Raw genomic sequence first — 120,255 nt, forward strand, 5'->3', positions numbered from 1 at the left:
CTGATGGCTATTTATTAATAAATTACACTCATAAAACTTCAGAGGAAAAGGCTAAATAAAATTATTAGTCCGAAGGGTTATTCCCTGCGGACTAATAAATTTTTTTAAATTTGATATTACAGATAGACATTTAGAAATAGTTGGCTTGTAGCTTAATCATAAAAATCTCTTCTACCTCGAAGAAGTATCTCTGTTGAATGTACTCAGCAGATTTTGTTGAATTAGATCTTCGAGACGGCGACTGTTCTGTGTACAAATATAAAAGCTAAAAATTTATTTCAGAAGACATAGTCAATATCACATCGATATTGGTTGGGGGCAAAGGAGGGATGTATCCTGCCCCCTGACAAAAAAGGGGGTTGGATATACCCTTATATGTGTTCATACCCATAAACAATAGTCTTTACTCCACTAAAACATCCAAAGGGGTTGTGAAATAAAATTATGCACTTCGCGAGTCATTTTGACAGTAAGAGGACGCATGTTTGATTTTGGGTATATTGATTATGTTTCGGGGGGAGTTGCAGTTTTATTTGAATCCTTTATATTCCTGATTTATTGAATGTTGATGTCCATCAGGATGCAGTGTTGACTGTACAGCTGGGTGTTGATGTTCAGAAACAGTTTGGGGGGATTGTACAACTGGGTGGGCAAATCCTCCATGAACACCTGTAAAACAAATATTAATAAATATTTTTTGAAGAGAGTACCGCTAACCGCTGAACCATTAAGGCTCTACTTTTAAAATAAGCTTCCCCTCCCCCCCTCCAAAAAAAAATATGGTGAATGCACGATTTTTTTCTCCCCCCCCCCCCTGAATAATAGTAATAAAAATAAAGGAGGGGAGGTAAAATAGGCAAGCCACCTAATTAAAAGGTTATTTCTTAACAAAAAATCAGTTGTTTAGATATTTGATTTATTTTTATAATGTTAAAAACCGTTTTCCTATTTATAAAACTTTGTTTAAATTACCAGTGCTCGTAGAGTTAATCATTCTGACACTCTCTAATTCTCCTCTGCAAGTTCTAAGAGAAAAAGATTATTTATTACATCGTAATTTAGACAGGTTTCCGTGGAAGGTAAAATGCATATTTATTGGAAAATAGAAACTTTGTAAAACTGTGTTATCCATTCTTTGTAGATTATTAAAACAAGTTAAAATAAAGAGATATTTTATACAAAAGTTTTGTTAAATTTAAATCTAACCAAAAAAAACTCTAGATTTTAAAATCTAATTTTCTGAAGAAAACAAAACAAAAAATTACATAATAGCCACATTGAAGTGAAAAACAAAAGATCTTATTAACAAAAGGCTATTAATCTAAAAAATAAGATGTAGAGTAGGATAAAAAGTAGTTAAGTAGCAGAGAAAAATACCATAAGTAAAATAGCAATCATCCATGAAAAGAGCCCTTCTATGCTTTTTTAAATTTTCTAATTCCACATTAAGAATAACTGCCCACTCCCCCACTCTAAAAAAAGAAAAAGAAAATATACCTGCAATGGTTACCCTGGCAGGTACCAGTCACTTGTCTACGGCTACTCACACTTTCCTGTGCATAAACCTAACAGAGGATCCAGCCCTGCACTGGTTACCCTGGCAGATACCAGTCACCTGTCTATGGGTGCTCACACTCACCTGTGCATTAACCTAAGAAGAGGATCCAGCCCTGCAATGGTTACCCTGGCAGGTACCAGTCATCTGTCTACGGCTACTCACAATAACCTGTTTATGAACCTGACAGAAGATCTAGCCCTGTTTTGGTTACCCTGGCAGGTACCAGTCACCTGTCTATGGGTGCTTCTGCTCACACTCACCTGTGCATAAATCTGACAGAGGATCCAGCCCTGCAGTGGTTACCCTGGCAGGTACCAGTCACCTGTCTTCGGCTGCTGACACTCACGATGCAACTAAAATTAATAAAGATTATGCCCAAGAGTAAAGCTTTTCTATAATTAGCGTTTGAAGGTCACAGATAACTTTAATTGATTTAGCATGTTACAATTGTACTATAGTTTTCAAACTTTTTTTGATGGTCCCTGTAACCATAGGTACGATTTAGAAAGTGTAGCAACTCCATAACCATTACTAGAAAGCTCCTACGTATATTAAAAAGAAACTGATTTTTACTTCTTGACAATTTTTGTATGATATAATTATCCTATTTATCCTGTTAGAAACAATGATTCCTGGGACAATAAGATTCAATACTTTAAACAGAGCATATCTATTATCAAATCCCAAAATGTAATATGTCCTTAAATAGAACCCTGCACTTACGTAATTTTTAACAAGTTAATGTACAATTTACTTCTTCTTTTAAATTAATATTCTGCTTAGTTTGTTTAATTTCAGAACTTTGCTTTTATGGAAGTTGTCATCCTTGTTATGTATATAAAAACAAAGTGGTAGATCATGTAGTGACTCTCTTGTTATAATTTTGAAAATATATTTATAGCATCCAATTATTCAGTATATTATATCTGTACTAGCGGCTTCGCCCCTAGCCTCTAGGGGCTTTGCCCCAAGAGATGGTAAAATAGTGTAAGGTGAAATTTGTAAAAAAAAATAATAAGAAGGACCAAGGAAATCTTCTATAAAGAAAATATTCCACAAAGGAAATCTTCCACAAAGGAAATCTACAAAGGACCTAGGATATTTCTTACAAAAAAAAAAAAAAAAAAAAAAAAAATGGGGGGATTTTTTTGTTTTTGGGGGGGTTGGGGGTGTCCCGCCCCCCAAGAAAATAGCTTAAAACCACCACAGGACCAATAAGTAGATACCCTGAAGAGTAGAATCCGATCGGTTCAGTGGTTACCGAGATCTTAAGGGACGGACGGACAGACAGACGGTCAGACGGACAGACGGACAGACATCGTTCTTCTTTGTATTATAGATTACATGTAAGTTTTATGTGTTTTTTATAGCGAAGCTCCTCTATAAGTATAAATGCAATTTTAAAGCACAGCCGTTGTTTTTAGTTGGGACAAAATCGACCTTGAGAGTAAAATAAAAGATTCAGTTAGAGGTTTTAGTAGCAAAGCTACTCTTTAAATGTTTGTGTGTAACTCTACTTTGTAATGTACTAATGAAATTTAGGTGGACAAATTTCTTTGATTATAATTGGAAGTAATTGTCCTTGTTAAACTATACAAACCTCCAATTATTCCTGGAGAGAGGGAACTCTGCACTGTAAATAACAATAAATCCAAAAGTACCTTATTTGTTGCTCAAAACTTATTATCATTTGATTGTGATTGGGTGATTCCTAACTAAAAAGCGTCCAAACTTTTCAACCAATAAACTTTAATCTACAGAAAGAGTATTTTAATTTTTTTATCTCTAGGGCTGTATATGATTACATTAACATTGTCTTATCCTGTGTGTCTTTTTTTATGAGAACTTTTTTGAAAGCAATTTTACCCCACTTTTAGTTATCAGAATTTAATGATTAATGGCTTATTTTCTTCGTTTTTATAACCATTTATACATAGAACATCAAAAAAATATTTCAGTTTTTATTTAAAAAGTTCAGTAAAATCAAAAATATAAAACTAAGGTGTCAACATCTTAAAAAGGTTTTAGCGCATTTTTATTAAGCTCAAATCTTCTACCCTTTGTAAGTCCACTTTGGGGGGCCAGTACTCCCTCCCTGGTTGAGATATGGCCTTCAAACTTTGACATGTCCCTAAAAGTATCTGTATCAATTTTTAACTCTGTATTTTAACTTTGAAGCGATTTGCAGTCATTCTTGCAAAGGCTAAAACCATTTTTAGATGTTGACACCTAGGTTTTGAATTTTTGATTTTATTGTACGTTTTTAATAAAAACTGAAATATTTTTTTGATAAATGGTTATAAAAAACGAAGAAAATAAGCCATTAATCATTAAATTCTGATAACTATAAGTGGGGTAAAATTGCTTTCAAAAAAGTTTTCATAAAAAAAAACACACTGTATCTGTACTCGATGTTCAATAGGTTTCAGGTATTTTTAATAGCGAAGCTTTTCTATAATTAGGGTAGGTCCGTTTGTCCGTAACGGTTAGCTCTTTTCGTTAAGTTAAACAGGTTAGAATTGTCCTCTCGCTTTCAAACTTGGTAGATGATTCCTACAACAGTGGGGTATGACTTAGAAAGTGCAGCAACTCTATAATCGTTACCATTAAGTCAATACGTTCATTTATAACATGCTGATTTTTTTTACTTTTTTGACAACAGATTAGTGTATGTTAAAATTTTCCAATTTATCTGATTTTTGGAATACTGATTCCTATTACAACATGGTACGATGTTATAAGCGTAGCATCTCTATAATCAAGTCCCAAAAATGTAAGTATGTCCTTAGACAGTATCATGTTTTAAGCAGTTTTGCAAAAAATTTACTTAAAATTTAGTTTAGACTTATGCATTAATATTCTTCTTATTCAGTTCTGTCTTTCAACAAGTGTTAATTTTCGTTTGTACTTCCATTTCAAAGCTTCGCTTTTATGGATGTTGTCATACTTATTTAATTTATATTGCTGGAAAAAGGGCTATAGCAAAATCCCCCATTACTGATAAAATACTGTAGACTGAAGTGCCGAGTTCAAATGCCAAGTACAATGGAAATCTATTTTTATTAGGAAAGCCACTCAGAAAGAACAAATTTTAGCATTGTAACTGAAAGTGCTTTGTTGAGCTCAGAACAACACCCATTAACCCTTAATTTCAAATAGATTTAAAATATGGGGTAGTTTTTTGTTTTTTGTTATGTTTATTACTTTAGCTAAGGTTAGGAATAGATTATTATCAAATAAAGCAGTGAATCTAGCAAAATATTTCTTACCTGATTTGTTCTGAATTTCTTTCAACGTTCCTGCACACTTCAGACTTAAATCAGAGTTATTTTTATACATTTATTCTTTATTATTCATATTATTAAATATAAATATTATAGATGTAATAAATTTTGTAGCAAATATATTCTTTATTTTGCTTTATATATGAAACAAAATTTGTACTGTTACTGTATTAAGATAAGACTATTTAAATTTACTTAATACAATGGTATTGTATGACAAAACAACCAGAAAAGGAGGAGACATTCGACTGAAAATTATATTAGTACCCTTAAGTACCCAAAGTTTTATAAACATGTTCTTTCATAGATTATAAATTTTTGGGTACTTTATTTCAATCTTATTGTTTTGTTCAAATTAATTCTAAATAATCAACAACAAAAAATTGTGACTGTAGTCATATTTTTTAAAAACAAAACTATAACTGGGAATGTTATGATAACTCATCTCCTTGTTTAATTGCAGAAATATAAATATAATGGAAAGATTTAATAGAAAAGTTATTCATATTACTTTTATTAATTTCTTCTCATGAATAAAAGATTACATTAATTTGAATCATATTAGAAAAGGTCACAAAGTTGAAAATGTTGAAAAATATTGGAAATAAGAAAGGAAAGATATTTTTTCTTGTGCCCCACCAAACCTGAACTAAAGAAATAAACAAACAAACGAAATACTATTTTAAATGAGGGAGTGGGTGTACTTTGTTCGACCAGGAACTTAAAGAAAAAATTTCAGATTTTTTTTTAATTACTTACCCTTGTGAAATAATCTTGAAAATCCACCCTGCAGGCTCCATAAGTAGTACACCATCCTATTCGGGTTCTTAAATAAAATTAAATTGAAAAGTACATTACTGGCAGTAGATGGTTCCAATCATATTCAGTATTCAGGTGTGAAAGATTGAGAACATGTTCTTTTTTCTTTTCTTTTTTTCTTTTTTTTTGGGGGGGGGGGGGTGTCAGAGGGTTTAGCACTTTATAAGTCATAGATTTGTTAGGTCTTTTGGGTCCTTTAGTTTTTATCTTAGAACTACCTGGGTCGCTTCAATACCCTGCTTAGGGTTCTTTCCTTAGAAAGCGGTCCAACCGTTTTAGAGAGATAAGAAAAGGTTTTTGTCTTCTGAAAGTATTATTCTATTTTTCAAGATGAGAAGGGGGAGGGGGGGGGGGTTCTTGTTAAACCCTCCTGCAAAAGAAATGGCGATACCTCTATTAAAAATTAAATTCTTACCCAATATCAAATTGTTGTGTAAGAAAAGAACAAACTTTCGGCTCGTCAACCTTTATAAAAGATTAGTACATTTATTTTCCTTTAAATGAGAAATGCTGCTCAATCAGGTGTGTGACATGTATACAGACAATAAATTTAACTTTAAATTTAGCATTCTTCCAAAATTACAGTATAACAGACAACAAACCTATTGAAGGTCTACATTTAATGTAAAAATATGTGAATAAGTACTATGCGCATTTTAGAGTTGGGTCTTATGGTATTGTACTTTTAGAGAACAAAAAAAGAAAATAATCCTTAGTTAAAAATATTTTCTAGTATGGCCTCTAAACCGATTGATATCCGCTGGTTTAGAACCGGTTCTTCGCTTATCCCTGTATCCGTGCAATGATTTTGTTTGTTTGTATAACAAAACACTCCAAAGGCACTCACATTGTTATATTTAAAATAGTTAAAAAGAAGAAATCTGCAGAATGAAATATGTCCAGTGCAGCGGGTTGAGTGAGCAATGGGTTATACACCTTCCCTCTGACCTCAAAATAATTATTTTTGTGTTTCATAGTGCAAAGTCCTTTTAAAGTTTTTAAAATTATCATATTTTAAAACATTTCATGCACCAAATTGTGGTTTTTACCCCCCCCCCCCCCAACCTCCACAAAAAATACATAATGGGATACACCCCCCTCCCTCAGTGTAAAATTTTCACATTTTTTTAGGTGCTTTAAACATTTTTTGACCCTAAACCCCCCTCCCTATTAAGATCCCCCCCCCTAAAAAAGCTTGGACGTTCTCGTGAAAGCCTCACTGCCATTAGATAAATTATGTCTTGATAAGTTATGTTAATGTTATAATTTCAACGTGCCGTTGAACGTGGCCGCCAAATTAATTGATTGCCGCTAAACAATTTTTATATGAATTCCAATTAGTATTTTTATATTTAGTATACTATGATACGTAGTGTGCCTATTAGAAAATCTATAATTTGGGGTATTTTTAGGTTGGAGTCCATCTTTTGCAAAGCTTCACTATGATAAAATGAATAAATATTTGTCAGATTTGTACTTTCCTAACTATAAAGCAGTAAGATATACAAATTTTGTAAATGACTGAACCGATCTTTCCACACTTTTCTACAAAGTTTAGCAACCATTCTAACAAGGGCAGGTTTTAGGTTACTTATATTGCTTAAGTAAAGAGAAACCCAACCCCCACACACACACTCTCTTTTTTCGTTATAATATGCAAAATAATATGAAACCTGATTTTTACGAGCTCTCATTCAACTTAAAACATCAAGCATCTGAAGTTTATATATGTAGTTTATACTCTATTTGGAAAGAATGCTATTTTTAGATAATAATTACTTCATTCGAATAGATTAAAACCAATTTCAAACATATTGGTAATTTTGGTAGAAAGCCTAACAAGCAAGATAACGTTTATAGTAAGCGGAGAATATGTAGGAAATATTCAATTGTCCAGTGGAACACTATACTCCCCCTTTTTTCTTTAAAAAAAAACTGGAGTTAAAAGAATAAAACATAGAATAAGGAATCTAGATAATTATGGATCCTTGTAGTAGTAAGGATGCGTTGGATATGATCCTGCAGTTTTGGAAATATAGGCTACCTACTTTCATAATCAATATGCTAAACTTATAATATGCCAGGGTTTACAATAAAGCTTATAAGCTTCTTAGCTTCCTAGGGCTTCATTTAGGTTAGTTTTCCTAATTCGAATATATTTTGAAGCCTACTAGTAAGGGTAAAGCTGGCTAAAAAAGAGATGATCCAGCTGACAAACTACAAATATAACTTCAGACAGACCTACGCAACTGGTTTGTAGGCAAACATTTCAAATCATCAAGCTATATAGGAGCTTTATTCTTATTACATTTCAGAAGAAGTACTTATTGGATAAATTTATGAAAATATAACGTTGTTTTTCATGAACTTGAAGAGCAAAGATATTCTTTGATATGATGGGTTTGTTAATCAATGCTTTCCCTCAAAGTGCCTAGGGGTCTTTTTCTCTCTTTAAGCCAAGCTACTTGGGAGCCTACACCTGAGCCCTATGTTATTGATCAATCCAATTTGTTATTCTTAAAGATTTTAAATATGCCATTATGGTCAACAAAAATCTTCGACTGCAAAAAAATTCCTTCTAGTACATAGAAAAAGATACATTGTGAATGAGAACCATACCAGTCCATTGGTTAGGATATCCTTTGGTATAGACACACACACATCCTCTTACTTTTATATAAGTATTAGGCAAACTACTTAAAAACCAAATCACCAAATTAGCTGATGATTTTATTGGTCAACATAATATACCTGTTTTTGTTTATCAACATTTGCGCGTGACTGCTGCCAACTTCCAACTATGATTAAACAAGAATTAAAATGTGTTTTTTGACAATATCAATTGCATCCAAAAGTAGAACAGCAATAACAAGCTAATAAAAGCAATTTATTGTTAGGACTAAAATTTTATAGGATCATTTTGATCACATGTGTACTTTTTTCTCATTAATTGTCGATATAAATTACAATTCTTATTACAACCGGAAAAGTTAGTTATCCCATTTTATATAATAGTAAGTTTTTTTTTTGTCTGAAGCTTAAGATTTCAATGACTACTGAGCTGTTTTCTACAATTTAGAGAATCTTCACATAGGTCATGGGATGGTTTTGGGCTTTTTAGATTTTCAGATTAAAGTGTGAGATTATTTTAGGCTTTTTTCAATCTTTCAATACAGAGCCTCTAGATACTATGGCCGTAAACAATAGTTATTAGTATGAAATATTAGAAAATTATTCTTACCCAAATTTTGTAAAAGATTCCTATCAACTCTGACAGATCCACCTAAAAAATTTACACCAGATAATATCATAATATCTTTATGCCCTTAGAGCAAGTTAGAAATGCAAAGTCAGCATGAGCTATGAAGCATAAGGAATATTTATGTCATGATCCAATTAATTATCTATTTTGAATGATTTAGGCTGCAAATATTTCAAGTAAAGACACATGAAGTTTAATTTTCAGTAATATATTACACTGGTGTCCTGGATAGGAAACAGGTTTTTTTTTAGTTACGTATGACAAGACCTATATTTCTATGACCGGGCGTGTATGACGGTTCAGCACATAACTTTCATTAAATCATAGCTGATCATTTTTGTGGATTTTTTTAAAAATTACTTTTTTACCAAGATTTTCATAGTTTTTCTCCAGAAAAACACAATGTTCTCATATTTACAGCTTAGTTAATCTAAATTATCAATTATCAAAATTATCAAAATTATGTTATCATCAATAACAAGATCTTTCAGAATCAATTAACTAATCTAAGATTTGTAGTCTAGAAGTTTGGTAAGAGTTATTTGAAGTTGTTATTTAAATTAATGTCTAAACAGTTAAACAAAACTTAAGTTTGTTTTGGTAGTCAACACAAAAAAAATACTCACTTTTTAAGTCCCTCATGCATGCCTCATGAATTCTTATGGCATAGTTCCTGGCTGTAATAATATGTCCCTCTGAGGTTCCACCAATGAAGTTTAAACTTACATGCTTCAGAATCAGCAATCTGTATAAAGTTTTCCTTGTAATATTGACAAGTTATCATGCTCAATATAGATTCCTTGCTGACTTGATGTCTAAATAGTTCCTGTGTTATTGTTTGTTCCTGCTCATCATCATTGGAAACAGTCATTTCAGTATTGTGGCTGCTTTTAAAGGTTTTGATGGGTTGTGGTTGCAGTTGAAATGATGGTGGTTGTGTGAAATTCTTGCCAGTGTCAGACACAAACTTCACCAGATTCTTGTTTACTCTGGCCTTTAAGGTATTCAGGTAAACATTTTAACCTAAAAGTATTGGGACAGGGGGGTTTTAGCTGTTCTGGGTAATGCATTTGGATCTACTGCAGTTCATGGTAAAATATTGCTTGTAAAGCATGCTTCCAGGTTCATGACGTGACAGTAGATGGCTGTTCTCACAGCAGCTTTTCCAACAAACAGTAGGCTGTCCCAGCTGGCATAACTAAATATGGAACTGCAGTAGAATATCAGGTACTGGCAAATTGCTTTGTATGTATTTACTATGACTTACTCTCTTAGAACTTAGGATGTCTGACTTATGGTACTGTTTCAACAATGACTACAGTGCTGGCTTCATTCGAAAAGGTGATAAAGACTATTGTAGATAATTTGGCTGGAGAAATGAATGGGTTCTGACTATTTAACCAATCATTAAGAACTGCTAAGTAAGCTTTTATGTCCTTGACATAAGGATAAATAAGGGGACCTATGCTGTTGGAGTTGTCAGCACAGGAAACTAGATGTAATTAGAGTGAGGTGTTGGCATTTATGAAATTTACAGTTCGAATAGTACATGGTATAGGACCCCTCCTTGTAGGTCAGCCTGTTTGGCAGATTTGAATGCATATTTAGATCCTCTGATAACAACAAATTGTTGTCTACCTCTAAGGTATTCACATTAAAACATTACATGTACTCATTCAAGTCTAGTGTATTAATATTATGCAGTAGAACTTCATTGTTTACAGTGTCAAAAGCTATTGAAAAATAAATGGCAACTGGCACTGTTCTGATAACTGGTTTCTGATTGTTTAGGCTGTTGATTAAGGTTTTAATACTCTGTAAGGCAGTGGTGGTGAACCTGCCTGTGTGAAAGCCATAATGTTGGTCTGCAAGTTTAACAGCATCATTCAGGTAGGGACAAATCATGCATGCTGGAAAAAGAAGTGAGACAGGGCAGTAGCTGGAACCCTGATTGTCAAGTTTCCCTGGTTTCAGTAATGAAATAATTTTACCCGTCCTCTATATGCTTGGTATCTAGAAGTGATTTACTTGTCAATACTACAATAAAAACATTGTACAAAATCATTGCGGTTTCTGATTTGTTTAAACTTTTTTGGTGGAACCTCAGAGGATCCTTTTATCACATCCAGGATCTATGGGTTACCTACAAATCTTAGAATAGCCAATTGAGGTTATTGATCTTGTTATAGCTATCGTCTATTATACTTTTTTGCATGAATTTAGAATAACTAAGCTGGAAATGTGAGAATATTGTGGTTTTTTTGGGGAAAAACTATGAAAATATAGCTAAAAAAGTAATTTTCAAAAAAAATCCATAAAAATGATCAGCTGTGATTTAATGAAAGTTATGTGCTGAACCGTCATACACGCCTGGTCATAGAAATATAGGTCTTGTCATACGTAACTCAAAAAAAACCTGTTTCCTATCCAGGACACCAGTGATTAGAGCAAAAAATATCAAAATAACAAATCTTTTAAAAAGATAATTACATTTAGCTAAAAAGACATTTATTTCTTTTTTTGTAAGTTAAAGAATTCATTATTAAGATATTTATATGTTGAAGAATATGCTGAAAGACTATGAATAAAATAATGAGAGTAATTCCTCTGAATATAAGATTTCTTTGGCATCTACATACATAAAATAAAAAGTAATTTCGAGGGTTTGGCAATGAATTTGTAACTAAGTTGAATTGGATATGTTGCTTTCTTGATATTTTTATTTTCTTATTCTTTTCACCCATGGTATTAGTTGTTAAGGACACAAAAACTCATATCTTCTTATTATATAAAGTAGTAAGCTATTTTTGTCTGTAGCGAAGGATCTTGCTAATCACTGACCCGATATGGTTCTCATTTACATTGAAGCTTCCTATAGGTCCTGAGGTGGTTTTAGGCTATTTTATTTTGTAGATAAAATCTGGGTATGGTGTTAAGCTATTTTTCTGCCCTTATTTATCCTTTAGAATAGAGCCTCTAGATGCTAGGGGCGCAGCCGCTTGTAGTTACATAAAGCCACAACTAAAAACTAAAAATACCTTATTTCTAAATTAAAGACTCATTCATTAATATAGACCCTGTAAGACTTTATACTTTCCTATTTTGTATCCCCCTCCACCTCTCAGAACATTTACATATTTTCAGGGATAAGTCAATGGACGATAAATGTCGCTCCCAATGAAAATAAACAAAATTACAATCTTTTGTAAATTAAAATTATTGGTTAACAAGTGCCTTAAGTTCCTAAAATTAGTAAAAATAGTTCTGACAACAATTATTATTTGGGGTTTATAGTTGAATAATGATTGGTGTGTAGAAAGTAACAGTGGTTGAAACAGTCCACTAATAGTTTATTTTTTTTATATACATACAATTTTGAAAATACCAGAATTTTATTAAAATTATTTCTTATTTTTGTATTTATGCCTAATTTAGGGACATAAATCTGTAAGCCAAACTGGCAGTTTTTATTCTGATTTCATTAAATGTCAGCCAGAATATTTTTAGTAAAGGCAATATTAGTAAAATATTCGTGTTATTTCCATTTAATTTTACATAATGAATAGATCTGGAAACTTTATTCTCTGTGCTTTAAAAAAGAACTATTTTTAAAAATTGGCTTATTCATCAATTTATTTATAATCTGTAGTAGACTCTTTATTCAAACTGTGGGAAAAAAATAAGATACAGATTTAAAAGGACAAAATTCGAGACATTTAAGAGGGGGCGGGGGGAGGTTCAATACAAAAAAAAATCACAAGAATTCGTACTAAAGCTGTAAAAATCATCTCTTTGTCAAGAAATATACTAGCATTTAGTGCCTAAGAGGAAGACAGGGGCTAAACAACAGCTTAAACCATCAAAAGACTTAAATCTGAAAATAAAATAGCTTAAAGCCATCACAGGTTCAATGTGAAGCTTATATAAAATAGAAAACTCAATTGGTTTAGTAGTCATTGAGATTTTAGGCTTTAGACAAAAACTTTGCTTCTTAATGAAACAGGATAGCTATAAGAATTTCATACAAAGAGTTGTGCAATCAAATAGTTTTTTTTCTCAGTAAAGGGAATTAAAATTATTTTTTCTAAGATAATTTTCCCCACTGTATTTCTCTTTAAGTAAGGTTGAAAGTATAAGGTATGTAAAATATTAAACTTTGTATGATGTAAAAAACTGAATTATGAAAAATAATACATTGGGACGTTTTAAATAATAGATCTAATATAATCACATTGATTAATATTTTTGTTGATAAAATAAAACTGCTTTTATATAATATTTTTTTTTTAATTTTAAAAGTATAAAATCTTTGTTCATTGTTTATAAATATTTTGTAAAGACAAGGAGCTATAACATAAAAAATTCTTCTTATTGAAAATCTATGAAATGAAATTATTCAATTATTTCTGATAATAATGCTTACTTAGCCCACGCATTTTAATGTGTTCAACAAAATTTTTGAAAAACTAAAAGTGTCAAATAAGATAACATTAAAAGTATGGGAACAAAAACAGTAGGGGGAATTCCTAGGCACAAAAAAAGGCGCAACTTATTACCATGCACAGTTAAGACCTTCAGATATAGGTTGTGCAATAACATGACTGGATGTCTCCAATATTTTGGGTGTTAGTGACTTGGGACTTACAATAATGTCTAGCCCTATGATGATATCAATAAATCCCAACAAGTCCCCAAAGTTTTTTAATAACGTTTTCTTGACAACTTTGGGGACTTTAGTGAATTTGGATTGGTTGATTCATTAAGTTGTGCGTACAAACGTTTTAACCACTAAGTTTAATCAACAGAAGGGGTAATTTTGTGTATAATCCTTGGGGATGTACATCAATTTATCGGTCATTGTCTTATCCCTTTAGATCCCTGGGTATATATATGTTGTTGGTTCACCCTAGTGCGTAGGTATGACAAAATTACTTAGGTATAATATTGTTGGCCACCCTAGTGTGTAGGTGTGACAAAATTACTTAGTTATAATATTGTTGGCCACCCTAGTGCGTAGGTGTGACAAAGTTACAAAGGTATATTGTTGGCCACACTAGTGTGTAGGAGTGACAAAGTTACTAAGGTATAATATTGTTGGCCACCCTAGTGTGTAGGAGTGACAAAGTTACTAAGGTATAATATTGTTGGCCACCCTAGTGTGTAGGAGTGACAAAGTTACTAAGGTATAATATTGTTGGCCACCCTAGTGTGTAGGAGGGACAAAGTTACTGAGGTATAATATTGTTGGCCACCCTAGTGCGTAGGTGTGACAAAGTTACTGAGGTATAAAATTCATATCTGTATTGTCAGCAGTTCTCAACCAGGTAGAAAAGAACTCAGAATGGTGGGTGTTTCATTTCAACAATTCAGGGATAAGACAATCAACCTTAAATCCATTTTTTACCCCCCAATAATAAAGCTTAATTACAAGTGATTAGTAAGAAATAGATGTATATATATTTTAGCGTCATTAAGATATCCCTTGAGGGTTTTATATCCATCAGACTTTAATAAACTAGACTATTAGTTTCATTTATCCCACCATAATGTTATCATAGGTTTCAAATAGTTTTAGATGACAATTAGCTTCGCTCATAAAATTTTAAAAAATATATAGATGAGAAGGAAAATATTGTTTATGATGATGACCTAAGGTGGATTCTTAAAAAAACTTTTTCCCCACTAAAATCAGTTTCCCCCACTAAAATTTTAGTGAGGCAAAATTATCCCCTCTTAAATTTTAGTTTCCCCCACTGATTTTAGTCGGGGAAACTGATTTTAGTGGGGCAAAAGTTTTTTAAGAATCCACCTCTATATTGGTCTTTGTGTCGCTTAGGGTTTGCTCCACGAAGGACAACTAATCCTTTGATAGTCCACTTTTGTCAGAGTGTGCATTGAAATGAGTTGCGCCTGTTTATGGACCAAAGCATCCAACCCACCCTTACTACTGATTTAACTAGCCTGACAAAGCATTGCACCATTTTTAACGGATCTAGTATGATGCGTTGTGATCTAGGCTCGAGCCCGACACCTCGTTAACAACATGCCGACACGTTACAAATTCTGCTAATGCCGTGGATTTATAACTGTGTACTTCACGATAAATATCTTTTCAGTCTAATTATGAAATATAGTTAACTCTATTATCCTTTCATTTTATTCAAAATTAGCTGAATAATTTTCATGGAGAAACTATTTAAGAATAATTTTTTGTCTAATTTAGAAGTTTTTAAAAAGAATAGGTTTTTAAAACCCTTCTTTGCTTTACACTTTTGTATTTTTAGTAAAATATTAAAATTAAGAATTACTATTTTTCTACTCTTACTCTTTACTTTTGGTTTTCTTGTAACTTTGTAGCTAATAGAAAACAAAATCTGATATGGTTTTAAATAAACCTATTTTTTACCTAGCTGCACTTGTGGCCTTAAATTTAATATTACTTAGCGAGGCGGTTCCACAATTCGAAATGTCCGTCTGTCTGTTCATTGAAAACTTTATAGAGGAAACGGGAATTTCTCGGTCGCTATTGAAGATAGACAGCTCATTTTTCTTGTGTAAATATTCTGCTGACAATTAGGCATCTTCTGCAAAACTCACTTGGTCCATCGGTCTGTCAGTTATTATGTAAGACTGCTGAAATTTTGTGTAACGATTCATATGGTCACCGGCACCAATTACTCCCACTTGTTTCCTTCCTCCGTTCTTTTTTCTTTTATATTTATGAGCTTTGCTAATTGTGGATGTTGTAATACTTGTTTAATAATAAACGCTACTGGGTCGGGTGAAAAAAATTGGGTAAAAGTAATCGTCTAGAATTCTACCTGTGGGCGTCATTTAGAAAGAAGGAATGCTGATATTCAAAAAGTTATTTCTTCGAATATAAAAAAAGTAAAGTTGTACCTTTAAAATTTCAAACGACCGACTATCATATTTTTATCAAATTAGCTTGAACAGTCTATATAATGTCTTTTTGATTACAGTCACCATAATGTCTTTTTAATTACCCATGAAACCCTTTAAAAACATTTTATTCAGAAATAATAAAAAAGTCAGACGGATTGATATAAATCGTATTCATTAATAAGTTTTCATAATCATTATATCAATATGAAACAAGATTCTAATTAGGCTTGGCAGCCGAGCGCCAGCCACCTATATACATCCGGGAAATTATTGTACTAAAGATTAGGTAAGATTAATTTGGGTACTGGGTGGGTAGCCCCTAAGGTACTTTGTGGACAGGCACCTTGTAATAAAATAAACAGATAGCGATGCTGCGGATATTAGGAGAATAAGAAGCTCTACAGCTGCAAAAAAAACATGTTTCTAATGACGACTAAATCTGATGAAACTGCAGCCGCCTTATTTTTAAAACAGCAGTCAAATCGGCATCCACCTGATGACTACAATTTATGCAAACGCTACTCCATTAAAAATTTTAATAATTCTCCACATTTAAAAAAAGTTAGCTTCAGATGTAATGTTTTAATATAGCTATATTAAGATCAAATGCTTTTCTCAAGTCAAACTTACACAAATTTCAAGTTTTATAATCAAGGAATATTCTTTTCAGTATGGCTACGAAACCAATTAAAATTGAGAAGCGGCTCTCAACCATAATGAACAATTATGTATAGCATAGTATTACAGACAATTTTTTACGAATACTAAAATAAAAATCGACCTTAGGGGTTAACAAAACTGGTTTTAATTTTAATTTTCCATTTTAATATCCGCGGAAAGCTGAGATATACGATGAGATAAATAACTATTCTATTGTTGAAACTTCAAGAAGAAGAATGCCATTATGCTTTCAGTAAAGCTTTGCAAATCATAAACTTGTACAAATACATAGCAACAGTTAAAAGGTGTAAAACACTCTGGTAATGAGGAATGTTTTTGAAGACAAAACACAAATTCCTTGTTATAATTGTAAATCGCGCCTAATCATCCTAGACAGGGTGTCGGATCCGTTTAATTTTGATGCGGCTCTAGCTCCTACCTTAAAATTAATATATCAATTTTTGTTCATTATTGAATTTGATAAAATAAAATAAATAATATAAAATATTTTGCTTTTATTTGATTAAAGCTATATAAAAGTAGAAGGATGTGTGTCTATTTGTTAAGTAACAATAGTTTTTCAGTTTATTATATGGAAATAGACCGTTGCCAAATTATAATATTTCTTTAAAAAATCATTTTTAGCTAATCTGGAGCCGGAGCCGTTTTTAACGAAAAACACGGCTCCGGCTCCACTAAAAATGTTGCTGCTCCCGGCTCCCGGCTCCGGCTCTGGCTCCGAAACACTGATCCTAGACATGACTATTTAAAAATACTACCTTGTGCAAGCATTGAAACAATATTAGGAACATCTGAACTTGAACTGAACACCTGGAAATAATTTTAAAATAAATAATTTATAAATTAACTAGATAGTTATCCCATGTACAATTATATTTAGATAATTGTTAATGATATAATTTCTATTATATTTTCTACTAATTAAGGATTGAAGATTGTGTATTAGTTAATTTTTAATATGCCACTTAATAATACGAAATATAATTACATCAACGTCATTACACCAGCTTTCCTAATTCATAACAAATAAATTAACTAAAAATCAGAATTTTAAGATTTAGTACATAAAATCATCATCATAATAAGATGTTTTTATGTTTCTTATAACCCATAACTTTCTCATTTTATAATTATTATGAGCGCCTCTACTCTATAATTTGTACGGCTGTTATAACTTTCATCTAAATTATTTGTTATGTCTTACGAATTCTAAACAATATTTTTGATCCTACCCAATTATCAGTAATACTTTTCATTATATTTTAAAGTGTTATTTATATAATTGCATATTTAATAAGTTTTTATTGCTTTTAAGAGGACAGATTAAACTGCAAATAGTAAATTTATCTAATAAGTAATCTTTAGTTGAATAGTAGAATTATAATTTTGTTTTATAATTGTTTTTGTTTCTTTTTTTTTGTATATTTATTAAACCGATTGGGTACTGCGGTGGTTATAAGCTATACTGTTGGGGCTGCCCCACCCCATATCCCCCCCCCCCCACCGCCAAAAAAATGGAAAATTAAAAAAATATTTAAAAAAATTAAAAGAATAAAAAAATAATTCAAAATCTGCAAGTATATTAAAAAGTAGAATAGAAATTTGTAAAAGTAAACAAAATATTATATACTATAATTAAAACTATAGTTTTAAAAATTACAGGAAATTGTAATGACAAGTTTGAAATCGTTTTACAGTAGGTTAATGAGAAGAGTTATTCTTTAGAAACGTACGGATGAAAGTAAAGACTTGCCCTAATAGTAAAAAAGCTTTGCTTAAAAAAATGTGCTAAGTAATCCTCTTTAAATAAAAAAAAACTGCAGGCAATTAACCAAGAAAATTGACTGCTTATAAAAAGTAACATATATGTATGTATATCATAGAGAAAATACGAGTTACAATATAACATCAAGTGGAGTATCATTTCTATGCAGCCACCCTTTCATCCTGGTTCTAATAAATGTCAACTTTGTCTTATGGAAAAAGTTGCAATCTTAAAATTTAAGATTCCACTTTTGCCTCTCTTGGTGAAGATATCTTCAACAAGAGAGACAAAAGTGGAATCTTATATTTCAAAAATCGTATCGGCGTTGAAGATATCTTCACCAAGAGAGGGGAAAGTGGAAGGGTAGATTACAGTTTTAGAGGGTCCAAACCATAATCATAGATTATATTTCTGCTTCTATAAAAATGGATTCAACTCCCTAACTGTATAATATTTACAATTTGGAATAATTAAAGAAAAATAATATTTGTTATTAAACAATACTCTTTTTATGAATGTATTTTGTCAACTGTTTTTCTAGGAAAATTATAAGAATTGTTATGCTTCTTATTATATAAAAGATACCTTACATATTGATTTTATTAAAACAAGGATGACAACATCCATAAAAGCGAAGCACTGAAACGGTAGGACAAGCGGACATTAACACTTATATAGTGTCAGAACTGAATAATCAAAATATAAATGTATAAGAATCGGAGCAAAATTGTAAGTAAATTTGTTGAAAAACTGCTTGATACAGGATAATGTTTATGGACATACTTACATTTTTAGGACTTGATTATAGAGTTGCTTTGCTTATTACATTATACTTTGTTGTCCCCGGAATCAACTTATCAAAAATCAGATCAATCGGATGATTAGATCACATAAAAATTTGTTGTCAAAAAAGTAAAAAAATCAACATGTTTAAAATGGACGTACGGACATTCTTGTTATGATTATAAAGTTGCTACGCTTTCTAAATCGTACCTAACTACCACAGGAATCACCACGAAAAGTTTGAAATCGATAGGGCAATTCTAACATGCCTAAATTAACGAAAAAAGCTATCCGTTTGTGACGGACGGACGGACGTACGGACTGACCTTTATTATAGAAAAGCTTCGCTTTTAAAAATAAAATCAACGACGCAAGAACCCCCTGACTTTTACATAAAAGTATCAGGATCTGTGTGTGTCTGTCTGTCTACGTGTAACGAAAGATAATTTTCTACAACTGCTGAACCAAAAAGGTTCTCATCTACAGAGGAGCTTCTCATAGGTCCTGCAAAGGTTTATGACTATTTTGGTGGAGAATACCGCCTTCCTCTCAAGAAAAAATGTCTTCCCAAAACTTTATTTCACTTTTTTAAAATTATGATGGAGATAAATCAAATAATAAACTGTTTTAGGACATTAAGTATCAAAATACTAGTTATTAGAATTAATTAAAAACCTTGCAAAAGCTAGGCAAACTAATATTAGAGTAGCTAAAAATTATATGGAACGGTTAGTCATAGGTACTTTTAACATTCTTTATAACTTATTAAATTTAAATTTTCACTTCTACGTTTATAGTCTTATTTTTAGGAAATAAAACAGAAATGTTTAAATAAATTATGAAAGTTTTCAATTAGATAGAGAGGGAGAGAGTAATTTGTATGTTATTTTTGACCCTTATTTAAATTCTTTAGTTTGAAAACAGAAGTAAGTTTTACAAAATAAAATAAATCGAGAACAAATGAAGGTACATTACTACTGAGACAACCACCCAGAAAAACAGCTGAAATCACGAAAAACCTTTCAAATTTGGCGGCTGCAAGTTTTGAACAAGTATTCTTTACAAAAGATTTTTTACTTTGATACTGCACCCTTTACCATCCGGTTAGGACAACATACAAGAAACAGCATATATAAATATAGAATTAACTTTAATCCTTAATAACTATTGTTTTACATCTAGTGTAGCTTCCGGAGTGGTGATAGATTCGAATCTCGGCCCGACACCGCGTCAAAACTAAAGACGTTAAAAATAGTTCCTACTGCTGCTATGTCAGATGTGCTACATAAATAGTTAGAATAGGGGAAGGTATTTGCCCATAAACAGGCGCAACTCATTACCATGTGCAGATAGGACGTCTCATCCAGGTCGTGAAATCAACGGGTTGGTTGTCTGTTGGATGTTACTTAACCTTGTTTAAAATATTGTTATGTTCACCTGCATTAAAGCACCTGGGCAACTGAGAAGAATGAAAAACACAGTTTTCAACATTTTTTCTCAATCTTTCTATTTCTATGAAAAATTATAAGATTTACAGAAAATAAGAGATTTAAACATAACTAAAGTGAATTTTAAGTAAAATGTGCAATATTGAAGCAGCTGATAATGCCAAATAAAAATGATTTCATACAATACAAATGACCAATGATAGGCAAGTATACATTTGAATTAACCAATGGTGAAATTTATACTGGCCCATCATTGGTCATTTGATTGATTGATTAGCCATAGTTTCTTAGGGTTTGTACCTAAGTAGTCATGGAGTAGGCTGAGACACTTTTGTATAGCCACTAGGGCTATCAAGCTCCACGTTCAAGCACATAATGACTTGACCTGCTATCTCATGAGAGCTACTCATTATTACCTCACCCCCGCCGAGTATGGCAGGTGTCCCAAATTAAGTCACTGTAATGAATGACGCTCTCCGCAGAGGAGCTTGGGATAATGGTTGTACAGATATTATTTACGTGACTATTGAGTATCCAAACTTACTCAATAATCCCCTATTTACACAACAAGGGGAAGTTGCGTGAATGTATTCAACTGAGAAATTCGAGTTGCCACATGGAGACTTGAACTCGAACTCTCACCACCGTAACTCAGTGCGTTACCACTGAGCTACGACGCCCCTATCATTGGTCATTTGTATTGTATGGTGTTATTTTTCTTTAGTCACTATAAGCTGCTCCTGTAATATTATATTTATGCATTCGTTGCATTAAAGTGTTTGTGTGTGTGTTTTTCCTTTTACTGTTCCTTTCCTGTTCTATAAAGCTTTTTGTACAAAATATTAAGATCTAAATCTTGTAGCAAAATTATTTGTACCTATACGATAAAGGTTCGAATCATGCAAAATATAAAGAACATCGTAAAAAAGGGATTTTACAGACTTTAATTCCACAAATAATGAATTGCATGTCATAATTTTCAGGGAGTAAGGAAAATGCCAAATAATTATCTAATAATCTCCCTTCCCCTTTTACTTTGAAATCAAACCTTTACATTAGCTGAGCTATATTGAGGAAAGTAAATAATATAATCATTTTTGCAAGTGTGACCATATATTGTGCCTTATATGTAAATCTTATGCCTATTGGTGCTATAAATTTGTGGTTCCTCTACATACTAAAGCAATGAAATAACTAAAGAATTGGTTATAACTACATAAAGTTATTATTAGCATGCATAGTTAGCTTACGAAACTACTAATACTCATCTTAGCATTAATAAATTATCATTTTCATTTTAAAAAATAGCGCATAGTTTGAAGATTAGTAGAACCATTAAGTTTCAAAATTAGATTCTAATGTTTTTTTGAATGAGGGGAGGGGACGGCAAATTTTTAGGACCTACCTTGTTTGACTTACCTTTTCCTAAATAGTCTTAAACCAGCCCAGAACTGATATTAATTTTAGTTATCTTAAAGGACAATAGTGACATATTACACTGTGTAATTTTTAGTATAATCAAAAAAATAATTTGACCACATATTCTTGCTGTACCTGTAATAGGGGTGAAGCAATTCAAGCCCTATTTGGCGAGTCCATGAGGGGGGAGGGGCAATCTTTTCCCCCGCTGGCGGCTGGCAGTTTTGACCGTGCTAATCTGGCGGTAAACAATAGAAAGGGTTGCTGAGGAATGTGTTGGGAGGAGATTAAACACCTGATATCTTATCGGGAGTGGTTAGGAGCGAAGCATGCTCTAGGAAACGACAGTCTGTCTGTCGGACTACCACATACCTACTAGACTAATTATAAACCCGTTCCTTATATTTAAACCTAACCATAACCTAGACTTTAATAAGCATAACAAATTTAGTTTTCGGTAACAGGGAATTAGTTGTATTTTTTTAGTTGTTTTAACTGTAAACTAATCATGAATAAAAGTTGATTTGTAATATGCCTATAATTTTTCAAATAAATGCCAATATTATTAATATTAAGTCGAAAATTGACTTTCCCACTAGACGTAACTAACCCACACAGACCGATTTCCCCCCCCCCCCCCTCCCCTTCAGCTTATCTATTTTAAGATAAAGAGGAGGGGAATAAGGGAGGGAAAAATTAATTAAAAGGGGATGATTTTTTTCTACGTTCCCACGTATTGTTCTAATGTTTTAACAAAGAGAATAGTAGCTTATGCGAAATTTCGTAAAGTTTTGAGTAAGCTTCCAGTCAAATGCGCTTATTATGTCCAACTGTTCCTAATGTTGACCAAATGCATAGTATGATTAAACGCATATTTAAAAACAGTTTGACCTAATAAGCGCATTTGACTGGAATCTTAATCACAACTTTGCGCAATTTTTCATAAGCTACTATTCTCTTTGAAAATGACAAATAAAGAGGCAAGGCAATGCCGGCTTAAATGTTAACAATCCTATCATTTTTTCTTTATAACAACCATAACCACCAAGAGCTCTAACCCTACGGGGCTATCTTGTAACCAAATAACCTAACCTTAATTATAGTGGGTGTGGGGGGTAATGTGCTCAATCGGGGATTTGAAGGTATATTGTCATAAAATTAATATAGAAACTCACAAGCACCTACATAAATATACATACAAAGTTGACAACATCCATAAGTAGCGAAGATCAAAGTTTAGGGAAAACATTTTCTATAGAGCAGTATCATACAATAATTATTAAACTTGATAAAATAGGGAAATCACGAAGCCTTTAAAATCACACACCCTTTAAATCATGAAAACTTAAAAATCTATGAATCGATCTCGCACCGAAATTAATAGATAAATTTTAATGAACTTGATGAAAATACACTATACGTTACGAAAAATGACTGGTCTTTAAAATGGTCTAGCCCCCCTGTAATGAAGTTGTAACCATATTTTTTTGTGTGTGCTCTTTATGTACATGTATGATGGTGTTTGTTGCGGTCAATTAGATCAAAGAACATTTTCAGACATTCAGCAGGCTATAAAAGAAGATATTCAAAATGAAAAAATTCAGACCCTTATTTTTTAAAGTAAATTTTACTTAAGCCGAAAAATCACATAGTAAAATTGAATTAAGCATAGGGGTTGTGTCGAGTCTTATTTTAAGCATAAAATTCTGCTTCCATAGACAATAGACACCTTACCCGAATTCCTAGCTCTCATACAAGTCATTTGAGCCTAAACAGTATGTATCAAGAACTCAAAATCTATGATTTTTCGGCTTAAAATTCACTTAAAATACATTAGGGTCTGATTTTTTTCTTTCGTAGCCTGCTAAATGTCGAGAATGTTCTTTGATCTATTTGACTGATACAAACACCATCATACATGTATATAAAGAGCACACACACAAAAAATAGGGTTACAACTTTATAACAGGGGGGGGGGGGGGGGGGGCTGGACCATTTTAAAAACCGTATACTGTATGTAGAATATGAGCATATTCAATCCCTGATAATTTCAGCCAACAATCCTGAATATGAATAGAGAAAATTACGAAAATCTAAAAAACGTTCTAGCAACTTAATTAAATTATAAATAAATCGTAATAAAACTTGGTAAAAATATCATGAAAACTTGAAAATATATGAATCGATATAGCACCCCAAATAACAGAAAGATGGACAAAACAATGTATAGATTAGATGGGCATATGCTATAAGAATCTTCACTAAAATTGTCAGCTGTCTATCTTGAATAACACGTTTCCCCCATAGCGTTACGGACTGACTGACTGATAAATGGTGGGACTGGCGGACAGACAAAGTGAACTATAGAGCAGCTTCGCTACTAAAAATAATAAAACACAAGGAATGAACAATGTAGGTATTTGATTGAAAAAAAATACTGATCAATTATGTCGAAGTGTCCTTATTTGGGGGGGGGGGAGGGAATAAAATGTTTTGAAGGGTGGTTGGGGGTAATTTGTATATTGGGAAGGGTAAAATGGAACCGAAATTTTTTTACACCCCCCCCCTAAAAAAAACGTATTACCCCAGGGGTAATATTTGCTTGGGGGTAGTAATTACCTTCCCTGAAATCTGTTGGGAGGGGTAATAACACCCCGATAATCTGTTGGGCGGGGTAATCACCCCCCATTCCAAATTTACCCCTACCTTGGGGGTGCAATAGGCACCCCAAACCATTTATAAAATAAAAAATCCCAAAAGAAAAAAATTGTTGCGCTTCGCTTCGCGCACATTATTACTAATAAATATTTAATAGTATTTCATTATTAGGTAGATACCTGTTACATATTAAATAACCCCCCCCCCCTTCCAAATTTTACCTTGGTGGTAAATTTTTTTTTTTTTTTTTTTTTTTGGGGGGGGGGGGGAAATTTACCCCTGCCAACAGATTTTATCCTGGGTTAGCGGAATCTTTCAAATAAAGCATTGAAAGAAAAAATATTACGTGGGACAACCCTTATATATACTGTGTAATGTGTGAATCAATATATTAATACTTAAATGTTGCACCAACGCAGGGGCGTCCAAGCTTTTTATTTTGGGGGGGGTAATTCGGTTTTGGGGGGGGTAAAATGGCGCGCGAAGCGCGCAGCAAATTTTTTTTACCCCCCCCAAAATTTTACCCCGGGGGTAAAATTTGCTTGGGGGGGTAATTACCCCCCCTGAAATCTGTTGGCAGGGGTAAAATTTGTTTACCCCCCCAAAAAATTTACCCCGGGGTAAAATTTTTGGAGGGGGGTAATTTAAATTTTATAAAAAATTTAGTATTAAAAATGCGCGCGAAGCGCGCAAAAATTTTTTTTGTTAGAGATTTTCTATTTTGGGGGGGTATTTACCCCCCCAAAATTGTTTGGGGGGGGGTAAATACCCCCTCCTAAATGGTTGGCGGTGCCTACGGCACCCCCAGGGTAGGGGTAAATTTTAAATGGGGGGGGGGGGGTAATCGCCCCATTACCCCCCCCCCCCCTTTGACGTCTATGCACCAACGTTACCCCTCAATTAACCCCGTTACCCTATCCCCTCCCCTCTTACTGGAGGAACAAACTGATTAACGAACATTCTAGTTCTCTATACATATAATCATTCATCATTTTACATTTAATTTGCTATATCTATTTGCTCACCTACCCTTTAAATCCCTTTCATCTATCTATTCTATAAATCATTCTTTTTAGTAGCGAAGCTTCTCTATAATTAAAAAAGGATGATAACATCCATAAGTAGCGAAACTCAAAAAATATGGATGTAAGATTTATAACGTAAAAATCTAGGAATCGATCTAGCACCTCAACTAATTAGCAAGTCTTAATGAAACTTTGCGGAGATATGTGAACTTGAAATTGTGAACTTCATCCCTATAAATATAAGCCGTCTATCTCGAATAGGAGTAAAGAAAATCATGAAAACCTAAAAATTTATAAATCGAACTAGCACCCCAACTGATAAGAAAATCTCGGTAAAACTTGATAAAAGTATGCAGAATATGAAAGTATTCAATCCCTGAAAATTTCAGCCGTCTATCTTGAATAGGAGTTGAAAAAATCATGAAAACTTAAAAATGTAGGAATCGATCTAGCACCCCAACCAATTCACGAATCTTAATGAAACTTGGTGAAAACATGGTGAAACAGATGGACGGACAGACGGATATTTCAAATTATAGAGTAGCTTCGCTACTAAAAAGTTCGTCTTTATGTATGTATGTCTGTAACGTTTTGGGAGAAACTTGATTTTCGCAGGGATAAGGGATAGAAAACGTAGGAAAATATTATTTCAGGCCTATTTCAAGCCTAGGCCTAAAAAACTAGTTTTGGAATGACGCAGTAGTTCGATATAAACAGTAATGAAATAGCTGTGTGTGTGTGTGTGTGTGTAGATAAAGTATAGAATAAAATTCAGGTAGCTAGTCTATATATTAATGGCTTTTGTTAAAATCACGTTATGATGTTTTTTTGTCTCTTGCATTTTTATTAAAGAGTAAAAATTTTATTTAAAAATATTATTTTATCATTTCTTATTAAAATTCGAAATAAATAAATAAATTTAGTACAATAAGTAAATAAGTACTTGGGTAACCTTCTATCAATAATCTTGTTCTATGTTAGTAGAATAATGTCTTTTGTACTTTTTAGCATTTAATAGTACATTAGTTGTTTCATTCAATTCCGTATAAAGTTTTAAAATTTAAAATACAACATTTCATTTATAAACTACTAAATGAATAAATTTGTAGCTACCTACTTTCCAAAAATTATCACTCTATTTTTGTTTTTTATATATGGTATTTTTTAATGTAAACTCTGGGCAGATTTTATATTTAAGTTGAAGTGATCGAACACCTTTTCAGCTTATTAATTCCTATTTTTATTTCTTAGCAGACAAGATAATTTTTTTTATTGCCGCGTTTTATTATATTCTCATCCGCCAATTGGTGATTGGTTGATACAAAACAGGCCGATTCTTATTGGTTTAGAGCGACAGCTACTTGGGAGCGTCCGCCAGTTTGATAGGAATTTGTAAAAGTTGCAATATCCCTTTAGAATCTAGGCCGGGACCTAATTAATGGCCAGGTTTCCTATCCCTTATCCCTGGATTTTCGCGGCTCCTTTAACAGATAGAAGTCTGAAACTTCTTATCAACATTCCAATTAATATGGAGCATAACTAATTATAGAACATCCATAGCGATCGGACTGCTTTTAAGCAGCTTATTAGCCACTTTTATTTTTACAACTTTCATAGACATAAACCTTATTTTTTAAGGTTTCGTTATTTCAACCTTTTGTATATTGTCTCTCTTTCTTTGTTATGATAATAAAACATAATCTGCTCTATAACTTACTTTGTAAGCTTGTCTATTTCATAATAGATTTTTTTGCTTCGCTACTTATGGATGTTTTCATTCTTGTTATTTTTTTTAAAAATTAGTACTCCAAATTCAGTTAGTTGGTAGCTGTTTCTTTCAAACATATAAAACGAGAGGCTAAATCGTATCTTTTCATTAGAAATTGTAAAATTATCAAATAATTTTACATTTCAGCAAATTTTAAAGTTACCAGAAATTATTTCCCCCAAAAATGCCTAAGGCATAACTTTAAAATGTATGATTTGAACTGAAGTTTATCTTTATAAAACATAAAAAAAGCGATGGTTTTAAATACAAATTTATTAAAAACATGACAATAATATTCAAACAATTCAATCACAAACCATAGAGCAATAGGTAATAATTATAGTATTATTCCAAACCTAATAATTATAATTAATAAATATTTACAGATTAATTATTATTACAATAAAAACATACTTTATGCAAATATTTGATAATATTATTTTAACAATTTTACAATACCAAAACCTAAAGGAGATGGTTTTACTATGTTCTATTCTTATTAAATCTAAAAATAAATAGGCACTGAATGAATTTTTCTTTACAAAATAACATCAACATTCTTTGATTAAAAAATAAATATAGATATATGTTATTATAATTAATAGATATTTTTTTTTCACCAGTTATTTTGTTGAATGATATATTTTTTATATTAATTTTTTGTATAAAATATGTACACGGTATCAACTTATTTTGTACTCAATAAATATTTAAGTAATGAAATCTCAAAAATTCATGCTTTTTTACACATGACATTTTACATTTTTGTCAATGATTTTTTAAAACAATTTTTAGTGGACACTTTAATAATTTTCTTGAAATTATACTTTACATTTATCAAAAGAAAAATGTATAGATTTTAAAATTTCATATTTTTTTAATGAAATTTCTGTTTGAATTAACTAACATTTATTAGATTTTGTTTTAAATATGAAAATAAAATATGATCATCGAATTTGATAATAAGAAATTTGCAATAGTTTGCAATTATGGACAATCTTAAATCTAATTAAAAGTATGAAAATATATAATTTTTATATAATTATGAAATATAATTGATTAACCGCACTTGCATGATGTGGCGACAACATCATCTAGTTTGCCAGCCTGCACAGAAACACTGCCGTCAGGTAATTCATCTGTAAAGTAGAGCATCTCTATACTCGCATAACTACGGGGGGAGCAACATGGTGCCGGCAGGTTATGCTCTCCGGTTTGGTGGATTTTCTAATATAAATAATAAAAAATTATTTTTTTTTACTTTGATATTTTCAAAGATAAGATTAAGTATAGGTATTTATCGCATCATATTATAGACAGCTTTCTGCAGATAGTAAAACAAAAAATCATAAGATTATTTCCATTTTTGTTAGCCTTGAGGGGCCGAAGACTATACATGATTTTTCAGTATGAACTGGTTCTAATCCAGCTTATATCAATCAAAGCAAAACTATATTTTTTTTCTTTTTTGTTCTTCTATGTATATATGTATATATCATATACTAAAAGAATATTAACTTACCCATCTTAAAGCAGCCATTTGCGGTAGAAAAATTCCAGGTGGTAGCCGGAACGGGTCGCAGTGACCGCCGCAATAGCTGAACTCAATTATCTGCGGACTGAGGACAAAGTCCCAGCCAATAGTGGTAAGATTGACAGGTATAGAGGACAGGCAACAGCTGTCCTGCCCAACTTGGCATTCACCAGCTCCTCGTGTTGACCGCTTTGTTCTAGCCTAAAACGTTTGTATAATTTACAATTAGCTAAAAACAATACATTTAAACAAATTATTATCATCATTCTGTAAAGGATTTTGTTGTTTGCTCAAAAACAAACTTTAAAATAAAAAATGAAATAAAACCTATTAAATGCTAGTTTAAAGTCAAGCTGTCACAAATACTTACATTATCCTGTTGAAGTTCCAGAAAAGCATTGTTAAACTTGGACAGAGTTGGGTTCATCCCAGAAATTGAAAATGCTCGTCGGCCCCGCCGTAGCTTGGCTGTTACCAAACTGGTTATGTCATATCCTTGCCAATTTCCTAAACAAATACACATGTTATAAAATCTTAATGTTTTATTTTCCTTTATATTTACGAGTTTTGTTTAAACTAAAATATCTGGAAAAGCAATTTAATATACAAGACAAATTACCTTTATTGTAGCTTGGTTGCAGCAAAATTCTTTTCGTGTAAATTCTTTGGTCAGAATTTAACCAATCTTCTGGTAGCCACAGGATCCCCTTGCTCCAACTTTCCTCCAGGTTTATTCGCTCCAGATCTATCCACAATGATCCACTGGCTTCTAAATTTAATATATGGTCAAAATTCTTTTTTAACAAAAAAAGTTTTTATATCCTATTTTTTTTTACAGGGAAAATATTGTTTCTGAACAAAAGTTATGGAACTGTTAAAAAGAGATAAAAAATACATTTTTTAAATAAAATGAGTAGAGATTCTTACCAGGAGTTAGCAGGATTGGTTTTCCATAGAATGAGTTCAAAAGAGACTTGATATTTTGTGCTTGAAAGCCGGGCGGAGGACTCAATTTTGGCTGGCCCAGTTTTCTGTAAACATCTTCCAAAAATGATTCTTCCTAAAAATTTGAACAATAATCAGATAAATAAAACTATGGTATAAATAAAGGCTGAAAACAAGTTGAAATTAAAGATATTTAGTTATTTTTAAATAAAGTTAAAATCATGTACAAAAAATACCTTGATTATTCTCCTTTCTTGGGTGGATAGACCTTCCCATCCTGGGGCACTCATGTAAATATTCTTGTGTCCAACCGCTGAACCGCTCAACAAATGAATAGCAAACACTAAAAAATAGATTAAATTAGTTTTAAATTATAAAAATTCTACATAATTGTTAAGTACATATGAATCATGATAACCATACCCTTACTAAACTTAACCCCCAAACCAACCCACGCAATTTAATAAACCCATTTAAAAATAAATACCAATTCTATAAAATACTGTCAATAAAACCATTACTGTAAAACAAAGAACAGGGCAATGAAAAATGATTCAGGTATTGTTTACAAATGGTTATTTTAATTTTACTCAAACATTTATTATTCTTTTCTTATGTCATTCCCTTTGTCACAATACGTTTTTTATTATTGATAGCTTTTAGTTAAATTTAGTGTACATCAATATTTTTATATTTATAAACCAATTGTTGAAAGAAATGCTTCTTTCATACATTCTATTTTTAACCATTTAACTATAAAAAAAATGAATTTCTAAACGTCATGAAATTTTATATTCATATTTATACTGAATTTGATTTTATTGATATACTCCTTTAAATAAAAAAGTAACTTAAAACTGACTAAAAAAGCAAATAAAAAAATATCTCTTACTTTTTATACTTATTTTTTAAAAAGGCCCCAAATGCCGTTTTAATTTTAGAAATGATCTAATAAGAGTGATTATGTAAGCAAAAATACAATTTTACATTAAGTTTTTGTTTACACGAAAATCAATTATTTATAAATATAACTTTTCATTCAATTTTTATGACATTTTAAATAAAAATAGATTATTTTCATTAAATATTAATCTATATTTGTTTGACATCCTAATTTCTAAATATTAAAAGATACACTTTTCCGTATTTCAGATTTTAAAGAAATAACTGAGATAATATTTCTTATGTATATATTTTTTAAGTTAAAGCAAATTTGGTATTACAAAATATATTTTTATTAATAAGATAATTTGCCTTACTACAAAAATTGAGATTTCGTTTCTTAACTTGTTTTTATGGATAGCAGTATTTCCTCATTATTTCATGATGATATAGTTTATTTCTAATTTAATTATTATATTTAAACACTTTAGGCTGACTAAAAAAAACATATATTCGCACCTGTAAAAGTTGTGAGCATATTTGTGTTCATATTAGTAATTTTTTCCACTGTATCAGATAAGAAATTATTTAATATTTAAACTTTATGTGACCGTTCCGTCTCGTATTTCCAGTCCGAATGATTATAAACATCATCCTATCCTATCCAAGTTGAGATTTTTTTTTAAGAGCAATTTTTGAAATCCCTGCCCTCATTACAACCCCCCTCCCCTGCTTCTCTCTTGGCATCAATGGTAGGTTGGTTATACATAATTGAAACCATATTTTGGCGTCTGTAAGAAGGATAATATGGTAATCTGTTGCTCTAGATGCTAGCATATATTTCAATACCTGGCCCCGAACTACAAATCAACAGGTCCAACATTACCCCAAAACCCGTTGGAATAATGTGCGAAGGAAGAGGTAGAAAATACAAATATAATATCTGTACCTTTTTATCTCTCTCTCGATAGAGATAGATTTGTACTTTTTGCCACCATCTTAATATTAGGTGTATCTTTTAACCCTCGGTAAAAAAAATAAATATCAAAATAGACAAAATTATCTTGTTTTTGCAAACCAAAAATTAATTTTTGATGTTTTATCCATCAGAAATATCTTTTCAAAATTAAAAAAACGTTTTGTATTTTGTTAAGTGTGATTATTTTCTTTTTATGTTAAAATGTAATGTACTTAGTACTAACGGACACGCCCCTAGAAGCCTAGTGATGACACTTCAGGTAGGGGGGGGGGGGGTGAATTCAAGCCAACAAATTATTTATTTTAGTTTTAAAAAGTAAAACATGGGGGGAAGGGGGAATTCGACCACCCCCTATTTATAATTTTAGGATTAAAAAAAAGAATAAAAAATATTTTTTTTTGAGGGGGGCCGTTTAATTTTTTTCAAGACTGGTTTCTATTAGGAGGGTGATGGTAGTTATAACCTCCCCAGGATCTACATTAGAAGCTACATTGTAAAGGAGAACCATATCGGTTCAGCGGTACAGACATATAGTCGCACACAGAGATATCTTATTACTTTATTATAAGGATTTTATAAATTCCCTCATGATTAAATTAATTTTTGTCTAGTACAGAATATGACGTGTAAGTTGAGTAGCTGGTCCCACCACATTGACGTATTCAAATTTTTCAGGGTTCGGAAGCCGCGCCTCAGCCGCGCATAAGCCTCAGTTTTAAACCTGCTTGTGAGCAGAAAAAGAAATTTTTGAAAGAAGGATTGTCTAATAAAGAGACAGTTTTATACATCCAGCTAAATTTTATAGTGATAAAATGACGATTTTACTGAGGCTTACACGCGGCTTACGCGCGGCTTCCGATCCCTGAAATTTTTAACTAAATATAGTAAATAAAATTCTTTTTTATTTTACAAGACCTAAACTTATAAGAAATATCATTATCATAATTATTTAAAAATCTTTGGAGTACTATAATAGATATAGTAAATGGTAGCTCACTCCCATATATCAAAAAAAGTTTTTTTCAAAATAACCTTCTAAAAATTTTTTTTCCGACTATCAACAATAATGTATAAACAGCTTGACTTCTAAATACTTTATCAATAAAAGTAAACTTTAATTTTGAATGATAATTTAATAAAAAAGAAAATAGATTTTATTCATACAAAAATGTTAAATATTAAAATTAAAATGGAGGTGGCTGCATCTGAGGGTGGGTTACACTGGTGGCTGCTGCTTAAAGTTGATGTTTTTTCCTAATTTAAGTGTAAAAAATATCTTTGCTTTTTACGCCATCGTATAATTTGTAAAAGCTAGCGCAAAATTGAACGGCGGCTAGGTCAGTCCGCAGCAGATCGTTAATTGGGGCTTGTTATAATATCCTTTAAAATTTCCAATATTGTGTGCTTATTCGTGTAAGGAAAAGAAACAATTTATAATTTAGCAGCTTAAAATCATTACCAGAAAGACAAAAAGTACATATTTATACTTCTTTTTTTTTACTCCTACTTATTCTTCAGAATGGTATTTTGTAGTGCGATTAGGCATAACGTTATAAGTGAATAACTGAAGCATCTAGATATGTAAGTCTTAAAAATGTGATTTTTTTCTTCTAATTTGTTTTCCGACAGAATCACAATTCCTTTTTGCATTGTTATTAACACTCACAAGTGTTATTTTTCCCAACTGTTTGATTTGTTGAGCTTTGCTTTTATGGATGTACGTCATGATTGTTGCCATGTACGTACATATAATAAAAGATAATTAAAATATAAGATACTAGCGGCTTCGCCCCTAGCTTCTAGGGGCTTTGCCCCACGAAGTATAATTACATCTTCTATTTCCTACCCATCAGAAAAAATTGCAAATGGATCTAAAATTTTCGCACCTACCCAGCAGAAAAAAACTAATTTTAGCGATTAAATAACGAATTCGCAAAATTCGCTCAATTCATTAAAAAAAAAGGAGGGGGATTTTTTTTTTTTGGGGGGGGGGGTGGGCCATCCCCCAAGAAAATAGCCTAAAACCACCACAGGACCAGTAGGTATATTTCCTGAAGAGTAGAATCCGATCAGTTCAGTGGTTGCCGAGATCTTAAGGGACAGACGGACAGACAGACAGACAGACAGACGGACAGACGGACAGACGGACAGACGGACAGACGGACAGACGGACAGACGGACAGACGGACAGACAGACAGACAGACAGACAGACAGACGGACGGACAGACATCATTCTACTTTGTATTATAGATAAGATAAAAAACAGACCGATTTATAACAATGACGGTTTTAATAATGACATAAATCAATTATTGCAAACAAAAAGTATAATTTTAAATTTTCCATTATGAAATTAGTGTGATTACAATGAAACATGTTCATAATATAAATATTTTTAGCGCATTAGAAAATTAAAATACATTGCAAAGACGTAGAAGCGATAAATGAGTATTACCAATACCTCCCCCCATCCCCATTAAAAAACTTTCGTTTTTTAAAAACAGTTGTTTGTGCTGCATTCCGATTAGTTTATTGTTGGGGGATTTTTACCATACCAATTTAATACAATATGGACAGCGCACAAAAAATTAATAAGTTTTTTTTTATAATAGCAAATTTTAACTATATTTGATGAAAGAATTATAAAGTATGCCTAAATTAAAGATTAGAGAACATTGTGAGTAATATCAAAGATAAAAATAAAAAAAGAGAAAACAATTAAAAAGTGATAACAATCCTCACGTTAATATGGTATGCATTGTGAAGCTAATATACAAGTCTTTCTTGTTCGTCAAGGTATATTCCCTTACATTTTACAAATATCTATATAACCGGACCATATGGAATATGGATAGGGCATAATCGCATTTTAATATTCTTGGATCGTTTTATACAGGTATAAGGTATAGCCAACAAGCGAAATAAATATAAAATAATATTTGAGGTGCAGGTACAAAGGTCGTCAATTATACTATGAGTTGCCCCCCAACGACATCTGAAAATCATGTTTAGGTTTCGTGATTTTTTTTCGAAATAATTTGGTTGTTGGTATAAACTGGTTTTTATAACTTGGGGTTCTGGCGTGATATGCCAAGTTACTTGTTTATTTTGCTTTAATTAATTAATCAACAAAATGTATTTAGGTTTTTTTTTAAAATTATTACTAGTGGTTGCGCCCCTAGCACCTAGGTGCTCTTTATTCAAAAAGGTTAAAAGGGGGTATTAAAATAGCCTAAAACCACCCAAGGACTTAAAAAATAGCCAAGACCAGCCAGAAACCTATCTAAAGTTTCCTTAAAATGAAGAACTTAATCGGTTCAATAGTATTTGAAATCTTCAGACAAAAAATATTATTACTTTTTAAATTAAGATATTATATTAATTGTAATATTTTAATTATTAAAGAGATGGTAGAGTTTTAAAAAAATCTTTCATTGAGTGAAAGTAAAATTTATATTTTGTTTGTGAGTTAACCTATTATATATACTAATTGGGTATACATTCTGTTTTATTTTTCAAAAGCTTTGTTACTTTTGGACACATTTCTTCTCTTGTTCATTGTTTGCACGTAAATTTATATGACCTTATCATTATTATTAATTTCAAAATTGAGCCACAAACTAACCCCCCTCACTGACCCTTTAAAACAATTTCAGAGCAAACATGCATGCATACAGACATCATATTACTTAATTATGTAGGTTTTTCATTTCCATTCTTCAAAGCATTTCCATATAGTTAAGATTTCTGTCTGTTTGTTTGTACTGAGGGATCTAGCTAACCGTTAAATCGATAGTTTCTCTTTTAACTTCAGGGTAGCTTTTCATAGTTCATGGAAATGTTTATAACTATTTTGGGGGAGGGTACCACCATCCTCCAAAGAGAAATTGCCCCTATAAAAAATATTCACCTCCCCAAAAGTTTATTTTTTTAAAACTAAAATTAAAATGGGAGGTGTGGTCGACCCTACCTCCCCCCCCCCCCGTAGCCGCTAGAATTGTAAAAAGGGATAGGACTTGATTTTAATGTTATTTTAAGTAAAAAACAACATTTGCCTTATGAAAATTCATTTTATTTTTATTTTTTACCACATGCTTAGAAATGTGGGTGTTTTACACTCCATCCTTTAAGTGTTGTGCTTCTCATTTTAATGATGTGAAAAATACTAGTACACAAATAGCTTTTCAAATGGCACGAATATGCAATTTTTCCTGAAAATTTTCTTTGAATCCTGGTAGCCACAGGAGCCATTAAAAATCCAAGTAAATCAAGGTATATTTTAAAAGGTGTCTAAATCACATTTCTTATGATTTTTTTGCTACAAACACAACGTAATGTGGTATGCGGCAGCTCTGGACCATGCAGAAACCAAGACATTATAGTGATGCTACGCACCTAGTTAAATCCTGTTATTCTACAATTATGAAGCCACCTGAAAAGATGTCAGATAACGGTACTGATTTTATCTCTCAGTTGTCCTGCAAATGGAGGGAGGGGTGTTACCCCTCCCTCTCCCATCTTAAGCACCGGAACCTTCCCCTTCAACCACCAAGTTATCAGCACCACCTCAACCCTGAGGATAAAGGATCTAAACCTGCCCTCACCTGATAGAATCACCCCCACACAGACTGTTGTTGTCACCAGTAATCATCAAACCTTCCCTCTTTAGTACCCAGACCTACCACTCAACCCCTCTATGCTTATCTACCTATTGTGCTGCTCCATGGGCTATCCTGCCTGCCCCAGACAGGGATAGCCATCTACCTAACCATTGCAATTATCTATGTTTTACTGTATGATTTATCTTTAACCATCTTTATTCCTAATCCATATGTATTTATATTATGGTTAACTGTATTCTTAATTCCCCCCACCCTTTCCAGGGATGGGGAATCATGATTGCCCAAACTGACTATTGTATATGTATTATAATGCTTTTATGTTATGTTCATTTATTCCTATCCATGTAGTTATTGTTTGTTGTATATAGCTTTAGTATCCTTTAAACCTCCAATAAAGTGACAACTGAAATAGATGTTGATTCTTGTCTAGTGAATGCTAGAGAAGCGTAGCTTCTCTATAGTAAGGTGTCCACGTCTGTTCACACTGCCGTAGTCTTTATTCGAACTCTGGTGTCTGCCATTTACCCTAGGCGGATACCACAACTTTTGGTGACAGCTGTGTGAGATTACGGCGAACCACAAGTGTAGAGCAGACGCGCAGCTGAGGCTAAGGTACTCCCAGCAGTGAAACTGGCAAAACTGACACAAGCAACCTGAATTACCCACCCTGGACAGCAAGTCTAACTCTGCATCCGGCAGTTGTGGAAGTGAAACTGGACGAAGAACCGCGAGAAGCGCCGACATCTAACGGAGAATTGAGCGCTCAAAAGGCTGAAACAGGCCTGCGGACCGGCTGAAACAAGCCAAATAAGTGTAAACGGCTGAAAATAGGCCAATTTTACTGCAAGAGATAGCAGGATCCGAACCAGTGGCGCTAGCAGGACGGGACATTCCCTGCCGCCATCAGCTGGATTTGGATAAGCGGCGCTAGCAGGACGGGACATTCCCTGCCGCCGATAGGCTGAAACACGCCACATAGCTGCAAGCTGCGAGCCAACATACGAGTGTAGTGCACCAGAACAGAGAAAAACTACGTCAACTCCAAGTATCCTGAGAGGCTACAACGCAGCCACCCATCTAGAAAAACAGATATTATGTCACAGTGCAGGGATTACCACCCTGGTGTGATGGCTAAACAATAGATTTATGAGCAAAGCTTGGCAAACAAATTGTTGTGTTGTGATAAATCTAAAAATAGAACAGGCTTGGATTTATTGTGTATTGTGATAACAGCTAAAAATAGGACAGGGTTAGTAAACAAATCTGTTATGCAATTGTGATAAGGACAAAAATAGAAGCTAGATGTAATATAATAAAGACCCTGATATACAATCAAATCACCTCAAGCCTATAGCACAACAACAATACACCCCTTATTCCAAGGGAAAGGGAGGAGCCCCTCTCCATTGAAGGCAAATACAATCAGGGTGATATAATAGATAAGCCTAGGATTAAGAAGAAAAGGCACTATTACACCAGCACACAGTTACCCCCCTCCCTCACAGGGGGAACGGACGGAGTTACCCCTGTCCCCTCACGCGCTCCCCCCCTCCTACCCACACTAGACTAAGTCCGTCTGTAGTGTGGGGCTAGCGACCGGGAACACAAAGCGCCATTCACGGGTAGCGCAACAGAGTGCGGAAAATATCATAAGTCCAACGGACAAAGCGGACCAACGAGAGAGCGAGTTGAGGGACAAGTGCGCGTTTTATCTGTGTGCGCGGATTGACAGTGCGTAAGCGCGCTGCACGGAAAGGAGATTTCACGCACACACACACACACACACACACACACCCACACAGGAGAGGGGCCACTCTATAGCATACAACAGAGATATTTTTTTTAGGAGAAAAACTTGCAAGCTCCTCCCTCCCTGTCTACAGTGTGATAAGGAAAACTAAACCAGTTCCTTAAACCCGCTCAGACCCTCAACATCTCCTAGCCCTGCCAACCCTACTTCAAAGCTGAGTGGTTAGTGAAACAAATATATGTATATATAAATACCCAAGTGATAAATAATGTTGTTTTTTTGTATCATGGGTACAAGTAAGTGAATACTAACCCCACCATACAACACTGGAAACTGATATGGTAACTGAACGAAAGTACGCCCACCCTGTGGACATAGCCTGACTTGATGCCCCACACTGGGCAGTGGTGGTGTGTACCTGGACCATCGACCTCATAGTTGTGAACTTTATACAGAGGAAGCGTGATTTTTTTGGAGCAAGGAGGAAAGCTAGCTAGCTCTGGGGATATTCTTATACACGTATATATATATATGGGAGTGTAGCCATATATATATATATATAGTTAGCCTACCTATCCATATATCTACCAGCGGATACGCTCCTAGAGACATCTGTGGATCCCTAACATATTCCTTTTACCTTTAAGCTAAGATCCGCTGGTTATCACAGAAATCAAGAGCTATACTGGAAAGGAGAACAACTCAGGCTCAACAGGAGGACCGAGCCTACGGCTACGTGGACTACCACCCTAATTACACAGCTATAGTATTTATATTAGGGGTGAGCCGGCTCGAACCCCCTTGCGGCACGGCTACTCTACTCTGCTCCTACATCTACAAGATAAGAACTTGGCAGCCCCTAGCCCGACGTGCGGAAATAGAAGACATTCATGATTGGGTATTAACTGTGTGCCTAGGCCTGCTGCTGACACTGTGGTGGACAGAAGTCTTCATTTGGACCAGAACCACCAACATCTGTACCCCACCACTCTCTGCTTCTTCATACACGATACTGCTTCTGTTATTACTCTGGCCTACTGTGTTGAGTACAGTGAACATCAAACACATGCCAGGTCACAGACCCCTGGTCCCTGAGATGCCCTTGTCTGGAAGGGTGACTGAATGTCCGCTGCACCGCTCCTGTTCAGTTGGTGCTCAACGCACGAGAAATAGCAATACTGGACTGGGGATTGCTGAACCTGTAGGTGTCCTCCTGGGGGTGTTGAACGATGCAACTGAGCCTAATGAGAAGGTGACAAGCTTCAGAGACTTAGTGGCCAGCCCCAAGATGGACACTACTACCAGAACTGAGATTTCAAAGGGGCCCAGCCCTAGGGCCAGTACCACCTGTTTCTGGGGTGGAAAGGTCCTCCCTGGCACTGGGCTCACCAATCTGGAGGATGGGGAGCTGTCCCAGGGGAATAGGCTCTTCACCCAGATGCCCGACGCGTACCTGGGGGTGGGGGAGCCGCCACCCAAGCCTCCCTGGGAGCCCCCAGGCATGGAACGACTGGGGACCGGCCTAAGGATGGGGACTGGTGACCTGCTGCAGTGGAAGACTTTACCCAGCACGGAGGGAGCAGGGTTGACCAGCAGCAGTGAGGCTGTTCCCCCACACTCCAAGACCAGATGCCGCTACTCTGTTGAACCACTGCACATGTCCCAGCCAAGTTCCCCCATGCTGCTGAAGATGGAGGCCCACCAGGATGCAGAGCTCCAACTAGGGAAGTCAATAAGAAGGCCACCCCTTGCCAAAACCAGAACCACCGCAGGGGCTCCCCACCAGCAGCTGACGGAGCCTGGCAGGGACGCAATACCAGCTGGCAACTCTGGCCCAACTCAGGTGGCTACCAACAGTCTGCTGACAGTCCGGAATACAGTTCAGGCTACCATCAGTATGGCATCTTCTGGGCCTTGCTGGTCCACCTGTGGGTACCTGTCCACACACTGGCCACAGGTACCCCCCAGAGATCATAGCCCCCTTTCCGACTGGCACCATCAACAGCCTTTGCTACCAACCACCTGGCATACCCAGAGGCAGGATCCCTCATGTGGAGAAGCACCTGCAGAAGCTAAGGCCGAGGCTGGCCTCGCCACCCAGGGGAGGAGAGCCGCTGTTGGATGGAAGGAACCTGTGTGTATGGGGAGGAGGCTGAATGTAACCAAGGAGCCACCACAAGCAGCCCAGCACCGCCTGACCCCTAGTAGGGGAGACCCTGTTTGTCAGCTGGTGCCCCAACTGGAGGAGGAGAGACCTGGCAGGTTGATACACCCTGGGGAAGCCGGCCTGATGGGACCCAGCTGGACGAAGGGGCGCTGCCGCTTCAACGGCCACACAGCCGCCAAGTGTAGAACCGGTTGGGACCGGGCAATGAAGAAACACCAGGCCGCCCAACAACCTGCATGCAACCAGTCTGCCACCCAGGTCCACCTGGAGGGAGATGCCCAGCCGTCACCCCAACTAGCTGCCGCCGCTGGGGCCGCGGCTACCCAGGAGTCTGTGTCTCAGATTGGGACCATGGTGGCCAGGATCAACGTGCTGGGAGGAGCGGCTGAACCCAACCGGGTTGGCCTGGACCTCGGCCGCAACCACAGGGGACCGGTGTCCGTAACCCCTGTCACCCCCAGCAAGAGCCGAGGGGCGCTACCCAGCGCCACCGGGACGGTGTACGGGGAGGCCCTGGCGGCCGCCGAGTGGGAGAGGCAAGAGGCGCTAGCCAGCGAGTCTGAGTCGATGTATGGGACGCCAACCGGCGTCGCCACTTGGAAGGAACGAGAGGTGCTTCCCTGCACCACCAAGCTGATGTCTGGGGCGACAACCGTCGCCGCCACCTGTGAAGACTGGGGGGTGCTATCCAGCGCCCCACGCTGGTGCCTGGGGCGACAACCGTCGCCGCCACCGAGAGACCTGGACCCCTGTGAAGACTGGGGGGTGCTATCCAGCGCCCCCACACTGGTGCCTGGGGCGACAACCGTCGCCGCCACCGAGATACCTGGACCCCGGAATGAGCCCGCAGCCCCAGAGGAAGGGGTGACACCCGTCACCCCCAGCCAGCCAGAGCCCCCAGCCAGCAGGGAGAGTCCAGCTGTCCCTCACCCTCAACTGCATCCAGCTGTCTACCTCCCTCAACCAAGCCAGGGTAATTGTATTGCACTGGTGTACCAGGAAGTTTGGGCTGGGCCAAACTTGCCTGCGCCCCCTGCATCTGCCCCAGGAGCCAGGGTATCAGCCATTACCAGCCAAACTGAAGAAGCTTTGACCGCTGCCTGGGGAGTAACACAACTAGATGCGCCAAGTGCCGAGCCTAACCATAGAAGTAGAGGATCCCCAACAATTATGTCTACCCAAGATGGAGACAATGTGCCTGGACCCCTTCAGGCTAGGGGAGGAAATCCGGAGCCTTGTGCCTCCAGTCCACTAGCAGCAGTGTCCGTGGATGGGCCTGTCTCCCAGCCAACTAGAGCGGAGCCACCCTTGCAGATCCAAGACAGCCTCCGGCATAAAGGGTGGACTGTTACCTTTCCCTACCCCGCAGGTCGGACTGCCATGCACCACCCTGCCAATGTCCAGAATGAGCCTGAAGGAGGCAACGCTCCTACAGTATGGCAACCACCACCTGCCCGCGTTGACAGAGACCCTGGAAGCCGAATGAACCTGACCAGCCCCGAGGGCGAAGAAACTGCGCCTGCATCCAGTAGCCAGCCTGCCAGCAGCAAGGTGACCAACACGATGGAGACCACCAGCCCAGTGGAGAAACCTGCAGAGGTGTATACCAGGCGGCTGTTGGTCCAAGCCCCCTCATGTGCTGTGCCACCCCTGGAGGTTGCCAGGGTGGCCTCAGAGGTACACATCCAACGGCCAGAAGATCCAACAGGACCAGCTACTCCAGCAGATATAGCCGATTCCGTTAGACCTGGGGAGGGCTGGAGTCCACCCCCGTCCAGCAACTGGTATCCTGGCGGACCCATTCCACAAGGACAACAAACTGAAGGCCGCAACCACTGTCGGAAGTCTGGCGGTGCAGACAACCCCTCCAGCCTTCCGAGGGGAGAGTTGTGGTATGCGGCAGCTCTGGACCATGCAGAAACCAAGACATTATAGTGATGCTACGCACCTAGTTAAATCCTGTTATTCTACAATTATGAAGCCACCTGAAAAGATGTCAGATAACGGTACTGATTTTATCTCTCAGTTGTCCTGCAAATGGAGGGAGGGGTGTTACCCCTCCCTCTCCCATCTTAAGCACCGGAACCTTCCCCTTCAACCACCAAGTTATCAGCACCACCTCAACCCTGAGGATAAAGGATCTAAACCTGCCCTCACCTGATAGAATCACCCCCACACAGACTGTTGTTGTCACCAGTAATCATCAAACCTTCCCTCTTTAGTACCCAGACCTACCACTCAACCCCTCTATGCTTATCTACCTATTGTGCTGCTCCATGGGCTATCCTGCCTGCCCCAGACAGGGATAGCCATCTACCTAACCATTGCAATTATCTATGTTTTACTGTATGATTTATCTTTAACCATCTTTATTCCTAATCCATATGTATTTATATTATGGTTAACTGTATTCTTAATTCCCCCCACCCTTTCCAGGGATGGGGAATCATGATTGCCCAAACTGACTATTGTATATGTATTATAATGCTTTTATGTTATGTTCATTTATTCCTATCCATGTAGTTATTGTTTGTTGTATATAGCTTTAGTATCCTTTAAACCTCCAATAAAGTGACAACTGAAATAGATGTTGATTCTTGTCTAGTGAATGCTAGAGAAGCGTAGCTTCTCTATAGTAAGGTGTCCACGTCTGTTCACACTGCCGTAGTCTTTATTCGAACTCTGGTGTCTGCCATTTACCCTAGGCGGATACCACAGTAACACTGATAATGATTACTTACGCCTTTTCTTTTACCTTAGAAATAACTTAACAGACTCAATAACAAAAATGGCAATATTAAGATGGAATTTGAAAATTTAATTTACACCAGCTTAAAAAAATTATAAGCTAATTTTGGGCACAAAGTTAGAATGTCAATAAATGATTATATTTTTGCAATAAAACACCCCTTTTCATAGTTAAAATAATAGTTTTTTTTCATGATTATCCTTAACTTACTATTTACATTACTTATTTTTGCTGGGACACTTTTTATTTGAAAATTTGAACGCGAAAAAATCGTGCAAACGACCAACCATGGAAACTGGCAAAATATTTTCTTCAAGATAAGACAACTTATAAAATAAAGATATGGCTTATGTTGTTTATTTAGAGTGTTTACTGGTGTCCAAGTGTCAAGGAGTCAAAGATGATGAAGATTTTCATTTTTGCCGTTTTAGCCCTTTCTTCCTTTGCTGCCATTGAGGCACGCAAGTGCTTAAGTAAGTTTTTTTTATGCTGATTCAAAAAACTGTTATAAATTTTCTTAAATGCTTAATTTTTCTTATGTTTAGAATTTAAAAATCTTTAAAAGCATTTTATTAAATGTTCTTTTATTTTCCTCTCTTGTCGGAAGCCGCGTCTGCAGCCAAGAAATCACAGAAAGATAAAATGCCCCCCCCTCCCCCCCAAAAAATATTTTCTACTTCTTCGTTTTAAAACTTAAATAGAAAATGGGATATCGACTCTATTCCCGCCAGCAGTGCCTCTTGAAGCATTAAGAGGCGTAGCCGTTAGTTATGATTAAATAATTTTAATAGAAATTGAGTCAGTCTTTCAATTAGAACAGAATAAAAGACAGACATGGACACTCATAGATTAGCTTTACTACTAAAAAACGCATTCCACCCTTTAAGCAGAAATAAGATTGTGAATGTTTAATTTTTTGAGGTTCTATTAAACAAATTTAATATACAAACATACAAGGCGGTTTTCCTTATATTGCATCTGAATTAAAGGGTGTGCAAAAAATGCGGACTTTTTAAAAATTGAAATTGCGCGGCTTGTGTTAATAGTAGTAAAATTTTACGCATACCGATAGAACCGCTAAGAAGTCTATTTTTTGGAAATATAAGAACGATTTCTCTGCTACGTATAGTTACGGAGCTACGTGTTAAAATGTCCCAACTGATGTAAAACTTGACTTGCGAGTAAATTTTAAATATAACCAAAAATTAGAGAAGATATTTTGCAAAAAGAGATGCCTACATTTTTTAATTTCGAATTGCGCGGCTTGTGTTAATAGTAGAAAAATGTTAAGCATACCGTTAGAACCGCTCTGAACTTTTTTTTTGAAATATAAGAACGGTTCCTGTGCTACAAATAATTTATGAGCCAGATGGTAAAATGTCCCAAAATTTACTCACAAGTCAAGTTTTAAGTCAGTTGGGACATTTTAACATGTAGCTCATAAACTATGCGTAGCACAGGAATTGTTTTTATTTTTCCTAAAAATAGACTTCTTAGCAATTCTAACGGTAGGCGTTGTATTTTTCTACTATAAACACAAGCCGCGCAATTTTAATTTTAAAAATGTCCGATTTTTTTTGCACACCCTTTACAAATAACCTTTTTAATAAAAAACATACTTTCGATGCTTATCTTAGGTAAGATGTTTAACCATTGATTTTCATCCTAGCTTGTGGCTCCATTGCTGGTGCGATAGATAAGAAGTGCGAAGGAACAGTTTCTGCTGCTGATGCTGCTAGTCAAACGTCAATGGAGGTAGGTTTTAAATCATATTCAACTAGATTAGTCATGTATTGCATCGTATTATAGGCAGCTTCCTGTAGATTTTAAATGGAAATTAAGCACGATTTTTTCAGTATTATTGAGAACCAGTTCAAATCCAGTGAATATCAATGGGTTTCATAGCCAAATTGTAAAGCAATTTTCTGTTCTAAGAGCATGAAATAGGAATGGGAGAGGACTTAATCAAGAACAGCTATTTCTCGCATTATATTATAAACAGCTTTCTGTGGATATAAAAATGTGCAATTATAAGATTAAAAGGCACGGGCTAAAAAACGGGTTTTAATCTAATGATTGTACATTTTCATATTTGTAAAAAACTGGATATAATCCAATGCTAGACATATTTTTTTCGTATGGCTGAGAACCGGTTCTAATATACCGGATATTAATCGGTTTCAAATGAATACGAGAAAAGGATTTACAGCTCTTTATAAAACCTTCATTAAACTGTTTTTAATCTATTTTTGAAAGATATATCAAAAACATACTCTGACACCTGTAGAATCTGCAAAGTTAGAAATAAGAATAATTCCCTAAAAAATTGATGTGTGTAATTATTTTTATTTCTAACTCTGATTCTATATCTGTCCGAGTATATTTTAGATATACCTTTTAAAAATGGATTAAAATAGTTTTAGTAAACAAAACCATCTAATTTACAACAAATTATCTATGATTCTTTTAAAATTTTTCAGTGTGAAAAAGGAAGTGACAAGTGTTTTGTAACTTTCAGTGGTACTATCACTGATGTTTGGGCCAGTAAGTAAAATTTTTATAATCCTATTATGTAAAGCTTTTAGGCTATTTTTCTGCCCTTCGAAAATAGAGTCCATAGATACTAGTCACTATTGTATTAAATTTTTTGTTTAACTTGAATCAAAACCAAAGAACAGTTATTAATTTTCAAGAAAAGCTTACTTTTGGCCAGTAGCAAGAACAGGGGGTTGTGTACACCACACCCTTATATCTTGACAACACTCTTACAACTTTTAAAATCTCCCCCTAAAGCTTTAGAGGGTGAAATACAAGACATAAAAGGATATATGCTTTGAAAAAAATAATCATATGTTAATAAACATTTTTTTTTAGGAGGCTGTTGTGTTGTGGATGGTAAAGACACTTGCAAAGGAATATTTTTAAAAATCATTTTTGGAATCATTCTTAAATCCTTCTTTCTAAAAGCTAAAAGACTGTTAAATATGTTCTAAACCCAAGTAAGTGTAATAATGATGAGAAGTTTGACATAAAGTTCCTATCTTGAATAGGAGCCAAGAAAATTGCGGAAAGATGGACGGATGGAGGGACAGACAGGCCGGCAAAATAAAGAGTAGCTACTTAATAAAGTATTTGCTACAGAATTCCTATCACCTGTGTAAGCTTGGTTTAAATAAAAAATATTTGATACAAACAGCTTGGGAGGGACAAAGCCTGATTAAGTTTAAAACCTGTAACAACGCTGATAACTGCAACACCATGGATCCCAGGTAAATTAGTTTTCAGTGTTTGGCAGCTCCACACATGTTTTGTGCTCGGCTGCAAGTGGGAAAAAAAAGTTAGTCGAGGAAAATTTAAGTTTTGATCAAATGTGAATAGGTTTTGGTACATGTTCATCGGTCTATCTATGATAATGCTAAAAAACATAAATAATTCACATAAAAAATTCACATTTTTGTCTGTAGCGAAGGATCTCGCTAACCACTGAACTGATATGGTTCTCTTTTATAGTGAAACTTCCTATAGGTCAGGGGTAGGTTTATAACTATTTGAGGGGAGGGTATTCCTCTCAAGAGTATATGGATTATTCGCAGTAAAAATTTAGCCGTCTATCTTGAATGCCAGGTGAGAAATTCATGTTACCTTTTCCCACAGGAAAACTTCTTAAAAGTAAAGTAAGGAAAATTAATTTTCCCCTATGCAAACTACTCCCCCCCCCTCTATCTTGAATTACGATTTTTTTAAGAGCACCCTCTCCTCTTTCTGAATTGAGAAGCTTTCTATTTGTCTTTATTACAATATCAAATTATTTAGGAGCGGCAACGGAGCCTCAACCCTGTCTGTGCAAGGTAACATATTTCTAGTAACACTAGTAACTACAAAACAGATTAATATCCGGTGGATTAGATCCAGTTCTCAGCCATACTGAAAAATTATATATAGAATCGTAATATAATCAGTTTTCTAAGTTAGCACGTGCCTTCGGCATCTCGGGGCTAACAAAACTGATTTTAATCGCCTCGTTTTATTGCACTGCAGCATTACAGGCCTAAATGACCATTAGCATCACGTTAACAAAATATGGCCCTACTTATATTAGAAATAGTGTACATATTTAATAGTAATAATTTTAAAATAAACTTAGCCTTATTAATCACAATATTCTAAGTTAGGGGCGCTTGCACTTTGTTGATGCTGGTACAAAGTGTTTGCAATATTTAAAATAATTTAATAATTTATTATTATGATATTTGCATATAATATATAGACAATTGTAGGTTAGGCTTGCTGCTGCGTTGAACAGGTTGCTGTGTCCACTTTAAAGGTTCACCTTAGCCGAAAACAGGTCGGCTCTTAGAGGTCTGCTTTTACTGCAGTACCCTTCTGGGGTTCCAGGTGGGGGCTAGCTGTCCAACAAAGGTGCTGCGGTTGCAGCTGGGTATGTGTGTGTGGAGGTGTGTGTACTTCGACGTTGTCAGGCCATTCACTGCTGCGTGCCAGTGTGAACCCGTGCCGTCAGCGACTTCAGGGGGGTGCTGTGTTGCGGTGTGGTGGGTGTGCCAAGTGCCGTGTCCCTGTGACTTCCAAATTCTCCAATTGGTCAGGTATCTAAAAATAGTAGAATTTGGCTGCCCCCAGGGGGGGACAGATATAAAAAGATATAAATAGTTAGATGTTTTGAGACAGTCCTTTTAAGAGTAAGATGAAAAAAATGTAATTTAGTTTACCATTTTTCAGTGGTGGGACATATTTATTCATGTGTACTTTTATTAAAGTATATTGTACGTTGAGTACAAAAAGTGGATAGAAATAATGTTGGTTTAATCAGATATGATACATAATTATGTATAGACGTTGACTTAGTATGATTAATAAAAAATCAAAAAAAATATATGCTAAATAATGCATAAGATAGTAAAATAATAATAAGTAAACTTAGAAGTAAATATTACGAGCGAAAGTAGAATTAACTAAGATTAGATGGGGTTACGATTAATTGGATTTCTAAAGAAATGCTACAAAAAAAAGAGAGGACTACAAAAATGACTTCATGCAGCATTTGTTCCATAGTTCTTCTTATCCCTTATTTTCCTGAAAAATAAGTTTATTAGTTTATGTTATTAATGAGGTGGGTAAATAGTTTTTTGGAGAATAATTTCTTGTTCTCAATATTCTTTATATTTGCTGGCAAATTATTAAATATACGAGGAAATTTATATAATGGAGTATTCATAATGTAAGTGTTAATATTAGTTCTAGTAGCAAAGTCTTCATTGTTTCTTGTTGGGTAATTATGAACATTATTTGTGAAATGCCAACAATCATTAAAAACTTTTGGGGCTTGGTTATATCTAAATGAGTGCATAAATTTACACACATTGTATGTCATAAGTTCATTTACGGGAAGTATTCCATATTGTTTAAAAAGAGGGGATGTAGGTTCTCTGTTATTTTTAGTTTTTGCAATTATTCTAATGCATGATTTTTGAAGGATTTTAATTGGTTTTAGTGTTTCTTGGTTTACTCCCGTAAATAACATTATGCCATACTCAATTATACTCTTGCAGTATGATGAATATAAAATCTTTAGATGGCGTTTATTTAGTAAATCTTTCATGATTTTTAACGAGAATACGGCTTTTTGCAATCTAAGGTGTAGGTTGTCAAAATGTTTCTTATAATTCATTTTTTCATCTAGTGTAATTCCTAGATGTTTGGCACTCTGGTCGTCCTTGTTCTGATTAGCATTGCAAACAAGCGAAAGTTTATTGATTTTGCTTTGGTTATTTTCACCAAAGGAATTTGTATTAATATAGACAGGAAAATCATTTTTTAAATTAATTTCTTCTTGAGAAAAATTCTGACGTGGGGTGGTAAAAATGATTACTTTCGTCTTTTTTGCATTGATGATCAGACGATTGGACGCATACCACTGTACAATATGTGGTAAAGTGTCATTTAGTGCATTTATTAAGTCATTCAGGTTGTCTTTAATTAAAAGGGTTAAGGAATCATCTGCAAATAAATTAAAAATTGCATTGGCAATGGCATTTTCGATATCATTGATAAAGATTAAAAAAAATAATGGGCCTAAAACTGAGCCTTGTAAAATGCCCAGTAAGATCTCACGAAGGGAACTGCATTTCCCCTTAAAGTAAACAAATTGTTTTCTATTAGAAAAATAAGATTTAATTAGATTTAATGTTTGACCTCTAATGCCATAATGGTAAAGTTTACTGAATAATATTTGATGATCAATAGTGTCAAAGCACTTTTGAATGTCGATCAGTACTGCACCACAAATTTTTCCTTCTGCTTGAGTGTTTGCAATTAAGTTGCTCAAGTTAAGGAGATTGTGTACAGTACTGATCGACTTTCTGAATCCAAATTGCCTATCACTAAAAAAATGATTTTCTTCTAAGAATTCTAGGATGTTATTGTAAATGATTTTTTCAAGGGGTTTGGAGAAATTATTTACAAGGCTAAGACATCTATAATTATCAGGGGTGGAGGGATCTCCCGCCTTAAATAGGGTTATACATTTGGATATTTTCATACCTTCAGGGAAGGTACCACTGGAAATAGCTAGGTTATAAATTGCATTTAGGGGAACTGAAAGGGGTGCCGCACAATTTATTATGGTTTTCATTGAAATGTCATTTGCATCACATGATGTTTTTGGGAAACAACTGGTTATTGCATTAAAAGTTGTAAGTTCATCTAAAGGGGGGATGAAAATTGTGTCATCAATTCTATTTGGTAGAAAATCATAATAATTGTGGTTAGTAATAGGAATTTGATCTAATAAACTGGTTCCTAGAGTTGTAAAATAAAGGTTAAATTGATTGGCAATTTCTATTGGATCTGTAATTTTAACATTATTGATCAGCAGATGTTCAGTATCAATTTTATTTTTATTTATATTTAAAGCTTCTTTTAAAACTGACCAGATTTTCCTCCCATCTTTCCCAGCCTTAATTATTGCATTTTGGAAATAGTTTTGTTTGGCCCTAGTAAAACAACGTCTTAATTCATTTCTATAACGTTTATATGCAAGAATGTTGTCTTCAGATTTGTCTTTGTGTTGTTTATTGTATAGTAGATGTTTAAAGTTTCTACATTTTAGAAGATGGTCATTTACATGATTTTGATGGTGGGTGGTCTTTTTTTTGGGTTGAATGGTTTTTTTTGGACAATATACATCATAAAGACCCCTGAAGACATCATAGAATTTGTTATAAGCTAAATTTACATCGGTAGCATGGATAATTTCGTCCCAGTTTTGTCTATTTAATGCTTCTGATAGGGAGCGAAGATTTTCTTCAAATAAGGCACGTTTTTCAAAGCTATCATTTGATTTTTGTTTAGGAATTTTTGTTTTGAAAATATTACACAAAATAAAATGATCAGAGATGTCGGAAATTATAGTTAAAGATTTTTCATGGTTGGGTATGTAATTTTTCATAAAGAATACATCAATGAGGGAAAAGGAATGCGTAGTTACGCGAGTGGCTCTAAGTTGTGTATTTAAAAACCCAAAAGTTGTCATTATATCAACAAACCTACTAGCATTACTTGTAGAGTAGGTCTCAAAAATGTTTAGATTAATATCTCCGCATATAAAAATTGGTAAGTTAATATCATTTACTTGTTGCATTAGATCAAGAAAAATATCAAAAAATTGTTCAAGCTGCTGGGAGGTTTCATGGGGGGGACGGTAGATGTTAATCATAATAAAGTGTAGATTATTGTAGGAGATTTTTAGACACATGCATTCAAAAATGCCTTCTATAAAATAATTTTCAAATAATTCTTTATGCTTAAATTTGTTATATAAATAAAAACCTATGCCGCCTCCTTTGGATTTGATTCTGTTTTTACCAGTCCAATTATATTCATTTAATTTAATATAATCCAAGTTAATTTTAGAACTAATCCAAGTTTCTTGGAGACATAGGACACTTGGAAAAATATTTTTATTGTTTAAATTATAAATAAAACATGAAAGATCATTATGCTTTGCAAATAATGATTGAGTGTTAAGTGAATCTTATAATTGTACAATTTTATATCCGCGCAAAGCTGTTTATAATACAATGTCATAAATAACTATTAGTGACACTGAAAAGTGCCTTACGTCTCACATGTATTGGAAAAAAATTCATTTGCACATGAAAGCAATGATTGAATTAGAGAAAGATTTAATTTCCAGTTTCAAATTTTATTTATCTTTTTTGTTTCTTAATGAAGTTGTTTGATCTTTTCAACACCGTAATAATCGATATATAATTATTTAAATATTTCACCAGATTTTTGCATACTCTAATAAGATTGTATATCCATTTCAGCTGGCTAATATAACGATTCCACGCTATCCACCCCTTTTACCCCATCCCCTCTCCTCCTAATAGAGGAACATACTGCCCATATGTAGTATAGTAGCTACCTAAATAGACGACAAATATCCCCTGTCATAATATCCACGTATAAAATATTCATTGCTGAAATATCTTACAATAATCTACATGATTATTCGGATCATAGAAAGAAAACGAAGTAGCGGTTCATCGTATTTTTACAGTAGCTTTTGATAGATTATTATAGGTTAGGTTAGGTAAATGTTAATGAATGCCCCCACAGGATTAGGAAATAGGCCCCACGCAGGGACTAGAAATAGGAGAAAAGCTACTCTGAAAATACCACGAAACCCTCTACTTTGATTTCTTTCCATGATCCGATTATTCATTAGCAACTTTTTTTTTCAGGATTTGTTGTGTGTGCCCTTCTGTTGACCACTCTCTCCCAGATTATCAACTAACTTCACAAACAATATACCCTGCTAACCTCTGGTGCTGGCATTATACAACTTATAGTAATGTGAAATATTACCAACATGTTAAGTTATAGGTTTTAATATTCAGACTTGGATTAGCTTTTATAACATTATGTTAGTGTATTGAATTTAAGCAAAGCAAAGTAAAATCCATTTGTCGACATAAACCATCAAAATTTAATGTCAACAAAATGCTTCCACAGTCAACAGGGTACTAAGAAATATTTATAACAAATAATCATATTTTATTGTAAAAAAATATTTAAAGGAAAAACTTAATACTAAAAGAAATGTAAAACAAATTTTTGCAATTTAAAATATTAAATATTTTGAAATAAATGATTGCATAAATTAGTGTTTTTTTTCCCAGTATGGCTTCGAAACCGATTTATATCCGGTGGATTAGAACCGGTTCTCAGCCTTATCGAAAAATTATGTATTGCATCGTATTATATACAGTTTTCTAAAAATATCAAAATTTACAATCATAAGATTAAAACCATTTTTATACCTGAGGAAAGCTGTTTATAATACAATGCGATAAATGACTATTCAATATCCACATTTTATAAACGTTATTTCTCCATTTGCTGTTGAAATGTTTTTTTTTTAAGAGATAAGAATGCTACAGGTTTGATAAGTTAACATGGAATAAAATATATAGAATTAGAAGTCCAGTATGGCTTCCAAACCGATTAATATCCTTGATTAGAACTGGTTCTCAGTCTTACTGAAAAAATTATGTGTAGAAGTTTTTCACTAATATCAAATTAGAAATCATAAAATTTCCATTTTTGTTAGCCCGGTGAATATCTATTTTATTTTAGTATCCGCGGAAGGGTGTTTATAGTATGATGCGATAAACAACTTTTACACTTTTAAAAAATATATCTTTGATTAAAATAGAGAAGTAAACTGTTTCTTCAGAAAGAAGTGAGTAAATTAATCAAATAAAGTAAAATTAATTAAATTAGAAATAAAAAACATCACTAAACCTTGTAAGGTAATGTGGCACTTTTATATTGTGTCTGAGTAACATACGAAAGTACGTTCGAACATCCCTAATTATAGAAAAGCTGACCCACTAAAAATACTATTAGCGTGCTTTCTCTAAAAGTGCCTTGCGAGAACAGAAAATCCTCCTCCTTTATTTTTAAAATTTATAGAAAATATGGAGTGGTTATTTTTTCTTTATGTCTAACCCTTGTGGAGGGCCCTAACCCTGTTGGGCTATCCTTTTCCAAATTTAACTTAACATGGGGTAAAAAAAGCAAACAAAAAGCTACACTCCCCCCCCCCCTCCTGGTTTTTAGTTTATTTAAAATTAAGGAGGGGTGTTTCTGTGCTAGGCACTTTAAGCAAAACCCCCTTTATTGAATTATTTTCTCTAATCAAATATTTTTTCGGGAGTTGAGGGAGAATAACTTAAACACCCCATTAAAAAAAAATTTCTGGTGTTTATTCTATCATATGTATATCATCTAAGCGTATCTCTAATTACTCATAAGATATAAAACATCCTATCTATTAATTGTGTACAAAGTTTTAGTACGTTTATAATCATCAAACGAAGAACAAAATGAAATATTTGTTGAGCGCAATCTTTGTCTGTTCATCTGTTTTTGCTGCCGTTCAAGCTTTTCAGTGCATCAGTAAGTAAGATTTCTCTTATTTCTTTTAGAAGCTCAGCTTTTCAATAATTTTATCTTCATGTTTGCAGAGCTCCGCTGTTGCGCGTCAGCTGCGATTCCTGATTCTAGGATCTCTATAAACCCCTAACCGATTTAGTTTTCCACTTCAGTAAAGTTCTGCTTAGAACCGGAATGGTTTTAGGCTATTGGGATATATTTGGGTAATTGTCTGTTCCCTAATTCTCCCTCTAAATAAAAGCCCATAAACTTGGAACTTTTACCTTATCTTGATTGGTTGGTACAAACAACAGTGTTCAAACTTATGGCTTAGTAACGAATAATATCCGCTGTATTAGCACTGGCTCTCAGCCATACTGAAAAATCATGTATATTATCGTATTACAGACAATTTTTTACGAATATTTTAATAAAAATCATAAAATTTAAAGCAGTCATGTTATTAATACTTGTTTTAATCATATAATTTTGATATCCGCGGAAAGCTGTCTATAATACAATGAGGTAAATAACTATACAAAAATCAGTAATTTATATTCAATAACATTTTAAAAACTGTTTAACAAAAATTAAGAATGCGAGTCCGGAGGTGATACACCGAACAAACAATGCGAAGGAAATATAACTGGAAGTGCCAATATCAATAGCATGCTAGAACCTGTAAGTCTTATTCTAAAAGCGAGACTTTCCTATATAAAAAACAAGTCTGTCTATCTGTAGTTTGGTTATCTCTTTTCGTTTTATTTATATATGTTATAATTGTCCTATAGATTTTAAACTTATTTTTGCTCTTTACCTGTATGACCCTGCCAGGTTTGCTGGCATTCTGTACCCGCAAAGATGAAAATATTTAAAAAATCTCCACTCTCAGTTATATGTCATACCCATATTTAAAAAAAGTCACTTAGTTGAGAGTGGGGCGTTCAATGCCCCCCCCCCTCGACTGTTAAAGGTTAATTGTGGCCCTCTACTATGGATGTTGTCATCCTTTTTTTCTTTATAATAATAGACGCCTGAAAAATTTACTTATCGAACTTGCTCTCATTGATAAAATTAAGAGAGAGCCCAGGGTGGGGTCCACTCCCCACTGGAGATAAAAACAACTGTAAGAAAAATTTTAAATAGTAGGAGGAATGGGGGCATATCATTTGGGGACCAAAAGATAGAAGTTATAAAAGAAATTACATTCAGAAATAAAATTGAAATAGAAAGAGCTGTTATGATCTGAAGAATACTTTTTGTTTTAGTGTACCAAAGGAGGAGAAACTTGTTATGTCAAATATGTAAAACTCGGAGCTTGGGAAAGTAAGTAAATCAGTGAGGCTTCTTTAGTACAGCCGCTGTTCTTTTTTTAGTAAAAAAAGCTTCTCTTTAATTTAAAATGTTCGTTCTTATGTTTATCAAAAAACGGTATTGTTTCATCCGTAGGACTTTTAGTCATGCTACAAACGACCATTACATACTATATGCAAAAAGTTTTGTAATTTTTACTGCACTTTAACTCATTTTGTCCTTTGCTCAATACATAATTTTTGTGATTAACTTCTAATGCTATCATCCTTGTTGTCTGATTTTCCCTTTTCATGCTATGTCCGTCCGTTCGTTGGACTGTTCGTCCTTATGTCACAAAGTTTGTTACAACATGAAAGTATTTTAGCCTATAAGGTTTCTTGATTTTTCAGTACCTTTACTTACAATTTATTTAATATGTACTTTTTTGCAAGTTATGTTTATCTAGAAGTAAATTTAATTTTAGAATAAACATATGCATTAGGTGAATTTTTGGGTCCAATGCATCCGTAAGCAGCCGGCGGGAAACGTCGGCGGATTTTAGCAAAATTTTATTAGGTCATCTTTAAGTTAAAAGAAATGGACATAGGTGCCGTTCAGATTTTGCTGGAGACCTGGAGAATTATGGCCTACAGGACCATACCTGGAACTTATTGGACACCTATATTTTATTTTATTTTGTACTATTACATGAAAAATTATCAAAATTTTTTTCAACCAAGCTATTATTCTTCTAAAAAATAGCATTTACTTTTATGCACTTCATTTCAAAAGACTGTTATCTTGAATGAAATCATTTTTAGATGTAGGGGTTAATGAAGAATTAGTTGTCTTGCAATTATACATCTATACTTATAAATCTGTTATTCCAATTAAATAATCAATTTTTTGTTTAGGGGGATGTTGTACTATTGGTCCAGATGGAAAAAATACATGCCTAGGAAAATAATGTTTTATCTATATAATCAAATTATTATAGTTTAATAAGTTAAAAAGTCAAACATTCACAAACATTTTTCTTTGTAAAATTCATTTGCTATAGAAACTCAGGAATAAAGAATAGCCAACAAGCAAAATAAATCAAAAATAATATTTGATGGACAGATAAAAAGGTCGTCAATTTTACTTTGTGTTACCCCCCAACGACAGCTGAAAATAACACGATGCTAGACATAGTTTTTTTTGTATGGATGAGAACCGGTTCCTGTCCACCGGATTCGAATGAATACGAGAAAAACCTTTAATTTACTATAAACTATAAACATGGACAAAAATGACTTGATTAGAGAGTGATATTGGCCTGTGGGATCTTGCTACCTGTAAAACAGAAAAGTGCAACACAATGGACCCCAGGTAGGGGTATTCTATGAGAAGCTACTCTAAAACATATTATGCCCGTTTGATATATGGAATGTATTTTCCATGTATAAATAAGTTCATAGAAAATTTTTTCAGCGTAAAATGCTTACAAAAAGACATAATAAATCTGCTTATATAACACACTTTCTTTACAATAACAGAATATCAGATTAAAAATATCTTTCTATTTCAAGGAAAATTTATAAAATTATCAAAAATAGATATTTACATGAAGTAGGCAAAAAAAACCGTTTTATTTAAAAAGGGGATTTTACAGCCGTAAGTTTAACATAAAAGAATTTATTATTTTGATGTATAAGATTTTAAAAATTTCACAAAATTTGTAATCATAAAATGCTTTGCAGAATGGCAAAAAGCAAACAATTTAAAAGATTTATTGGAGGTTTTCTTAATTCTGTTGTAGATTGGGATCGAAGGATATTACCCACAATATTTCCTCTTCCCCCCTACAGAGTACATTTAAATATTCATAACATAAACTTATTTAAAATAAAATAAAATGCAACAAACATGCTATCAACGCATTTTTCTAAGCTCCTTATCTTCAAAACAAACAGTTAAATGACATGAAGATTGAAAACGAATATTCACTTTGAACTTCATTGAATCATTGTCAAATAAGTTTTTAAAAGACTGACTGTATTGCGCGTTTATACATCAACTGCTCGACTATTTGTGGCTATATGTTAAATCAGTTCTTTTCAAGGCAGCTTCTGATTATATATCTTTTTTAGATACAATATATTTAATATTTATAGACTTTTATTCTAAAGGTTTTGTTTATTAGAACCTTTTCATAAATAAATTTTAATAAAATGATGTATTAATATTCTTATAAAGATTATTATTACAAAAATTTTCCATTAATAGCGTTAAAATGTTTAAAATTGGCTACACCCCTTGAACTTTTAAAGGAGGAGGGGTCGATTCAAATGAAAAAATAGTTGGTGGTGCCTACGGCTCCCCCAAATTCGTTTGGGGGGGTAATAACCCCTTTACCCACCCCCCATTGGACGTCTATGCCCCCCCTTCTCCATTTTTTTGTTTAAGAAAAAGATATTTTTTTTTTGGGGGGGGGGGGCATTTTTTTAGTTGCGATTCCTCTTTTGAATGTGGTGGTAGATGTATTAAACTTTCGCTACCTATGAAAAGCTAAATTGTTAAAGAGAAACATAGCGGTTCTGCGGTTAGCTAGATTCTTCGGTACAGACTGACAGAATCACAGACATACTGTTACTCTTATCAGACCCACAAATTATGTACGTGAAGAAACTGAATCGAAAAATCAGCATGTGACGTCATAAAAATGAGGGAGATGAGTGGAGAAAGGGGAAAGAAAACCCCTAAAATAGAGATGGATGATCCCACATTTTTATGACGTCACACGCTGATCTTTTGAGTGACTTTCTTCACGTACCCAATTATTGCTACAGCACAAATTCCCTTTACTATTTGCTTCACTCTTAATTAAAAATACCCCACCCACCCCTGTCCTGGATAAAATGTTTATTTAAAAAAACATGCGCATTCAGTTTTTTTCATTTCCTGATTGATTTTTGTCCTCCAATTCCAAAATTATCTTTACCGAAATCCTAGCTGTTCTATAAGATCTCCAAAAATGCAAATTACTTTTGGCACTGTTTTTTAATATTTTTTCAATAAACTAATAAGAAATTTTGTTAAAAATATGTTTTGGTGAACAGTAAAAAGGGTTTATCACACCTTAGATTATACATTCCTTGAATGTCAACAAGACCTAACAGAATCAATAAGGAATACCTGCCATTTTGACCTTTATTAACTGTTAAACATAGCCATTTCTGGTTTTAACCAGAAAAGACATTGACGGAGCAGTTTTTTGGACTTGACTAAGAAAAACAAAGTTGTAGAACTCCTCTAGTAGTAAACCTTTATATAAAATATAGGTTTCAAGTCTATTTAAGGTTCCAGGTATGATCCTCCAGGTCTCCAGAAATCTTTAAAAGCCTTCTGTAACAGCAATTTTTGACTTAGATACTTCAAATTTTAGAATTAAGCTTTTCTTACATGTCTACATAACGTATTAAGATTTTTTTTTCTGCTGACTGCAGCGGCTGTCAGCTGCCAAGTACAGCTGGGGCCGCTAATACTTATGTTTTAAGATTTCTAATTTAAAAGAGGACTATCCACGAACAAGAGCAAGTGATTCTAAGCATCTTCCAGCATTGACCCATAGTATTTTTTTAGTAAATATACTAGGTTTATGTTTAATATTTGCTTTATTGACTAAAAAGTTAGGTTTCAACATGGTTTTAAATGAAAAAAAATATGAAATGCTAAGCATTGTTTGGTGCAATATCATCGAATGTTTTGATAAGTTCAAACTGTTGTTTAAAAGCTTTGACACAAAAGTATATTATTGTGATTAAAAATGTATATTTAGAAAAAGGGTTGATAACTTGTAAACAGTTTAATTAATGTACTTTTGCAATTTACAACATTTGATGCTTTTCTGCAGTGTTATTTTATTTTGTCCTTTGAACTCAACAAAGCATTTGATGATATTGCTTTAAAAATTGCTTTACATTTCAAAGTTTTTTTCATATAAAACCATGGTGAAACCTAACTTTTTAGTCGATAAAGCAAATATTAAACATAAACCTAGTATATTCACAAAAAAAATACTATGGGTCAATGCTGGAAGATTCTTAGAATCACTTGCTCTGGTTCGAAGATAGTCCTCTTTACTTAACCCATTAGTGCCGAGCGCCACTTTTATGGGCCGATCGAGCTGAAAGTTTCAGGGAAGCTTTATAATGGTCAAAACGGAATTCGTATTTTTTTGTTTTGCTCTAGTGGCGTGCACAGGAAAGTTGCAAAAAAACCCGGTTCGGCTCGGCCATAAATACCAACCAGGCATTATTACCCGTTTTTGGGCGGTTTTCGCCGGCGTTAAAACCCGGTTTTGCTGTAAAAACCCGGTTATTTCGACCAAAAATCGAAAAATGTAATTTTTGAACGCCAAAAGTGAGATGAACACTTTTTAGAACTTTGATACGATCCGAAATTGAAAACTACACAACCTCATGTAATCTATAGAGCTACAAGTATAATACGAAGCGATTTATTTCAAATTTAGTGTTTCGGCTATAGGTGCCGCCGTTTTCGGGTAAAAAAACCCGTTGCTCGAAGTTTTAAAAGACACACACTACAAAAAAAGAACATATAAAATTTGGGTGTTACATATCAGAAAACGAGAATAAAACTATTGGGTGACACCTATAGAGATTACTAGGGTTATTAGGGTGGCTCAAACCCTTACTAATGACGTAAACTGTTATTTTTATTGGTTGAAAAGTTAAAACCGGGTAATAAAAACCAAAACCGAGCCGGGTTTTAAAACTGTCGGGTATTTATGGCCAAGCCGAACCGGGTCATAATAGGGCGTAAAAAAACGATAAAAAAATCATATAAAAAATAATAATTTGAATAAAACGAATTCACAAATAGATGTACTTGTCAATAAGCATTAGATTTCACGAAAAAAATTAGCGACTTTACTATAAAAACAAAAAAGTTAGAAGGGGTATTTTTAATTTTCATGATTTTCAAATTTTGTTGAGCTATACCGGCAAACGGAAGTAAGCTAAACTGCCTGCTCCAGGGGGAAATGAAAGCCAGGGTAGTAGAGGGGGGATTCATACTGAGAATGATGCAATTATGAAGCCGGAAACCGGTTTTTTTTCCATTTTTCGGAACCGGGTTTTTATGCCCGGTTCGGCACTAATGGGTTAACAGTTTCTGAAAAAATTTGTTTTTCTAGCTTCAAAAATAAGAAAATGACAGCCTTATGAAATTGTTAAATAATAAAGGACCTTAAAACAAAGGTTGTGAAATAAAAGAGTGAAGGAAGCAAAAATTGAATTTGATTTACTTATAGTCAGAAATTCATTATCAAACAGGGGACATGTACACAAAGTGTTCTAGCCCTAATAGGAGCTGATAAAATATTGAGAAGGGGGGGGGGGGCGTTTTTTTAGTCTGAAAAAATGCTCCTTCAATGTCTTTTCTGGTCAAAACCAGAAATGGCTATGTTTAACAGTTAATAATGGTAAAAATGACAGGTTTTTTTTTATTGATTCTGTTATATTAATATTGAAAAATCTGTCCCAAAAGTAATATGCCCTATTTTCTCAGCTCCTATCAGGGCTAGAGGACTTTGTGTGCATGTCCCCTGTTTGATAATGAATTTCAGACCATAAGAAAGACAAAGTCAATTTTTGCGTCCTTTGTCCTTTTATTTAACGACCTTTGTTTTCAGGTTCTTTTTTACTTAAAAATTTCAAAAGGCCGCCATTTTCTTATTTTTGAAGCTAGAAAAAATTTTTTCTTCAGAAATGTATAGTTTTATGTAAATTTTATATTAGAAATCTTAAAGCAAAAGTTTTGGCAGCCGCAGCTGTACTTGGCAGCTGACAGCCGCTGCAGTCGGTGGAAAAACAGATCTTAATACATTATGTAGACATGTAAGAAAAGCTTAATTCTAAAATTTGAAGTCTCTAAGTAAAAAAATGCTGTCACAGGAGGCTTTTAAAGATTTCTGGAGACCTGGAGGATTATACCTGGAACCTTTAATTGACTTGAAACCTTATTTTATATAAGGGTTTACTACTAGAGGAGTTTTCTTAGTCAACTCCCAAAAACTGCTCCTTCAATGTCTTTTCTGGTTAAAACCAGAAATGGCTATGTTTAACAGTTAATAAAGGTCAGAATGGCAGGTATTCCTTATTGATTCTGTTAGGTCTTGTTGACATTCAAGGAATGTATAATCTAAGGTGTGATAAACCCTTTTTACTGTTCACTAAAACATGTTTTTAACAAAATTTCTTTATAGTTTAGGGAAAAATATTGAAAAATCAGTGCCAAAAGTAATTAGCATTTTTAAAGATCTTATAGAACAGCTAAGATTTCGGGAAAGATATTTTTGGAATTGGGGGACAAAAATCAATCAGGAAATGAAAAAAACTGAATGCGCATGTTTTTTTAAATAAACATTTTATCCAGGACAGGGGTGACCCCTTGTCGCTGGTTTCTTTATGTTAACATAAAAAATATCTTGCTAATTTAAAAATCATGTTAAATGATTATTTTTTTTTATAAATTCCATGTATCCTGTTATTCATTGGGGTTAATAGAAACAAATGTATTATTATAAAAATTTATTAAGACAATATAAATATTAGATCTTTTCATGAAAATACCCATTCTCGAATTTCATTCTTCTGCTAACCTAAAAAGTTACTTTAGGTGCCTAGAAATACATGTACAAAATTTCAGCTCTTTATCTCTACTGGCGACCTAGCGCCAGGCATGTAAAATATCAACAGATAACGGTAGCACGGCGGTTTTAACAATATCTCAGTAATGTGCAGGTTTTAAGCTCTTCTGCATATTTCAATTTAAACACATAAGGCCAAAGATATTATATCCAAAAAATCTTTTGTCAAAGTCTACTCTACACCTAGGGCCAGTCAGTTTTCTAAAATCATGCATTTTATACCTGTGAAAAATGAAATCGCCAGCGCTAGGTGTAGAGTAGACTTTGACAAAAGATTTTTGGGATATCATATCTTAGGCCTTATGTGTTTAAGTTGAAATTTGCAGAACACCTAAATTTACCTTCCAAGCCATTCTCTATGCATTTTAAATTTTTTAATGAAATAACGGGATTTCAAAACTGCCTTTTGAAAAGGCCTAAAAAGTATCTTTTTTTGTCCCTTTTTTCACTGTTTATAGTTACAACTTATTAAGATATTATTCTCAGTTAAAAAAAAATTGGCGCTTCCAGCACCAAAACCGGCAAAAACAGGCAGTTAAACTTCTGTACCCCTACTTAACCCCCTAACAGACCCCCCCCCCTCTATTTCGGCTCCTGTTACAGATAGAAACGTAAATTTTTTTTCTGGTGGTTATGTGTATTTTTAGAAAAAATTACTTTTCTATTCATAGCGGTCAGACCGCTCCTTATCCGCTTTTTTAGCGGCCAGCCGCTAAATATTAAAACTGCTGTAGAGCAGCCAATTTTGAAGCTAAGAAAACCAAATTTAATGACGAATTATTATTTTTTATAACAAAAAAATACCTTTTCTGACCATCGCCGAAAAACGACAAATAACGGAAACCGCCAATTTTGGCGGTAAAATGGCGGCGCTAAATAATATTTTTATCTGTTTTTAGTTACAATTTATTAAGATATTATTCTCAGTTAAAAAAAAATTTGCGCTTCTAGCACCAAAACCGGCAAAAACAGGCAGTTAAACTTCTGTGGGGTACTTAACCCCCTAACAGACCCCCCCCCTCTATCTCGGCTCCTGTTACAGATAGAGACATAAAACTTCTTTCTGGTGGTTCATGTTTATTTTTAGAGAAAATTACTTTTTCTAGTCATAGCGGTCAGACCGCTCCTTATCTGCTTTTTAGCAGCCAGCCGCTAAATATTAAAACTGCTGTAGAGCAGCCAATTTTAAAGCTAAGAAAACCAAATTTTATGACGAACTATTATTTTTTATAACAAAAAAATACCTTTTCTGACCATCGCCAAAAAAGACAAATAACAGAAACCGCCAATTTTGGCAGTAAAATGGCTGTTGGCGGCGCTAATTAATATTTTTATCTGTTTATGATCACAATAAAAGACTTCATACAAAAATTGGCTGATTAAGGTCCAGAAAGGGGCAACACAGTTAATTGTTGAAACTAATGTAACAGATTTTTATTTTAGTCAGATGCCAGACGCAGGCAATTAAATAAATTAACATTTAGAAATAGGAAAGAAAACAAAGTCATTCCTAATTAGGACAGAAGTCACTGGAAATTGATCTAATTGATCTAAGGAAGGCTACTTATGTCCTTCATCTAACAAAATCTAACTTAAGGGAGGTGACTTGTGTCCTTTGTCTGACAAATACTTACATTAGGAAGGCTGCTTATGTCCTTCATCTTGCAAAACTTAGCTTTTCTGTCCTTCACATAGCAAAACCTCACAAAACATAGCTTTTCTGTCCTTCACATAGCAAATTCTTGCAAAACATAGCAAATTCTTGCAAAACATAGCAAATTCTTGCAAAACATAGCAAATTCTTGCAAAACATAGCAAATTCTTGGAAAACTTAGCTTTTCTGTCCTTCAAATAGCTAATTCTTGCAAAACATATCAAATTCTTACAAAACATAGCAAATTCTTGCAAAACATAGCAAATTCTTGCAAAACATAGCAAATTCTTACAAAACATAGCAAATTCTTGCAAAACATACCAAATTCTTGCAAAACATAGCAAATTCTTGGAAAACTTAGCTTTTCTGTCCTTCACATAGCTAATTCTTGCAAAACATAGCAAATTCTTGGAAAACTTAGCTTTTCTTTCCTTCACATAGCATAGAATTTGCTATGTTTTGTAAGAATTTGCTATGTTTTGCAAGAATTTGCTATGTTTTGTAAGAATTTGAAAATCTAGCTCCTGGTTTATTTATAAGGTAGAAAATAAAATTTTTGTCTGAATGAAATTATTTATTTGGATTTCATATCCCCGCAACGCTTGATTCAGATATTTTGGCCACTAATGCAAAGAAAACTCTAAGACCTTGTGGACAAAAAAGTTTATAAAAATTATAAAAAAAACTAAAATAGTTTGCAGATGTGATTTAATGTGGGGGAAAAAAGTTGTTTCAAGGTTTCTAAGCATCTGACATATGCTAGGCACTAGATCTTTTCATGAAAATACCCATTCTTGAATTTCATTCTTCTGCTAACCTAAAAAGTTACTTTAGGGGCCTAGAAATACATGTACAAAATTTCAGCTCTTTATCTCTACTGGCGACCTAGCGCCAGGCATGTAAAATATCAACAGATAACGGTAGCACGGCGGTTTTAACAATATCTCAGTAATGTGCAGGTTTTAAGCTCTTCTGCATATTTCAATTTAAACACATAAGGCCAAAGATATTATATCCAAAAAATCTTTTGTCAAAGTCTACTCTACACCTAGCGCCAGTCAGTTTTCTAAAATCATGCATTTTATACCTGTGAAAAATGAAATTGCCAGCGCTAGGTGTAGAGTAGACTTTGACAAAAGATTTTTGGGATATCATATCTTAGGCCTTATGTGTTTAAGTTGAAATATGCAGAACACCTAAATTCACCTTCCAAGCCATTCTCTATGCATTTTAAATTTTTTAATGAAATAACGGGATTTCAAAACTGCCTTTTGAAAAGGCCTAAAAAGTATCTTTTTTTTGTCCCTTTCTAATAAATATATACAAAATAGAAGTCAATTAAATAGCTGGACGCCTCGTTTTACAGACACAATGGTTATAAAATACGTGGATATTGTGACAGGGGATTTTTTGTTGTCAATTTAGGTTCGCTACTATAGGTATCAGTTATTGGTAAATTCGTTCCTTCTTGTTCATTTGAGGATATAGGATAAAGAGATGGGGAGAGGTTTTTTTTGTTATATTAGCCAGCTGGAAGTATAACTTTATTAGAGTAAGTGAAAATCTACGGCACTATCTAAGTAATTCCATATCGATCATAGACACAGATCGGGTGGATTGTCCAATAATAAGGCAACTGTTTTTAGTTGTTGCAAGGTCACTTTTAATGTGTGTATAATGTGTTCCTGTAAATATATAAAAACCAGTGTACAATGACATGCATACACTGGATATAGAGTAGTTTGGATAATAAAAGAAATGAATGTGATATCTTAATAATAATTTGTATCTTTTTCTTTCAGGAGTGGAGCTGCTAGTTTCACATCACAAGGTAGGATTTAAATTAAAAAAAATATATACCTCTATGCCCTGCGGGGGCTCTAACCCTTCCCTTATTGATTTACTTAACCTAAACTTACCTGACATAAGCAGAATGTCCCCTTCGGCTGTTTATTATACTAGTTCCAAAAGTTTTACAATGACGTTTCTTAGTAGTTGACTTAACAACTTTCGGGACTCTTGAAATTTGATTGCTTGGTTTATTAAGTTGTTTGTCCAAATGTTTCAACCACTAACTACAGTAGGGTAATTTTGTGCAATATCATTGTACATCAACTTATCGGCCATTGTCTTATCCCCATAGATCCTTGGAAATAAGAAAAAATACTTTCATAAAAAATAGTTTACCTTGTCAAAATTGTTTGTATTATCGATATGCCAATTTAATGTCGACTTTGCGGCTGCCGTAATATGCTAATAATGAGATGCGAGGAAAACCGCCTAAATATTCTAAAGAACTATTATGTCAAGAATATTCTAATAGACTCAGAAACGTTTTTTCTTGAAAAATATATTAGATCCCCTCTCCCTTACTCCATAAATCTTTTTAGTAGTTATACTACCCCCCCCCCCCCAATTCAAATAAAAGCTATTTCAACTTAATTAATAAATATTTTACAAGAAGAATCTAAAATAAAATATGACAGATAGTGCATGGTTTATGAAGTTAAAAGATCAAACAAATATTTCTTTAAATTTTTAAAAGCGAAGCTTTTCTATAATTAGGGTCAGTCCGTCCGTCCGTACGTCCGTCCGTCCGTACGTCCGTCCGTCCGAGATAGATAGCTTTTATCCGTTAATTTAGGCATGTTAGAATTGTCCTATCGATTTCAAACTTTGCATGATGATTCCTGTAGTAGTTGGGTACGATTTAGAAAGCGTAGCAACTCTATAATCATTACCAGAATGTCCGTATGTCCATTTTAAACATGTTGATTTTTCTACTTTTTTAACAACAAATTTTCAAGTGTTTTAATTATCCGTTTGATCTGATTTTTGGTATATTGATTCCTGGGACAACAAAGAACAATATTATAAGCGTAGCAACTCTATAATCAAGTCCAAAAATGTAAGTATGTCCATAAATATTATCCTGTTTTTAAGCAGTTTTTCAACAAATTTACCTACAATTTTGATTCGACATTTATACATTTATGTTCCGATTTTTCAGTTCAGATACTATACAAGTGTTAATGTCCGTTTGTCCTACCGTTTCAGTGCTTCGCTTTTATGGATGTTGTCATCCTTGTTAAAATATATGTTTTAGGATTTATTGTTAGCGCTGTTTTGGTAGCTGCCATCCAATATATATTCTAGATGACCTCCTTGGATCAAGTTTTATAAATAGATGCGAAGCATTTATATAAATGTAGATTTGACTTAATTTCTTTTTTGATTTTCTATTTTTATGGATAGATTATTATAATTAAATATCAATTTCTTCAACTATTAAATAAATTTTTATTAAAACATGCTTATTTTAATGTTTACATGTACATTATTCAATTACTGATATTTTCAACAATTACTTTAATAGCTCTTAAAGGAGGTTAATATTGATTTTATTGAATGTATTTTTAAAAGCGAAGCTTTTCTATAATTAGGGTCGGTCCGTACGTCCGTCCGTCCGTCCGTCCGAGATAGTTAGCTTTTATTCGTTAATTTAGGCATGTTAGAATTGTCCTATCGATTTCAAACTTTGCATGGTGATTACTGTAGTAGTTAGGTACGATTTAGAAAGCGTAGCAACTCTATAATCATTACCAGAATGTCCGTACGTCTATTTTAAACATGTTGATTTTTCTACTTTTTTAACAACAAATTTTTATGTGATGTAATTATCCGTTTGATCTGATTTTTGGTATATTGATTCCTGGGACAACAAAGAACAATATTTTAAGCGAAGCAACTCTATAATCAAGTCCTAAAGATGTAAGTATGTCCATAAACATTATCCTGTATCAAGCAGTTTTTCAACAAATTTACTTACAATTTTGCTTCGAATCTTATACTTTTATATTCTGATTATTCAGTTCAGACACTATACAAGTGTTAATGTCCGTTTGTCCTACAGTTTCAGTGCTTCGCTTTTATGGATGTTTTCATCCTTGTTAGATAAATATTTATGGCATTACATAACACTTCGGAAGAAACGTAAATAAAACAATAGAAAAGGATGATAACTTTCATATGAAGCAAAGCACTTAAAATCTTGTATAAAAAACGGATAAAGTGACGTATATAACAGATGTTCAGTTGTCATAACGGGATGATCTTATTTTTGCCACTACCGACAAATAAACGTGTGGTATTCGGCAACCGTGAGCCATGCCTATGGCAACCCTGACCGGGGTTCGGGGAAGGGCCAAGGGCCCTCCCCCGAGTCCTGGGGAAGGGGTCTGCCGACCCCCTCCCTATGCCTAAAATTAATGATTGATTCTGACAGCCTTATTATGGTTAAGCTGTATTGTTAATTCCCCCCACCCTTTCCAGGGATGGGGGATCATTATTGCCCAAACTGACTATTGTATATGTATTATATTGATTTTATTTATGATTATTTATTCCTATCTGTGTAGTTATTGTTTGTTGTATATAACGTTAGTAATCCTTAGACCTTCAATAAAGGAACAACTGAATAGACTCTGTTTATTATTTAGTGATTGCTAGAGAAGCGTAGCTTCTCTATAGTATAGGTGTCCACGTCTGTTCACACTGCCGTAGTCATTTGAACTCTGGTGTCTGCCATTTATCCTAGGCGGATACCACAAACAAATAGTATCGAGAAAATAACGTTTCCCGATTCTATTTCTAACGTTTCTAATTTTTTGATGACTGTAAAATAGTAAACTTACAATATAGTTATTTAAACATGCATGATGAACCATCCATTTAAACAAACAGAAAAGGAGTTAAAATATATTTTCAAAGAAAAATATAAAAGAACATTAAGTATTTTGAAATAATATAATTTAAAGACATCAAGAAGAAAAAAAATGTCCTTTTTTAGTACTGTATCAGTATACCGACGAAAAAGTTGTTCATAAGTAAGGGTCTATTGAAGTATTAGAAGAGAAACACATGTATCCTATATTAACAATAATATAATTTCATCTAGCCAAATCAAACAGACTGGCGGACAAAGAAAATGAGCTTATAAGTCAGGAGAATCCATTTAATAATCAAATTTTAGTAAGTTCATCGATGATTTTAGGTAATTTCTTTCCCCTCTTATCTCTCTCCCTTAAAAAGTGTTGACTTACTATGATTTGATTCCTTGTTCAATGTCGTCTTTAAATGAGATTTGTTTAAAGCTAAAATAAATTATGATTCTAGAGATTTTCACCAGGGCTCGGCAGCTATGCATCAGCCGCCTGTAAAAGCCTATAAGGGAAATTAAACTTTTAATTAAACAATAATAGAAATCAGTTGGAATTCTAAACCTGACCCAAATATTGCAACCCTTCTTTTCAAAAAGATTTTAAAGCATCCAAACGAGTTTAAATTTGAGGTCTCGTCGCAGCTGCCGACCCCTTCTTCTCATCCATTCGGCAGCACAGGACTCAAATAAAAAAACAAGGATGCGACATCCATAAAAGCGAAGCACTGAAACTGTGGGACGAACGGACATTAACACTTGTATAGTGTCAGAACTGAATAATCAGAATATAAATATATAAGAGTTGAAGCAAAATAGTAAGTGTAAATTTATTGAAAAACTGCTTAAGAAAGGATAATGTTTATGGACATACTTACATTTTTAGGACTTGATTATAGAGTTGCTTCGCTTGAAACATTATACTTTGTTGTCCCAGGAATTAACATACAAAAAATCAGATCAATCGGATGACTAGATCACAAAAAAATTTGTTGTTAAAAAAGTAAAAAATCAACATGTTTAAAATGGACGTACGGACATTCTTGTAATTATTATAGAGTTGCTACGCTTTCTAAATCGTACCTAACTACTAAAGGAATCACCATGCAAAGTTTGAAATCGATAGGACAATTCTAACATGCCTAAATTAACTAAAAGAAGCTATCCGTTTGTGACGGACGTACGGACGGACGGACCTACCTTAATTATAGAAAAGCTTCGCTTTTAATATTATAAACAATAAGACACAATGACACACTCATCTAGCTACTACCAACATATGCTTGCCCATAGGAGTTTATATAGGATATACGTGAGATATATTGACAGAGGAAAATTTGTCGTCAATTCAACTTAATAATATGTACCTAATCTTTGGTCAGTTCGTTCATTCAGTAGGAGTGGAGGGGATGGGGTAAAGGGGTTTGAAGGGGAGTATCGTTGTTTTAGCCAGTTGTGAGCATCACTTTATCAAAGTACATGAAAATCTGGTGCAACATCCAAGGAATAATATATAGATTACCACAAGTACCTTGAAAGAAATCACAAAACCTAGGAAAACTAATCTTTATCTCAAAAGTTTGCTCTATATAGGGTTTTGATTTTGAGGAAGTCTCTTTTAGTGAGAAAAATCCTAGATAATAAAAATTTATTTATATCGTCTATTGTCTATTAAAATCGTCGTAGAAATACTAAAAATGAGAGATGCATTGCAAAAGAAATATTTATAAATAAAAGTAAAATTTATTTTAATATTCTAAATCATTTTTTAGTAATAGATTATTATATAAAACTACCTAACCCAAGCCAACACATAAGTCAATCTGTTAGTGGTGAAAAATTTAGAAATAGTTATAACTTTAAGGGTTTGTGTCGACTATTGAACATAATGAAAAGTGGTCATAGCTTACATAATATCGTCATACAATATGACAATATTTATAATGACACAAAACCTAATCTGTATGAGGTTTTGATGTAATTTGGCAGACATCATTTTTTGTATAAAATAATAGTAAAGTTGCATTTTTACGAAACATGTGCGTGTATTTGAGAACAAATTCAATATTTCTAATTAACTGCTTATTTATTATCAACCACAAAAATAAAATTTTTTTATAGATGTGTGGTTTTTATACATGAGAGTGTAAGGGATAAAATTGGTACTTGTAATTAGTAATATGGAAGCTACTCTATAAATTCAAATATTTGTCAGCGAGGGGCAAGCGTGATTTTCTGGCGAAGATTCTTCTGACTAATAAGCTAATACTCAATGACGACATAAAAATGAGAGATGAGGAGAGGAGGAGTGGGAAACAAAACCTCTAAAAATGAGATGGATAATCCCTTGTTTTTATGATGTAACATGCTGATTTTTTTAGGGACTTTCTTCGTCTTAGCTTTTCTAATAATCATCTACTCTTTAACTCATTTGGTTCCCCCCCTCTTTGTAATACTAGATTTGTTATTTCTTCTGATATGTAACAAATTGCTTAAATGCTGAATACAATTTAACGAATATTTACATTTTTAGAACCGATTATAGAGTCGTTTTGCTTATATTATTGTACCTTTTATCCTAGGATTTATAAATCCAACAGGATAACTAAATCTAAAAAAATGTCAAAAAAATACTTTTTAGTAATAATTATAGTGTTGCTATGCTTTCTAAGTTGTATCTAACTTTTAAAAGAACCATCTAATCAAATTTAAAATCGTTAAAATAATTCCATCTTGCCTAAATTAACGATAAGATCCATCTTTTACGGACGGAGCGAAACTAATTATGTAAAAGCTTCGCTTTTAAAAATATACACGTATAAGAAAAGAACGGATGAATAATGCATAAAGTATTCAAGTAATTGTTAAGTAACAAGAAAGTTTTTTTATTCATTTCAAAATATAAATTATGTTTTATGAATCCATTTAACAAGTACATTCAAACCCATAAACAAAAAGTTTTAAAGCAACACTTTACAAGGGTGGCATAGCAGCATTGAATAAAATGTGTGGATTGGTTGCTGCTAAAATTCGCTGCGGTTTTAATAGAAACACTAAAAAATATTTGACTTTACGCCTAAGAAAGTCATTTACTTAAAAAAATTTCATGTTTTTTTTAAGTCAAAGCGTTATATCATGTGTGTTGATTGTCTTTAATGGAGTGACGTACGGACCCAAAATACTGAAAAACCTCACGTTACACAAAAACATTTTTCCAAATTTAAATAATGTATATTATGTATAAGATAAATTCATAGTAAAAAGCTTCATGTTGAAAGATGTTACATAAGAAATACAATTACAATTTTTACTCAAATATTTCATGCAATCTTCTTATTATATCTTTAATTCAGATTTCTTGCAAAAAACTAAATTATTTTATTGTATGTAATTCAAATATTATAATGTCTTGGCACCTGCCTTCGCATGCCTATGTGTGGTTCAGCCTTTATCCTTATACTAAAGTAACAGGATGTCTGTGTGTTTGTACCGAAGGATCTCGCTTACCGCTGAACCGATCGGGTTCTCCTTAACAGGGTAGCTTCTCATAAGTCCCGGGAAGGTTTATAACTATTTTGGGGGAGGGTACCACCACCCTCTCAGGAGAAATCGCCCTTAGAAAAAAATTACCCCTCCCGAAAAAGAGACTTTAACGAAACATAAACCAATTATTTCTGTAATTAGATATTTTAAATAAAAAAAAACATTCAAAGTGCCACTAGAGACCTCTAGGGGCGTAGCCGTTAGTAGATATATACAATAACAGCCTTTGTAGAAGAATAGATGTATAATCCAGACAACCAACTTCCCCTGGTGGCAGAGATCCTTTATATCTGCTAGTAAATTGCTTTTTGTATTTTTGTTGAGACTCGGCTGTTTTTACATTTCCGACGCTATTACCTGATTTCAACGACCCAATACAAAATTGGGACAGGGTTCCTTCCCCAAGGAGAGAGTTACATACAGCTCATGTCCCCTCTAATGTTTTACTTTATTGTTTAAATATGTAAATAATCATCGAAAAATTATTGTGAAAATAATTGACCTTTGTTTTAGAAATATTTCTCTTGATCCCAATTATCACCTTTCTACACTTACTAAAAAGGTTTTTTCTTCAAATGATTAGAAATTTTTTTTATTTCAGAATTACTTCCAACAGAGATCTTAGGGGATAAGACAATGCACAGTAAATTATTATACACCCCCAATAATGATAAACAAAGTTACCCTTTTTTTAGATTAAAATTTATTAAAAAGTTTGGAAACTACTAATTTAAAGTAGTCTTGCAACCAAGAATGATGTGTTAAAAGTTCACTAATTTTAGTTTAGTTTAGAATTAATAGCTAATTCAAATACATACATTTGATATGAAGAATAGATTCGCTCTTAAAACTCTATTTTAAATTCATTCTTAAAATTATGTTGCTATTTGTGTTTATCACGAATCAAATTATAAAACTGTCAATCAATAGTATCGAATCCACCCGTTATTATGTAGGCCCAAATCGTATAACATCAAAAAGTAAATACAGTACTCAAAATTACTCCTTCGGTAAATTAAAATTGATGATTTAAACGTTTGAACATCCAAAATGAATCAACAAATCAAAATTTAGTAACAGTCTCGAAAGTTGTTGAGCCATCGAATAAGAAAACGCTATTATAAAACTTTGGGAACTAGTGTAATTGTCCATTGTCCCCTATCTCTCTGCATCAAACTTATGGTTCATACAATGCACAGTTAGAACTTAAAGTTGGTTTGATATGAAGCAAGATAATTATAAAGATTGGTTGAATTAGTAAGGATTGATGGAATTACCAGATGCATTGGGTTTACCTACAAAACAAACACAGTAGAATTGTACAGAAGCTTCGCAACTATGAAGTAGAATACGTCCGATAAAATCGGATTGCAAACATTAAGAAAGGGAAAAACGGAAAATAACAAGAAAATGAAGAGAAAAAATCAAGCCAGAAAGCAGTTACGAACAGTTATAGGGTAGCTTCTCTACAAAAATCCAATTACATAACAGTTCTGATTGTAAACCATATGTACAACACATACAAAATCGTGATCTGAAGTTCATTTTATGTTCAACATCAAGATACATCGGATCATACTGGTACCCAAAGTTTTTTTTCTAAACATTTGGATACTTTTACTGATAATTTTAAAAACGTAAAAAGTGTAGATTTGCATGAAAGCTAAATATTAGATGATCTGAATTAATTATTTAAAAATAACTGTAAATTAAAATTACACAACTGTAAAAATCTAGAATTTTTAATTCATGATTATTACATAACATGTACCATTCTTTTCATTTCAGATTTATTGAAATTTTATTCTTTCAAAAGCGAAGCTTTTTTACATTTAAAGTAAGTCCGTCCGTCCGTTTGCACCGCCTTTATTTTGACATGTTAGATTAGTCCTATAGATTTCAAACAACTTTTACTTCTTCTTATTGTTTAAAAAATATGATTATCCTATTATCTATTATTTTTTTACTGATGATTCATAGAAAAAAATATATTCGAAGAATATCTATAATCAAGTTTTAAAGAGTACGTATGTCCTTTTCAGCAACCTTTGTTCGAGCTATTTAAGACCGAATAATATCGAATTTTTGTACGTAATTCTTTATAATATCCTGCTTCTTAAAATGCTGATGCTTAAGTGTGTTTAGGCTCGTTTGGTAGACTTTCTGATTTCTTGCATCGCTTTTACAAATATTGTCCTTGAATGTTGAAAGTGATGAAATTTTCAAGACATGCTTTGTATTGGTCCAGGGTGGTTTTAGACTATATAGTTTTGGTCCACGGGCTGGATTTGAAAAGGAGAATTTATAAACCAACGATTCCTGGAATCTTCAGGGATCTAGAGGGAGATGTCAATAGCCAATAAATTGATGTACATCCACAATGACGATACACCAAATTACCTCTTCTGTAATTGCAATTTATGGCTGAAACGTTTTGCAACTCAACTAATGCACCAACCAATCAAAATTAATTAAAAGTCCCCAAAACTGATAAGCCAACGAATAAGAAAATGATTATACAACTTTTGGGACTAGTGTAATAAACAGACCAATGTCCCATATATCCCTTTTGTATCCTACAATTTTAAAATTCATTCGAAACACGACAAACGAACATCAAGAAGGGTGTTTGTAGTATGAAACTAAAAAAATTAACAAGCTAAGTTTTTTCCCCACAAATATCTTTTTGAACCGCTGAACTAATTAATTTCACCATGAAACTCTATATAGTTTTTTTCTTCAAATACAGAGCCCTTAGAAACTAGGAGAGCAGCCGTTAATATTTAAAAACATTCTTATTTCCGCAAATAGAACTAGTTATTTATTAAAAGTTTCTGTGAAACAAGATTATTTAAATCCCAGGTTTGTGTAAATCTAGAAAATTGCTAATTTGTAATATTTCTCCTGTTTTTTTATACCATAAGTTCAGAACTGTTTTGAGATTTTTACATGTTGAATAAATGGGCGTAAAACACGGAGATTTAACCAATCTTTTACTATTGTGTACAATACCAACTTACCAGGGAGGAAGGGCCATTGCAATACTATACCTGCAGGAATCTTCTAAACTTAACCTAACTTTAAATAAGCATCACAAGAATAAGCATTAGCAAAGCATCAATATTTTAAAGAAAATAATACAGAAAACAATTGCAGTTAAACCTTTGAATTTATAATTATGCTTAAAATTTTCTGAAAATTTTTAATTTCTTTTTTTTGTAAATATTTCTGCTAAAAAAATAGCTTAAATCCTGCATAGATTTTTTTTATTGCAGAGAGATGTACTGTAAGTATTGGTAAAGTAGAATTCAAATAACGTAAAAAATACGGTGTTTTACTATAGTACTACATATCTATAAAACCTTGCCTTGATTCACTATAAAATAAATATAAAAAGTCTAGATACCCAATTCCTAAATTGTACTAATTGCACCCAATTTCAATAAAAAAGTAGGAGCCATATATAAGTGAAAAATATGTGTATTGTTTCATGTAGAAGGCTGTAAGAAACCTCTACAGCACGCCCTTGGTTAGTTAACGCAATTTAAGAGAGCTGGCAAGACATGTGCCATTCTACTTCTAAATGCGTGCACACGATTAGGGCTGTATGAGGATGATGAAAGCGCCAACAAAGTTTTATCCCTTTCACCCTGGAAAAAAATCCCAGGAGGGGGTAGTTTACCCACCTCTGAAGACTTTCTTATGGTATTCAAAGTTGTTAAAAATGTTGTTGATAATTTAGTTTATCATCATTTTGGACATACATCTTTTTATCGTCCATTGTCTTATCCCTTAAATCCCTGAGTTGGATTGAATTTGGAAAGTTGCATAACTTAATAAATTACGTATTTCTGAGATCCGTGTTCACTATACATGATTCATATATTATTAGACAAGTCAGTATCGCTCTCTCAGATCCCATATTCTAATTTTCAATAGCAAAGCTACTCTTTAATTCACTTTGTCGCTCCGTCCTCCACTGATATCAGAGATGGAGTATATTTTGTAAGAAGTATTTCTCTCGATACTTTACTTTACATCTTCTTGCTTTGTCGGACAATCTGTAATTCTAAAATAATATCAAATTTGTAGAAAGGAAATATGCTTGCTTATATCGGATGTTATCACATATAAATGGTTTATTTTATTGTGAAGATTCCTTTGATAGTTATACAGAATCCACCTACCTTACTATTTACTCATACCGTCAGTATGTCAGTAATGCGCTTTTGGTAATATGAAAAAATTGTTCTACTCAGCTTATTTTCTAGATAAATTGCTGACCTTTTTTATTTCTAACAATAAATATTTTCCGATGGTTTGTTTTAAATAAGACAAGCGTAATTCTTGAATAGAAGAAAATATTTTTGTAACATTTAATTCAAAAACATAATATTTAACACTGCGCATACAAATCTCAAGATTTCTTATAAAGAAGGTGTATCAACTTTTTATTTTTTTATTTAAGATAGCTAGCCGGTTCTTTTAGTAAGTAGTAGATGTAAAATTTTTCATAGAATTCAGATATGCAATAGGTTTTTTTTGTAGACCTCTTATTTTTTAAGTAATTTAAGTTTTTTAAAAAAATAATTAAGTCGGTTTTAAGGTACTAAAACGCAACAAAATAAAAGAAGAAAATGGCCAGTATGAACAAAAATAGTAAGATCTTTAATTTGACACCTTACTTTTAAAATTATGTTGAGTAATTATTGAAAAAATCAATTTTTTTAACCTCGGTTTAATCAAAACTTTGAAGTAAAATATAATCTTCCACAGGCATAAAAAATATGGGTTCATATATAACTTTAGAATCAGAAAAATATTATGAATCCATTGTAAGCTAAATTAAAAAAGTTTTATAAAAATATAATAAAAATATAAGTTTATTTTAAGAATCATAATTTTCGGCTTTAAAGGGTTGAACAACTTGAAAACTTGAAACTTGAAATAAACCTAAATAAATATACATACAATGTAACAGATATTTTTTAAACACAAGAAACAATAAAGCATTTTTAACTGCATTGTTTTGAAGTTTATAAACAGATTGAAGCATATTTTTCATAATTTTTCGTTTTTTACATGTTATGTAAGTATCACTATTTTCATTGTAGTATCTATTGTATATATTCTATGAACATTATCCTTTTTTTTTGTCATTTCTATTGGTTGAGGTTTTGAGGTTAAGCTTCCCGATTAGTCAATTTTTGAGACTTGTGATTGGCTAGTTTAATAGTTACAATTAAGTGTTACCTGTAAAAAATAATACGTTAGGCCATTTTTATTATTTTTATTTTTTTACTTTTTTCCATTTTGCTTACAATGGATTCGTAATATTTTTCTGATTCTAAAGGTATATATGAACCCATATTTTTTATGCCTGTGGGAGATTATATTTTACTTCAAAGTTTTGATTAAACCGAGGTTAAAAAAATTGATTTCTTCAATAATTACTCAACAGAATTTTAAAAGTAAGGTGTCAAATTAAAGATCTTACTATTTTTGTTCATACTGGCCATTTTCTTCTTTTATTTTGTTGCGTTTTAGTACCTTAAAACCGACTTAATTATTTTTTTAAAAAACTTAAATTACTTAAAAAATAAGAGGTCTACAAAAAAACCGATTGCATATCTGAATTCTATGAAAAATTTTACATCTACTACTTAATAAAAGAACCGGCTAGCTATCTTAAATAAAAAGTGAAAAAGTTGATACGCCTTCTTTTGGAATTTCTTATTTTCTTCTCTGATTGAAAAAAAAGATTGATAACTGACAGAAAACAGGATTTGGCTATTTTTAATCAAATAAAGTTTTATAAATAATATATAAATATTAGAATATAACAGCCGCAATTTTAATTTTTTTACAGTAAAGATCCGTAATGGATAGATATGTTAAAATCGTCCTATCAATTTTAAACTTTGCTTGATGCATCATGCAACAGTTTAAGTACAAATTTGAAAGCGGCGGAACAAATTTATATTCATTACCAGAAAGAGTTATCTTCAAGCATTTTTTTAAACAGATTTTTTTGTACTTTCACTCACTTGATTTTTTGAGTGGACTATTGATTCTTTGGACGATATGAAAACATTTCAATCCCCCCCCCCCATCTAAAGTTTTTACTCGGGGTAGAATTTGCATGTGAAGGGTAAATACTCCCCTTGATTTTTTTTTTTTTTGGGGGGGGGGGTGGGGTAATAGCAGATATTTTAGGAGTGGAATGCAATAAATGTACATGATTTAAGACATTCAACCAAGGGGACATTTTACAGGCCTTGGGGTGGTCAAATAGTATATGGCATGAAATTGTTGGGAATGTACATTAGTATTCTATGTTGGTACTTCTTCAAGATATTGAGTAATCAATTTACTATTTTCTATCACAAACAAGGATGATCTGTTTTATCGAAACATAGCCCATTTTTTGTCATTTTTTCGTAACGCAGTTGGGTTTGTTAAGAAAATTAACAAAATGTTACTTGTTTACTATCACCAATAACCACCTCTCCCCACTTTTAATGGGGGAGTAACCTGTTCCTTAGAAATGACCAACTTCACATCCTTCACATTTGGTAACAAACGCGGAAAAATTGTAAAAATAAAAAATTTTCACTGGTCAGTTTATTACAAAGTGCACTTAGAGAAATTTATCCAAAATTATCAATTTCAGGATGGAAATGGGATATATTTTGAGAAATAATTATTCTAGTTTTTGTCCAATTTATCTCAATATTTTAGCATCCAGTTTATGCTAACATATTATGGAATTTTTTTTTTTTACCTACACTACACTGGTAAGATGAGGCTTTCACTTTTCCAGCAACTAAGAGTACATTGTTAATCCTTCGGTATACTATAATATTTAATTTAATTAAGATTCCTGCACCAGTAAGGTACAATCCTAAAATCGTAGCAACTTTATGATCAATACATTAATTTTTAGCTTTTGACAACTATTTTTAACTTGATAGAATAATAATTATTATTTTGATTTTTGGGAATTAATTATCTGAGTTAAACGACGAAGCCCAAAATACATATCTTTTGCACGTCGTCGTCTATCTGTGACGTCATATTCTCCATCTCTTTTTTAGGGATTTTCTTTCCCACTTCTCCTCTTATCTTCCTCATTTTATGACGTCACAGGAAGACGACGTGGTGCAAAAGTTATGTATTTTTGGCTTCGTCGAGTTAAACTTGTCCTTTTACCCTGGGAGGGAGGGACTTTATACAGTCAATAGTACTTAAAGTTTTATAATCTCGTTCTCTCATTAGCTGGCTCTATATCTTGGGTACTTTTATTGGTTGGTTCAGTGTACAACCATTCAACCAATAATTTGAATCTGTGCAAGGGGTAATTTTTTAAAAACCAACAATTATTTATCTTGGTACTTCAATTTATCATCCATTGTATTATCCCTCAATCATAGACGTCCAAGGGGGGGGGGGGGGATAATGGGGCGATTACCCCCCCCCCAAAAAAAAAAAACGAATTACCCCCCCCCCTTAAAAAATTTTTACCCCCCCCCAAAAAAAAAGCTTGGACGCCCCTGCCCTCAATATCCCTGTCTTTTACCAGATTTAATTGAATCCTGATGAAAAAGGAAGAAAAGAAGGAAAATGGCTAAAACAGAATTTAAACTAAATCAATTTATTTTTCAAAGAGGAATCGAATTGTTTGAAGTGATACAACTAGAATGAATCGTAGAATTAGGGTCAGATTATATATTTCCTACTATAATATGTGTCGTTATTTTATTGACATAAAGCCGTGTTTTATTATGTCATTATTTAGTTTGATTCAGTGTTTTTTTATAGTTTTTTTGACGTGAATTTTAAGCAATAATTCGTAAAACTTAAACAATAGGTCTGCAGTTTTTATTAGAATTTTAGAATTTATAAAATCTAAAATAGAATTTAGAAATTATAAAACCTGCTTTGGACTATACAAGGAATTAATCGATTCAGTCGTTAGTAAGATCTATATTAGATCTAAAACCGATTAATTTTTGGAAACGACAAGAAAATTGCTTTTCAGATTATACCAAATAATTAAAGGAATCCTCGTTCAATATTCCAAATTTCTCTTTTATTCGGAAGATTTTTCAGGCTGTTTTTGGTCTACCTAGATTTCTGAGGCATATTCTCAGGAAAGGACAGGATAAAATAGAGCCAACAAATTTTGAAGTGGAATCCTAAACAAAAGTTTATTTTGCTAATTCTATTAAAAAATTGCGCTAAAATGATTGTGCACATCTAGACATTGGAGTCTATAATAAAATTTAGGATAGACAAGTCTGCAAAAAAACGAAAGATTAAAAAATGAAAATGGATAAAACAATTGAAAATAGCTAAATCTAAAATTTAACTATACTCATAAAAAATATTCATAAAAACATTGGAGTAGTTTTGAGTCATGTGAAGGAAACGAAGTTGCGGGTTTTGTCATATTTTCACAGTAGATTTTCTCCTATTTCTAGCCCCTGCGGGGGTCTCTAACCCTATAGGGCAATCACCTAACCTATCTTAACCTGACCTAACCTAAAATAACCTTTCAAAAGCTACTGTGAAAATACGACGAAACCCGCAACTTCGTTTCCTTCACATGATCCGTATTTTTTTCTAATTAAACTCTTTCTGTAAGACAGGTGATTAAAAAAAAATGCTTGTTCCATATAATTAATATCCACTGTGAAAAAATGTAGCGCAATCATTTCATCTTTTGTGAAAGAATTGCTTCCGAGATTACAATGATTGTGTGATATTTATCCAAAACATTTTTAATTGTTTAATTTTCAATGGCTCTAAAAGTATTAGTGTCCGTCCGTCAGTTTTTATATCTATTTTCTGACATTTTATATTCTTTTACTTTAACTCTTTTTTTCTAATCTGTCACAATTTCGGTTTCCCCTAAAGTTAAGTTAATTTTGTTTTAATTAAATGAAGATATTTTGAAGGAAAGTTTAGGGTCACTTTCCAGGGGCAATTCTCTAAAGAGATGTATACCAATTTCAAGCTTCTTTGAGGAGCAAGATCATTTAATCATTTACACGAATGCGCAGACATCCTATTTAAATAAAGTTTTAACAACATCACATAATATGATGAAACCACAAATATATATATAAATATAAATATATTGGTTTGGTTTAACCATAACCTTTAACTGGTAATCTAACACACAATTTTTTAGTAACGCAGCTACTTTTCTAAAAGCATATATCTTTTCTGTACTTCTATATCTAAAATCTGTACTTCTATTAAAAAATAAACTTCTGTAACTATGTAACGCTGGTCGTTCAGCAGGCACTAGAAATCTTGAATATAATTTTTTTGTAATGGAGCTGCATTCCTCATTTAAAGCTTGGTGTTACTGTGACTTATATGCAATTAAAGCATTTTTGTTGTCATCAATATTAACAATAATACGTTTTAATCCCCCCCCCCCAAAAAAAAAAATTTGAATATAACAGTAGACCCACCATTTACAACATTTTTCAATAGTTTCGCAACTTAGCCGTTTTTAAAAAATCCTTGCATCTACAGCCAGCTGCCTTGAAAAAAAAGGAACGGCTGCCAAGTCCTACTTTTAATTTGATCTAGATACATAATATTCAAATTTTAATTGCCTTGGTAATTTAAATTTATTGAAATATTGAGATCATTAATTTTTGTTGATTTAAATGATATATTTTGACTTTGTGTTAAGTAATTATGAATTCAATAATTACTATTCTTTGTAGTTAAATTTTAGTAAGACTAGGCTCTTTTTCAGAAGATGATCTTTTTTATCCATAATATTTGTATTTCATCTAAAAGTAAGATTATTTAGAGCTCATAAAATGTAAAAGTCAAATTTAAAGGAAATAGACGTCGGCATAAACATTAAAAATTGTGTAAACCTTTGAAAACAAAACAAATAAATGAAAATTAATATATGAAAATTTATTATATATTATGTTTAGTATTGGTTGCATAACAGACATTATCCTAGTGAAGTACATTCTTTGTGTTTATTCGCCAAATGGTCTAAGAAATTTTTATGATGCGAAGCATAGATTTTTATAAAAAATCCAAAGCGTTGCTACTCTTCAGAAAGTAAAACAGGTCATCTATACATACATTATTTAAACATGATAATGTTATGCTTTGGTGATCCGCTTGGTAAATTGACGCGCAAAGCGCGCATTAATGCTTCTGGTTGAAATCCCTATTTGCAACACAGCTATTCTATAACCGTGTGCTTTTGTGTCTCACAAATATATGGCATCAAAAAATTTTAATAAATGAAAATAAATTACTTTAAATTCAATGAAACAACTATAATAGGTACGCTAATCATAGTTATTTATTTTTAAAATATTAATAAAGGTTGATCTTGTCTAGATTTCATACCTCAATGAAAACCTCTTTTTCTTATATAAATAATTGCGCTACTTATGGAATTACTTTGCCTTATGGATGAATAGTTACGTCAAATGAATCTTCATACAATTTTTATGCAATAAAAATTTATCTGATCCTGTATATATGAAATGTTTTTGTAATAATGCAAATAAAATAGTCCGTTTTAAATCTAACAATTTTAGAAATACTGCGAACCTAGCATCAAGGAGCTCTTTATCTGAAAGGATAAGGAAGTCCAGAAAAATAGCATCCCCAGACTAAAACCATAATGGCTCCAAAAATTGAGAAATTGTCAATAAAAATTAAACATATTTTTTTATTAACTTTAATCCAAGATTATATGACTAAATCTTTTTTTTCTGAAAAGATTTTTTTGACAATTTTTATGAGATTTGTAATTTCACGTCGGATTACTTTTCATAATTTTATCTTTTTCCAATAAGATAAAAAGGGATTTTCCACTATTAAATTAATTTTTTTGTGTGTAAGTTAAAGTTTGAGCCAATATAAATATTGTTATGGATATTTTTTTTTACGTTTTATAAGAAATGAGAAAAAAACAGTTAATCAATAACTATGATTGCAGGAGGGAGGGGGACATAAGCCGTAAAAACCAAAGGTTTTATAACCAAGTTATCTTTAACTTTATGTACTTTTATTGAATTTAGATTATTTTATTATACACTGTTAGTGTCGAAATTTTGAAACATTTGTGTGTTTATCAATTCATCGTCTTATCCCTTTAGCTCCGTGCCAAGATGATCTGTCTTTGCTATAATCATAGTTGTACTTGTTTAAAAGAAACAAAATTTTTAATTTCTTGATTTTAATATTTTTTTTTTCCATTGAGAATTTATTCTACAAGTCACCCATGCAAAGCTGTCGTAAATGTATGTTTTTACTAGCAGTCACGTTTCTATAAGCCTTTAGGGGCACTTTGAAATATTTTCTTCGACAGTGGAGGTCTCTTGGGGCGTATCTGCTAGTAAAAACATACATCTTTTTGGGGGTATCAAAACGCCAATGGTAGTCTCTCTAGCGAAACTTAAAAATAATGGAAAAAATCGTCCTTGCTATTTAAAAAGTTTAAATTGACTCTGTATCTTTTAGTCTCTGTATCTCTATATCTTATTGTTATTTAACCATTAAACTTTTCATTTCTTCTTTGTTAAATATTAAATATGTATAAAACAGAATCTAATCTAAAGATGAAACCACCCACCACCACTAAGAACAGTTGTGTGGATGAAAAATTTTTCAGGGTTAAAAATCATTGTATTAAAAAATGAATATTAAAGAGAGCTTTAATAATAGTTGTATGAATATAATCGATTAACTTTAACGACTCCCAAAACCTAAAAATTAATCAATTAAGATATTAATCTTTACCTTTACATTATTTTTTAGTAGTAGAGTTTAAAAGATTAGAAATAACTTGTAATATTTTTCTCAAGATTACACTTAAAGCTAACAACGGCAAAAAGAAGTCACAGTTAGGTGTCTGAATATTGTATTACCTTTTAAAATAATCCATCACTTGTATATTTTACAGTTCAAAACAAAAGGACTTTAAGTTTTAGAATAAACACATGAGTTTCTGATTATAATAGGTTTTTGAACCTCAAATACATTTTTTGACTATTTATTCAAATAGTTGAACTGGAGTCTTAAAGCAAATAGTTAAAATTTGATGCAAAACTTTTAATAGTTATTTCTCGGCTTTCCGCGGATATAGAATGTACAATTATAAGATTAAAACTAGTTTTTTTAGCCCCGAGTTGCCGAAGTAACTGGCTAAAAAAACTGGTTTTAATCTTATGATTGTATATTTTTATATTCGTAGAAAGCTGGATATAATTTGGTGCTAGACATAGTTTTTTCGTATGGATGAGAACTGGTTCCTATCCACCGGATTCGAATTAATATGATAATATTATTAATGTACAAATAAAATTTATTGAAATCTGTGATGAAATAATTAAATATCAGTTTTATCTAAACCAGAATCACCAGGCAAATATATGTATGTTAATAACCACAATTATAAATCAAAGTTATCTCTACAGTAAATATACCATTCATGTTGAATTTGAATGTTAATAATCTAAATTGTCAGGAAGTATAATCATTTGTAAGTTGAAACCAAGCAATCAGTTATTATATGTTTGTTGGTAAGCTAGCTACTATTAAAGTTACTTTACTTTGATTTTTGTTAAAAAGTAATGTTAAATTGTTAAATTCATTACATTACTTTATTCATAAATCTTTGTTGTTAATATTACAAATAATGTTAATTATGATATCTTAAACAAACAGATTGAGGTTTTTGTTAAACCATTTCAACTATAATGTGATAGTTAAATTAACATTAACGTAAATGAATTATTAGAACTCTTTTTTAAAGAATTTGTGAGGAGATTTGTTGTTTTTGTATCTGACTTATATTGCTTACACAAAGATCAATGTACTACGCAGCTTACAACAAGAAATAGTATCTTCATGCAAAGATAAATTAATAATAAAACACATTAATGTCAAATTTAGATCTCATAATATTGATTAATATTAAACTTTTATCTTTTAAATGATATTAAAAATTTTTATATGGATTTTAAATAAAGTCATAATTTAACGTCTTAATTAATCCTATTATATTAAGAAGTAAGGTTTTTTTTTCTGTTGCTTAAGACTTCAATAACTACTGAATTGATTAAGTTTTCACTGTCTTGAAAGCATCATAAAGGTCTTCGGGTGGTTTAGGCTATTTTAATTGTAGATTTAAACCTTGGTATGGTTTTAGGCTCTTTTTCTGCTGCCATTCCTTTACACGGTTTCCAGAGCCACCGCTGGTTAGTAATAAAGTAGCTGCAAGTTTGGAAAATATGATTTTTAACTGAAAATTCTAAATTTAATTACGTCATTAGAGACTTTTAAAGATTTACTAACTTAACCTGCAACTATGCTCCTAAAAAAGAAACTTAACGTCTGCTTATAGCTAGTTGGCAGTGCAGTGGTGAAAATATGGATGGTTAGGGAGCGCAAAGGCCGCGCCTCCAAACCACCTACTGTGCGTTCTATAGACAGAACATGGAATATAAAACATTTAGAATCATATACAGGTCTTATTTCTAGCTTCTTTGACCTTTAGAACTCTATTATTATAATATTGATTTCTTTTAATATTATATTAGGTGATGTTATGTTTTATATTAGAAAATTGTAGGTCTAGGTGATGATTTCTTATTCATAGGTTTAAACCCTAAGAAAATATTCTATATCTTTATATTGGTTGATTGTGAGGCTGCTTAAAAATATACATACATGGTTCTAATCTGTTGCTTTATCTCTGGCTACAAAACATTTATAATTAAAAGATGTCCATCCACGGGTTATAATCTATTATTTGATTTTCTTTGATTTTTATAGAACAGCTTGTTAATGGTGATTGTAAATCTATCTTTGAAGACTTTTTACGTTGAGATTCTAGGAGTGGAGCTACTATATAATAATTAGTTTATCTGTCTCTCTTCTGTAATAAATGTAGGCATTCTGTCTAGCATTCTCTTTAAGGTTTATGTGTCAACTATATGGGAATGATAAAAAGTGGTCGTGCCATTCTTTAATTTTGGCATATTTATTACATCTTATTCTTTAAAGTGTTCGCGCATAAAGTTTAAAGTCAGAACATTGAATAATCTTATTTGAAATATTATGATTTTAATTAAATTAAAAATCAAGACTACATTATAACATATGTATAGTGTATACGGTCTATGAATCTATATAATAAAACATTAATTGCTCTTTATAATATAACAAGGACGAATATATCTAACTAATAGCAGCGGAAGTGTTTGAAATCCTTTGCAATACAGCCAATTATTGAGAGTTTAAAGAAAGAAGAAAAGAGAATGTTTAAAAACTTAAGAAAGAGGAAACAATCAATGAAAAGGCTAATATATTATTAGAACGAAAGTATATTAATTGTTAGGGAAATTGTGAAAAGCCATGGTGTATTGAAAAAAAGTAATTATCTGCACTGCACTCTTAAAAATAAAAAATAAAGATTGGCTATCATTACAGACCGACCGACATTCACGAATATTATAGAGTGGCTTAATACTAATAAATTAGCTAGTTTAAGTTTCCATATAAATCAAAGACGATTACATTAAGTAGTAATGAAATTTTTAAAAAATAAGCTAAACATATAAAAACATATAATAGCATTTTAAGTTACAAGACAATAGGGCTGGGTTGAAGAGCTGCAAACAAATATAGACAAACTGACATGAAAGAATGACTTGTAGAATAGATTTGCCAAAAAAATATCAAAATCATTTTATTAGATATGATTACCATTTACAATATAATTATTAGAAAACAAATCAGGAAATTTTAGTATAAAGTAGCTATGCTACTTCCAATAATAAAGTTCGTTCAACCTTACAACTCAGCACGCATTGTTTTTATAATTAAAAAAATGTTGTAATTTTCCATTGATTTTAGTTTCTTTTCATCTTAGAATCAGGGTTCAGCAGCGGGTTCAGATTTGAGGATTTGCCGAGCCCTGCTTATAATTTTGAATTATAAACTTAAGTGATGCTGTATAAAGGTTCTGATGAGGTTTTGGGCTATTTTTCAAAATATTTAAATATCCGTAGGTTAAAGGTTTTGTTTCTATGAACTCCGATTGTCTTTTATTATCCAGTATTTAGCAGTCGCGCCATCAGCCGCGGTAATGCAGCTGCAGCTAAATACAAATTTTCAGCTAAAGCTTAGATTAACTCTCGCTAAAATAAAAAAATGGTGGCTGCTTGTGAAATGTTCCAGATATTGCAATCGGCAATTTTGTTTGGAATCCCATGATGGAATTTACGCGGCTTTCGCGCGGCTACCAAGCCCCGCTATATACATAACTTATTTATAATTTCTCTTCTGTATTTAAATTGCTTATTAAAATATTTTAGGTCTCTTGGAAACAAAAGTTTAAGCAATTTTGTACATTTTTAAAAAGGGCTCACTTTTAATAACTTATAATGACTGTTTTAAAACAAAATAGGTTTTGTAATAGCTAGGTTATCTAAAGCAAAAAAAAAATAATGTGTTTTTTTTCTTGCAAATTGTGACTTTCAAAGATTAGCTTCCCTTACTAACAGTGTATGAAAGTATAAAAAGTCTGATTTGTTAATAAAATTATCTGTTGTTTATGTGTACATATATCTATCCATCTGTTTGTTTGTAGGTCTTGTTATTAATGCTAGTAACAAACAAGGATGACAACATCCATAAAAGCGAAGCACTGAAATGGAACTGAATAATCAGAATATAAATGTATAAGAGTCGAAGCAAAATTGTAAGTAAATTTGAAAAACTGCTTTATACAGAATAATGTTAATGGACATACTTACATTTTTAGGACTTGATTATAGAGCTGCTTCACTTAAAATATTATTATACTTTGTTGTCCCAGGAATCACTATACCAAAAATCAGATCAATCGGATGATTAGATCACATAAAAATTAGTTGTTAAAAAAGTAAAAAAATCAACATGTTTAAAATGGACGTACGGACATTTTGGTAGTGATTATAGAGTTGAACGCTTTCTACATCGTACCTAACTACTAAAGGAATCACCATGCAAAATTTGAAATCAATTTGACAATCATAACATGCCTAAATTAACGAAAAAAGCTATCCGTGACGGACGGACGGACGTACGGACGGATGGACGGACGGACGTACGGACCGACCCTAATTATAGAAAAGCTTCGCTTTTAAAAATACAGAGTTTTTTTTACAGATAACTTAAAAAGTATGAATTTCTTTTTATGTTTAAAAATGAATTATTTTAGGTGTGGTTCAGGGAGAATGGAGGTTAACTGTTGTTAGATAAGAACAAGTACTAAACTTGATAAAATTTGTTACTAACACGGTACACCTGTATGTTCGTGAAGAAATAATTTTATCTTTACTAGAAACACGTGATACTGTGGAACATATTATTGAAAAGCTTCGCTTATAACATTTTATTTTGTATTCCAAAAATGAGATGAATAGGATAATCATATTACATTTTTTTTTTATAAATTAACGATAAGAGCTATCTGTTACGGACATATAGAACCTAATTATAGAAAAAACATAGCTTTTTTCAAGGTTTGAAGTCCCTCCTCCCTGACACAATGTTTTTGTTAACTAAGACTGATTAGGCTTCAGTGTCTGTGTCTGACATAGTCGACTTTGATATATTGTTTTTTTAGGTTTGGTGGTTAGGAAAAAAATGGTAACCTTACCTGTAAGTTATTTAGGCTTGAAAGCAAGTATTGAACAGTTTCAGGTAGAGCATCAAAAGGTGAAGAGAAAAACCTTAACCTAGTATATATAATGATATATGTTCCAAAAAAAAATATTAATTAACCTCACCTTTAATCTTACCCATAGATTCATGTTTACAGTTTTTATAATTATGCAATTAGATTCAACATTCGAAGAGAGCATTTTTAGCCCTCACGACTTCCCCCTTATTTCATAATTAATTAAAAATCAGTTACTCAATGGGTTATTTTTTTGTTTGTCTGTTTATTACTGTATGCTTTAGGTTGATACTGGGTAGGCCCGTAGGGTTAAGACCCCCCGCAGGGGACAGGTATAGGAAAAAATAATCATAATACAATAGTATTCTTTTTACAAATCTTTTTAGTTCATTTATACATACAGAATAACAGTATTATTTTTGGAGCATATCCTTATAATAAAATCAATGATATTTTATTGAAATATGCTGCCTATTATAATAAAATCGTAGCGTGCACCAAAATTTAGAATACACACGCAGATTTTACTAAATTATTAGTACATTCAATATTGTGCGAGTATGTTAATTTTAAAGAAGTTGTATCAACTTTTTTGCTTTTTATTTAAGATAGCTAGCCGGTTCTTTCAGTAAGTAGAAGATGTAAAATTTTTCATAGAATTCAGATATGCAATCGGTTTTTTTGTAGACCTCTTATTTTTTAAGTAATTTAAGTTTTTTAAAAAAATAATTAAGTCGGTTTTAAGGTACTAAAACGCAACAAAATAAAAGAAGAAAATAGCCAGCATGAACAAAAATAGTAAGATCTTTAATTTGACACCTTACTTTTAAAATTCTGTTGAGTAATTGTTGAAAAAATCTATTTTTTAACCTCGGTTATATCAAAACATTAAACCTAAATATTTTCTCATACAGACATAAAAATATGGGTTCATATATACCATTAGAATGAGAAAAATAATATGAATCCATTCTAAGCAAAATTGAAAAAGTTTTAAAAAATTGTAATAAAAAATAGAAAAAATAAAAGTTTATTTTAAGAATTGTAACTACTAAACTAGCCAATCACACATCGCAAAAATTGACGAATCGGGAAGCTTAACCTATAAGATTAACCTATAGAATTGCCAGAAAAAAAGAAGAACGTTCATACAATATATACAATAGATACTACAATAAATATAGTGATATTAAAGAACATGTAAAGAATGAAAAATTATGAACAAATATGCATCAGTCTGTTTATAAACTTCAAAACAATGCAGTTAAAAATACATTATTGTTTCTTGTGTTTAAAAAATATCTGCTACATTGCATTGTCTTTTGTTTAGGTTTGGTTCAGGTTTGGTTCAAGCTAACCCTTTAAAGCCGAAAATTATGATTCTTAAAAACAACTTGTTTTTTTTATTATAGTTTTATAAAACTTTTTCAATTTTGCTTAGAATAGATTCGTAATATTTTTCTGATTCTAAAGGTATATATGAACCCATGTTTTTTATGTCTGTATGAGAAAATATTTAGGTTTAATGTTTTGATTAAACCGAGGTTAAAAAAATAGATTTTTTCAACAATTACTCAACAGAATTTTAAAAGTAAGGTGTCAAATTAAAGTTCTTACTATTTTTGTTCATACTGGCTATTTTCTTCTTTTATTTTGTTGCGTTTTAGTACCTTAAAACCGACTTAATTATTTTTTTAAAAAACTTAAATTACTTTAAAAATAAGAGGTCTACAAAAAAAACCGATTGCATATCTGAATTCTATGAAAAATTTTACATCTACTACTTACTGAAAGAACCGGCTAGCTATCTTAAATAAAAAGCAAAAAAGTTGATACAACTTCTTTAACAATATTTTATTGGTGTAACATAAAGGGGGGAATTTGTCTATAGATTATGCTGATTTCTATAATAAAAATCTCCAATTCGTTGGCTTAAAAACTTTGAGGATCCTTATTATATCTTGATTTGGCTAATCAAACCTACAGCGACAAAAGTTTTCACCAATATTTCCAATTTACTCTTGGCTTTGTCGTTATTAAGGGTTTAACTAAATTTATCGTTCATTGCATAACCCTTGAGATACCTGTATATTTAAATGTGTTTTTGGATAGTTATTATTTTCAGGGCTCGGCAGCCGCGCGTCAGAGAAATCAAACATTTAGCATATTAAAAATCCGGTGGATGTCTAGACCTGACCCAAATATAGTAATCAATCTTTTCAAAATTTTTCAGAGCATCCAAACGGGTTTTAATTTGAGGTTATAGACTGAAGCGCAGCTGCCGATCCCTGATTATTTCCTTCTAGCTTTTTTAAAGGTTTTCACTCACTCTTATTATGTTTTTAAAAGCGAAGCTTTTCTATAATTAAGGTCGGTCCGTACGCCTGTCCGTCCGAGATAGATAGCTTTTATTCGTTAATTTAGGCATGTTAGAGTTGTTCTATCGATTTCAAACTTTGCATGATGATTCCTGTAGTAGTTAGGTAAGATTTAGAAAGCGTAGCAACTCTATAATCATTACCAGAATGTCCGTATGTCCATTTTAAACATGTTGATTTTTCTACTTTTTTAAAAACAAATTTTTATGTGATCTAATTATCCGTTTGATCTGATTTTTGGTATATTGATTCCTGGGACAACAAAGAACAATAGTATAAGCAAAGCAACTCTACAATCAAGTCCTAAAAATGTAAGTATGTCCAAAACATTATCCTGTATCAAGCAGTTTTTCAACAAATTTACTTACAATTTTGATTCGACTCTTTCGATACTTTTATATTCTGAATATTCAGTTCAGACACTAGACAAGTGTTAATGTCCGTTTGTCCTACCGTTTCAGTGCTTCGCTTTTATGGATGTTGTCATCCTTGTTTTTTGTATTATAGGTGTGTTAAAATTTACTCTTCCTTGTTCTACTAAAATCTTATTAGCTTGTTATTGCTACACTATTGTCAATATTAGAATGTATTTTTGTACTTAAATTTGAAATGATATTAGTAAATTGAAATTGTTACAATATTTCTATATTGCAAGTATCACCAAATATGAAGATTGGAATATTCCATAAATAATTATACACAATCACATGCTAGGAACTCACAAGAAGATTACAGATAACCATAGAAAAAGAGCCAAGTAGTTTATTCTGCACTGATTAGCCGCAGCTAAAGCTAAAGTTAAAAGCAAAGTAAAAAGTGTATCAAACCAGAAATGGTCTTTTTGGATTTGGCCTCCATTTTCCCTCAAAATTAATATTTATTACATATATTTTCTGGGATTTTTTCTTAGAGGGTGGGAGGGGTTAACCTACTGCACCCACCTCCCTCTCAGGAATAAGTATATATTTATTATTACATTTTTATAGCACAGAATAGCTTATTTGAAAGGAGGCAAATTAGATCACTCAATTCATCTATACTTTATACTTATTAATGTAATATAATGGGACATTACTCTTATGTCTAAAAATATGATTTTCTACTTATTTCTATCTCTTCTCGACCTTTAGAATTATGAACAAAGAAGTGTATATATATGAATGTATGCTGGTATAGTGCCATACTTTATTTCCTTCAAGCACGAACCTTAAAAGTCTTAAAAATACAATCTAATGACTTTCAATAATGAAGCATTTATTTGGTTGTTTAGTCGGTCATTCTTTATTTTGTATTCATCTTTCCTCTACACTCAAAGAAAAATCAAATATTTAAGAAACCAGGACAATTATGTCCATAAGTAGTGCAGCATTAATAATTTTTGATAGAAAAATATCTGTAGGATTTGTAAGTAAATCACTGAGTATGACATATTTTTTCTAGTTTTATATTGTAAATGATTTTTAAGGTTCAGTCAAAGTTATTTTTTGTTTAAAGGTGATGTACAACATTATCTCTAAAATTGGTTTCATAGTTTTATTTTCCTAAACATTACAACAATAGCAAGACCGAAACCAAGATGTTACTTTATTCGTTTTAAATTCTTAATGGCAATCTTATTTCCAAGATTGTAGCCAGGCCCCCTATAAGAAATATACATTTACACCCCCCCCCCCACGCACACACTCACACACACACATTCAAAAACACGACGAGACACGCCCTCGCCTGGTTCTACTATAAAAAAATACTTTATACAAACTGACATTTATTTTTAAAGTCGACACTTTTGTCTTGACTTATTCTTAAACTTAAATTTATACAATGTTTTTTAGTCCATTATTGGACAGCATGATGACACCTTCTTCCTACAAAATCTCCAATTAAGTAAAAAAAATTTAGTTTTTAATAATCAGGTAATGTTAGGGTGTCCAATATTTGATGAGGGAAATAAGAGCCCTGCAGGGTTAGGGTGCCGTCTGATAATGCATATCATGAAATATTTGTTCAAACCTATCCGAAGGAAAGTGCATGATATTTCCATACATGATGGAAAATGCCTTATTATAAAAATTCATAAAAAAATGTAAGTTTTCAAAAGGGCCAAAATGGCATATTCTTATGCCAAGCCCCCGATAAGCACCCCCCCCCTCTCCCATGCTCCAATTCATCCACTACGCCCCTTATGCTCCTGCTCTATCAGCCACCACGCCCCTCTTGTTCTAAATGTCACATTCGCAAATGGAGCTAATAATCATATGGATGACTTAAAACTAATAATTAACATAGTCACAATAATATCTGTAAGTACCAGATTAACCCCATTTTTAAGTTTAATGAAAAGTTTTTCTTACTATTGCAGATTAAAAAAGTAAAAATCAATGATCATAGAATAGAAACAAATGTACATGACACATCACAGTTTTAAATGAACTTGAGTTTGTCTTTTATATTTTGAAATATGAAAATGTTATATCTATCTATAATACAAAGTAGACCGATGTCTGTCTGTCCGTCTGTCCGTCTGTCCGTCTGTCCGTCTGACCGTCTGTCCGTCCGTCTGTCTGTCTGTCCCTTAAGATCTCGGTAACCACTGAACCGATCGGATTCTACTCTTCAGGGTATCTACCTATTGGTCCTGTGGTGGTTTTAAGCTATTTTCTCGGGGGGTGGGACACCCCCAACCCCCCCAAAAACCAAAAAATCCCCCCCCATTTTTTTTTTTTTTTTTTTTTTGAAGGAGTTTCCATGGTCCTTTATGGTCTCTCGCAATAATTTTTTTTATCACCTCTTGGGCAAAGCCCCTAGAGGCTAGGGGCGAAGCCGCTAGTTGTTTTATATAAAATGTTATAATATATATACATATATATTTTATATTGTAAACTATTAAACAAGCGCACAACCATCTATTTAGAGGATGCGCCACGGCGCACAAACCCACTCTCACACACTTAGTGCCGGCGCTTCGGGGCGCCATCTGTGACGTCATTATTATCCCCCTCCCCCATCTCTCAACTTCATTTCATTCATAAGTGGCGCAAGATAAAGGAGGAGAAGAAGGAGAGAGGTGGATGGGGGAAAAGGCGCAAAAAACGCGGGAGATCCAGGGGGGAAAAATGTTTTGGTATAAATACTAGTGCACAACCATCCAATAATCAGTTCTGCAGAAGCTCAAGCTTTAATCAGAAAACATTAAAGATGAAATCCGTTGTAAGTAAATTATGATTTTTAATTTAAAAACTTTAAAATGATAGATACTCAGGTTTAAAGTATTATGTCTTTTTTTTACACAATACCTATAACCATTTCTTTGTCATAAGAGAAAAAATATCATTAATTAGAAGAAAATGTTGTGTTTAACTTAAGATGACTAAAGTTACCTATTTTAGAATGTTTTTTCTTCTCAATACTTAAAAAAAATATAAGATTGTTATACAAGAAAATAAAAACCTTTTTATCGTTTAAGGTATAAGAGACCAAAAAATCCTTTCTAGTAATCACAAAATTATCTCTTAGTTTGATTTATTATTTATTAACAAATTACTTTTCTTTAGGCTGTCGCCGCCCTGTGCCTGTTTGCCGCCGCCGCTATGGCTGAAGCTGACGCTGAGGCCAGCGCTGCTCCCTACTATGGTTACTACGGCCATGGATATGGTCATGGTCATGGCTACTACGGTCATGGATATGGTCATGGATACGGGTATGGACTCCACCACCACGGCAAGAGATCCGCTGATGCCGATGCTGAGCCCGGCTACGGCTACTACGGCCACGGCTATGCCCACCACGGTTACTACGGATATCCCTATGCCCATGGACATGCCTACGGCCACCACTACGGCAAGAGATCTGCTGATGCTGAGGCTGCTCCCGTTGCTGAGGCTGATGCTCACTACGGCTACTACGGACATGGATACGGTCATGGTTATGCCCACCACGGCTACTACGGCTACCCCTATGCCCATGGTTATGCCCACCACTACGGCAAGAGATCCGCTGATGCTGAGGCTGCTCCCGCTGCTGAGGCCTCTGCTGATGCCTACTATGGCTACCCCTATGCTTATGGTCATGGTTATGCTCACCACGGATACTACGGATACCCCTATGCCCACCATGGATACTACGGATACCATCATTAATTTATTATTTTCTTGTTAAAGAGTTGAGTTATTTGTTGTTATGCAGACACGTGAAGTTGGTTGCTTCTCAAGAAACCTAGTCACCACATGAATTTAAATACTTTATAATAAAATATTAAACCCTACCTTTCTGTGTTTATCATTCATTAAAAAAATAAGCATAATTAGTTACATGAATATTAGTTCAACTTTAAAGTTACATTTACTTGAATTAAGATGATTATACCTTAATCTCTCATAAGAGGTTTAGTAAAATATTTTACATTTCATACTTTTAAAAGAAGATTAGATTATTTTTAAAAAGATTAATTAATATGTTTTTAATATAAACTTATTACAATAGAGAGGGAGGGGACAATTGGCTGTCCATTACACTAGTCATCAAAGTTTTATAATTATATCTCATTCAGTGGCTTAACAACTTTTAGGACTTTTATTGAATTTTGATTTGACTATTCATTAAGTTAAGTCAATTAACGTTTCAACCACAAATAGTAATATACAGAAGGGGTAATTTTGTGTATGTACATCAATTTATTGGCTATTGTTTTATCTCTTGAGATAACTGTATTACAGTTCTTTTAATTATTTAAACTAACATTGTAAGAGAATCTGAGACAAGTCGCGATCCCCCAATTCAAATTTAAAATGATTTTTGGTTTATTAAAATATTCAAATATTCAAAAAAAAAACAGATGAATAGGATAATTATATCATAAAATTTTTTTTTAAAAAGCTAAAAAATCGAAATGCATTGGTCGTTGACCCAGAACGGACGTTACTTATTAATATTTACTTCAAGACAAAGGTCCTACAGTCAAATGGTTAGCTGTCTCCCATAGTAAAGATGGTCCTACTATAAAAATGTGGCCCTAAGTTGTTATATGGTTGCTACAAAAGATCTAGTAACATAAGGTCTAATTTACAAAATGTCTAATGTTACAAAAGATCTAAAGTGAAAAATAGTTTTGGTGGTTCGTCTAACCTACAGCTGATTCTAGTGTTATTAGGTATCCACCTATTTCTTATTTTCATGTATCCTTTTATAAAAGTAAAAGGATGTCTGTGTGAAACGAAAATCCGATAAATAACCACTAAACCGATATTTTTATCCTGTACAGTGACGCTTCTCATAGGACCAGGCATGGTTGATATTTTGAAGGATTGTACCCCTTACTAATTAAAACTAAATTATAATGAGGAAAGTTTAATACTTCCCTCATGTTCCCCGAGAGGTCTAAAGGGGCGTCGCCGCTATCGTTTATATTTTATCGCTGAGCTATATTTACACTTACTTGTCCTAGTTATGTTGTTGTTAATGTTAATATCGTGACTGAAATAAGGTTAGCCTCGCAAATAGTAAACATAAAAAATATATTCTAACAACTTGCACCTAATCATTCAGAAATTTGGGGTATAGTCCTTTCCACGACATCCCTCCATAAGGAGCGATTCTTCGTATTTTTCACAGTATCTTTTCTCCTATTTCTAGCCCCTGCGGGGGGCTCTAACCCTGCGGGGCCAATTATCTAACCCTTTGGGGCAATCACCTAACACAATATAACCTAACCTAACCTAAAATAACCTGTAAAAAGCCATTTTAAAAATACGAAGAATCGCTCCTTATGAAGATGTCGTGGAAAGGACTATACCCGAAATTTGTGCTTGCACTTAAAGCGATGCTTTACTAGAATTAGATTTAAAACGTCCGTTCTACCCATAACAGTTTGTCTTTTTCATTAATTTAGGCATGTTATAATTGTCCTATTGTTTTCAAATTCGATAATAATTCCTTTAGAAACCGTAGCAACTCTAAAACTATTACCAAAAAGTCCGTAAATCTATTTAAAACATTATAAATTGTAACTTTTTAAAATGCAATATTTCATCTGATATAATTGATTACTAAGATAATCATGTTATTAGCGAAGTATCTCTACAATCAAGTCTTAGAATGTAAGAAAGTCCATAATAAAAATCCTGGATCTAAGTAATTTTGGTTTAGATTAATAAGAATTTTTTCTTTCCACATTTTAATAGTGTTAACTTTGAATAGACTGTTATTCTATATTTGTTACTAGCGGCTTCGCCCCTAGCCTCTAGGGGCTTTGCCCCAAGAGGTGATAAAAAAAATAATATTTATTGTTTTTAGTGAGAGAATGTTGCTATTCTTTCATTCAAAATAAATGCTGGAATAAAAAATATTTCTTAACAAAGGACCAAGGAAATCTTCTGCAAAAAAAAAAAAAAAAAAAAATGGGGGGGGATTTTTTTAATTTTGGGGGGGTTGGGGGTGTCCCACCCCCCAAGAAAATAGCTTAAAACCACCACAGGACCAATAGGTATATACCCCGAAGAGTAGAATCCGATCGGTTCAGTGGTTACCGAGATCTTAAGCTTCAGACGGACGGACGGACGGACGGACAGACATCAAGCTACTTTGTATTATAGATTGTTCGTTTGTTTGACCTCGTAATATGTTAAGCTTCGCTTTAATTTATGTTGGTATCCTTGTAAATCTAAAACTATGACAATATAGTTCTTATTTTAGTAGATACATGTTTTATTTTAATTATGATGAGGCCCGTGCACGGAGTTTTGATAGGGGGTGACCAAACTTTTTTGATCTACTGCAGTTCACGGTAAAATATTGCTGGTAAGCAATATTTCCAAAAATCTATGAACTTTAAAGTCTGCCAGCTGCCAAACGGCTGAACGTACAGATCATGCCCGCACACTGTTTTAAGCGGCATAAGAAGGTCTACAAATAATCTGGAATAGCCATAAATCAACAATGCATAATTATCTCGCAGTGGAGAGAAATGCGCGATAAAGACCTATTTTACGCGTGTTTTCTACAGTGAAGCTTTCCCTGTGCATCATTGGATCTTGGCAATTACAGATTATTTGTAGGCCTTCTTATGCCGCTTAAAATGGTGTGCGGGTATGATCTGTGCGTTCAGCCGTTTGGCAGCTAGCAGACTTTAAAGTTCATAGATTTTTGGAAATATTGCTTACCAGCAATATTTTACCGTGAACTGCAGTAGATCCCACTTTTCTGAACCCCTTTACTTGGTATTTTCAAATAAAATTGGGTGTGATTATTCAGTGTGTGTTTAAATATAAATTCAAAATGACATTTTAGAGGGAAGAATATCTTTTAACAAGTTTCAAGCTTTTTTTTTATGGAAGTTCTTATGCTTGTTTAAGGTATTCTTTTTTTGACAAGTAGATATTATAAATAAATGCCAACTTTAAATTTAGCTGAATAAACTCACGTCAAAAGAACAGGGCTACACTAAAAATTGGTTAGAAAATAAGCCATTTCAAACAACATAAAAATTAATTGAATGACAGAAAAAAATATAAAAATATATCTTAGTATTTGAACTAAATTGCATCAAGGTATTACACTTTTAAAACATATCCATGCTTATTTTATGTTAGGTTAGGAAAGTGTTAGAAGAGCCTCACAAGGAAACTGAAAATAAGGGTTGAGTTTCGTTCCAAAGGTCAAGCATTTAAAAAAATTAAAGGCACCCAAATTTTAAAACAAATGGAAAAAACTTTGTAGGACTTTTAAAGTCCATATCATATAGATTCTAAAAAAATAGCTAGCCTTCTGGACGTACAATGTATGAGCGTTTTTTCAAAAAGGATTTATTTAGTATCTTTTATGTATATGTTGAAAAATAAATTGAAGGGTGGGGCTTTTCCTCGACCTTTAAAATGACGAAGCTACTCTTTAATTCACCAGTAACTTTGTTAGAATAAATGTATCCTATACTATAACACAATAAGTTTTTTTTATCTTTCATCTAAGATCTATCAAGCGATTGAGTTCTCCATTACAAGGAATCTTAATCTGAATTTTTAAGATTTATTTTAGCTATTTTTTTCCTTTCAAAATTTAAAGATCTAACAGTGCAGTGGTTGGAGACGCAGACGCTGGTCTATATAGAAAATATAAAAAATGCCATTCGAATTCATAGTTAGCTTCTAATTTAATTTGAGGTGGATTCTTAAAAAAAAAAATTAGGGTCACTTAGTAAGGTAAAATTTTAAATTATTTTTCTGAAAAATCCTCCAAAATCGCATAAAAAATCTAAAAAAATGTAATAAGATCATAAAAGGGTTATTAACACAAGATTTTGTTTACTTTTTGTAGATATTTGAGGATTTTTCACAAATTTAATTTTGCCTCACCAAGTGACTCTAATTTTTTTTAAAGAATCCACCTAAGGTTAAAATAGAATAGTAAAACGTTGTACATATTTTGTAACACATAATTTATTGCATATGCTAGTTTCGTCTGCTTGTGAGTGCGCAAACTTTACAATGAGTCTTACAATATCTAAAAGTTATAATTTAGATAGATTAAAGATGTACAAAAAAATTGAGAATACTCAGATATTAGTTCTGTGTTAAATCCATTGTGATTTTAAGCTATGCCTGTTAATAAACCAAGTAATTTCTCCTCCAATTTTTATGAATTCATCTAAAAAATATGTTCTTTTTATATCCAAATCAATTTTAAGCTTTTAGTTTAAATGTAAAAAATAACAAGTTACAGAGGTTAAAACAAAGACAATCAAAATCAAGAAAGGGATAAGAGAATAAATAAAAAGTGTGGAATGATCAAATATAAGGCTAGCCTAGAAGTTAGCTTTTCTTCAGTCTTGAAGATACTGGGCCGGACAAATCCTTTAACAATTTCTTTGGCTTGCCTTAGTCTTACATTTTGCAGGGCAAAAGTTTGGGGGCGCTGCCACTGCAATTAAGTAGTAAATGAATAGTTATTAATCGCATCGTGTTTTAGACGGCTTTCCGCGGAAATTAAAATAAAAACAATTAGTATTAATTTTGATATTTCTATTTTTATATTAATAAAAAAATGTTCAGTGTGGCTTAGAGCCCGTATTAATCGTTTGCGAAGCCATACTGTAATACATTCTTCAGGAACCGAATACTTGTAAAGACCTTAAGAATACAAAATGCATTACAAACCTAAGAATAAAGATTTATTCTTTCTTTAGCCAGGTTTTTATATCCGTAGAAGCTCTACATATAAATATCCAATCTTTACATAATACTTTGGACCATTATCCCAACTGTTTTAAGATAAAATTGAATTATAGTTTTAAAAATTACTTTTTATTAGATTTCACGAAATTTTGAAGTTGTAAAAATAACACCTACTAAGCATTTTCTTTCTTTTTTCCCTCTCTCCTAAACAAAAATAAAAAACAAGAAGAGAAACTTGGGGAGCGAACTTGCAAAGTATGACTTTTGAATGACTTTTAACAAGAATTACCAATAAAAACGTCACTGGAAATATTTTGATCATTTATAGAAATTATTAAAACTGAAAAAATTTGTTGAGTCGATCTTTTTATGATATATTTGAGAACGTTCCTGATGCAACTATCTTATTTGATTAATTATGCTCACCTAAGTCAATTTTGTATTTAATTGTCCTATTTAAGCTATACTTTCATGAATAGACTATTTTCTTGTTGATAAGGGAATGATAAAAGGTTAGCGTTTTATTTTATGCATGGCAAAAAGATGTTATTGTTCGCTCTTTCAACCTTTTTATAGAACAACAAGGATAACAATATCAATAAAAACATAGCCTATCAAACCAGAATGTTTAAATTAGATAATATTTGATAATGTTTTTAAAAATATGTTCTTAAAGTGTTAACATTACTCTTGTTTTTATATGTATTTTGAAATGCCTTATGGTTTAGGAATCAAATTTTCAAAATTTAAAATGTTAGGCTTTCTAAATTATATCTAATTGATAAAGAAATTATTATATAAACCTTAAGCGTCTTGAAAGGTTTGGTACTTAATAGGCTAAGTTAAGTTTGTGACTTCTTTAACATTTTATAAATTTCCAACCCACGTAAACTCATAGATTTTTAAGCAAAGCTGCACTGTGATTCGTTTTTGCTTTCTAGATTTTTATTTTAAATTAATTCAAGTTTTTTTGCAGGTTTAATTTTGTTTTTAGGTGGGGTATAGGTTCGACCTCTTACTGAAATATAATTGCCTGCACTATAGCAGGGATACTTTAACAGTAAAAAAAGTTTTGTCCTTTACTCTGTTTGTAGGTATCAAACAATTTTTGAGGGGATGCGGACGGGCGTAGTACCCCTTGGAAGTCCTCTTGCAATGGATGTTATTATCCCTGTTTTATTTAAAGGATTATTTATAATGTTAGAAGTGCATTATGCACATGCATTAGACCTTATATCTTACTTTCATATTTTATATCATACATCTAAACCATATTTCTTAAAACACTTAATATAGTGTCTCAAAACCATTTTTTTCGGTAATTTTAAAATGACAACATTCACAATAGCGAAGCTTAACTAATCAGATATATAAAGTAATATAGCATACATAGTTTTAAAGTTTAAAAAAAAATCATATCTTATCGACTTAGGAATCACTCTTTTAAGTATGGAGTAGTTTTTCTTTCAGTAAATTGTTTAAATTTGCAACAAAGAGATGATGTTTAAGATATTTATGTTTACCACTCTATGTTCTAGTATAAAGTTCACATATATTTGATGCAAAATTACATTTCAACGCCTCCATTTTATCATAAATAAAAGTATAACAAGAACAATTCTGTCCTTAAATTCCACAGTAAATAACAAGCTATTAATATTTCAGTAAATGGAATACATTGTAATTAGTAAAATATTTTTATACATATAACGCAATGTGAAACCTTCTGATTCATCAACTTAAAAATTAATTTATACTTTGCATTGCGTGGTTTTAGGTTGCGACTGTTTTTTGCATAGTAGCCATAGTAACCATCTTGCACGTATTTGTTTATGATGCGGTGTTGGGCCGAGATTCGAACCCATCCCGACAAAGAAAATTATCTGAACTCACAAATCCGAAGCAACACGCGAACATTCCTTAATTATAGAACAGCTTCGCTTTGAATGGTACCCAAAAAATTGCATGGCTACTAATTCCCTTTGAGGGTATTCAAAAGTAGATTTCTAAAGATCATCTAACACAGTAATATGACAGTAAGTAGGATAACTACACAAGGTTTTATTTTATTGTAACTTTAGATTTCAAATTTTTTTAGGAATCATTTACAGTAAAGCCATGCACAGTAAAAAAATGTGGTGTATTTCATACAATCAATTTGTTTCCTTATTTAATTACATAACAGCAAAGGTTGTTTTGAATTTATAGACCTATTTGTTCAAACTTCACTGATTGTAAATCCTTATTTCCCTTAGTTTCATAGTATTATATGTTTGTCCTTGTTATGGTTGCACTAGGAACAATAGAGTTTTTCACAATTATTAACTTTGGAATTATTTCAAATTATTTTTTGCTTCACCAAAACGTTTTAATCCCAAGGTTGTAGGTTATATTGGATACTGGGTAGCCCCGCAAGGTTTGGCAAAAACATATCACATTCCCTGTTTAATTTGTTTGAAAAGCAAAGGGAGGGGATGATTATAAGTGTTTATGTGAAAGCATTGAAAAATTGGTGTTGTACTTAAATAATGTAATCTGTGAGTTATAGTGTTTGTTATCATTTTTTTGTGGATCGTCAGCCTACGTTTCAATTTTTCTTTTCCTGAAAAGCAAAAGGATTTTTTAATTCGATCTAATTATGAAAAAACCTATAAAGGTAGATTATTTGACATATCAAAATAAAGTTTTATTAAATTTTTTTTCTTCTAAAATGGCATTGGCATATTTAAAGGTATTAGACATATTTGTATTTACTACAGCAAGTGTATATTTACTATTTTACAGAATTGAGGTCACCACTACTAAGTAAGGGTAGGTAACTTGTCTTAACCTCTTTTCGAGGAAGCTTTGTGTTTATCAAGTTCGAAATTAATTCCTTATCATTATCCTAAAACCAAGCGCAAATGTCGTCTTGTTTGACTTTCCTTCAGTAATAGACGCGGCATGGATTGTTTATATGCGCCCACGTTTCTTACTTTTGAATGAGACATGAGGGTGTGAAGATTTCGGAGAACAAAATTGGGCCTATCATTGGTCTCATAGTGTGTGAACGACCCTAGTATACCAGGGATTTGAAACCATAAGAACTTCAGGTAGAATTTGTTAATTTTATTAAGAAGAATGGTGTATAGGACGATTATATGTAGTTTTAAAAAGGCTTTAGCCAGCTAAACATGAAACTTAATAATGATTAATATATGTTTTAGTATTTTTTATGTGCCTTTATTTTTGCATTTAACAATGATTTATTAAACCAAATAATTTTCCTTTAAAGCCAAAGTTTCCAAAGATTCTTAACCATAGAGAAAAATGATTTTTAAAAAGCAATTAAGATTACGTGGTTATAAATAACTGGAATTATGAACTAATTGATTTTGTAATTTCAGGACTTTGAAATAATTTCATCAATAAATCTATATTCAAACCTGCTGTTGAAACTTGATGGTTCCTGGTATTGGGGGTTTGTATGTTCGCCAACTGATCTCGTGAACTTCCCGCTAATTCGGAAGTCAAGCTCAACCAAAGTGTCATGGTTGAGACAATTTCAAATGATTGGAGTTTGAAGGAGCTGCACAAGCGAATTTCAAAGAAGTGAAGGTTGAAGTTTAGGCATTAGCAAATTTCAAATAACCTGATGGTTGAAGGCGCTGCACAAGCAATTTCAAATGGTTCTGAAGAATAGGCATTAGCATTCTTCAAAGAATCTGAAGAATAGGCGTTAGCATTCTTCAATAGATCAATAGCATATAGTGTATTGATGCAAAAAACATTGACAATTTTTCTGTGAAATAATTACCTAGTAAATCAATATGGTGCTCACTAAAAAGCAGAAAATTGAGCGAGCTATCGCTATTGGCAGTGAAAGGCTAGCAGTGTTTGATGAACAGGTAAAAGTGTTTTATGAAAATCTAAAAGCCTGCCAAAGTTTTAGTTCATGTGAAAATGTGAATTTAAAATCAATTCGTGACATTTTTAGTGAGGTCAAGGACCAATCTGACCTAATAAAAAGTCTAAAATCTGCCGTGGAGACTAGTGAGTTGCGCAAGTTCAAGCGTGATTTGGATGAAGCTAGTGAACAGAAAACTGTTGCAGATAAAGTTTATGCGTCGTTGGAGCAGTGTACGAAAATTCTGCACTGGCTTGACAATGATTCAGACGACGTGAGGTCGAGCACTGTCGCCAGGAACCTCGACGTCGTTGAGAAGGTGAGGATGGACATGGGAGTGCTTAAAATTTCCATGGAGTTGCGCCAAGAAGTACGTGATATGTACCGAAGGCTTAGAGAGATGGAACGTCGTTCATCTAACTCGGATAAGCTTGGTGTCTGTGGCACCAATAAATGCGACAGTTATCATAGTCGTATGTTGCATGAGGCTAGTGCTAGTGTGAATACAGTCTACAAATCAAGTTCTGCGCCTAGCACATGTACCTTCCTGCTGCAAATAGTTCCAGTTGTAGCACCTGGCGGCGGCGCCTGCCATGCCGCCGTCAGGTTTGATTCTGGTGCAAATCTATCACTTGTGTCTGAGAAGTTGTCCAGCAAGTTGAAGCTGAAATCTACCGGCAGATATACAAACATCTCTGTAGCTGACGGTAGTGAATCATCCTGCCGCAATGTGGTGTTCTATCTGAAGGACAGGGACGGTAATTTGAGAGAATTTGAGGCAGCTGTTATGCCTAACCTCGGAGGTGGCAATGAGATGCGCTCGGTCCATCCGGAAACCGCCGCCGAAATATTTAAGATGCCGCCAGAAAGATTTACATATATTAGTGGAGGCTTAGATATCATCATTGGAAATACACATCCTGACGTGTTTCCATCAACCTACCAGAAAGTGGGCCAGTCTATGTTGTGGCGAACCATTTTTGGTAGTGGTTTTATCTGTACAAGTGCTGACTATGGAGCTGGTCAGCAGAAATCTGCGTATAAAGCTGCCGTAGCTGTTGATAATGAGCCGGTTGGTACTGCCGTAGCTGTTGATAATGAGCCGGTTGGTACTGCCGTAGCTGTTGATAATGAGCCGGTTGGTACTGCCGTAGCTGTTGATAATGAGCCGGTTGGTACTGCCGTAGCTGTTGATAATGAGCCGGTTGGTACTGCCGTAGCTGTTGATAATGAGCCGGTTGGTACTGCCGTAGCTGTTGATAATGAACCGGTTGGTACTGCCGTAGCTGTTGATAATGAGCCGGTTGGTTCTGCCGTAGCTGTTGATGAGAGTGCGTGGCCGGTTGGGTCTGCCGTAGCTGCTATTATTGAACCTGTTGGTTCTGCTTGTAACGCTGCTGATGAACCTTTTGGTTCTGCTAGTGCCGCAGCCGTTGACAACATGGCTACGGTGGGTGTTGCCGTGGCTAATATTGATAATGATGTTAGTTGTGCTGCAGTTATTCCTGATGATATTGGTAACGATACTGTAGCCGTTGAGAATATTGTTACGGCGGGTATTGAGCCGCTGAATGATTCGGTTCCAGCCGGACAAGAGCCGACGGGAGTTTCGGTTCCAGCTGGACAAGAGCCGATCAGAGTTTTGGTTCCAGCTGGACAAGAGCCGACGGGAGTTTCGGTTCCAGCTGGGCAAGAGCCAATAAGAAATTCGGTTCTGGCCGGACAAGAGCCGACGGGAGTTTCGGTTCCGGCCGGACAAAAGCCGGTAGATGATTCTAAGTTTTATGACAGTCACACTTTTATTACTTGCCCCGGTGCTGTCATGAATCAAGAATCGACTTGGCTGCTGCCAACCTTGCCGCCTGACACAGGGTAAGAGGCCTGCAAATGGCGGGTGGAAATATGGCGGGTGTTGCCGCCAGAAAGTCATTGAAAAATTTCAAACCACACATATCTAATCTACAACATAAACTATTTATGTGAAAATGATCTTTAAAGAAAAAATATTACAAGTTATATATTAAGCTTGTGAAGGGAACCTAAAAAGGTTCTGCAAAGAATAAGTATTCATTATTCAACTAAATTTATTGTTCATATTTAAGCACAAAAATTCTACAAAATTGTTTAGACTTTTAAAGCAGATTTTAAAAGATTTTGTTTCTTAAGTATGATTTTGAAAAGCAAAAGTCTGTGTGTATTAACTACAAAGTGATTTTTGCAGATTTTTTTAGATTGAGAAAAATAGATTTTTTAAAAGTATTTTCGAGGTATTTTTTTTCATGGTTCACGGTTGCTTAAATATGTTATTCTCAGAGTCTCATATGAGATAATGCATTAAAGTAAAGAACACAACATGTAAAATTATTATGATAATGTTTAAAATAATTTCTTATTATTATTTTTAAAAGATTATCGCAAAAAATCAAGATATTTGTTTTAATTTGTAAGCAAATAAAGGTTTTTCTTTCACTCCGGAGGCAAGGATTCCTAATAATCCACGCGTAAAGATTTTTTCTTCATTCCGAGAGCAGAGATTCGTAGTAGATATGTACCTAGCGACTTCGGACAATTTTAAACCCTGAGAAGTATTTATAGCAATTATTTTCCTAGGTACATATATTTTCGTTCATGGTTAAATATAAACTCTATTTTCTATGAGATAAGCATTTATAATAATGAACACGATGTATGATATTATTAAATTATTGATTATTATTTATATGAATATCACAGAATTAATTTAAGATAAACTATGCATATTTTAAATTAACCTTTCCTTCATTTTTATCGCAGATATTAAAATAAAAGCAGTTGTTAAAAATTATGATTAACAATTGATTCTTATTTTATGGAAATTGAGATTTTTTTTAGTAAAAAAAAAACCACATTTTTCATATGCCTATTTTTATGCCTAAAATAAGAATCAAATGAAATGCGATTAAAGTTTATTCTATTTCATATGCTCAAATTTAATTTTATTGAGTTTAATTTCTTTTCAAAAGTACAATTCATTATAAAACTTACCTGAAAAGTTTACCAAAAAGAATAAATGTGTCGAGGTTGCGTGATTCGATATTTATTCTAAGAAAAAAAATCAAGTATTTTTTTAGCAGATTTTTTTAAAATTATATATGAATTTCAATCAAGTAAAACATTTTTATTCAGATCAAGGAATGATTGATAATTCATATTTAAAGTCTCATATTTTTTACAAAGAAAAATTGGTATTTTTTTCATAAATTTGATGAAAATTCTAACAAAAATATTATTATTATTTTGCTATTATTTAAGTATTGAAAAGTTTTATTGTTGATTAAGATAGTACAGTTCTTATTCATTAAGTTTGAAAAACTTTCTGCCCAAGGATTTTGAAATATTTTTTCTTACTACTCTTTTTGATGCTTAACAAATTTAGTTTTAAGTACCTATAAATCTTAATTTTCTTGTCTAAGATTTATTTCGTTTTATTTTACCATTATTTGTTTACATTTCGACCTGATTTCGTAGGTACTTATTGATTTATTAATAATGATTTATTACCTATTGATTATGAAATGATTATTATTTAGTATAAGTTGTTATATTTACAACATCATGGTTAATAGGATTATCCATTTTAGGATTTGTGTATGTGATCTTGTGAGTGTCATGTGCCTGGAATATTGTATGGTACAAACCAATCCCCATCCTTCTTTCCTAAAATGTGAGGTATTATGAGTCCTAGTGAGGAGTATAATATTGTGTATGCATTTCACGGGGTTTCATTTAGTTAGGAGCAAAAATTGTCACGTTTTTCGGGGTGTGGCCATTCTCATGTGATTATGGTGAGTTGAGTTTAGTGAGAAATGTTGCTAGTGCTCAGCGCAAAAAAACCTTGAATCTCGTTAAGGAAGTTAATTTGACTTTCAAACGGGGGGTGTGTCTTAACCTCTTTTCGAGGAAGCTTTGTGTTTATCAAGTTCGAAATTAATTCCTTATCATTATCCTAAAACCAAGCGCAAATGTCGTCTTGTTTGACTTTCCTTCAGTAATAGACGCGGCATGGATTGTTTATATGCGCCCACGTTTCTTACTTTTGAATGAGACATGAGGGTGTGAAGATTTCGGAGAACAAAATTGGGCCTATCATTGGTCTCATAGTGTGTGAACGACCCTAGTATACCAGGGATTTGAAACCATAAGAACTTCAGGTAGAATTTGTTAATTTTATTAAGAAGAATGGTGTATAGGACGATTATATGTAGTTTTAAAAAGGCTTTAGCCAGCTAAACATGAAACTTAATAATGATTAATATATGTTTTAGTATTTTTTATGTGCCTTTATTTTTGCATTTAACAATGATTTATTAAACCAAATAATTTTCCTTTAAAGCCAAAGTTTCCAAAGATTCTTAACCATAGAGAAAAATGATTTTTAAAAAGCAATTAAGATTACGTGGTTATAAATAACTGGAATTATGAACTAATTGATTTTGTAATTTCAGGACTTTGAAATAATTTCATCAATAAATCTATATTCAAACCTGCTGTTGAAACTTGATGGTTCCTGGTATTGGGGGTTTGTATGTTCGCCAACTGATCTCGTGAACTTCCCGCTAATTCGGAAGTCAAGCTCAACCAAAGTGTCATGGTTGAGACATAACTGATGATCTCTGTGCCCCGCATTCAAGAACCACCTCAAATAAATAATGTTTACTTATTTCAACAAATTCAAATTAAACCACAGAATTAAATTGTGTTATTTTTTTGTGCATGCCCGCTGAGATCTTGTAAATAGTTTGATCTTTTTACACTTTCAGGTATGTTTTATATTAATCCATATTGGCTAAATGATGGCTTTAACCAGGTTGATTGTCCTTAGAACAAAAATCCTTTACAATCCTTCCTTGTGTATTTTTATGAAAGAAAATATAAATATTTGTGGGTACCATTCACCATATAACGTTCCCCTATAACTTAATAATATTTCTTCTTATTTGATGTAGGCTTGATACTTTTATTTTATGGAAAAGAATCTATAAATAAAAAATATATTTAACCTTGATGATTAGAGATATTAATGGGATTGCTGTTTTGAGAAAAAAACTTTGGAACGTCTTGCATTAACACTTTGAAATGCTGATTCACATTTAGATATGGGATGCATATTATAATATCCTTGGGAATAATACTGGGTATATCTCAGCAAATTTAGATATGGGATGCATATTATAATATCCTTGGGAATATTCCTGGGTATATCTCAGCAAATTTAGATATGGGATGCATATCATAATATCCTTGGGATTATTCCTGGGTATATCTGAGCAAATTTAGATATGGGATGAATATTATTATATCCTTGGGAATATTCCTGGGTATATCTCAGCAAATTTAGATATGGGATGCATATTATAATATCCTTGGGAATAATACTGGGTATATCTCAGCAAATTTAAATATTGGATGCATATTATAATATCCTTGGGAATATTCCTGGGTATTTCTCAGCAAATTTAGATATAGGATGCATATTATTATATCCTTGGGAATATTCCTGGGTTTATCTCAGCAAATTTAGATATAGGATGCATATTATTATATCCTTGGGTAGATCTCAACTGAATCAGACATATGTGATATATATCAGATTCTTGAGAAAACATAATGGGGGGGGGGGGGGATATAATCTTTAAATTAATAAAAAGTTTATTGTGGGTTTAAGCCCTAAATTTATTAAAAACAATTGAATTAAAGACATTTTATACACCTTCATTGCAAATTCCACCCCTAAAAAAATAGGGGTAATGCTGTTATGAACCACTTTTCTTTTGCAATACATATCTCCCAGCTTACAAAGGATTCATAAAGATTATTAAGAAAGAAATAATAATAGCTAGTTGGGTATCTATTTATCTTTCTATCTAATCTTGCTATTTGCAAGGGTTCGGCAGCTGCTGCTATTATTTTCTTGTATATAGCTGTCGAAACATTGAGAAGTAAAGGGAAAATTTAATTTAGAGATCCTAAAATGTGTGTGAGGGAAGGGGGGGACCCTCTGTCACCTCTAAGGAAAAATACCAAAAGTAGAGAAAAATAACCATTTTTTTGCTGAAGCCGACAAAGCAAAAAAACAACAACAAAATTAAACAAAACCTATTAATTTCCATTTAGGTTGAAAATTATACGTTTTGTTAAGAAAATAACAACTTCATAACTAAGAGAACAATTAAGAAACATATGCAAAAGCGAAGCTTTTTTATAATTAGGGTCGGTCCGTACGTACGGATAGCTTTTTTTCGTTATTTTAGGCATGTTTTAATTGTCCTATGGATTTCAAAATTTGCATGGTGATTCCTGTAATAGTAAAGTACGATTAATAAAGCGTAGCAAATCTATAACAGTTTTCAAAATGTCTGTAAGTCCAATTCAAACATGTTGATTTTAACTTTTTTAACAACAAATTTTAATTTCTATAATTATCCGATTGATCTGATTGTTAGAATGCTGATTCCTAGGACAACAAAGTGCAATATTATAAGCGAAGCATCTCTATAATCAAGTCCAAAAAATGTAAGTATGTCGTTAAACAGACAGTATCCTGTATTTAAGGAGTTATTCAACAAATTTCCTTCTACGTAATTATTTTTGATTTTTATACATTTATATTCTGATTATTGTGTTCTGACACTCTACAAGTGTTAATGATCGATTGTCCGTTTCAGAGCTTCGTTTTATGGATGTTATCATCCTTGTTTTTATATTATTAAACTTTCCAAACATAACTTAACATTTCCAGAATGACTTAATCCGGTTAAGATCCAGTTTCTAGAACCAGTTTTTATCCTTACTGAAAAATCATGTAATGTAATTTTTTTTTACAATGGCCTAGCTTATTTCTACCTTTTAATCTTTAAAGTTATGATAAGGTACTTTTTATTTTTTAAGTCTATAATTCAAAAGCTTAAATGTCACATTAAAAGGTTTAATACATTGATTTACACACTAACATTTATTAACGCGACAACTATCATCCCAGAGTCAGTTTAAAAATTTATACAAAAAAAGGACTGCAGTGCAATACAAAATAAAATTACGCCGAACTCCTATTACTGTTAAGATTGAATTAAGTACCTTTAGAGAACATAAAAACACAAGGTAATTAAAAACCGTGCTATTTTTGCGCGTTTTTATGCGCTGCTCTCTATAACAATTTTCTTACCAATCGAATTTTTTGCGGCCGTGTTAAACTAACTTTCTCTTCTGATTTTCCTTAAAACCATAATAATAAAGTATCGGCCCCTTGACCTTTAAAGAGTCCATTCCTTAAATATCAGTCGTCAAAGTGTTTTTTGCTGAAGCTAGTTGAACGGAAGGGGGGGGGGGAGGAAGTATTAAAAAGTTATTAATGTTTTTTACACTCTTAACATTTCATTTGATTTTTATCTTGACACCTTCCTTGTCAATATAAGAGGGGTGTTAACGGTTGTTTAGGTGATCCATGGGGGGTTTGTATGAAATATACCCCCTGAATTTTGTATGGCTGCACTCCTTTGGTTCTATTAGATTAAGCATTCAAGTGTCCTATAATTTAAAACAATATTTTTATCAATCTGAAGTTTAAATTATCTAAAGGTTGTAAAATTAGTTATCTATAGTTTTTGTATGTCAACCTCGACAGCGAGGCTATGTTTGTGTCAGTACATTTATTATTTTTATTAGTTGCATCTCTACAAAAGTAGAACATTCTAAAAGTTTACCTTTTAGTGCAATAAAGTTTTTAATTAGGCTTGGAAGACGCTAAAAATGATGAAAGTACGATTACTAATATCTTAAAAATATAGCATAACAAAAAATACAAACAGCTCGCATTTAAATTTGGCTGACGCTGCAAAAAAAAGTTTTTCTTAACGCTGGTGTTAAAAAGTTAAGCAGCAGATATTAGTTTTTGGATTGTCTCAGAGGTGGCTGAGTATGGATTATATTACAGCTTGTGCTAATGAAAACACAACTTTGCAAACTGCAATATCTTTGTCCTTGTGTTTTTCTTGGTAGGAGGGTCTTATTTATGTTTGATATCCGTCTGAAATGACATTTATTATAGAACCACATTCAAAGACATGTATTCTGGAGAAAAAAGTTAAACAGGGATCACCAAATTTAAAAAAAGAACGGTAGGTTCCAAAATTAGCGAAGCTAATTGAAATTTTTAAAAAGTTTATGGAAAATAGAAGGTTTGTTAAATAATGAGAAAAGGGAAAATATATTCGTTTTTTTCACGTTTATATGAATAATTAGTTAGACAACCCCAGCATTACCGACAGAAACTAGTCACTAGGACATACACGAACTAAAAAACAATCAAATAAGATTACTCTGGTAAATATATGTAGAGGTATAACCATGGAAGAAATTTATAGAGATAATCATACGCTATCAGTTACCAGATAGAAACTATGGATAGAATATTCAAAAATTTGTCTTTGTAAATTCTCTATTATAAATTTCTTGTTATTGGTGCGCTTTCACACTAATTGATTGCATATTTATTTCTAGGTTTAGCCAATCATTTGAAATAGGCTTCGTTTCTTTTTAAATTCATTATAACACATACATATAATTTTTACTTCAGATTAACTCTCCCTACCAGTACAAGAAAAACATAAAAAGAAACCTATATTAGACAAATTGTTACAAAATTAAGCATACTAGTTTTACCTTCAAATCATTTCCAAATTAATTTCTGTCTCCTGAGGAACGCTTAATCCATACGGGGCCTTGAACTTAAAGTACTCTCCTAAACCAAAACTTATCTAAAGTAAAAAGTATCCCTTATTTGTTTTCAAATAAAAACACCTTTTTGGTTTCATATTTTTAGTGTCAAAAGATTTTTAATATCTTTAACATGACGGAGTAGATCCTTAAACTTTGAATTAGTAAGTTGGAGCTTAGTTTTATTAACTCTTTTGCTTATAAGATAGCATCTATTATTTAAGAATTCGGATCATGGAAAGAATACGGGCTTTATCCTATGTTCACAGTAGCTTTCCCCCTATTTCTAGCCCCTGCAAGGGAGTTCTAACACTGCCGGGCCATTTGCCTAAACCTGCGGGGCAATCACCTAACCTACTGTTGAAAAACGACGAAACACCCCTTAAGAGGCGTTGCCACGAAAGAGACTATACCCAAAAACATTATTGTATACTTTGGGGACTAGTGTAATTAACAGCCAATTGTCCTCGCTCTCTGTGTAAATATTAGTCTTCCCAATCTTGTCTTTGGAAGCTTAAAATATCGGGTGAAGAAAGGGGTATAGACGAATTTAACAGTTTCAATGAGCCTGCTAGTAACCAGGAATAGAAAGGGATAAGACAATGGCCGATAAATTGATGTGTATTCTCATTGATGACACACAAAATTACCCTTTCCTTGATTAAAATTAGTGGTTAAAACGTTTGAACACTCAACTTAATAAACCAATCAACCAAAATTCAGTAATAGTCCCCAAGGCCAACAAATAAGAAAACGTTATGATAAAACTTTGGGGACTAGTGTTATAAAAAGCCCAATGTCCCCTCTCTCTCTAGCTAGTAACACATATATAAAATTGCGTGCGTGTTGTCAAGGAGATTTGAACGCACCAATAGAAAGGTGTAGTTTTATAGGTAAACAAAAACAATCATATTCGTAAGATTTATCAGGTAATTAAGTGGTGGCGTGAACAGTTGCGAGAAATAATTCTCGGGGTGGGGGAGTAGGTTAAAAAGGAGGAAGACAGTTCATCCCAATACATTGTTTTCGGGAGGTATTAACACCCCTTCCGAACGCCACTGTAATTAAGTATAGTAATATTAGGGTTTCAGTAGCCTTATGATTATAGAAAAAAATGTAATACTAAAGAAAGCCTTGCAACCTCTAGGCTAGCCAAAGAAACTTTATTTGGCCTTTTGCTACATTTAGTAGATATAATTTCTTAAGTTTTTTTTTGACATAATCTTTGCGCTAAAGTTACAGATTAGAAGGAAGGTGCGTTACTAAAAAGGCGTTCCTTGAAAATTTTTTTTTCATGGTTCAAAAGGGTAAAGTTTGCTAGGGGGTGGGGGATAACTATAAATGCCACTACAATAGAAATTACTTAGAGTAATAAAATATTGTACAAATAACAAAGACAATTATATCCATAAGTAGCGTAGGAATAATTAATAGTTTGCATAAACTGTACCACAACACAATGATAATACATTATTTCATAGAATGTCCTCTATGAACGCAAAAAAATTTCCTAGAACCACACCAAAACATAAATTTTAAAATAAAACAGCGAGAATAGGAGAAAGTATTCAATATATAAGCTTAAAACAATAACACCGTGTATAACTGTTTTTACTTTTTGAGGATTGAGTATAGCTCACATTTCATTTCTAAATATTGTTGATTATAATAAATAATATCTCATAAGTCGACAATTTAGTAACATGCCATCTAGTCGACATAAACTATTAAAGAAAAACTGAAACTTTATGATTCTAATTTATATTTCTTTTTTTTACCACAAAAAAAACCTTGAATAATAATTTCCAAACCTTGCATCTTAAAATTCATAATCATAATTTACATATTAAATCATTAAATATAATATTAGATGCGGAGATACTCTATAAATATCATTCGGACTGTCCGTTGAAAAATTATATGGGGAGAATGCTTTTCTCGGCTGCTATTAAAGATAAATGTTAAAATGTATTTTAATTTTGGTGTTACTTTTGGTAGCTGTAATTAACCATAACTTATTAGAAAGAATACTTAATACATAATACCCTAAAACTTAAGTTTTCGTCATAATATCTAATTAGTTTTATTTATAGAAAAAATTAGCTTTTTATGTACACATAAAAGACAAGATATCATGTTCATATTTGGGGAAGAATTATTTGTTTTCTATTGATGTTTACCTATAAACTTTGGTGTGCACAGTGTTTTCTAAGGGTGGGGGGGGGGGGTGTATTTCTTTACGTTAAAAAAGGGAAAAGGCAGGCTTTTGAAATATAAAGGCCTGTGAATTTTTTACGAAGCTGAATTTGAACTTGGAACAAGGATGTCTCGAACAAATTGCATTCAAAACACAAACCATATATGTAGGGCACTCAAGTAAAGAAGGGATTTGACAAAGTCTTTTTTGTAGCACATCATGAAGAAAATAACTTTTTATTAAAGTATTTAGTTAGTATCTGCTTAAATATCTACATTTAAAATTTCATTTTTGCTTGGCAGATCAAAGTAGGTAACTAATTGCAAGATTCTAAACAATAAGTTTTTAGGGCTCAGATGGCAACCTTTTTAAGCTTTTACATATTACTTAATCCTTTATATTCTTGTATAAGTCTAAAATTGCATGTTTGCGAATTTTTGTAGCGAATTTAAAGCTTTGTTTTTTAGTGTCAACTAATTCTAGGTTTGAGATCAAGATCAGGGGATGTATTCAACAAACTGACGGTTGCCCTATCTTGAATAACAAAATTTGCTCGTATTTTAATTTGTTTAATCATAAATTTTGTGTCCTATAATTCAGGTTGGTGCTTATCCACCAAGGGGGGCTATTTAATTGCCTTATGGAGCCATATTGGAATTGTCCATTCGATTTCAAATTTCGCAGGATGATTACTGTAATAGTAAGGTACAATATAGAAAGCCCATAACTCTATAATAATTACCAGAAAGTCCGTACATCCATGTTGATTAAAATGAAATTTCAACATTTTATACTGGTAAAAACAAAGCATCTCTATTATCGAGCCTTTTGTTTTTTATGTATCTTGTCATTCTTGTATGAAAATGGGGATGGACAATTGTAATATAAATCTATCGTCCATAACTATAATAATATAACGTACTTAAAGGAGGCTTGGAGGCTTGTTTATGTTTAAGTAGATGCGAGAAATAGTGGGATTGTACTATACTTGTTTCTTGACTGAAGATCTATTGGGGGCTTGTTATTGAATGGATGAATGTATAATGTATTATATTATATATACTTACTCAGCTTAGGTTATTCGATGTAACTCAAGAGGTTCTAAGCTTTAATTTTTTTTATAAGAACGTTGAAGAGGCCGTACAGACAAATGGGCGTTAGAGTATCTACGCTACACAACATAAATTACTCTGTTTTATTACTGGAGGCTTGTTTAAACAAGTTAATATTAAATGTATACAGTCAAAGGGTGAAATTGGGGGCTTGTCAGAACAACTTAAACATATATAAAGCTAAATTCAATAAAATTCTTTAGACTAACAACCTAGTAGTTAGAGTTAAGGCTTACAGTTAGGTGGCTGCAGCTGAATTTTCATTGTCGGCTGCGGGGGCGAGTAGCTGACGGTAGCTGTCAGCATTCCTAAATGAAACTAGGTATTTTATTATTGTTGGATGGTCTTACTTAGATCTTATGGGTTGATTTTATTATCTATATCTTGATTTAAAGTTCAGATAAATAATTTATAACATTGAAATGCTAAGGACTTAAATACTGTAAGCTCTTATATTTTAGAGGCTTTAAAATTAAAAATTAACAAGAATGACAAAAGAAAAAAATTCAAGTTAAAAGAAGTTAAACAGTGAGGGATTATACTGATAGTAAATGTTCTTTATAGTAAAACTTGCAGACAAAATTCCAGACTATCTTTCATGAAGGTTGAGAAAATCATATGTGTATTAAAGAACGTACATACATGCACTATTTTAGATGATGCGCTTCATATACAAAATTAAATATGTTTTGGTTAGTTGGTCTAAGTTTAGATAATTAAATGTCATTACAAATAATAAGCTTGTGTGAAAAAAAAGTTATCAGTGCCGCGATTTTAATCAGTTTGATTTGAATTATTTGCTTTAATGTAGGAATGTATAGAATGTAGATAGAGCACATGCCGATAAATTAATATACAACCCCCCCCCCCCCCTATATTATAAACAAAATGGCTTAAATGCAGTTTCATATAAGATTTAGTAAACAGACAAGCAAAACAAATCTAACTGACTCCTTTCATGGTTCGAAACTATTTAGATGAGCTATATGTCTCTTTGCGAGTCAATTTTTCAATCAAAGGACGTTGGTTGACTTTTGAATATGTTACTTATGTACGGGGGTGTATACAACCTACTGACTATATGACCCCTCTTCTTTACTGTATTACACCCTACCCCCTAAGTTTTGGTTTAAGGGAGTGAAAAAATTGGAAGGAAATAGACAAAATTTTCGGTATATACAATATATACCCCTGGCAAAACCCTGTGCACGAAACTGCATAATATTTAAGACAATTTTTTCTTCATTTTTTATGACAACCCGCCTCGAGTTTAGGCGTGTAGCCGCCAGTTTTAATTAAATTACATTTGCAAATTAGAAAAGATATTGAAATGCACATCTAGAATTTTTGTACAATAGGTCATAATATACTATACAATGTGAAAGAATACGCGCACTCGTTTGTGGTAGCGAAACTACTCTGTAATACATTTAAATTTTAAATATAGGGTTTGGAAATTTTAAAATCCACCAAAAAAGGTACGTGCAAAGTGAAAACATTCATTAGTATTTCAGTAGCTACGCTATATTTTTTTTTTTATAAAATTATAAATTTTAGTTAAATTATTTGCTTGTTATTACTGCGCTATTTATTGACTTAATTGTTCTTTTTTAATTGTAGGTAGAGACCTTATCTTAGTTCACAGCCATAAACACAAAATTGCATCAGTAATGTTTTTGTGCGGTTTTTTAATTGACGGGCGACTTTTTCGATCTTTTCGCAGCATATTTAGCCTTAGGTCGCAATTAGGTTCCATCTGACGCAAATAGGTAAAAAATTACTGCCTCTTTAAATATTGTGCTTTTTATAATCAAACTTGTATGAACTTTTCTATTTCAGCTAGTAATCGATATATGGATATTGGATATAGTCCGTACAGCTGGCTAATATAGCGATCCCACCATCAACCTACTGATGGAAAGTACTGACCAATAAATTAAGACCAAAGTAGCAGCCTATGATGACAGCTAGTATATAAATATTAAATATTATAACAAGGAAGTTGTAATCGGGTGTGGTGTAGAATTTTTTCTTCTCAATTGCATCTTTAATTTTTTCTAGCATGAAAAAAAATAATATTCATAGGACATTAATTTAAATGTTTTATTTTCATTATTAGTTCAACTTAAAAATTCAAATTGAATTAAATGCATAAGTTAGAGATTTGTATTTAAACTTTAAAAGTTGAAAGTTTATTTTAGAATTTCATATTTGTAACCTATTTTGGTGTGTAATCTTGAACAAAGTTGTGCAAACTCTATTAAAGTTTTTGGACTAGAATGTATTTTAGATGTTAATCTTAAATCCAAAGGAGAAATTCATAATTTAGAATTTTAACTCTTATCTAAGTAATAGGAATTCTGTCTTTCTATATCACAAAATCTTGCTTGACCAATTTGACTTGCCTTTGCATGATAGTTTTAATATTCTAGAAAAAGCTTTTTATTAATTTTCAGATAGAGAACCCACACCCTTCCGAGATAAATTGTCTCAAGAAAGATTATTAACCTACACGTCTCTTGTGGTGTTTATAGTCTGAATAGGTATAAAAGCTACGCTACTTACAACTGATTTATGCTTGTTATTAATTTATCCAAATCAATCAATAAATAAAGATTGTTTAGCATGGTGGTTTTAGCATATTTGGGATACTTAACTCCCTTAGCTACAGCTAGGGGAGAGGCCTACCCCACCGTCCATTCCCTTGTAATTATGTTAACTCTATGACAATAGTATTTACTATCCATCTTGATTAATTGTATTTAGTTATTTGTTGGCCACTAGAAAATATAGACACTTGTAAATTTAATCGAGTTTTAACTGGAAACACTCATTTACTTAATTTTGTGTCATATCCTATCCCTCAAAAAAATAGCCTAAAATCTTGGAATGATAAGTTAGGATGTTCCTTGAAAAGAAAATGGTCCAGCAGTTAGCGAGATCTTAAGCTTTATCCGTACGTTAAACAGACACTTTTTAAAAGATCTATTATATAGATAGATATAAAGATCCGCCCGTCGAGAACTTGAAGACTTAGTCACGCATTGTTAATTGTGTGTTAAAACAAGGATGACAACATCCATAAGTAGCGAAGCACAAAAAATCGTGGATGGAAATACGTAAAAGTAGATTTAAAGTGTATTTATTAAAATCAAGAATAGATTTATTGGAGAAAATTAAACACGAAACCTTGTTTTATTTTTAATGATGACGACAGTCAAAGTAGATTACATAAAAGATTCTCATAACAATGGGAAAAATTATTTTGATACTAATATCCCAAAAAAGTTTGAAAATGGGACCAAAACACCAAATATATGGGGAAATATGTAAAACATATAAAAATAGCCAAAAACCTGATAAAAGGCAGTCGGACCGCCATGGTTGTTTTCTTTAAACAACGTGAAATTTAATTTTGATATCTATAACTGAAAAAATTTTGAAAATCGGACCATAAACACTGAAGATAATGTGAAAAATACAAAAATAGCCTAAAACCTGCAAAAAGGCAGTCTGGCCGTCATGGTTGTTTTCTTTAAACGACGGGAAATTTAATTCTTATGTCTATAACTGAAAAAAATTTGAAAATTGGACCATAAAGACTGAAGATATGGTGAAAATGTGAAAAATACGAAAATAGCCTAAAACCTGCAAAATGGCAGTGTGGCCGTCATGGTTGTTTTCTGTAAACGACAGGAAATTTAATTTTGATATCAATAACTGAAAAAATTTTGAAAATCGGACCATAAACACTGAAGATATGGAGAAAAATGTGAAAAATACAAAAATAGCCTAAAACCTGCTAAAAAGCGGTCCGACCGCCCTTGATGTTTTATAGTTAATTGTGCTCCTTAATAATGGGAATGTTGTCAAAAAATTTCAGCTGTCTATCTTTAATAGGAGCCGAGAAAATCACGTTTCCCCTATTCTGTCTTACACGGACGGACAGACGGACGGACAGACGGACGGACAGACGGACGGACGGACATTTCGAATTATAGAGTAGCTTCGCTACTAAAAAAACAATAATCAATTTTCGCACAAAGCCTAGGATTGACGTATCGAAAGGTGTAGTTGAAGGGACAATCTTATTTGGGGTGTCCCATATTATACAGTAATTGGATGCTTGTGTGTGCGTATATTGTGTGTTCAGTATGATCTAGAAAACCGCTCATTTGATAGGTCTACATATATGTATATTGAAGCAAGATATTAATTACTCCCCCCCCCCCTCCCGCCAATGACAAAATATCACTGGAAAAGAAAGACAATAGAAATTACTAATCAGACAGACAGACAGACCAACAAATGTGACCCATCTAGTAGCTTTGCTATTAACAAGGACAATATTGTCTATTGTGGAGTAGCAAGAACAACGATATAAATGTAAGTAAAATAAGATAAATATAAAAACAAAACAGAAGAGATAGCACGATTTTAACCAAGGGCATACAGACGGATGAACACAGCAAAGTGTAAAGTTAAAGAGTAGCTCCGTTTATAAAAATGTGAAGTATATTTTCTTATCCCTCTTTCCATGTTAGTTTTGACTAGTAATATTATATGGACTATTTTTTGAAAAATCATTGTACCCAATTATTTTACGATTATAAGGCTATTATAGTTCAAGTACAATTTAATATAAAGTATAAGATA

General features: G+C 32.8%; 5 protein-coding genes across 5 annotated transcripts; 3 read left to right on the forward strand and 2 right to left on the reverse strand.

Annotated features, from left to right (window-relative positions):
- Positions 1-385: 385 nt before the first annotated feature.
- LOC145329555 (uncharacterized) lies at positions 386-20,571 on the reverse strand. The gene is made up of 10 exons (XM_080173828.1): positions 20,493-20,571; positions 17,266-17,317; positions 8,903-8,944; positions 8,413-8,459; positions 6,077-6,126; positions 5,602-5,668; positions 4,828-4,871; positions 1,819-1,911; positions 973-1,025; positions 386-669 (listed from the first exon to the last, which is right to left on the reverse strand). Exons 1-10 carry the CDS (start codon positions 20,544-20,546, stop codon positions 530-532), a joined length of 642 nt encoding a protein of 213 aa, XP_080029954.1. The 5' UTR covers positions 20,547-20,571; the 3' UTR covers positions 386-529.
- Positions 20,572-27,630: 7,059 nt separating this feature from the next.
- On the reverse strand, positions 27,631-31,400 carry LOC145330557 (growth/differentiation factor 15-like). The gene is made up of 7 exons (XM_080175177.1): positions 31,254-31,400; positions 30,089-30,195; positions 29,835-29,967; positions 29,527-29,676; positions 29,278-29,414; positions 28,896-29,108; positions 27,631-28,600 (listed from the first exon to the last, which is right to left on the reverse strand). The coding sequence occupies exons 1-7, from the start codon at positions 31,282-31,284 to the stop codon at positions 28,433-28,435; spliced, it is 939 nt and encodes a 312-aa protein (XP_080031303.1). The 5' UTR covers positions 31,285-31,400; the 3' UTR covers positions 27,631-28,432.
- An 11,938-nt stretch (positions 31,401-43,338) lies between these two features.
- Positions 43,339-52,186, forward strand: LOC145329556 (uncharacterized). Its single transcript, XM_080173829.1, has 7 exons — positions 43,339-43,475; positions 44,672-44,757; positions 45,483-45,546; positions 45,877-45,913; positions 46,197-46,271; positions 46,816-46,850; positions 51,768-52,186. The coding sequence occupies exons 1-7, from the start codon at positions 43,403-43,405 to the stop codon at positions 51,818-51,820; spliced, it is 423 nt and encodes a 140-aa protein (XP_080029955.1). The 5' UTR covers positions 43,339-43,402; the 3' UTR covers positions 51,821-52,186.
- Positions 52,187-53,326: 1,140 nt separating this feature from the next.
- Positions 53,327-66,434, forward strand: LOC145329557 (uncharacterized). The gene is made up of 7 exons (XM_080173830.1): positions 53,327-53,487; positions 54,059-54,144; positions 54,732-54,789; positions 55,671-55,712; positions 56,058-56,127; positions 64,928-64,956; positions 66,232-66,434. Exons 1-7 carry the CDS (start codon positions 53,415-53,417, stop codon positions 66,279-66,281), a joined length of 408 nt encoding a protein of 135 aa, XP_080029956.1. The 5' UTR covers positions 53,327-53,414; the 3' UTR covers positions 66,282-66,434.
- Positions 66,435-93,543: 27,109 nt separating this feature from the next.
- On the forward strand, positions 93,544-94,753 carry LOC145329554 (uncharacterized). The gene is made up of 2 exons (XM_080173827.1): positions 93,544-93,699; positions 94,044-94,753. Exons 1-2 carry the CDS (start codon positions 93,688-93,690, stop codon positions 94,626-94,628), a joined length of 597 nt encoding a protein of 198 aa, XP_080029953.1. The 5' UTR covers positions 93,544-93,687; the 3' UTR covers positions 94,629-94,753.
- The last annotated feature ends 25,502 nt before the right edge of the window (positions 94,754-120,255 follow it).

The sequence above is a fragment of the Acartia tonsa genome, chromosome 10 (genome assembly GCF_053477335.1).
Source record: "Acartia tonsa isolate MP-2025a chromosome 10, ASM5347733v1, whole genome shotgun sequence".
In the NCBI taxonomy this organism is placed as follows: domain Eukaryota; kingdom Metazoa; phylum Arthropoda; class Copepoda; order Calanoida; family Acartiidae; genus Acartia; species Acartia tonsa.

Excerpts from the sequence above, each read along its gene's own strand:
- LOC145329555 (XM_080173828.1), bottom strand. The coding sequence starts at position 20,546 with ATGTTGAAAACTGTGTTTTTCATTCTTCTCAGTTGCCCAGGTGCTTTA. Across the intron at positions 8,460-8,902 it reads GAATCTTTTACAAAATTTGG|TTGGAAGTTGGCAGCAGTCA; the intron begins GTAAGAATAATT and ends GTTTAATCATAG. Across the intron at positions 1,026-1,818 it reads TCTGTCAGATTTATGCACAG|AACTTGCAGAGGAGAATTAG; the intron begins GTGAGTGTGAGC and ends TTTTTCTCTTAG.
- LOC145330557 (XM_080175177.1), bottom strand. The coding sequence starts at position 31,284 with ATGAACACAAATATGCTCACAACTTTTACAG. Across the intron at positions 29,677-29,834 it reads ACCAATCCTGCTAACTCCTG|AAGCCAGTGGATCATTGTGG; the intron begins GTAAGAATCTCT and ends TATTAAATTTAG. Across the intron at positions 29,109-29,277 it reads TGGAACTTCAACAGGATAAT|GCTAGAACAAAGCGGTCAAC; the intron begins GTAAGTATTTGT and ends CAAACGTTTTAG.
- LOC145329556 (XM_080173829.1), top strand. The coding sequence starts at position 43,403 with ATGATGAAGATTTTCATTTTTGCCGTTTTAGCCCTTTCTTCCTTTGCT. Across the intron at positions 43,476-44,671 it reads TGAGGCACGCAAGTGCTTAA|CTTGTGGCTCCATTGCTGGT; the intron begins GTAAGTTTTTTT and ends TTTTCATCCTAG. Across the intron at positions 46,851-51,767 it reads CTCAACCCTGTCTGTGCAAG|GATTTGTTGTGTGTGCCCTT; the intron begins GTAACATATTTC and ends TTTTTTTTTCAG.
- LOC145329557 (XM_080173830.1), top strand. The coding sequence starts at position 53,415 with ATGAAATATTTGTTGAGCGCAATCTTTGTCTGTTCATCTGTTTTTGCT. Across the intron at positions 53,488-54,058 it reads TCAAGCTTTTCAGTGCATCA|AATGCGAGTCCGGAGGTGAT; the intron begins GTAAGTAAGATT and ends ACAAAAATTAAG. Across the intron at positions 55,713-56,057 it reads AGATGGAAAAAATACATGCC|TAGAGAGTGATATTGGCCTG; the intron begins TAGGAAAATAAT and ends AAATGACTTGAT.